The sequence below is a fragment of the Sceloporus occidentalis genome, unplaced genomic scaffold (genome assembly GCF_023333645.1).
Source record: "Sceloporus occidentalis isolate IW3139 unplaced genomic scaffold, rSceOcc1.0.p SCAF_2, whole genome shotgun sequence".
Lineage (NCBI taxonomy): Eukaryota > Metazoa > Chordata > Lepidosauria > Squamata > Phrynosomatidae > Sceloporus > Sceloporus occidentalis.
In genome coordinates, this window is record NW_028316982.1 from 262,914,874 (window position 1) to 263,024,590 (window position 109,717).

Below are 109,717 nucleotides of genomic sequence, written 5' to 3' on the forward strand. Positions count from 1 at the left end.
ATCATCTATCTACCTATCTAATCTCTTAAAGGATGTTCTGTATTTCAGGGTTGGAAAGCTTTTCCTTTTTAACAGTCTGAAAGAAACATCTCCCCATATATACACACATGTGAGTGAGTATTTGGATGTGTCATAAAGATAGACACTTGTTTGTCATGTAAGCTATGAATGTGGGAGAGTCTGTTATTTTGGGCAAGTCATTCTCAGCCTCAGAGAAGGGCAAAGGAAACCCCCTGTGAATATATACACACACATGTATCTTGAAAATATGTATTTGGGTGGGTCATAAAGATAGACATTTGCCTGTCGTGTCCTGTATGAATGTGTGGGAAAGTCTGCTATTTTGGTCAAGTCGCATCCTCTCAGCCTCAGAAGATGGCAATGGAAACCCCCTGTGAATACACACACACTGAAAGTATACATTTGGGTGTGTGCATGAATGTGGGGAAAGTCTTTTATTTTGGGCCACTCTCTCAGCCTCAGAGGCTGCCCATGGCCTGAAGAAACCTGCCAAGAAAACCCCCTGAGAGGGTGGCCAGAGGTTGGAAGAGCTTTAAAGGCACACAACAAAACAACAACAATATAGGAGTGTAATAAGCCCCATGACAGGGTCGCCATTAAGGACCTGGAGGCCCCCAGATACACTTCTCTGTCAAGTAAACTTCCCCAGAGAAAGAGAGGGCTAAAGGAAAGGGGAAAGCCCACTCTTAGCCACACTTTGCGCCCTGACTGGGGCTTGTTCTTGCTGTTTGGGAAGCCTTGGCGCCAGGAGCCCAGGGGTTGGCGAGAGGGGAAAGGCAGGGGTCTAAAGGCACAGAGGACGAGCCCTGTCTGTCTGCATCCCTGGGGCGGGGAAGGGCCTCAGGCTGGGCCTCCCTCCCTCCCTCCCTTTGGGGCTGAGCAAAGAGGAGGAGGAGGAGGAGGAGGAGGAAAGCAGCAGCAGCAGCAGCTGCGCCCAGGGCGCACAGAAGGGCACCTTTCTCCTGCTGCTCTTGCTTCTCCATCTCCCCTTTTCCTTCTTTCCAGGCTGGAGGGCAGAAGAGAGGAAAGAAAGGGTGAAGAAGGAGCCAGCAGCCAGCCACCCCTGGGCCCTTTCTTTCTGGGTCTTTCCCCTCCTTGGCACGGAGCAAGGGAAGCAGAAGCTGGGAGGCAGCCTGCAGGTGCGTTCCTACAGCTCTCCATCCCGCCACCAAGTTTACTTTATAGCGCTAGCTTCCACTTTAAAGTGGGGCCAGTAGGAGATGTGGGCCGCTCCAGGTGACACCCTAAAATGGGGTGGTCCCACTGCCCCCAAAGACCAGGCTTTGGGGCAGAAAGGGGCTGTGGCATTGCTTGCACCCCATGGCAGTGCCAGAGAGATGGGTGAATGGAGGGAGGCTCAGTGGGGGGAGGACATGATTTGTCCTTGCTTTCCTGCCTTTCTCCAGAATGGGATTCAAGGTGGGCTCCCAGGCTTTCTTTTTCTTTTTCAATTACCAGTACCATATAGACTTGACTATAAGTCAACCTCATGGATAAGCCGAGGGCAAGTTTTGGGGCCAAAATTATGGATTTTGCTATGACCCAGGGATAAGTCAAGGGTAAAACTTAGGGGCACATAGCAAAGGCTCTAAAGGATGAAGCAAAGCGAAACAATGTCAAAGAATTTACAACATTCCCACAGACATCACTCTTTGTACTCACTCTTAAGGCTGGATGGAGGAGAGAGTAGAGGGAGTCAGTGCTTCCAGGGCAGATAATACTCTTGCTTTTCACCAGGAGATGGTTCCTTCTTTTAAATAAGAGTTAAGATACAGTACTTACTTTGACCCATGGATAAGTCGACTCAGGGTTTTTGGGTCAATTTTTGACCTACATTTCTAGACGGATACATGAGTATATACAGTATAACAATTCAAAATTCAAAATTTTAATTTTTTAAATTTAAAAAAATTGGTGGGTTTTCCAGGCTCTGTGGCCGTGTCCTAGAAGAGTTTGTTCCTGACGTTTTGCCGGCAGCTGTGGTTGGCATCTTCAGAGAATGCTGGCATGGAAGAGAGTGGGGTACACACACACACACACACACTCTGTGTGATTCTAGGTTGAGAGGAGTGATTTTAATGTTAACTGGTGTATTGCTCTGTTGTTGAATGGCAAGGCCTCAGGGTGGGAGGATATGCAAGGAGGATTTGTGTCTGTTTAACTAAGAGATCCATTGTTTGAGGGGGAAATCCCTGACCCTGAGTGGTTTTCATTTGCATTTTGCTGGGGCTTGATTTTAGTGTTTTTCAGGACTGGAACCTGAGAGACACTGCAGACTGGGTCAGCCAGAAAAATCAACAGTAGCAGAATAATAATAATAATAATAATAATAATAATAAATGTATTTATAGCCCACCTCTCCCAGAGGATCAGGGCATGTTACAATCTCAAAATACATTAGTAACAATAACAATATAAAATGTACATAAGATAACAACACAATCCCTTTAAACTCCCATTTCAACTAAACAACAACAATTATAAAATACAATGAAATTAATAATTTTTAAATTATAAAAGCCACAATTTAAAAAGGAGGCATCATGAGGCAGACATGGGCAAGCCATACTAATGTTATGAGATGGTCAGTCAGGGAAGGCCTGCTGGAAGAGATCCGTCTTGACAGCCTTCTTGAAGACATCAAGAATCATAATAAGACAGAACATGTTATAAACTATCCTGGCCATAAAATGCCATTTGAAAACAATGAAATTCTGGACCATGCCAACTGCTATCAGGTCAGAATTCACAGGGAAGCCATTGAAATTCACGAACACCAAGACAACTTCAAGGAAAGAAGAAACCTTAAGGTTAGCAAAGTTTGGTTACCAGTCCTGAAAAACACTAAAATCAAGACCCAGCAAAATGCAAATGAAAACCACCCAGGGTCAGGGGTTTCCCCCTCAAACATTGGATCTCTAATTAAACAGACACAAATCCTCTTTGCATATTCTTCCACTCTGAGACCATGCCAGCAACAACAAAACAATATACAGATTAGCATGAAAATCACTCCTCCCTACCTAGGATCACACAATATACTCCACTCTCTTCCTTTCCAGCATTCTCTGAAGATGCCAGCCACAGATGTCAGCGAAATGTAGGAATAAACTCTTTTAGAACATGGCCACACAGCCCAAAAAACCCATAAAAAGCTATGGATGCCGGCCATGAAAGCCTTCGACTTCACATTAAATTTTTTTTTAAAAAAATTCTTTTAAAACATCCAATTTTACCAAATTTTCACATTAATCTCGTGAAAACAAGGAGTTTATCACACAGGAGTCAAAGTGCCCAAATCCCATGGATAAACGTGGTTTAAATCCTGGGAATATTCTGCAAAAGCGGGATTGTTTTCATACGATGTCATCATTAACCTGGACTTAACCTGTGAATAAAGCGACCAAAATGCACTGCCTTTTTACTTTCAGGATTTCCCCCAAAATAAGAAGTTTAAAAAGAAGACTGTCAAGTGTGTGATGCATTTTGCATACCTGCCGTAAAACCAAAAAATATGTTGAATAACAATACAGTTGTTGAGTATCCACTGAGGGCTGGTTCCAGAACTCCCTGTGAATACCAAAATCCATGGATGCTCAAGTCCCATTAAATACAATGGCTTCGTAAAATGATCTCCCTTATATAAATGGCAAAATCAAGGTTTGCTTTTTGGAATGCATATATTCTTTGAATATTTTCAAGCGCTGAATGCTTGAATCCATGGATAAGGAGGGGCAACCGTAATACCACCAACTAAAGGAGTGAACAGTGTGGCTACCCTGAAAACAGTGACAGAATAATAAATGAAATATTATAGAATCACTTACAGTGTAATATTAATTTAGCAAGGAAAGGGGTAAATGTGTAAGAGCCTATTACGTGTATGCAAAGATGACTGAAGTAAGACACTTCTGGCTGGTGATTTCTCAGGGGAGCTCAACTCACAGGAGTCTTGGTGGTTTTGATCACTGGTGTCTGGCCATTTTGTGGAGGACAGTCCCCCAGCACCCATTCCTGGGGTCCAAGATGGTGGAATTCCTCTTCCTCCCCACAGAAGAAATATACTGTGAGTTGGAGTCTTGCATGGATATAGTTTTTACTTCCAGGACTCTGTACATTCTTCAGCAGTGGTAATAAATTGAATTGTAGGTTATCATGCTCCACTGTGTGAGAGTTAAGATCTTTCAACTGAATTCTTTGTTGTTGTGTTTCTTCAAGTTGTTTCCCACTTACGTTGACCCTAAGGAGGTGAACCTATCATGGAATGTTCCTGGTAAGATTTGGCTTAACAAGATGACATGTGAAAGGGATTTAGGAGTCCTAGTAGATGACAAGTTGAACATGAGTCAACAAAGTGATGCTGCATCTAAAAAAGCCAATGCAATGTTAGGCTGCATTAATAGAATATAGTGTCTAGATCAAGGGAAGTAATAGTGCCACTTTATTCTGCTTTGGTGAGGCCTCACCTGGAATGCTGTGTCTAGTTCTGGACACCACAGTTCAAAAAGGATGTTGACAAGCTGGAGCGTGTCAAAAAGAGGTCAACCAAAATGGTGAAGGACCTGGAAACCATGCCTTATGAGGAAAGACTTAGAGAGCTGGGTATGTTTAGCCTGGAGAAGAGACAGTCAAGAGATAATATGATTCTGTTATACGATAGCCCTATTTAAGTATTTGAAGGGGGATCATATTGAGGATGGAGCAACGTTGTTTTCTGTTGCTCCTGAGACTAAGACATGGAACAATAGAAGTAAGTTCCAGGAAAAAAGATTCCACCTAAACATTAGGAAGAACTTCCTGACAGTAAGAGCTGTTTGACAATGGAAGACGCTTCCTTGGAGAGTGGTGACGTATCCTTCTTTGGAGATTTTTAAACAGAGGGTGGATGGCCATCGGTCGGGGATGCTTTGGTTGTGAGTTCCTGCATGGCAGGGGGTTGGATTGGATGGCCTCTTCCAACTCTATGATTCTATAATTTGTTGAGAGGGGGATTGCTTTTGCTTTCCTCTGATGCTGATAGGGCATGACTTGGTCACCCAGTGGGTAAATTCTTACATGCCTTTTTATCCAGGAAGCTCTGGGTTTATGTACCCATAAATTTCCTTCATCACAACCCTGTGAGGTAGGTTAGCCTGGGAGATTTTAACTGGGCCCCGTCACTCACCATCATAGTGGGTAACTCCCGTCGTAGTGGGTAACTCATTGATTTCAAAACAAAAGGCTATCCTAAACTGAGTACTCTGACCACTCTGCTATGTTGTCTGGGAATGTGAATACCTTTGAGTGACACATGGGAAGTACATTGCATGTGTATTTCCCCATGTTTTCTAGAACTTGTTATGATTTTATTGCTGGTTAGTGCACAGTAAACACAACCTTTCATGTACTCTTATATCAATATAGCATCTTTGAGACTAAGTGTACAAAAGAAAAACATAAGCTTTCAGAGGCTTGGTCTATGTCCTCAGATGCATCTGAGGAAGTAGACCAAGTCTGCAAATGCTTAAGCTACAACTCCTTTTGCACAGTTAGTCTCAAAGGTGCTACAAGATCCCTTTGCATACTGATATTCCAGACTAACATGGCGCTGTCTCTGAATTCTGTATCATTATAAGACATATAACTAAGTTGACTTATTAAATGAACGTCATTAGGGTATCTGCCCTAATTGGGGCTTGAAGTAGTTTTATGATGTGATAGCCTAACTGCTATATAATTTTGAATTTTGAGAATGTTTTACAAGTGTCTGATTAGATCAGTCGGGAAAGCTTGGCTTTCATGTTCTGTATACCATACTGTGTTTGTAGCTGTACAGTGTTAACTCAGATATAAGCCCCACTGAGTTTTATTAGTCTTGCTTCTGTGTAAATGTGCATATGGTTGGAGTCTACAAATTGTCCATTAATTTAGTATTTTATGTTAGGCTGGGCAGCAGTGGCCCTTCTGCTGTTTTTGGGTTGCAACAGCTATGATTACTCACCATTGGCTTTCCTGCCTGAGAGTTGCAGTTCGGAAGGCCACAGGTGGGCCACACCTATGCAAATATTACGATAAAACTGATAGAGTTTGGAAAAGCTTCTATATTTAATGGTCCTATGCAGGCATTGCACTTGACATTGAGGGTGGTGGCAGCTGAAATGGTTTGCATCTACCATTATAGCTTTTGTACACAGATCTTGATCCAGAGGTTGTTTGCTGTTCTGTGGTGTCCTTTTCAATCTTAAATTTCTATGATGTCATGTCCAGAATAGAGTGGAAAACAAAGCTAAATTGAACTTGCTCTGCAATAAGGAAACAGGAGCAAAAATTGGTGAGAGAAGGAAGCAGCCTGGTACAAATCAATGCACACTTGCTTTTATAAATGAAGACAGGGCAGTGAATGAGTAAAGGGTGCATTGTTATGTGGCAATTTTCTGTACTTCTCATTTTGTTGGTGATTTATTGGATAGAACAAGAGCAGGGCCAGATCTTAAGGAGATAAGAAGGAGGGATCCTGCTCCCAGCAAGACCTGGAATGATATACATAAACATAGAGACACACCTTCAACTGTATATGACAGGGGTAGGCAACCTGCGGCCCGCGGGCCGGATGCGGCCTGGCAAGGCCTTGGGACCGGCCCCCGCCTGGTCCTGCTGCCGATTGCCGCCGGAGCCTTTGGCGTCTCGCGTGAGGGCATGGGGCCTTTGGCCTATCAGGAGGAGGCAGGCAAGGGGGGCAATTCTCTATAGAAGCCTCCAAAACATGCATTTATATTAACATTTTTTTAAAATCAGCAAATTTTTTTGCGTATCCTCCATTTATTTTAAAAAAATGTCCTCCATTTGAAAATTTTGTCCTACATTGGTCCCGGTTTATTTATTTAATTATTTTTTTTTTTAAAAAAAAATATTTAATTATTTAATTTTTGGCTTCGGCCCCCCAGTTGTCTGAGGGACAGCAACCCGGCCCCCGGCTCAAAAAGCTTGCCTACCCCTGGTATATGAACTGTAGATATTATGATAACATCATGCATCTATACCCCTTATCTTTAGCAGTTGGATCTTTTCAGTACAGTTGGCCCTCTGTTTCTGTGGATTCTTCATCCATGGATTTTGGTGTCCATGGGGTGTCCTGGAACCAAACCTCAGTGGATAGCAAGGGCCTACTGTAATTTTTCTTTAAAGTAGAAGTAGAGAACCTGCAGCTCTCCAGATATTGTTGGACTACAGCTCCCATTGGCCACGCTAGACATTGGTCATGGGTAAGAAGACTGTAGTCCAGTGAAAATCTCAAGAAAATCTTCCAAAAGACAATATTTTTAGTTTTTTAAAGGCATATGTGGTACCTGACTGGGACAAGCTCAACCATGAGATATCCAATGTTTTGTTCTAATACTATTCAGTGGATGGGTTACTATAATTGTATCTGGGTAGCCTAGTACATATGTCAATTATAAAGATATATCATTGTATAGCAATGCTAGAATCATCTGTATTTCAGTTTCTGTGCATGATTGTGGAAGCAGGACATCAAAAAAAGCTGACAGGAGGAATCATAGAAGAATATCACACGGGCCCTAAAACAGGCCCATTGCATTCTAAAACGGGGGCACACACAGGTGCGCATGGAACAGGATGGGGCTAGGAACGGAGTTTACACTGGAACGCTGCCGCTGCTGTCGGGTATTCCAATCGCGTCCTACATCCATTCCAGAGGGCGCCATTTCTGAGAACGCTTTGGAAGAGTTCTCAGAAATGGTGCCCTCTGGAACAGATGTAGGATGCGATTGGAACACCCGGCAGCAGCGGCGGCATTCTAGTGTGTGGTAAACTCTGTTCCTAGCCCCATCCCATTCCGTGTGTGGCCCCATTTTAGAACTCAACGGGCCCATTTCAGGGCCTGTGCGATAAACTTCATAGAGTTGGAAAGACCAACAGGATCATCCAGTCCAACCCCTGTTATGCACAATCAAAGCACCCTTGACAGATGGCAATCCAGGCTCTATTTAAAGACCTCAAAAGAAGGAGACCTCCCCACCCTGCAAGCGAGTGTATTCCATTGTCATCATTTTCTGTCAGGAATTTCCTCCTAATGTTTTGGTGGGATCTCTTTTCCTGTAGTTTGCATCCATTGTTCTGTGTCCTGTTCTCTGGAGCAGCAGAAAACAAGCTTGCTCCATTCTCAATAAGACACCCCTTCAGATACATAAACAGGGCTATCATATCAACTTTCTCTTCTCCAGGCTGAACATACTCAGCTCCCTAAGTTGCTCCTTGCGGAGTGGTGCTGGAGGAGAGTTTTGCAGATATCAAGGCCTGCTAAAAAGACAAATGACTGGGTCCTAGAGCTAGTCAAGCCTGGACTCTCAATAGAAACCAAATTCTTAAGTTGAGATTGGCATACTTTGGACCCATAAAGAGAAGATAGTGACTAACTGGTAAAGATGATTATGCTTGGTGAAGTGGAAGGCAGTGGAAAAAAGAGAAAGATCCACATTAAGGAGTGATTGATTCAATAAAGGAAGTTTGCAAGACCTGAACATGATTGAAACCTGTTGATGATTGAAACTCATGGAAGTCTCTCATTCATAGAGCTGAAAGGTCCAGATATACATTGGGAACCCTACACTGGTTTTCTGTTTCTGCTTTGTATTCCAGTGGTATATCCAGCATGGCGTAATGATTTGAGTATTGAACTATGACTCTAGAGACTAGGGTTCAATTCCCAGCTTGGCGATGCAGTCCACTGGGCACCTTAGGTAAGTCACTTGCTCTCAGCCTCAGGAGAAGTCAGTGGCAAATAAATCTTGCCAGGAAAACTCCATGATAGATTCGCCTTAGGATCGCCATAAGTCAGAAATGACTTGGACACACACATACCAGTAGTAATCAGTAACTCTTCGTGGGAGGAAGTGTGATACCTAATCTGTTTGCACTGTATATATTTATTCCTGTTAGAAAGGAAACAATATTTATACAGTAGCAAGCTAATAAACTGTACCATGAACAGCATACAGTAGAAGATGGGATTAAAAAAATTGGTGTAGGATCTGGATTCCAAATTGAAAATGTTTTTGGGCCACATTGTGGAAGTGGGCACAAAACTGGGACAAAGCACATGAGATGGGAACAGATGTATTATTATTAATTTCATGGAATTTTTTCCCACCAAGTATACAAAGTACAGTTCAATTCTAGGCACACCTGCTCAGGTGTAAGTGCTTCTGTGACAGCTTTCCAGGCTACATGCTTGAGCTCAGTTCCAGATATACCATGAGGTTTCATATTGTTACAATACTTTGTGCATCAGACAGCTTATTGGCTTGTCAATAACTTTTAGTCAACAGGCATTGCTCCAAAAGAGCAGTCAGATTTTTTTTTCATTAAATGGAAAAGTTCTAACCCAGAATGAAGGAATTGGATCACAATGATTAATGTGTGTCTTGACTGGTAGCTTGCTTACTTTGTGGACCCTAATATATTTTGTGGATGTGTTCATCAGACTCAGCTGCATTGTCTTATGAGACAATTAAACCTCTCTTCTGCTTGACTTCAGTGAGGTCACTTTTGGGAAGATTTCCATCCGTGATGGAGAGCACAAGCCCATGCAGTCATTTGCAAATTGATGCATCAGACAGGCAACTGGGATGGGAAAGCTACATCAGCCTTGTCAACAGTAGATTGCTAAAATGGACATGGTGAACAGAGATTGGAAAGAGAGTACCACTTTTCTGGGAAATTATCTGATTCATCCTCACTTTCCGTTACTTTTCCACATGGCTTTGAAATTCAGTTTGAGTCTTGCCTAATAGGTACCAGGTTCAAATTCCAAAGACATGTTGAACTCTTGACAAAGGGTCAATAGTTAAATGAAGGGAAAACTGGTAACATAGTAGGTCCCCTTCTTTTTCTGCCATGTAAGAATATCTATCTATTTAGAATCATAGAACTGGAAGAGACCACAAGGGCTATCAGGTTAACCCCTTTTCTTGCAGAAATACACAATCAAAGCACTCCTAACAGAAGGCCATCCAGACTCTGTTAAAAAAGCCACCAATCCTAAGGAGTGTATTCCACTGTCAAACAGCTCTTACCATCAGGAAGTTCTTTCTAATGTTTAAGTGGAATCACTTTTCCTGTAGTTGGAATCCATTGCTCTGTGTTCTAGTCTCTGGAGCAAGACTTTGTCATGATGTTGGTGCTGTTCTGCGTTGAGATGGTGTGGAGGGATATTCCTCCAACATCTTGACAAAATGCAGGCCTGTAACTAACAGTGTCATCATTTCCTCCCCTCCTGTATGATTTTTAACACCTTTGCCTGATGAAAAAGTCAGTGGAGCTTCAAAAGCTTGCAACACGTACATATTTTATGCATTTTGGCTGGCCCAGTAAATGTGAATTTTGGATATTATTGTATTTTGCTATATAGCCAACACGACTACCCTTGAATACATAAAAAATCAATATACCTGGTTTGTCACCCTCCAATGCCACAGGATGGGAGAGCTGTGTTGGCATTTTAACAACGGTCACAAATTTCCCCACACTCCCTAGAGGCCATAGGGGACAGTTTCACAACATTTGGGGCTGGGCCATTTTAGCCCAGGAGAGATTCTCTTTTAAACAGAAAGACAACCAGAACTTCTGGTTGACTTCCTATGAACAAGTGGTTTCTCCCAGTCCCCAGACCAAGAGGGGACCTGGTAAAATTTCCCCTGCATGTTGCCTGGGGGCTGTAGGCTGTCTGAGGACCTCACTGTCCCCACCCCAAGTTATAAAAAAATAGATATGTTGAACGCAGCAATACCATAAATTCTTCAGAGTGCATGAGCCAGTTACTGTATGAGGCATTACTTTAGGCACTGAAATGGATGACCAATTTGACTTTGTCTGGCTGTGTCTTTTCCTTTTTTCTTTCCTCTGCCCTGATTGCAGCATGTGGAAATGTAGCATTAGGTTAGTTCTCTTTTGCGGTACATGTTGAGGATTGTGGGTTTAGATTGTGTCACAGCTAATATTCATTGAATGAAATGGAGATTAATCAAGAAACCAAAGAGAAAGATGAACTCAAGGGAATCCATTGTCCTCCGGCCTCCTATCAGGTTACTGGCACTTGTGGCAGAAATGTGTCTGACCTCTGTTTTAACTGAACAATTGTGTCTTGAGTTGCTGACTTTTTTCCTGGTAGACAGTCTAATCCTAGCATCTGAAGTAACCTGTAGTGTAAGGAAAGGTGAAATTTTGCAGAGTTTTGCTTTGTTTTCTGCAACTGGTTTGATGATAAATAATCTCGGACAAATGAGGTGAGCTATTCAAATAGATATGTATTGCAAACCCTTTAGCATTTCAGCACGTGAAAACTAGGATGTGATGGCCAAGCAACATCATAGTGTGGTCAAGATAGGAAACGTTATTAATGATGAAAAAAGCACAATCTAGAAGAGGCTGTAGCAGTTTGCTTTTGCCTGAGCTGACTGGGAATAGGGATGCCATAACCCGCCTGGGGGCGTGACATTCCTGTTTTTTGGCCCCCTGGCACGGTCCCGCCCCGTTTTTGCCCCTCCCCCGGGTTTGCCCCAGGTTGAGTTGGTCCCTGCCTCAGCAGCAGCAGCTGCAGCCGCTCTGCAGCTATTGCTGCCGACTGCCAGTCTGCCCCCAACGTGGCCACTCTTGCAGCCGCTCCTGCTGCGGCCTTTGCAGCCCTCTGGCGCTTCCATTTTGCGCCCTGGGCTGCCCTGCATGCTCTTCCGTGGCTGTGCGCAGGGCTGAGCAGGGGCTCCTGCTCTTCAGGCTGGATGGCCAATGGCTGGACAGCCTGCCCCTGCTGCAGGAGCCTGTGAAAGCTAGCAGGGGGCGGGGCTGTTCCAGCTCCCCTCTCCCATTGGCCAGCCAGCCTCCAGAGGAGGAGCTTCTCTTCCTCCCCGCGTGGGCCCAAGGCTGAGCAGCATGGAGAGGGCTTTACGGCAAGGTGCTTCCTCTTCTTTTTTCGCCCCCTTTCTCTTGTTCTTTCTTTTCCTCCTCCTCCTCTTCATTTCCCCCCTCTTTCTCTTGTTCTTTCTCCTCCTCCTCCTATTCTTTTTCTTCTCCTCTTCCTCTTTCACCCCCTCCTCCTCCTCCTCTTTTTATCTTTTTTCCTATTCTTCTTCTTTCTCCTCCTTTCCTTCTTTCTCCTTCCTTTCTTTTTTCTCCTCCTCCCCCCTTCCGCCTCTGCTGCTGCTGTTGTTGTTGTGTGCCCAACTCCCTCCTTGGCCAGGCCTGCATTTCCCAACAAGAGGGAAGCCAGGACTCATGGGGGCCATGTGGGGGGGGGGGCTGAGAGGGAGGCACCAGGCAAAAGGGAGCCCAGGAGGGAGGGAGGGACGGGAGTGGCACCATCACGCTGCATCCACACTGGAGAAATATCCAAGTTTGGCTAGCAATGCTTTAACTCTTTCTGACTCAAGGCTGTGGAATTCTGGGAGCTGGAGTGTGCTGTGGGGACCAGAACCCAAGCCCTGACTCTTTTATAGCTCAAAGCTGTGGAATTCTGGGAGCTGGAGTGTGTGTGGGGACCAGAACTCAAGGCCTTCATCACTTTTAACAGTGATAGCGATGATGATGAAGATGGTGATATTGATATTAGCCAGCTTCTGAGGCATGCACTCACTGTTTGTTCATAAGCCTCTGAAATATGCAAGAGGCCATGTTCAGTAAAGCCATGTGAAATGCCCAAATGTGTGCCATGTGTGTTTTGGAATGGAGGGGGGTGGTTTGGGCAGAAAGGGAAGTACATTTCTGCCATCTTTCTAAGAATAATGCCAAAATGTCCTCCATTTTGATCATGCCTAAGAAACATGCATTTATATTAACATATTTTTAAAAATCCAATTTTTTTGTGTGTCCTCCATTTTTCAAAAGTGTGTCCTACATTTGAAAATGTTGTCCTACATTTGTCTCGGTTTGGAGGTCCTGACTTATGGCAACCCTAAGTGGGAAGGGCAAGGTTCTGTCACCACCTCTCTAGTCCTTGCTGAGTTAATTGAGTGCAAACTACTTTTGCACTTTGAACTCTATTTGCAGCAGTTGAAATAAGCTGAAGATAAAGAAGCAAAGTGGGAGGGAGAGAGAGAAACTGGGACATTTTACAAGCTGCTTCAAAAGTGGGATGACAGAGGATTAACCAGGTTTTCCAAATCAGGATAATTAGAGGATACAGTAGTATTGTGCTTTTGAGGACATTCTCACATACTGAGTACGAAAAATTAATATTCCCAACTGCTTTTGTTATGATTTTATTTATTCCTTTTAATATTTTTATATTCCTCTATACTTTTCTTCAACAAAATATTTTAACAAAATTCCTTGGTGGTGAAGACATTATATTAAGAGCCCAATATGTTAATAATATGATTTTGAACCTGACCTGGCACCATCTTCTCAACTAATGTAATTCTTTTAGGAAAGATGATATCATGCTTATGATGGCCTGCCCTATCTAGCATCCTAAATGCTGAATTCTGCTCTACCTGCAGTTTCAAGGGAGGTAGCTTATTACATCCAAGCTATGGAAATAATCCAAGGAGACTCCACTTTAACTGCAGCTCAGTGCTATGGAATCTGTAATTTTCTGAGACATTTAGCCTTCTCTGTCAGAGGGCTCTGTTGCCACAACAAACTACAATCCCCAGAATTTCTTACCATTGAGCCATGGCACTTAAAGTGGTGTCAGCCTGGATTATTTCTACAATGCAGATGCAGCCATACAGACAGTAATAGCAAAAGGAGTAGCTTGTCATTCTGGTAGATCTTCCTAACAAGAGCTGATGGCTATTTGGAATATATAGTTCTTCTTGCCACCGACATCCATTGGAATCTCTGTACAATAAAAGTGGAAGTTCTGTGCTCTTAAACATCTGTCCTTCCCCACCCTTGCCAGACAGAAAATACAGTTTCTGAAACAGAGATAATACTTTTATTTGAATGTGGAACCAAAGCCAATGCTGTATAGATTGCAAAACTGGAGTTAGTTGGAGACTGATAGCACTGTAAGAAGAGAGTAGTGAGTACAAAATACAAGACTTGAATAAACTAGAAAATGGGATAATTGCAGACAACCAGCTCAGAAGCCATGACTCAATTCAGATGTAAGTGATGCATAATTAAATCTATAATGCTGCCTGGGTTAAATTGGTACGTACTCAGTTTTGGACTGCAGTTTATTCCAGCTATTCCAGGGCATCCTTTTGCACTTTGGCTGTATATTCAAAGCAGAGCTTACGAAAGTTGCTTCTGGAGACTACAGCATACAGAAACCACTGTGTTGATTGGGATGCGTAGTCGAGAAAAAATAACCTTTTTACACTCTGATCCAGGAGCCATTTGGTAAAGCATGCTATTTAACGCATTGTATTAACTATGAATATATGATAAAATTAGGGCTAAGAAACTTGAGTAAGCTAATGCTTGAGGAACACAGAAAACATTCCTGGAAAGCAAGTGTTACTAATTTCTCACACTTGTAATTAAGACCTGTAAGACTTGATCAGGTGGAAGAAGTTCACTTTCTGCAAGATGGGAGTTAATCCATTTCTGTTCTGGCTGAAAAGCCTAATTCATTAGCATGAAATCATTTTAATGATCTGCTTTCTCTGTTCAGATACTGCTGCTTTTTCGTTCTGTGCTGTTTGTCTGGTATTCTCCCTTCCCTCCATTCTGAAGGAACAAGGTTGGTGGTTTCCAGTTATTTGTCTTTATATGTGGTTTGGAAGATTTGTGGCTGGTTGGTGCTATTTTTTAGCGGTTGATTCAATCTGGTCTTCATTCCTGCAACAGAGACTCATCAGGCTTTGCCCAGGCATGGTAACTTGCTGTGCTGGATTCTAAAGTATGCTGTAACCCCTCTTTCCGTCTTTCTGTGTACAAAATTGTAATTTGATGTCTCAGTTTCTTCAAGGGTAGAGGCATACTTATTTTAACTAAGCCTTGGAGAGGGAAAAAAAGCTTCTTTTTACAGATCCTTTTAATGAACCTCCACATTGTCCTTGTCTTCCACATCTTGTCCTACTGGAAGTTTTTTCAAGTAGCATCAGCATTGGGAGGATGGTGAAGGAGGACTGGAGAAACACACATGGATCATTCCCGCCCAACATTTGTGATTAAAAAAAGAGTGAATTTTGTTTGCTAGAAGTCTTGTCGGAGTGGTGATTCCCCTTTCAAACAGATTGCATCAGGTAGTTTGATACCTAAACTTGGTAAGGATCATACTTGCTATGCTAACTATCACTCTATATACTTCCTTAATGTTGATATCAAAATAATGACAGCTATTTTAGATGATAGATTATAAAAAGTAATTTCATCATTGGCACCAGGTGTGATTTATCTAAAAATAGGAAGGAAGCTGATAATATTCAGCTTGTTGTCGACTTGATTGCTTTAAACACAGAACTGATCAGCCTGCCATTATTTCGTTATATGCGGAGAAGGCTTTTGATAAAATTTACTGTCTTTTATCTTCACAGTGTTGGCTAATAGGTATAACAGGCCAACTGCTTTAGAGATTGTTGCAAACGACAAAGCTTTTCTGTGCAGCACTGAAGAGAGGTACAGAAATACAATGGCTGCTTGAAGTCTGTGATAGTTCTGGTTTCGACAGCTGATATACTGCTGGTCAAAGCAAAACATGAGAATAGACCTGCTGTACTATTATTTGTAGACTAGATCGTTGTAGCAGTCAGGGTGAATTAGAGGCAAGGTGGAATTTCTAGTCACTGTTAACCTAAGCCTTGGCCATAATAATAACCAGCTGAAAGGGGAAAGCAAGAAGTGGCTTAACCTCAGCTTGTTTCTACAAGAATCAGCATGTATGAGGAAATATTAGCCTGGAACAATGATCAATGTACTATACGCTCTTGGCTTTGTAGGCAGGGATTGCAGGTTGTCTCATGCAGGCTCTTCCCAGGTGAAATTGTTGGGTGCTGGAAGTTACCTGACACATGCTCCTGTTTGGCACTTTCCAGAAAGGTGATGAATTCTATTTGTGTACCTGGCAGGAAGTTAATTACTAGGTATATATTATAAGTCTTCATTCTATGCCTAGTCAGCTGGTATTTGCTTTAGGACTTGAAATAACTAATGCTCTTGCATTCCTTAAATGTACTACCCTTGGGTGTATTAGGTCTTTTTTGAGGTTTATAATGAAAATTGTTTCCTCAGCCTTGCATCTCAGGAAGGGAAGAGGAACACCCTTCACTGAGACTTCAGTTTTCACTTTGGGTGTCTGTCTACACATGGAGTGTGCCTTCAAGTTGTTTCTAACTTATGCTGACCATATGCTGACCCAATCATGGAATTTTCTTGGCAAGATTACTTCAGAGGAGATTTGCCATTGCTTGAGGGTGAGAGTGTGTGACTTGCCCAAGGTCACCCAGTGGGTTTCATGGCTGAGCTGGGAATCGAACCCTGGTCTCCAGAATCCTGGTCCAATGCTGAAACCACTATGCCCTACTGGTCTCTGGAATTATTGTCCTGGGCCTATACATCTGGTGCGGCTGGAAGATTTTAGAGTCTTCAGTGTTGAGTAAGCCAATGATTCTAAGCTATTAGCTCTCCAAATGTTTTGAACCTCAACTCCTACAGTATCTTATCTTTGACCATGCTGGCTGGGGGCTTCTGGAGTAGAAGTCCAAGACTTCTAAAGGATAAGAGGTTGACATCTGGGCTAACCAGTGTATGGATGTTGTCCTTCCTCACATACTTTAGCTTTTGTTTTGTCTCATGGGCTGTTATGACACTGATTCTTTGTTGGCTGGAACTGGGAAATTATGGGGAAAATACAGGATAGTTGTTAGAACCTATTATCTCAAGACACGCTTGTAACTTTACACATACCCTAACAATGGTTCTGAAAGTTTGGGCCTCTTCATGTTTTGAACTTCTACTCCCAGAAACCTCAGTTGGCACAAACAATGCGGAGGGATTTGGAAGGCCACAGTTTGATAATCACCTGGAACACACTCATATAAGTGACATTCATATTAGCAGAAGCTTCTGCAACTGTGGTAAGTGTAGTGTTAAGAGTTAAGTGTTTTGCCAGCTGGGAAGTCCTACCAATCAGTACAGATGAAACTAGATGAAAAACACTTGGAATAATGTGATAGCAATTTGTTCCAAGCCTAAAACTTGGCAGCCATTGTTAAATCTTAGGGGCAGTATTTTTATTTCAAAAGCATGGAAAACGCACAGTTCGTTTTAGGTAAAAATCAAGAAATGTAAAGTTGATAGAAGTTTGTTTTGGATACATATTAGACTTTTCTGTAAACTGGAAGCAGTGTCCTTTTTCAGGCTATGTCTGTACTGAGGGAAGACTTTAGATGAGGAAATTAAAGAAAAAATGAAGAGGAGACATTATTTTTTGGGGGAATTAAATAATGTTAATACCAATAGCTATACAGATAACAAATAAACCAAGTAAATAACCACAAAAATACAAGGCTGAACAGAATCCCAACATTTCATAGAAAACAACTATATCCAAGTGCAACATGCTGAAATGAGACACGGAAAGAAATTAGGTACATATGCATCCAGTTGTCTATTCATATAGATGTGTATACCACATCTGAAGTTTCATGGAGTTGTTTTGTTGAAAGTCTTCAGTGATGTTATTTTCAATTTTCAACATGCCACTTTATGCCTTCCAACATTTCATAGATATAAACTGTGGTCAAGATAGCCAAAGTTATTCATGAGGAAGAAGGCACAAGCTAGGAGCGGCTGCAGCAGTTTGCTTTTTCCTGAGCCTACTGAGAGCCAGTGTGGTGTAGTGTTTGAATGTTGGACTGCAACTCTGGAGACCAGGGTTTGATTCCTCATTCACCCATGAAACCCACTGGGTGATCTTGGGCAAGTTTACATGCTCTCAGCCTCAGGAGAAGGCAATGGCAAACTTCCTCTGAACACATCTGGCCAAGAAAACCCAGTGATAGGCTCACCTTAGCGCACCATAAGTTGAAAATGACTTGAGGACACACAACAGCCAACTGGGATGGGCAAAATTCTGCCCCCTTCTTTCCCCTTGCTGAGTTAACTGAGTGCCAACTACTTCTGTATTACTCAGTTTTTCAGGAATTGGAATAAGCTGAAAACAAAAGGGAAAAGTGGGAGGAAAGAGAAATGGGAACATTTTAGACGCAGCTGAAACAGTGGAACAGCAAAATCTGTCCAGATCTGAACAGTTGAAGAGTATGTCAGTTTTGAATAGCTACAGTTATAAAAAGTACAGCCTATACAGTTTGTTGTTGTGTGCCTTCACGTTTTTTCTTGTGTATGGCAACCCTAAGGGTTTTCTTGGCAGGTTTCTTCAGAGAGTGTTTGCCATTGCCATCCTCTGAAGCCGAGAGAGTGTGACTTGCCCAAGGTCACCCAGTGGTTTTACAAGGCTGAGCCAGGATTCAAACCCTGGTCTCCAGAATCCTAGTTCTCTGCTCAAACCACAGTGGTGCCCACAATAATAATACACATGAAATCTAGTACTGTATGTTATAATTTTCTGCGGCAGCACTTGGAACTAACTAATAAAAGAGCCAGCGTTTTCTGAGAAACTGATTTAACAGTTCGTGTTCTCAAAGGGTTAAATTAAACTGTGGAAAAGTCCAATCTTCAGGCTCTAATCGCTTTGCAACATAGCTCATGTCCTTTCCGGTCTGAATCTTGAGGCCTGGCAATAGTGTAGATCACAAGCGATAACTAGAGGAATGTGTATTTTGTTGTGTTTGTGCAGAGCCTTCATAAATCTCAGTGGGCTAGATCAGTGAATGGGTTTTGGCTGATCTTTCATTATAGATCTGAATTTAGCATTCAGAGCAGGGCTGCATGTGTGTGTTATCAGACAGAGCCTATCCATTTTTCATTCCTTTTATATTAAACGTGTACATGGACTTTGTAATAATTAATTAAAAAGTGGATGGTTTTTGGTTCTAGAGAATGGACAAGCATTTGGGAAACTTTTTGCATGAGTGATATCTTTCAAGATACCTAAGGAAATCCTGGTGCATAATGTAAATATATTTTGAGCTGTTAGGCTCCTGGGTGTGAACGGGACCTTTAATGTGCTCATGTTACAATTGCCGTGTAAGAAACAAAGGTACAATGGGAGACATGAAGCAGAATCTCTACCTTTTAAAATTCATTATAAACATTCTTCACAGGTGATTAACAAGTGCTGGATCTGGCACAACTCTAAATTTCCTGTCTCTTTATCTCTCTTACTCAGATGTTATGTTTTGCATATGGACAGGAACTGGCAATCAACTTCAGCAATACTTTTAGAGCCATGTGGTATGTTTGACAATCTTAAGCTTCTGGCAAGGGTGTTTCTGAGTCTGTGACCTTATTCAAATAAACTCTGGACTTTTCTTTTGAAGGATTGTCTTTGTTTACCCTTCCATATTACTTCTTTACTTCAATACAAAGGCACACTACTCTTCATTGTACCTTATTGTTGTTGTGTGCCTTCACGTCATTTCTGACTTATGGAGATCCTAAGGCGAACCTATCACAGGACTTTCTTGGCAAGGTTTGTTCAGAGGGTTTTTTCCTTTTTCTTCCCCTGAATCTGAGATTGTACCTTAATTTCCCTAGTAAACACAACAAGATTTTAAACAAAAGTCCATAACTTTTTCAGACCATAACATCTGAAAAAGTATGCTGTAGCTCACACAGCTTCTAAGCAAACAGGTTAGTCTTGAAAGCGCTGTGTTTGCAAATGTGCTGAGAATATAACTGGGAAAACTCTGTTTTCTGTTCCAAGCAGAGCTTGAAAAACTTAGGGGCAAAAGATACATACAGGAAAAAGTGGCTTGAAGCTGCCTTTTCTGAAGCCGCATTGAAACTCCACCAACCACGCCGCTGACTCCCAAGGTGGCTGGAGTGCTCATGTCATGACCACAGAGTGCGGCTTCAAGCTCTTTTTTTTTTACTGTTCTCCCACCATACCTGTGCATCAGGAGTGAAGCATCAGCAACTACTATCTCGTTGCATGGCCGTCTCTGTGAACCTGCATGCATTAACATGTGCAATGCTTCACCGGACAGGGCATCAGGACAGAGGTGTGCCCCTGCAGATGCCAGCAAGGTACAATCATGCCCCCTTTCACCCCCTTCACCATGAGAGGTGTCAACACTTCCTCTTTTGGGCATTGCCACCCTCATTGCTTGGGTATGGCAGCTCTGTCCAGCTGTAAACCTGCTTATTTTGACCATCTGTTTTGCCTCTTAGTTTCCAAACTCAAAACTTATCATGTTTATTAGACTTTGTGTTGTTGTCTGAATGACATGCTCTGCGCAACTGTGGTTGATGCCTAATCACATAATGATATCACTCAAATCCATCTCTAAATCTCATGTTCTGGCTGCAGAATTTTAGCACCTGGGATGCTCCTCAAGTGGCCACCCAAACTGTGCAGCTATCCCATTTCCATCTCTTTAATGTACTTTTTGTGATAAGGAAAAAAAAGATGTAATTGTAGGAATCACATGTAAAACTCTGTGAAGGCAGCAAGGGAATTGTACAGTATAATGAAAGTCTCTTCCACAAGCATATTCAAAGTTCAGTCAGGGGACTAGTTAAGACACAAAAAAGAGGAAAATAAAGTATTCTTATGTACACTTAAAAGGCATAAAAAACACTGAACTCAGTGGAACTTCTAAGTAAGCATACTTCAGTCTGAAGGTTTGGCAGTCAAGTCCACAAGGACTTCTGTGTTGTTAGAGGCACTGCTTTTTTGCATCCCAAATATACAGAAGTTTGGATTTTAATGGATTGTAGGGACTGAGTGTGACTTGTCCAAGGTCTACACTTGGACTACAACTCTGGAGACCAGGGTTTGAAGCCCTGCTCCGCCACAGAAACCCACTGGGACAAGTCACATCCTGTCCCTTAGAGAAGACAAGGGCAAACACTCTCTGGTCAAATCTTGACAAGAAAATTCCATGATAAGATCGCCATAAGTAGCAAACGACTTGAAGGCACAACAACAACAAAGGAGAAAGGGGAGAAAGAAAAGGAGGGAGACTAGAGAAGGAGGGAGAACATAAGTACAACAGGGAGATGTGGGTCAGGAGAAAACAAAAGGGGAATAAAATAGATGATGGTCTTGCTCATGCTGAACTGTTACAGCATTAAACAAAAGTTAAGATGGTATCAAACTGCCATAGCTGCATGCTTGTGGAATCCTGGGAATGGTAGTTTGGTGAGGCACTAGAGCTCTCAGGCAGAAAATTCCAACTACGTATATATTTAACTATAAGTCAACCTCATGTATAAGCCAAGGGCAAGTTTGGGGGCCAGAATTATGGATTTTGATACAACTTGTGGATAAACTGAGGGTAAAACTTAGGGATGTGTAACAAAGGACCTAAAGGATGAAACAAAGGAAAACAATGCCAAAGAACTTTAAAAATGTCAGCAGACATAACTGTTTGTGCTCACCTTAAAGGCTGAATGGATGAGAGAGTAAAAGGGGGTCAGTGCTTCCAGGACAGATTGCACTCTGGCCTTTCACCAGGGAATGGTTCCTTTCTTTTTTCAGAGTTAAACTAGTACAGTAATAATAATAATAATTTTTATTTGTATACCGTTTTTCCCTAGATCAAAATGGTTTACAGACTATAAAACTATTAAAAACATCTCATAAAAATAGATAAAAACAAGTAATACAATTATACAAACACATTCATAGGGTAAGGCAGAGAATCAATGGCATCAAGAGCGCTCAACTTCATTCCTCGTGGTGGGGAACGCTTGGCAAAAAAGAAAGGTTTTAAGACTCTTTTTAAATGTTTCTAGGGGGTCATGAGACGGAACTCCTCGGGGAGACTGTTCCAAATCCGCAATGCATACTTACATTGTAGTATATCGCATGGAGATTTTTGGAGATTTTGCAGCTCAGTTCCGACGTGAGTATGGGTCCAACGATACGGATTCACGTCATAACGTGAATGTGTTATCAGATGAGATTCCTTTCTATGGGTGCTCCTTCCAGTGGCGCTTCCGCAGTGATTCCAAAGTGACCCCTCATTTTGGTGAAATCGGGAAAAAAGTGAATTCACAGAATTCACTTTCAAGCTCACTTCGATTTCACTTCGAATTGGTCTGGTGTGGAAGATCACTCCGATGTCGCCCTTCTTTGCCCCCTGCGTCTTGCTCTTTCATCCCTCTCCTCCTCGTTCACCCCCTGTGACTTATCCCATCATCCCCTGACTGCTCCTGCATCACAACCCTGGCTCCAGTGACCCCCTGCCACCCATCCCATCATCCCCTGACTGCTCCTACATTCCAATCCTGGCCCCAGTGACCCCCTGCCACTTATCCCATCATCCCCTGACTGCTCCTGCATCCCAATCCTGGCCCCAGTGACCCCCTGCCACCCATCCCATCATCCCCTGACTGCTTCTGCATCCCAATCCTGGCCCCAATGACCCCCTGCCACCCATCCCATCATCCCCTGACTGCTCCTGCATCCCCATCTCGTCCTCTCTGCCAACCTGACACCTGTCCCATCATCCCTTGACTGCTCCTTCATCCCCATCTTGTCCTCTCTGCCACCCTACCACCTTTCCCATCATCCCCTGACTGATCCTTCATCCTGATGAAGGATGACAGCTAAGGAAGGGGCAAGGAAGGAGGACAGTGTCCAGAGCCCCATTCAACATGCACAAGGGTGCCGATTTGAATCGTTGAACCCTCAAAGTATGTTCTGGTGTGGTAATACAATGTACACTCACCTCGTTTTGCTTGAATCCGCATTACGTGACTTGCTTGGAATCGAACTGACTCCGCTTCCCCCTCCATTCAGAAGGGCAACAGAAAGGCAACCAGGTGTGGTAAAACATCACATTTTAATGTGAATTCGCATTGCTAGACAGGAGTGACTCTGGATCTGGTGTGAAAAAACATCACTTTTCGCATTTCTAGAACAGGAGTGACTGCAAATCTGAGGTGCAAACCCCCCATGTGTGATAAGGGCCATTGACTCATGGATAAGTCGACTTAGGTCTTTTGGGTCAATTTTTTGACTAAAATTTCTTGACATATACATGAATATTTACAGTACTTCACCAAAGTACAAACCCCAGAATTCTGCAGAATGAAGCTCTGACAGTTGAAGAGGTATCAAACAGCTATAATTATGTAGTGTGAATTGATGTCTTGATGTGAATTGTGGATGAGGGAATGGAGAAGGAAAAAGAAGATGAAAGAGAGTGTAAAAAAAGGAAAGGGCAAAATATTTTAGCCAGTTGCTATCGGGGGGGGGGGGGGGGGACAGAAAATGAGAATAAGGACTAAGGAATGAGGCAAAGTATGAGTTTAGGCAGGAGTTGTGAAGGGAGAAGAAAGAGGACAGTGGTGGAGGTGGGGAGAACATTTAGCCAGAAGTTTTGGATGGGAGAAGAGAAGGAGAAAGAGTTCAATAGTGAGAAGAATGAAATCAATAACTACAGGAGAAAGGAACCAAGTGCCTAAGAAGAAAAAACATTTGTACTAGGCTTTTTGCTAAATACAGTGCAAACAAGTTTTGCTTCAGACCAAGAAAGGAAATTGTATTGCAGTTACAACCATTTAGGGTAGGGCAAAGAATGTGGGAACTGAACAAGGAAAATGAACTGTAAGATAAGAGAAGCCACAAACAGCAATACTCTAGTGTCACGCTTAGTGAGTTTGGAGGCAGATCAGCATATCCCCACACAGACTGCTCCTCCCTTGAACCCAGCCATGGTTTGGGAAACTATTTTTGTCAGAGGGATGAGATGCAAAGAGTGTCCAGGCAGGCCCCTTGGAGTGTTTGCCAGAGCTGTTCTGGAGGGACTTGCATCACCCAAATTAGAATCTTGTTTATATATAATAAACTTATTATTATTGTACTGTAATTTTACCATCCAATTCGACAAGCCAAAATCTATCCATTATTGAGTAAGCTGAATGGAAGATCAGATCTTTTAATGTAAAGTTCTTGTTGGAAAGCCTTGTTGCTTTCAAAGTCGCTAAATTTCTCTCTGATACAGCTAGGATTAGCACCCTCTATGTCAGTGGTTCTCTCCTAATGCCGTGATCCTTTAATACAGTTCTTCATGTTGTGGTAACCCCCAACCATAAAATTGCAGTGTCTTGGTTCCTAAAACCATTGGAAATATGTGTTTTCCGATGGTCTTAGGCAACCCCTATGAAAGGGTCATTCGACCCCCAAATGAGTTGCGATCCACAGGTAGAGAACCACTGCTCTATGTATAAAGGGACATTTAGAGTTAGATTTAGTAACCCCTTCGATTCTTGTCTTATTGTGGGGAATTTGGGGGAACTGTGTCTCTTGACTGTATGTGTAAATTTTGGGTCTACAAACTCTAATAAATTATGAATGGATGACTGAATCTTGCTTTGGGATTCCTCCCTTTGTCCTGAGGACCGGAAAAGAGCGACTAGGGGCTAAAACTGGGACCGAGAACCCTGTTCAAACTGAAAAGTATTTGGTAGTCCTAGCTGTTGTCTGGAGGCGCTCTCTTGCTTGCCAGGATTTTCTCTTTTTGATCAACGCTATTCTTACGCAGTCATTAGGCAAAAATTGTTAAAAATGGATTTTTCACAGAAAACCATATAAATTTGAGTGTGAAGCAACAATTTCCTGTTTGCTTTAAAAACAACGACAGCTCTGAATTCTTCTCTTTCGTAACAAGGAGGATATATATATATATATATATATATATATAGAGAGAGAGAGAGAGAGAGAGAGAGAGAGACTGTTATGTATAAGAAAATACATAACAGTATTGTTTTTGTTGCATCAATGTAGTTCATCTGGAAGCTGCTGGCTAAAGGTTCCCAAACACTTCCAGCAAGCTGTTTTTCTGAGAACTCTTGGAGGGAAGCTGTGGTAGATAAAATAATACAAAATTGATTTTTATTGTAAAGAATGTGTGTATCTATAGGAACAAGCAACTGTGGCGTAGGAGCAGTGGCTAATTTTCCACCTTGCTGCACAAAAATGGGCCTCATTCTACTTTACATGCACCAAAAATACTGTACCTTTCTTTCCTTCCTTTTCTCTTCCAAAATGATGACCAGAGGTGAGGTTATGTCACTTCCTATTGCCATTTTGGAAGAAAAACAGGAAAAAATTGTTCAAGGGTAGGGGGAGCTTCTGGATGGTTTTGTGGGATTGGAAGGGTGTGTGTGTGTGTGTGTGTGTGTGTGCATGCATTTGGAGGGGTTGATGCCAAATATGAATCTGATTTTGTGTCATGGTGTAGTGGTTTGACAGTGGGACTATGACTCCGTAGACAAGGATTCGATTCCCAGCTTGGCCATGAAACACATCTTGGGCAAGTCACACAACCTCAGCCTCTGGGGAAGGCAATGGCAAATCTCCTCTGAACAAATCTTGCCAAGAAAACGACATAATAAGTTTGTTTTAGGTTTGCCTTAAATTGGAAACAACTTGAAGGCACACAACAATACCCAATCACATTGGGGGGAAATTGGGAAGGGTGATTTGCAGGACTGGCAGTGGCTTTAGGGACCATAAAAGTGGAGTCCTGGGGTCACACACAGACAGTGGGCCATATGTACCCATCCAGCATGTTTGTTTGTCTGCTATATATCTTTTTTTCAGTAGTCCTTCTTTGGCTTTGTTGTTTGAACAAAGTGGAGGGCTTCAAGGCCAAGCTGGGAATCAAACCCTGGTCTCCAAAATCATAGTCAAATACTCAAACCACTACACCACACTGGCTCTGCTGAAGCAGTTGCAGTGATCTGAAACAGCTATAGTTGTCCAATCTGGATGTACCCTAAGTCCAGCTTTAATGCAAGCCCAAATTCTAATATGAAGCAGGTCAGCCAGACCAGTGTAGTATGGTGGTGTTATCCAGAGATCCTTTCTGTCTGTTAGCCTTTTGCCTGGAGATGCTAAGGACCAAAACTAGGACCTTTTCACTGTAGAACTGGGGTTGGAGTGCTTTTGCCCCTCAGATAATGTTGGAGTACAACTCCCAACATTTTCACAGTTGGCTATTTTTGCTAGAGCTTATGGGAATTGCAGTTCAGCACCAGCTGGAAGACCACACGGTTCCCACTCCAATGGAAAGTGTATGTTCTACCACTGAACAGTAGAATCGGTTGGACTGTGATCATGTTTGGCTTTGTCCCACTCTTGTATTCCACCGTCCTAATGTGGAAACTGCTTGATCCAGGCCAGATCGATTGGTGATTTATAGGTTACCTTACCTAACATCTTGTCCCTTACACCGAGGAGGAGAATATGTAAAGGGCTTCTCTTCCAACAAGAAATTCTTAAAAAGATTTAAGTCTGCTAATATGAAGTTTAGTTGAAAATCTGGAGCAAACTAATGCTCTGCTTCTGTATAAAGTTAAGGATTACTTGATTCTACATGGATAAATGTAAGTTACTTAGCCAAGAAAAATGAAATGTATTAATATAGGATGGGTGACACCTGGTTTTGGAAGCAGTGCATGTAAAAACGATTTAGGGATCTTGTAACCACAAGCTAAACATGAACCAACAATGTGATACAATGGCCAAAACAAGCAGTGCAGTTCTTACCTGTATAAATAGGAGCATAGTATCCAGATCAAGAGTAGTAGTAGTGCCACTCTATTCTGCTTTGGTCAGACCTTGTCTGGAATAACATGTCCAGTTCTGAGTAACAGAAGGATATTGACAAATTGGAACACGTCCAGAGAAGGATGGCCAAGGTGATGAATTGGGTATGTCCAGCTTGGAGAAGAGAAGACTGAGAGGTGACATGATAGTCATCTTTAAATATCTGAAGGGATGACATGTAGAGCATGGAGTGATCTTGATTTCTGTGGCTCCAAAGACTGGACCACAAACCAGTTGGTTCAAACTCTAATAAAAGTGACCCCACCTAAATACTGAGAAGAACTTCTTTACTGTAATAACTGTGCAACAGTGAAATAGGCTGCTCCAGAAGGTGGTGGAGGTCTTCTTTGGAGGTCTTTGAGCAGAGAGGTTGGATTGATAGCTTCCAGGACTGCTGTGGTTTTATGTTTTCTTATTTAACATCTTGCATTATTTAACTACTTGCTTGCTCAGAAGACTGAAAGCAGGAATATATCAGACTGGACAGCAGTGATGGGACCTGATGGAGCTGAGGAAATGGGGGTGAAAGAAGAAGGTTAACTGGTAGTTTGTTTGCCCCCTTTTACTATACATTCATGTATAGTAAGCATATATTTGGGGAGAAATTGAAGGGAATAGAGCAGTCTTCCTCAAGATGATGCCCTCCATATGTGTTAGACTACACCTCCTATTATTCTTAGTTGTGGGAATTGTAGTCCTGCACATTTGAATTATACTGTGCTGTGGAAAATGGTGCAATGGAGAGAAAGGAAGATGATGGCTGCTATCTGAGACAAAATTCCTGTGATCGTTTTTGGAAGAGCAGTTGTTGGCAATCCTAATGCTCCCTCTTTTCCCCCTCACCATCATTGCTTCTTGCTGGCTCAAATATAATCACACAAACCTAACAATCTGAAAATCCTTTGCAATGTGGATTTCTACTGAGTTTTTAAAAAAATATTATTTTGGATTACTTGAGCTCTAGGGCGCTCATGGAATGTTAATGTCAAATTCTGTTACCACTGAAAGCTAAATGTAAAATGCTTAATAAATGTTTCTGAACCCAGAATTGGCTTGCTAACAAGGCATAGTCGTAATTCCATGATCTTATTTGAGGCTGATACTTCATTTGATATTTGTTTTAATCCAACCCTGCATGATTATATGTTTTTGCTCTCTGGAAAGAACACTCGACAAGATGCCATTTTCTGTGCGGAAGCCTTTGTATTGTGTTGTTCAAGTGGCTTTGGGCTCTTTCACACTTCACAGTTACAATGTTATGATGCCACTTTAGCTGTTTTGGTTCCATGCTATGGAACCTTGGGATTTGCAGTTTAGAGTGGGTTATTTTAAATCCTCAGCCAGAGAGCTCTAGTGCCTCACCAGACTATAAGCTCCATGATGCCTTAGGATGTTGCCACACCAGTTAGTGTAGTAATTGTGTAGTGTGAAAAGGTCCCTGATTCCAAAGATTTAAGATAGGGATAGGGAATGTGGGGCTCAACAGACTGCCCCTTTGGAGTGGCCTCAGCCACTTCTTTCCTTGCCAGATTGGGGCTGCGGCAACTAGATACCACAGCCCTGATCTGGCCTTTCCACGGCACAAAAAGAAGCTGCAAACAGTGGGTCTTTTTTGTGCCGTGGAAAGGGCGTCCTAGCTGCAGTGACAGCTGCTTTTCGGTGCTCCTTTGGCGCATTGCATTTAAATGCTGCCATAGTTGGACGTGCGGTGTGATGCTGGCATGGGGGCGGCTGGCGTACGTATGCCAAGCCCCCATGCCGGCATATAATGCTGGTCTGTAGAGGCTCTGTGTGACTCCCACCCCAGCATTGTTGGACTTCATGCCTCATTCCTCACCACTCATTATGCTAATTAGGGTAGATGGGAGTTGTAGTTATCTAGACATTGGTGAGCTACATGTTCCCCATCCCTGATTTGTTTTTAACAGATTAGCAGGTGGGACTACCAACTTAATGATTTTCAAAGCAAATGTTGCTAGTGCAGGACTACTAGGGGTTGTTCCAACTATTGTTTAAACCGGATCATGATTTGAAATGATCAGGTTTAAACCACCATGGTTCCCACTTAATTTGAATTGCTGAAGCGATTCTGAAAGGGGGGGGCATGGTTTTTACCCATTTAACCTGTGTCAAAAAGACACTGGGTTAAAGGGGTGTTTTTTTGGGATGAATCGATTTATTCTGAAATAAATCAATTCATCCCAGTGGGAACCATAGGCAGATTTGAATCTGCCCCAGTCCAACAGGGCGGATTCGATTCCGCCACCAGAGATGGGGGGGCAGCTGCAATGGCCCCTGCCATCTCCCTGTCACCAGCCTCCCTGCCTCTCCGAACCTGGGCCACCGGCTTCTCTTCAGCCTTCCTGTGACCTCCTTCCCGCCTTCCCTGGGAACGGAAGAAGATCGGGGGAAAGCTGGGAAAGAGGTCGCAGAGAAGTCGGGGAGGCTACTCTGCAAGCTTCCCTGGCCACAGGGAATGGAAGGAGGCCACAGGGAAGCTGGGGAAGCTGGTCAGAGGCCAGAAGAAGCCCCCAGAAGGGGGCTGAGTTGGGGCTAGGAGAGGCCAAGGTGCCTGTTCTGAATTGATAGAATTGGCGCAAACAGTGTGAACCAGGAACTATTTTTGTGCTGATTCCAATTCGGATCAGGCACCGAATTCTCCGTAAGTTGGAACAAGGCCCTAGGGTTAGGCTGTAGTAGATGCATGTGCAGAATTTAGAGGGAAAATAAATACTTTTGGAACAACATTGGCTGTAGGATCTGGGAGATGTAGTAAAAAAGTATGTTTTCTAAGTTCTGCCCATCACCTAGAATTGGAGAAACTTCACCATACATCTCACTCACTTTTCTTCTATTTTTTTTAAAATCATGTTTGTTCAATCCTGAGTATGAAGAAATTTGCAAATTTTGGTAAATACTGATCAAAAATGAATTGAAGTGAAATCCTCATGCATGCCTAATCACATGAGTATGCTTGAAATCTGATTTCTACACATACCCACCTTTATGCAAACACAGTTCTGGCAACTAACCCATAATTCCAGCTTTAGAACCTGTCTAGTAACAACTGATCCAAAGGCCAAGGGAACTCCCATGCTGCTTTTTCTCAATGGTTGGCAACGATACATGCTACAGTATGTTATACCTTCCTACATTTCACAAATGGAAACTGGGATATATGTGGACAAGGAACATCAAAGTGTGATCAAGATGGCAAAAGTTATTAATAAAGAACACACAAGCTAGGAGAGGCTGCAGCAATTTGCTTTTGCTTGAGACTACTGGGAAGGGCAAGAATCAGGCCCCTCCTTTTGCACTTTGAACTCATTTGCAGGAATTGAAGTAAGCTGAAGGAAAAGGGGGAAAGTGGGAGGAGGAAAGAGAAAATGGGATACTTTAAAAGCAGCTGAAACTGTAGGACAGCAGAGGATTAATACATACTGTCCCTGCCAAATCAGGACAGTTGGAGAGTATGATACCAATGTCTTGGGTTTTATTCTGTAACCCAGGATATGTAGTTCATTGTTGCATGATGCAGGTGAGATCTCTGGTGCAGCGACTCTGTTCTATGGCATGAACAGAGCTTAGAAAAATTACCTTTTTTTCAATGACGGATCCTGGCCATGGGGGCAGATGGGAGTTGTTCAAAATTCTGGGAGTTGTAAAAAAAAATGACATTTACAGCCAGGCTTTGGGGATGGGGAATATGAAATAAACAACATAATGGGTGGAAAATGCATTTTTCTATCAAACTGAAAACATGGGATATGTATATGGTGTGATTTATTTTCAGATCCATGTGTTTCCTTGTCCCTGTTGAATAAATTGTACGTTCAAATGAAATGTTCTAGTAATTGCCACCCCTCCCCACCAGCCTGGAATAAGCTATGATGTTAAGTCATGCATATAAAATAATTAGATGAGAAGAACACAAAAGAAACAAACACGCTCAAGTAGGACGCTTTTTTTCCTTTTTGCTTCCTGACTGATCAGCGTATAACACAATAACCTTAGTCTCTGTTAGTACTGTGATGTTTTTCATGGGCCTTGCCTTTGGGTGGGATTCTATTGCAGGCCTTCAGATAGGTGCTCCAGGTATAGAAACAACTGTGGTGGATTTCAGATAACAGTGAAATCTGCTTGTCTACCTGCCTAGGATCACTTGGAAGATAATTGGTAATTTTCTGGTCCTTTTAGACCAAGAATAGGAGGATATGTGGTTGTTCTAGTGTGGTTGAACTGTGACTGTGGAATGAAAGCAGATCCACCATCGCACCACCTCAGAAGTCAGATCCATTATTATTATCACAGTTGCTCCTCTTAACTCACAGATCTGAGATCCATGACTTTGAACAGGGGTAGGCAATTGTCTATAGAAGCCTCAGAAACATGTATTTATATTAACATTTTTTAAAAAATCAGCAATTTTTTTTGGTGTGTCCTCCATTTTTTAAAAAAAGTGTCTTCCATTTGAAAATTTTGTCCTACATTTGTCCTGGTTTATTTATATATTTAATTTTTTAAAAAATTATTTAATTATTTATTTTTTTGCTTCGGCCCCCCAGTTGTCTGAGGGACAGCAACCCGGCCCCCGGCTCAAAAAGGTTGCCTACCCCTGACTTTGAATGTCTGTGGAGGGGCAACCTCTGCTATTTTCAATGGTGTGTGTGCTAAGTGTGCGCACCCAGGCTGCACGCATGGGTGTGTGCCCCATTCAGGCCTATGGGGCTTGAATATGCATGAGCCTCTGTTTTCGCAGGGGGGTGGGTGGGTCCGGAATGGATCCCACACAAAAACAGAGAGCCAACTGTATTATTATTATTATTATTATTATTATTTCTATGCTGCCTTTTCCCCAGATTGAAACTCAAAGCCGCTTACAACAATTAAAAACATTTTTAAAAACCCACACAATCCAAATGTTAAAACACAATTAAACTATCAGGAAAAAGTTAAAACCAAATGAAAACATACAGCATTAAAAAAAAACCACACACACACCTGCACAACAATCAGCCATATCCATCGCATTATGTAAGATGTGCCTTATATCACCGTTCATCAGATGACTTTCAGAAGAGAAAAGTTTTTACTTGTCTGCAGTGGTGTAAGTAGGGGAGTGAGGAGAATACGGACTGCACCAGGTGACACCTCAGAAGGAAGAGGGATGATACCCAGTTGATCCCTCCTCCTGCTTCAGGATGAGAAGGTTGAGTGTGCCTGTCCTGGCTTTGCCATGGAAGCTTCTTCCTCAGGAGGACACTACCATGGCGAAGAAGAAGGACAAGTGTGCCCCTCCAGGCTCTGCTGCAGTGCTGGTGGAGAAAACCCTGGCAGCCTCCCCCTGCACTGGGTGACACCAGGGATGGGGATGCCACTGCTTCTCTGCAAAAAGAAAGTAGAGATGGTGCTGATCTAAATTCTCTGGGAAGGGCATTCCAGAGGGCAGCTGCCAAGAACATCTTCTCCTCTGTTCCCACCAGATGTATCTGTGAGAGAGGTAGGACAGAGAGAAGGGCCTCTCTGGGGCAATAACTCTCGAAGTTATTGAGGGAGTTTGCCATTCCCTCAATGTTATGAGTGGCTTTCCCCCCAGACTGATTAACTTTATAATACAGTCAGTTCTCTATATCTACAGATTTTTTTATCCACTGATTCAAGCATTCATGGCTTGAAAATATTTAAAAATTATATAAATTCCAGTAAGCCTTGATTTTGCCATTTTATATAAGAGATGCCATTTCGCTATGCCACTATTTAATGGGGCTTGATATTGTTTTACAACATGAGCATGAGGGACTGTCTTGTCTTTTTAAATTGCTTTGAGCTTTGTAGTTAAACAGGAAGGCATAAAAATTACTTGAAACTGGCTAAGCTGGCTAGGGCTGAAAGAGAGGTGCAGTTAAATTGCATCTGGACAACCACCCATTCCCCACCCATTTTTTGTGGTTTGCAGGGCTAAAATATCAGGTACTCCATGAGCTCATTGACTGAGTTTAGTTAAGATGTCATTTCTGAACAGTAGGTCAAACACACCCATATCATCTGTAATATGGGGATCATAATTACAACCTACCTTTCAGAACTGTTGTGAGGATAGTGTACAGCCCCTTTTGGAAGGTGGTGTTCAACCCACTTCACATTAAGAACTGACCCATGAAAAATGGGGTTTTTCAAAGTTGAAATGTTCAAATGCATCTGGAGAAATGGCATAAAAAGCTTATCAATCTAATCTAGTCATCTGCAGGACGATGTGTTAATATTTTTTCCTTTCTTCTTAGCTGTAGTTGAATGTTTTGTATGTTTATATCTTTGCCAAAAGCCTGGCAGCCCGGAAGGACAGGATTGGTTTCCAGCTTGTTTATGTCGTTTCAAAGTCAGGTCAGTCACTGCTTGAACTTTTCCTCCTGAATACCACTCCAGTTTTCTTAAATGGGCTTTTAAAAAAGAAATACCAGTCTGCATTACTTGACCTGTAATGTTTTTTCCTTCAGAATGTGTCATAGAGTGGTAGGGAATGTTTGCTATTTGGCCTCACCTGGTTCGTGGTTAGGTACTACTTTTCATACACTGTGTTGTAAGGCAAGGGCAAAATCCCTCTGAACAAATCTTGCCAAGAGGAACCCATGATAGGTTCACCTTAGGGTCTCTATAAGTCAGAAATGACCTGAAGGTGCATAACAACAACAACAAATTTAAAGGTTGACTTGTAGGAATTGCAAACGATACAGTTTCCTCTGGAGGACCTCCTCTGTTGAACTGCCTGGTATTGAATGAAGATTTGAGCAAGGTGCATTCTCATGGATGTGTGCAAACATTGCATTGAAATCAGTGGCTTAAATTAATTATCTGACTTTAATTGTTTAATAAATTATGTAAGACCAATGCACCTTTATGCCATCTTCAAATCCAGTGCTATAAAACCATTTAGACCACACTTCCCCTGCCAAGCCAGATATGTTGGCCAACAACTCCCATTATCCCCAGTCATCATGGCCAGTGGACTTTAAAATCAAGCACAAGTACATACAGTTATTTCTCTGTGTCCATGCCCTTGCTGTTCCCTTTGGCTTTCATGCCTTTACTTTTAATTGTGACCATACCTTGCTAATTTGTATGTCACACAATAATGGAAGCTTTCCGGGTGAGTCACAAAATAAAGCCTAAAACCTGTATTATGAAAATGTAACAAAATATGGCATTAGGATATATTATGCTGTATTGCAGTATTTATAGTGTAAGGATACATTATGCTGGAAACCATGCCCTCTGAGGAGTGGCTTAGGCAGCTGGGTATATTTAATCTGGAGAAGAGAAGATTGAGAGGTCACATGATAATCCTGTTTAAATATTTGAAGGAATGACATACTCAGGATGGAGCCAGATTGTTTTCTGCTGCTCCAGAGACTAGAATATGAAGCAATGGATGTAAACAACAGGTAAAGAGATTCCAGTTAAACATTAGGAAGAACATCCTGATGGTAAGGGCTGTTCGACAGGGAACACGCTCCCTCAGAGTTGTAGAGTCTCCTTCTTTGGAGGTTTTTATACAGAAGCTGGATGGCCATCTGTTGGAGATGCCTTGATTGTGAGTTCCTGCATGGCAAGACGTTGAACTGGATGGCCTTGTGGTCTCTTCCAATTCTATGATCTTTAATAACAAGAAAACAATCCCAGCTTCACATATACGTATGCCAATGGGACCTGAATTGGTAGTGACTCACCAGGGTCCTTAGCCAAGGAAGCAAACGTAAAGGTGCTAGTCTCATACTTCTGCATGCCTGCCTATGGGCAGCCACTCCAGGAACACAGTTCTCATCACTGCACCTGAACAAGGATATGAAAAGCAGAAGTGCAGAATAGAGCAACCAACAGGATCAGAGGTTGAAACACTGGGTGCTGCTTGCCATGCGCTGGGAGGGCGAGGAAGCTAGTGAGGAGAAACATAATCAGAGATGGGAAATCAAGATCTCTTTCTCTAGAGATCTTTAGGCAGAGGCTGGATCATGGCCATTTCTTGGGAGTGCTTTTAAACTGAGTTTTCTTGCATGGCAGAAGGGGATTGATGGCCCTTCCAGTCCCTTCTTTCTCTCAGGTTATATGTCTCTGTAAGAGCAGGATAAAACCAAAATAAAATATGGCAGCAGAGCAAGATCTAATGTCAGACTATCTCAGTTGGTTGAAGCAGACGTGGCTGTTCAAGATTTCACACGCCTTCCTGCTGTTTTGCTTGTTTCTGCCTCTTATCTAAAGTGGCTTAATCTGAAAGAGCAACTGCTCAAGGCTGATAGATTTCCTGACCTCCTTTCTTATGTGAAATATTCTCTTTGGAGAGGAGAAAGAGAGGAAAGCACTAGGGCAAAATCCCAAGTCTTGCTGAAGTGAACTGAGTCCCAAAATGCGACTCAAAGTGGCCTACATATACATTAAAAAATAGTCCAATTAAAATAATTTTAAAGATGTTAAAACTCATACACAAAATGCATATTAACATTTTTAAAAAAGTGCACCTGTGTCACATCTTTCTGCCCTAACCAGTTAAAGGGTAGATATGGGTTCAAAGGCAAAGTGGTATTGCTGGTAAAAACAATACCAGCTCACAGAAGCAGCCTTTTTGGTGTATTCACATTTCCGAAAGTGTAACAGTTTCACTCTTGTGTCAAGAACTACGTATACACACCAAACAGCTATTTCAGCACACACATCCTTAGGTCAGTGTTGCAAAAGGCAATAAGGATGTGGTATATGATAGACGCGAACACCCCTTGGTGTGGTTAATTCCTGTGTGAATTTATAAATGATGTGATACTTCTGATTTCTGTTCATCCAGAGTCTTGATTCTTTGAAACAGAATAGAGAGGATGAAGAGCAAATAGATAAAACCATTTTACTGGAGTCTGAGAGACACTGGTCACATGGATGATTGACATCTTTCTTAGATATAGCCATTTTGTTCCTCCAAGGAATAAAGAGGGTTCTTGATGGGGAACGTATCAAACAAAACAAACAGCTTCATTTATATCCTGCTTCATACTGAACTAACAGTGTCTAAGTGGTTTACAACTGTAAGCTATCATAGCAGTGTGGTTTGTTGTTATTTGTTCTCAGTTCAGCTTCAACATATGGTGAGCTTATGAGATGCCTCAATGGGCCCTGGTTATCAATAGTACAGCTCAGATCTTGGAAACTCAGGGCCATGGCTTCCTTGATTGAATCAATCCACCTTGCAGTATTATTGTTTTCCCAACATTATCCAACATGACTTTCACTTTGGTGTGTGTCTTCAAGTCATAAACCCATATAGCCCTGGGATAAAATGCTGCATACCAAAAAAGCGGTTCCGAATGCATTCACATTGTCAACTCCATCTTTATTCAAATGCTTGCACATGTGAGCAACCAAACTTGCATTGATGCGGATTGATGCAGTTCCATAGTGTGAATAACAAACCTAGAATGCATGAGTGAGATGATTCACATCATCACACTAAAAAAAAAGACATCTGAATGACGTTCAAATGGGATATAATCAAGGCATATATCCAACTTCTGCAGGAATGGGTGCAGTTGGTGCACTGCCGAAACCTGGGCTTCCAGGCTCAGAGTTGAGTCCCCCAAACTAAGACGTTGTGTCTTCAGTGGGAGTGTAATTCCATTTAACATAGGATGAATCCCATTCCCAGATCTGGGAAGGCGACTTGGATCATTTGCCTCTGTCCCCAAGGACTGGTGTTGCTAGTGGCTCAGTGCTACAGTTCAGGAGAAATCTCCAGTTCATATCCCAATTGTCTTACCCCAGATGCTGTCTTTTTCTGTGCCCATTCTCCTGGTAACACTTCTCCCATAGCTTGGAAAAGTTATTTTTTAAAATCCCTCATATCCATGCCAACTGAAGGATTCTGGGAATTGCGTAAGGCAAGGGACCACTGTATTCAAATCCTCACTCAGCAGATGAGACGGTGACTTTGAGCCATTCTCAGCCTAACATGGTACAAACCCTGCATATGCCACCTTGAATTCCTGGGTGAAGATGAATGTGATGTAAACATAATAATATTGTAAAGGTTTGACAATATTATGCCTGTTTTTTCATTTTAGAGTATCTCTCTTTTAAATATCATATCACTTCTTTTTCTTTCTTACCCCAACAACCCTGGTGAACATCAAATTAATTAACTTGTAAATCAGTTTTGATTTGAAGAAGTCTTCCAGAACTGACATGTTTATAGCACCTTGTGATAAAGTTATTCACCCGGCTTTGCTCCCTTGGCTCAGAATTCTAGAACTTCATGTTTTTGTCCTGCTTTTTGTCTTATAGGTGATGCTCACATTGCACTAGAGCATGCAGTTAATCCAATGAATTGTCAAAGTGATGAAACAACTCTCCCCTTCAACATGCATGTGATGTGAATAACCCTGGAATGCAAAGTCCTGTCAAAAGAGGCTTGGCTAGAGAAGATCACCTCCTTTCTGGAACAAGAAAACCCAATTTAGGGATTTAAAAAAAATGTTTGCTCTGGTACAGTATAATTCAGATGTGTAACTGCACACATTTTTGCTGAAGACTTCTAGAGATTCTTTCACCTTTCCAGAACAAAATTAGCAAGATGATTGACCTAAGCTTTCTTACCGATGAGGAGCAGGAGGCGATCCTGAAGGTACTCCAGAGAGATGCAGATCTGAAGAGAGCTGAAGAGGAAAGAATCAGGTGAGAGTCACTAACTAGCCCGCACTGCAGGCAACTATGATGTGTTTGTGTGTATTTAAAATCTGTAATACTGTTTCTTTTTTCTTTTTTAAAAACTTATCACTTATTAGCGTTAGCCATTACTTGTTTAAAAAGTATATAATGGGCCCGAACAGACAGGCCAAAATAAAGCTGCTTCGAGTCACTTTGGAGGTATGCTGGAAGCCACGCCAAATCCATGCTCCATTCCTAAGGATTGGAGTACAGCTTTGGCTCAGCTTCTGGCCTCTTAAGTTGTGTGTGTCATTTAAACAGCATACCCTCAAAGTGACCCAAAGCAGCTTTATTTTAGCCTGTCTGTTTGGGCCCTATATTATCCTTACATTCGCATTTATGTATGTGTTTATTTATTGACTTTGCAAACTAGAAAAAAAATGCCACTGCCATCAAAATGATCCTAAAAGAGGCAGTCCTTTGGAATTAAAGTGTAAGCAATATTAATTATACAGGGATTTTTTTGTGTGTGTTAAAATTAAAAGGAAGTTATTATCTTCCTTACCCCCCTCAAGTAACACGTTACAGTCTTGTTGTGGATTTTTTGGGCAGTGTGGCTGTGTTCTAGAAGAATTTCACCTGCATCTGTGGTTGGCATCTTCAGATGCAGGTGAAACATCAGGAATAAATTCTTCTAGAACATGGCCACATAGCCCCAAAAACCCACAAAAAAACTATAAATGCTAGCCATGAAAGCCTTTCACTTCGCAACATGTTACAGGTTTTGTCCATTACTTGTGATATGTTCCTTGTAAGCTTTGTGGAGGCAGATCTGCCTAACCCTTGCCTCCTTCCATATTTGATGTGTTTAGAATCAAAGAGTTGGAAGAAACCACAAAGGCCATCCAGTCTAACCCACTTCTATGCAGGAATATACAAGGGAATATACATTAGGGCTATCCTGAAAAGCTGATGGGGGACTGAGGGGTCCTCACCAACTGTGTCACCATCTTTAAATGTTAGGGGGATTACAGTAATACCCCGGGATACGAATGCGCCGCCTTACGAAATTCCCGGGTTACGAAAAAAAATTATTTAAAAAAACTGTTCCGCGTTACGAAAGTTTTTTCGGGTTACGAAAAAACTTTTGGTGCTTTTCGGCGCGATTTCACACCAAATCGCGGCTTTTCCCCATTAGCGCCTATGGCAATTCGGCTTGCGAAAGTCTTCCGGGTTACGAAAAGGGCAGCGGAACGAATTAATTTCGTAACCCGGGGGACCACTGTATTTAGCTCAAAGGATGCTTGGTGGGAGTCTGGGTAACTTGAGGATCATTTTCATCTGTGTATACTGGTAGTAATGTGAGAGAACTCCAGGTTTAATGAAATACAGAAGATTATATTTCAAAACAGGCAAAGTACAACACACACACACACACGAGCAATTTAAACAAACACCATACAGAGCTAACTGAAATTGGATAGCAGAGATTGATGATTGTAGAAGGGGTGATATTTACTTCTCCTGAAGAGGGGACCACGGAAAGCAGGATGCAGTTCAGACAAAGTCTGAGGGAGGCACTATGAGTGGAGAAAACTCTCTGTGCATACACACAACTAGATTTGGGACTGATATTTATACCTGATCTCTAGCCTCTGGGAGTGCTTAGTGATATATTGCAGGGTAACAAAGACCTGAGATCTTATTGCACACGCATTTTCAGCCCAATCCGGGCATGGTTGGGATTGGGCCGAAATGGGGGAGAACCAGGTTTTATTGCACGTGCTCCAGCACGACACCCTAAAACTACCCACCTATCTCTGCCTAACAGTAGGGCTATCACTTCTTCCTTGTTTAGGATTATCCCTGTTTACCTCAACTGACTACATTCCAGTTTTGAGGCCTATGTAATTAGTCCAAGCAATATGCCCTAACCACACTTCAGCTTTTGCAGAATGTCTCCAAATAAACCATTCTCAATAAAAGTTGCAGTGTCCCATCTATGCACTGGCTGGTTTATGGATTTAGCTTGCCAAAGTAAGTTGAATGTGGATTCGTCTTGCTTATTGTTAGGTTGTTTTAAGTAATTATGGAGTAGGAATCCTCAATGCATAGAAGCATACAATAAAAATAATCTGGCGCCTTGGGGCTTTGACCACCATGGCCACTGGCACCATGTAGTCTGTAAGAACCAAATGTTGTGGTTGTGTTTACATTAGATGGAAAACCACCTCTGGTCATCTGGGCCTTCCATTATGACAGAATCCTCTAGAATACCAAGCAATACTTTTCATGGGGAAATAACTCCCTGCTTTTCACTTGCTTTTTGGCTTGCATAGTTTGAGAAGGAGCATGATGAGATTTCTGGTTGTTTAACTTATAGCTAGCATTCTTGTGCACACCCCTTTTTTGTGGGTTTGATGGCAAATGCTGAAGATCTAGTCAGTCATGTCTAGTACAGTTTGGATCTCCCTTGTCTGAAATTCTGAAATGCTTTGGACCAGAAGTGGTTTGAATTTTAGAATAGCTGTATTTGCATATACACATATAATGAGATATTGTGGAGATGATAACTAAATCTAAAAACAAAATTCATTTATATTTCATAGCTTGAAAGTAATTTTTGTTGTTGTTATTTGTTGTATGCCTTCAAGTCAAACCTAATGGGGTTTTCTTGGCAAGTAACTTCAGAGTAATGTCTGCCATTTCCAGCCTCTCAGGCTGAGAGAATGTGACTTGCCCAAAGTCACCCAGTGAGATGCATGGCCCAGCCGGGATGGAAACCAAGGTTTCCGGAGTCCTAGTCTAATGCTCAAACCACTACACCACAGTAGACCTATCATGGGGTATTATTGGCAAGATTTGTTCAAACTGGGTTTGCCTTTGTTTTCCTCTGAGGCTGAGAGAATGTGGCTTGCCCAGGATCACCCAGTGGTTTCCCATGACTGAGCAGGGATTTAAATCCTGGTCTCCAGAGTCATAGTCCAACACTCACCACTAAACCATGTTAACTCTCGGTAATACATTAGGGATTAAATATTATCCCCATATTGTCCTGCCTTTGAAAAGAGGATGTTCCCTGCTCTGTCCTCTTCTTTTATCCTTTCCATGCATCCTGCTCTGAAGCAACAGAAAAAGTCATACTTCCTCTGGTTAGTGTGGCAAAAAATATGAATGGAAAACTCACCTCAATTCCTACTTGCAGATACTTTGACCACAGTGATCAAACTGAGAAGCTTCACAGTGGGAAAATGTTGCAAGACCTTTGTGATCAAATTACAGCAGAAATTAAAGAGCATTCCCCAAATATTGCAGGTCTGTTCAAAACAGGGATCTTGGCTTTTAAAATTCAACTAGGCTTCAGTCCAGTGGTTCAACCCAGAGTCTGGAAGCTTTTGATTTTTCCTTTTCTTAAAAGGTTGTCAGCCAGGTGATCTTTATATAAGATAAGGTGAGCAAAATATGGCCCATGGGCCTTTAACACATCTGTCTGAAATTTAGATTTCATTTTTAAAAGGTTATTTTAAAGAAGGGAACAGTTAGCGTAGCGCGGTTGTAAACTGCAGTTAAAAACCACACACTTTGATATATTTTTTTTAAAAAATTGTTGAATGTTTTAAAACAATATATATCAGTTATTTTTAGCCTTATTGGTTCTTCTGGGATGCTTCTTTTGGGACAGTAAAATGTACATTCTCTTGCTACCTAAATACCCTAAGGACACCAGATCCTATTTGATCTTGGAAGCTAAACTGGATCAGCCCTAGTTAGCATGTGGATGGGAAACTGCCAATGAATACCAGATGCTGTAGGCTATATTTCAAAGGAAGGAACTGGCAAAACCACCTCTGAGTATTCCTTGCCTAAGAAAACTTTGTGAAATTCATGGGGTTGCCACAAACTGACAGGCAACTTGAGGGCAAAAGCACACTCACCTTGCTGTCTCTGTCCTAAATCAGCCCAAACAGTGCCCACCCAGTTTATTGTGGTAACAGTGAGAGCCTGTGTGATACAGTGCACTGGACTGGGATTTGTGAGATCCTGGTTCAAATGTCTACAGCCACAAGGCTTACTAGGTAACCCTGAGTCAGTCAGTCATTATCAGTCTGACCTGTCTTACAGGATTGTTTTGAGCATAAAGGGAAGAGGACAACCTAACTAACTGCAGCTAACAAAGAAGGAATATTTGGGGTAGGGATGGGAATCTGTGACCCTCCAGATGTTGTTTGACTCTATCTTCCATTATCCCCTGCCAGTGTGTTCCATGATCATAAATCAGCAACATCTGGAGGGCAACCAGATCCCTATCCCTGTTGCAATGTGAGTCCTGCTGTACTACTCTTACTCTTTTGTACTGCTTAACAGGGCTGGATCACAATGATATTGGAGAGCAAAAGTACAAATAGGGTCTTGTCTCTTCAGTTTATCAGAAATTATGGAGATCTCGTATCAGGTGATTTGCTGAGAAGGGCTGCCAGAAATAAAGTTTGTTTTTCAGGCACAAGAATTAGTGACGGAGAATTCCTGTGGTCAAGTGGCAATACAGCGTGCAAGTCAGGAGATCTCATTTCTCTTGTTTGCTGGAATTGTCCCTGACATACATCATATCTTTAAATTCCTTCTTATCCTCTTCTGCGGAAGTGAGACTACCGTAAGTAATAATCAAGGGTCTTGCTGTATAGTTTGAAATTATTTGTTGATAGTCACAGTGACTATGAATGTTAAACCTGGATCTACCTTCCTTTTAACAGAAAGGAAATGTACTTGGGGAAGGAGTCTTGAACCCTTTTTATTCATCACCTACTTACAGACCCTCTCCATATCTGTGGCAGAACTTGCAAGAGTTACTTTGTAAGGCCACAACTCCCAGGATCTACAAGCCTGTTTAGCCTTTGGGGCCTGGAAATTAACTTTTCCAGCATCAGCTGAAAGTGCTCCTGTGCTGATGGCATTGTTTCCAGCACTGCAATCTGGCTGTGAAGGGAACATGACTTTGAGTACAGACTCCTTAGTGTCTTTTCTCTGAATATACCTTCTCCCTTTTTTTTTAAAAAAATTCACACCCCCAATCCTGTTTTTTGTGTGAATGGATCGGATCAGGATTTCAGTGCATTGTCCAGTGTGGCTCAGGGACGTAGCCAGGATTTTAGGAAGGGGGGGGGGGTCCAGACTAAGTGCCACCATTGCTAAGGACTGGAGCGTGGCTTTGGCGCAGCTTCTGGCCTCTTTAAAGGTGTGTGTCATTTAAACAGCATACGTCCAAAGTGACCCTAAGCAGCTTTATTTTGGCCTGTATGTACGGGCCCATAGTTAACATGCTAGTTGCATATGTAACCTTTTTTCTGAATGCAGACAGCATGTAACCAGTAGTATATTCCCCAATGTACCTGCTTAATTAACCTAGAGTGTGATAGGGGAAGCATAATGATTTTTTTGTTGCAATCCCACAGAATCAAGTGGTACACTTAAGATTTTTATAAATGGTTACACGCCATACAAGAATGCATAAATACATGGCTAGAATTTTGTTGGTTAGTCCCAGCTAGAGCATACATGTAAGTTAACATATGGGTAATACCAGTTGATTTAATGGGTCTTCTGTAATTGGGACTAATAATAGGATTTAGGCCCATGTGAAACGTTTACATGGTGGAACTCTGCTTATGCAGCCAGGAATTGAATACATCCATTGCATTAAAAAAATAGCCTGTGTAAGGCAATTTACACAGGTGTAATTATAGTAACAGGATTCTCTCCATTATATTTAATGATCACTCAGAAATGTATATTTACACAAATGTGGCAGATGTACTTTGTTATTGTTAGCTGTCTTTGAGTCAACCTCAATTCACGGTGACCTTGGATTTTATCATACGGGAGGAATTTCTCTTAATTTCGAATGAAAAGAAAATGGGGCCAGAACACATTCATGTGAATTCGAATTGCGTTCCAACTGACTTTCCATTGCCCAAAAATAGCTTGCCATTGCCCGAAATTGCGTGTGATCACCTCTCACGCAATAACATGAAACCCCATGATTGCATTCGGATTGCCATTGGATTATACTTCCAATTTCCCTTGTCTGATAAACTCCCCTGTGAATGTGACGTCTCCAAGGTCCCTATGCTGTACCTCTCTGCTCAGGTCTTGTAAGCTCAGGCTCATGGTCTCCTTGATAGTCTATCTGTCTAATATGTACTCTTCCTCTCTTTCTATTGCCCTCTACCTTCCCCAGCATCATTGTCTTTTCTAATGAGACCTGCCTTCTCATGATTTTGCTGAAGTATGACAGCCTCAATTCAGTCATCTTGGCTTCCAGGGAGAGTTCAGGCTTGATTTGTAATAAAACACAATTGTTTGTCTTTTGGGCCATGCATCAGTACTCTTCTTCAACACATCTCAAATGAATTAATTTTCTTCCTATCTGCTTCCTTCACTTGTGTATACATGGTAATGGGGAATACAATGGCCCAGACAATTTTTATTTATTTATTTATTTATAAAACATAAAATTCCATCACTCATCTCACACATAATGCAAAAAAGTACATACAACCTAACTAAACATAAATTCCTAATTTAAACCCTAAAAAGTTACATCTTACAAACATGCACCTTCCTTACTTTCCATGTTTACTTGATTAATTTTATATAATCTTTTCTACCTATAAATTGACATATTCAGAATACATTTTTCCACATAATTTAAGCCAAACTTACATAATTGTATTTTGGTTTTTCCCAAACCTATATCTATCTATATTGTACAATAATCTTTAAGTCCAGATAATTTTTCCAGTTTTGTCTCCATTTGTTTTCTAAGAAACAAATCAAAGGATTCCAATCTTTTTTAAATTTTTCTATCGCTTTTTTTTGTTGCAATATTTGTGTTAATTTATCTATTTCCATAAAATCGATCATTTTAGATATCTAATCTTTTAGGTCAGGTATTGTTTTTCCTTTCCATTTGGAGGCATATAGTAATCTAGCAGCTGTTGTCATATGAAACATTAATCTTCCATACCTTCTCTCTATTTCTTCTTCCTCATTTATGCATAATACATATCTCTTAGGATCTTTTTCTAGTTTTATATTCAATATTTTTTCCATTGTTTCCTGCATTTTGCTCCAGTATTTTTTTACATTTCTACATTCCCACCATAGATGGTAAAAAGTGCCCATTTCTTTTTCACATTTCCAACATATATTATTTATATTTTTGTTCATCTTCGCTAACTTGTATGGTGTTAGATACCATCTGTTTTGCATTTTGTAAACATTCTCTCTCACATTGTAACTCAAAGTATATTTTATTCTTTTTGTCCAATTCTTTTCCCATTGTTCCAGATTTATATTCTTTCCAGTGTTCTGGGCCCATTTTACCATTTGGGGTTTTTATTAGTTCTTCTTCCATTTCTAGTTTAAATAATACTTTGTAGTATTTACTTATTTTATGATTTTCTTATGATATAACAATATTCTCCAAACCCAAATCTACATCTCAGATACCAATATCTTTTATGTCTATAATAAATCTTTCTCTGATTTGTCTATTTGACTGTGCCCTCCATAACTGCCATCCGCCGGCCTGAGAGGGAGTTCACCAGGCAGGTCCAGCTCCATCAGGACTAGCCTGGAAGAAGGAAGAGCCCTCCCTCCAATCCATCTGCCTTGGTCCAGGCCTCAGAGGGAGAGAAGAACCACTGGACCTCATCCCCTTTCCCTCCATCATTCCCATCTCCTTTTGTTTCGTGTCTTTTAGATTGTAAGCCTGAGGGCAGGGAACTGTCTGATTAAAAATAATTGTAAGCCGCTCTGAGAGCCATTAGGGCTGAAGGGCGGGATATAAATGCCTAAATAAATAAATAAATAAATAAATAAATAAATAAATAAAAGTAAACCAAGTGCAATTGTAACCCATTGACAATAGTTGTTCATGTGTTTTTAGTTTTGATCACACCTTGGCTGTTTTCTGTTATGTCTTTATATGTTACCAATTTTTTATCACTGAATCTCACTCTTTTGAAGAAAGCTTCATTTGATGAAGCCCATTTAGGAATTTTTTGGCACCATCTTGGTTTTATTTTTAACCAAACTCTTAACAAAGCATGTGTAATAAAATGGTTATTCAAGTCCTTATTTACTTTTAGTTTATCGTAAAATAGATAACCGTGCCACCCATATCTTATTCATGAACTTTCCAATTGTAGCATTCTTTCTTTTTTCAGTTTGATCTGTGATCCAGTCCACAGCTTGCATAATAATATAACTTTAAATTTGGTAGTGCTAGTCCTCCTGTTTTTTTTCCCCATCTTGCATGTATTTGAATTTAATTCTAGGTTTTTTCCCTTCCCCTTAAAAATTTTGATATATCTCTGTGCCAAATTTTAAATGGTGCATCATTTATTATTATTGGTATGCTCTAGAATAAGAATATCATTTTGAACAGCGTATTTATCTTGATAGTTGATATCCTTCCCATCCATGTTAAACCTGTTTGTCCCATCTCTCAAGATCTTTCTTAATTTCTTGCCATTTGGTCTTATAATTATTCTTGAAAAGGTCTGAATTTTTTGTTGTGATATTGATTCCTAAATATCTTACTTCCTTATTGATTTGAAATTTTGTTGAGTTTTTTATCTTTTGTCTTTCCTCTTCATACATGTTCATTAACAACATTTTGGATTTTTCTTCATTAATTTGGAATCCTGATTCTTCACTGTATTCTATTAATACTTTCTGCAATTCATATTTTCAGTAGGTCATCTGCAAAAGCACACAATTTGTATTCCATATTTTGAATTTTAATTCCTTCAATTTTTTTGTTTGTTCTTATAGCATTGTTTAAAATTTCTAGTGTTATTATAAATAACAATAGCGATAGTGGACATCCCTGTCTTACCCCTTTTTGAACTTTGTAATTTTTTGTTGTTTCACTATTCACAATCAAAGCTGCTTCTTGGTATTTGTAAATGTTGTCTATCCATTTCTTATAGTTTAAGCCAATATCCATTTTCTCTAAAACTTTTTTCATAAAATTCCAATTTACTTTATTAAATTTTTTTTCTGTGCCTATGAAAAGTAATGCTAGTTTTTAATCTATATTCTTTTCATGGTGTTCAATTATGTTTCCTACTTTTCTAATGCTGTCTTTGATTAATCTATTTGGTAGAAATCCCGCTTGATCCTCATGTATCCAGTTTATCAAAGCTTTTTAAAATCTTTCTGCCAATATTCCAGTAAAATTTTTACTATCACAATTTAGTAGAGAGATGGGTCTGTAGTTTTTGGGTTCTAAGTGGTCACGGTTTTCTTTCGGTATTAAGACTACATTTGCTTGTTGCCAAGATTTTGATATTTCTCCTTTCAGTATTCCAGTCATCGTTCTTAGAAGAAGTGTTATTAGTTGTTTTGCTCCCGAACCCTCAGGGCCCGGCGTTTTTCCTAATTTGATTTTCTTGATAATCTCTATAATTTCTTGTGGTGTTATTTCTTTGTTCAATTAGTTATTTTGTTCTTCTGTTATTTTATTTATATTTTGTCTTTTTAAATAGTTATTCATTTTTTCCTCATCGATTTTTTTTCTTCTTTGAATAATTTGGAATAATACTTGAAAAATATTTCTTTTATGGATTTTTGGCCTGTATATATTGTATTATTTTGTTTCAATTTCGTCACAATTTTCTTTTCTCTTTCTTTCCAAAGTTTATGTGCTAGCAACTTTCCAGGTTTATTTGCGAATTCGAAATATTTTTGCCTTGTATATTTCATTCTTTTTTTCCATTTCTTCAATTGTAATCAGGGAAATTTGTTTCTGTATTAACTCTCTTTTTTTATTTCTTTGTTATTTGTTGTTTTTTTTAAATGTTTTTCTTTGTTTGATAGTTCTTGTTCTAATTTTTTAATTTGTTCTCTTTTTCCCTTTGTATCTCTCTCTCTATACACACACACACACACACACACACACGCCCCTCTAATAAAGGCTTTGGAGGTATCCCATACTACATCATCTGTGACTTCTTTATCCAAATTTTCCTCAAAAAGTATTTTTAGTTGTTCTTGGGCTTCTTTTACTATTTCTTCCCTTTGTATGAGCATATTGTTTAATTGCCATCTATGGGATTTTTCTCCATTATTTTACTACCGTTGATATTGGATTGTGATCCGACCAAACTCTGGGATGAATATCTATTTTTTTCAATCATTTTACACAGGTGAGTCGAGGTAAAAAACATATCAGTTCTAGACCATGAATTATGTACATTGGAAAAAAGGTATACTCTTTACTTTTATCATATGTAATCCTCCATATATCCTTTAATGCAACCCTATCTATCATTTCAAAAATGCTGTTAGGCAATTTACCTCGGTTTTGTTTCAATTTCTTCTGTGATAATCTGTCTAATTTGGGATCAATTACTCCATTCCAGTCACCAATTGAGTTATAATTTATATCTTCTGTTTTTCTTAATAGTTTTTGGTAAATTCTAACATTACTGTTCAGCTGTATATCTTTACTCTTTAGGATTTTGCCTAGTTCTTTCATAGCTGTCCTTCCCATTCATAATGTTCTTCTAACTTCTTGACTGCACTTCCGTTCCCATCAGTGTTTGATTCAAGGTATGGGAAATCCTTAACAGTTCCAATTTCCTCATTATCTACGTTGAGGTTCACTTTAAACTTCACACTTTACAAAAATTAAAATAGTAAGATATTGCTGCCAGACATGCTGAGAAATGTAAGATACACCTTAAAATTTGACTTAGAGGGTTGGGAAATACAATGATTTTTAAAGTTATATTGGTAGAGGAAGTACTTGTCAAATGATGTAAGTGTCTTTGTGTCTACATGGTTGGGTGTGGTTTATATGTAGAGTAAATATTTATCTTTGGCCTCTTAGTTCGCATCAAGCATCAATTTGTTTAAAGGGCTGTTATCTGGTGGTAATAATGGCTTTGTAAACAAGCCCTGATATTCACAGAATTTGCACCTCCCAGGTGTAATGCCATTCAGAGTTAGTTCATGTAAATGAAGTCCTAAAATGTTTGCTAGACTTGGAACACTTTAGACTGGAGAATGATGTGTTTGTGTGTGAGAGAGAAAAGAGTTGCATTGATCCACCCATACTTTAGTTAATACCTCAGTGTGTTAAAATCTTAAGTGTCATTAACTTTGGAAACTAACAAATAGCCAGTGTTTAATACAAAATTAATGCTCTGATCATTGAGCTTCTGTTTCCTGAACCATTTGCAATTTTTGAACTGTCTTCAAAAGGAGTCCCTGTAGAGGACCTTGTCATAGTCTGGTCTGCATGTAACTAAGGCAGAGCTTTAAAATTTTACTTTGGTTCAGCACTTCATCTTCTTATGTGCCATCAAGATGACTTCAACTACAAACTACAGTCATCAGAATTCCATAGCAGCTAGCCATGGCGGTTAAAGTGGTGTCAAACTGGATTATTTCTGTAATGTAGATACAGCCTAAGAAAACAAAAGTAGTGACGACAGATGATTTATGTAACTTTATAGTAGACAATAAAGACACAGCATTTTCCATACTTGGCTCAGTCGTTGATCAGAATGGAGACTGCAGTCAAGAAATGAATTAACTAGACAAGATCCTCAAATGGAAGAATATATCACTGAATTCCAAAATCAGGATTTTTCCTGGCATTGTGTTTTCAATTTCTAGGTATACTTATGAAAGCTGGACAGTGAACAAAGCTGATAGGAAGAGAGTCAATTCATTTGAAATGTGGTGCTGGAGGAGAGTTGTATGAATACTGTGGACTACCAAAAAGACAAATAAATGGCTCCTAGAACTAATCAAGCCTGAACTCTCTAGAAGCCAAGATGTAGAAACTGAGACTGTCATATTTTGGACATATCATAAGATGAGATGATTAATTAAAAAACACAATAATGCTTGGTAAGGTAGAAGGAAATAGGAAAAGTGGAAGACGGCAGTCCAGATGAATAGATTCAAATGAAGGAAGCCACAGCCTTTAGTTTGCAAGATCTGAGCAGGACAGTTGATGACAGGGTGATTTGGAGGTCTCTCATGCATAGGGTGACCATAAATCGAAGTTGATTTGATGGCAATTAACAACAGCAAGCAACAATTAATTATGCAGCCTGTGTTTACTGTGGAAGAATGGTTAATTTTTAAAAATAAAATCAACTGCAAATGTGTTTAATATTGCCAGTCATTTGGGCCTAAGTGACTCAGCCTTGATATGATTGCCTGTGTCACACCCTCTGTCAGTCAGCTGGAAGAACCCAGAGCTAAGGGAAGTGAATCTGTCATTTCATATTCAGAATAACCTTAATCAGTACTTCTTTTTTTTTTTTTATGAAAAAGCAATTCTCAGGTTGGTATAGCTGCTCTCTTAAATCAAGAAAATGCAAAGGGTTTGAGCTTCCCCAGGCTCTAAGACTGACAAATTTGGAAATCAAAATTTCTGCTAAGTGGGATGGGGCAGAATTCCTGAGTGGGTTTTGAGAAGAAGTTGAGAATTCTGTGGCAAATACATCAGCTCTTATACTGGGTTCCCATCATCTAAGATCATAGGAATCCAGGAAGCTGGCTCCTGCTGAGTCAGACCATTGGTCCATCTGGCCCAATAAGACAGCAAGCAGTCTCCAAGTGTTTCAGATAAGATTCTTTCTCAGTGTTACTGGAGATGCTGCAGATTGAATCAGAATATTCTGCATGTAAAGCAAGTGTTCTTGAGTTAGCAGCCCATCTCCCCTTCCTAGGTGTGTATTTATGCCAGAGTCAGTGAAAGTTAAGGAAGAAAGTGCAAAGGCAGGGTTATAGCTAAACATGAAGAAAACAAAAATAATGACTACAGATATTTTACATAACTTTAAAGGGGGTAACAAAGACATCAAGAGCGAGTGTGGCTTGAGTGTTGGACTGCGACTCTGGAAACCAAGGTTCGGATCCCAGCTTGGCCATGTAATCCCACTGGGTGACCTTGGGCAAGTCACACTCTCTCAGCCTCAGAGGATGGCAATGGCAAATCCCCTCTGAATAAATTTGCCAAGAAAACCCCATAATAGATTCATCTTAGGGTCACCGTAAATATATAAAAAATGACTTGTAGGTACCCAACAACAACAATGATGACATCAAAATAACTAAATATTTTGCATACCTTGGGGATTGCAGTCAAGAAGTCAAAGGAAGTCTAGGGGTGCATCTGCACTGTAGAAATAATAAAGTTTAACCCCACTTTAACTGTCATGGCTCCATACTACAGAAACTTGGGATTTGTAATTTTGTGAGGCATCAGTACTCTTTGGCAAAGAAGGGTAATTTTGTGAGGCATGAGCATTCTTTGGCAAATCATAGCATTTCATGGGATGGAGCTACAGCACTTAGTGGTGTCGAACTTCATTATTTCTACAGTGTAGATGAACACAAAATCTTTCTTTAGAGCAGGTCAAGCCACATAGAAGTGACTGAGGTGCATGTTATTCACAACAATTGTGGTTTACTGTTGACATCTGAATGTGACCAAAATTGTATCATAACATGATCCATAAGGCAGGCATTGATTAAAAATAAATAATTAGATGAATAGGATGACCCAGGAGGCAGAACTAAATTGTTTGGAATCCTTTGTGTGTGTGTGTGTAGAATGATATTTCACAGTATATAAGATCTCTCCAGTTCGTGAGATGGACTGGACTATAATAATGAGAGAGGACAAAGTTATGCATTATATTACAGCTGGAATTCTAGTTCCCTTATGACCAGTCACATTTGATCAAGTGGTCTTGCACAATTGCAGGTGGGAGGGCCAGTTGTATTGAGAGAGTATTTTTATTTTTAAAAGGTCTCTTAACATTATGTATAGGACACAATATTATACAATCATTTGGTAAGATTATGTACAGGTGTGAAGATATGCACAATTCCATAACAACACGTTTATATTGTAGGAATTCGGAAAAGTAGGAATAAGTAAAGGTAATAGTTTGGATGCAGTAAGAAAATCAAATGTATATATGAAACGGATTGGGAGATGTAATGATAATTTTGATCAAGGGAATAAGAATACTTTGAATATTAGCTCAAACACAACACTAAACCGGAGTTGAATAATTAATGTATTTTATGGTATGATAGAAGAGGGACTGTTTACAGAATGTAATCTAGATTACTATATTTGTAGTAATGTATTATATCATGTAACGACTTCTTTCTCAAAATATAAATGAATAGAATGAAAAAAGGTCGCTTAAAAGCTTTCTACTCAGAGAAGAGAGAAACTGCATGGTGTAGTGGTTGGAGTGTTGGACTCCATGGGACCAAGGTTCAAATCCACATGTGATCTTGGCAAGTCATACTTTCTCACTCTTAGGGAAAAGCAATGCAAATCCTCCTCTGAATAAATCTTGCCAAGAAATCCCTGTGATCGGTGTGCCAACAGAAAAATGTAACAAGGCATGATGCTGATACTATTCCCCCCTACCCAGTTTCTTTTGGGGTCCTGTTGCTCACTCTGCTCACACCTGCTATGGGGAAAATGGAAAGTCCTTGTACTCTTGGCAGGAAACAGACAAGTGAGATACAGGACTTGGGAAGCAGTGAAGCAGGATGGGAGGTATAGTGTTTTCATTCACATTGCAAGAGGAATGTTAAAAGCATCTGGCTTCTCTGTGAAAATAAACAGTTTTATCCTGGTCTTATTAAGAACATTCTTAAGGGGAGTTTGTACTTCCTTTCTCTCCCTCTTTCCCCCTCTTTCTCACACACACTTCAGAAACACTTGGATTACAAATAGTAACAAAATGGATTACAAGTTTATAACAAAAGGAAGGGGAAAAAACACGGACAAAAGGTTTCAGCAGAGTTTAATGATAAAAGGTGGTGGGGATTTGCTCTGACAATGCAGAAATAAGGTATTCACCCTCTATCCAATATTGGAGTGTATTTTAGTATTTAGATTCTGGATATTTATGAAGCAGCCTTCATTAGTCTAGGGTGTTCCAGATGTATTGGACTATCGTTCTCATAAACCCTGACAATGGCTATTCTGGCTGGAGCTGATGAGAATTGTCTGAAACAACTGGAGGGTAACAGCTACTTGCTCTCAGTTTGTGTGCTTCTGTTGCATGTATGCTTTCTTCTTCCTAGCTTTCTTTGGATCTTCAAATTTGAGTAAATTTCACATTTCTTTGGTTAATACAGTTTCAAATTGAGTAAAACCTGAAATTCTGTAGAAAAACTACTGAGAAGACGACATTTTAGGATAGCACACTCCAACTGGTGCCCTTGGGAGATGCTATTCCCATCATCTCCCGATAGCAAGGGAATTGGTCATGCTGAATAAAGGTGGTGGGAGATGCAACCCCACATATACAGATGGGTGCAGGATAGAGGAAGACTACTCTAAAAAAGTATTGTATTTGAGATGTCCCTTGTCGTCATAACCATGCTCAGGGTTACTTTCCTGCAGGAAAGTATAATAATCCCTTAAACCTCCTTTACCAGGCACTTACCTGAAAAGATTAAGGATGACAGCCAAGTCAAGAACATGAGCGGACAGTGGTTTTATGAAGCCAAGTCCAAGAGGCACCGAGAGAAAATTAATGGAGCGGATATCATCCGGGCATCAATCAGGAGGAAGCCTTTGAAAACAGGTATGTAATATTGACTTTTTAAAAACAAAAAAGTATTTTGAAGTAAAGAAACATGTTTAGTTTTTTGTGCAGAGCTTTGGCCAAGTTTTGCAAAAACAAAACAAAAACTAAAAATCATATGAAACCCATTAAATGCTCTTACGTTGCCAGGGTATGTATGTCCATGAAATACCAGCTGAATGTGTTCATCCACACAGAATGAATAGTGTACTGCAGGTGCAGGACAAAAAGAAGCGTATTGGCAGCCTCTCTGTTTTGGTCTTGTTCTCTCCATCTCCAGAAGACTGCTATGCAAACTGGAAATGGGTTGTTTACCAGTTCATTTGAACCAGATCTCTTGATCCTCAATTTGTCCCTCTCTTAACAAACCAGGTTATGAAACTAAGGCTTATTCTTTGTTTAATCAATTTCACTTGTTTTGGATCAAAAAGGAATAAAACACGAGGAAGTGTGGGATTGGTCTGGAGGCTGTGGTTCAAAAATAAAATAGTAAAAATTGGTCTCTTAAAATAGGACTTACTGAGTGGAACGCACCGGCACTCAGTTCACTCACAATAAACCACAATTCTCCAGAGTCCTGACTTATTTTCAGCAAACATGGGCACCTTGGTGGTTTTAATAGTAAAGATTTTGGGCTGCTGCTTATTTTTCTTGCTCTTCATTTTTTTTTAAATCTAGTTGGTTATTATAAACATTTGTACTATAAATCTTTTCTCCCTTATCCTCCCAAACTATTTTTTGTTGAATGTCATTTTACTGGAGTCTGCCCTTAATATCACTGTTCAATGAAACACCCATACTAGTTATTCAAGAATAAACATGAATCACACAGTAGCCCATCGTGACAAATTTGCACAACAGTTTTCCGATAAAATTATTTGTATCCATGCCAGAAATGAGTTGATGCAGCACACTAGCAGCAGCACTTGTTCTATGAACATGCAGCCATGGTGAGGCTATTTTTCCAGTCCCTTATTTCTTTCATGGCTGCTGCATTTCAGCCTTTCTTCTCCTCTTTCCACCACTTTCAGTGTCATACTTAAACCAGCAAACAAAGGGAACTTGTGGCACCTTTGAGACCAATTGAGTAAAAGATGTAACAAAAGTTTCCATAGATTTGGTCTACTTCCTCAGATGCATGGAGTGAACTGGTGCCCAGGAAGACCTTTACAGTCAGAATGTATGAATAGCCATAGAAATGCAAAACTTGTAGTTCAGTTTTAACTATGGTTGTTGAGGGACAAAGGCAGGAGGAAAGATATTGCCTAAGGCCAAGGTAGGTGGATGACCATAAGAATGGTGGAGGGAGTTTTGGAATGTGATATGTGCAGACTGGGAATCAGAAAGGTGATGTGACAAACTGGTCAAGAGCATAATATACATATGTAGTACACCAACAAAATTAGGGCCTTAAATACCATAGTGTGTTCAGCATAACCCTCACCAGTCCCGATTGGCAAAGTCAGTGCTAATTAATCCTTCCCCATCCCACTTTTTCAGCTCTTTTTAAAATATCGCAGTTTCTTTCTGTTCTTCCTCCTTTGACCTACAGTTAATTCAGTTGCTGCAAAGTAAGTCAAAGTGCAAAAGTGGCTTGCACTCAGCTCAGTGTGGAGAAAAGAGGGCAGAGTCTTGCCCATCCCTGTAGGCTAGGGCAAAATCAAACTGCTGCAACCTCTCCTAGCTTGTTGTGTTAGCAATATACCACTTAACAGTGAACTAGCACTCACTATGCAGTTTATAGTGTGTAAGCCCCTACAAGCTGGGTACTCATTTTACTGACCTATGAAAGGATGGAAGGCTGAGCGGACCTTGGAGCCCTGCAGGATCGAACTCACAACCTTATGGCTGCAGGACCAGCATTTAACCACTGCACTACCAGGGCTCTTCTCCATTAGTATCTTTTGCTATTTTGATCACACATTACCCAGTTTTCTTTTCCGTTCTTTATTTTTATATGCAAACAATATTCAGATAAAATATGTATGTATATTAATAAATTCTTTTCTAAAATACAATCCATTGTAGTTATATTTTAAACATATATAGTTATCTTCTGTTCACTTTCCCTCCTACTTCACATGTGTAATTCCCTTTGTTAATCTGGTATGCAAATAAATAATGAGACAAACTTTGCAACATTTCACAGATAAAAACTAGGATATGTGTTTAACATGACTCAAGCGGAATCCTTACAAAACAGAACCCCCAAACCAGGTATTGGGTTGCAACCTCCAATCCTGGTTGGGGTCACACTCTCCTTTAAGGACTGTGTTTGCCGTCTGGGGGTGCTCCTAGACCTGTCGCTTCAGATGATAAATCAGGTGAATGCGACAGTCAGGAGCGCCTGTTATCAGCTCCAGCTGATATGCAGCTGCGCCCTTTCTTGGAAGTAAGGGACCTAGAAACTGTAGTGCATGCACTAGTAACCTCATGACTCAATTTCTGCAATGCACTCTACATAGGGCTACCCTTGTGCCTAGACTGGAAACTACAGTTAGTACAAAACATGGCAGCCAGGCTGATCACTGGTAAAATTAGAAGTGATCTTATTACACCTATTCAGAAATCTCTTCACTGGCTGCCTATTGGTTTCTGGGTACAAGGTGTTGGTGATTACCTTTAAAGCCCTACATGGCTTGGGTCCAATTTATATAAGGGATCACCTACATCCATAAAATCCGCTCTGCACCCTCAGGTCCTCTGGAAGGAATTTATTGCAACCCATAAAAAACAGACTAACGGCAACCTCCCAGAGGATATTCTCTGCTGCCAGAGGAGATCCGTCAAATGACCAGCCTAGACAGCTTCAAAAAAGCTCGAAGGCTTTCATGGCCGGCATCCATAGTTTTTTGTGGGTTTTTCGGGCTATGGGTGAACAGAAAGAAACTCTGCTAGAACATGGCCACATAGTCTGAAAAACCCACAAAAAACTATTCAAAAAAGCTGTCAAGATGGAGCTCTCCTGGCAGGCCTTCCCAGAATAGTTCAATCTAATTTCGATACTCTCTGTACTTTATGTAACCATTGCCTCTACTAGAAAATTGCTGTCATTTAAACAGGTTGAAATTTTAAATTGTATTGTATTTAATCCTGTTTCAAGGGTGGGGGGGTTCAATTTATTTATTGAGAGTATGGCCTGCACCCACCCCTTTCCCAGCTGGATTGGGGCCTCAGTGGCTAGAGCGGCAGCTGCTGAGGCCCCGATCCGCCGCTTTCCAGGCTGCGGGGAAGCGGCAAAAGGCCCCTTCCCCGCAGCCTGGAAAGGGGTGTCCTTGGGGCTTCAAGCCCCAAGGACACCCCACGGCGGCGGGGAGGAAGAGAAAGGGGCCACTTGGCTCCTTTCTCCTCTGCGTCGCTGGGCGCAGCCGTCTGAAGGCTGCGCCCAGAGATGCAAACGGCAAAAGGAGCTCCGTTTCAGAGCTCCTTTTGCGGCTGGGGAAGGGGTGCACTATGCGCCCTGGCGCAGCATGATGTCACGTCCGCGCCGCCCCGTATAGAGGCGGCGCGGTTGTGACGTAATGGCGGCGGCCGTGTGGAACGGCCGCCGCCATTTTGTGTGCATTCTGCGCGTGCTAGGGTTGGGGGCGTCCGGAAAGGACGCCCCTTTCTAACCCTAGCACGCGCGGAGCACACACTTTTAGGCCCGTTTGTAACGGGCCTATGTATTATTCCAATATAGTCTAATCATGTAAGCCGCCTTGATTGCTGCAGCAGAAAGGCGGGGTATAAGAATAAAGTTTATTTTATTATTATTTATTATAAATTTTAACTATTTATATCCATGACTCCAAATTTATATACACAAGATTATTCCATATAGTCTCTCTAGTTTATTAATCATAAACTTTTTGAACAAATAGTTATCAATTTTTGTCATAACTATTTCTTTATTACTATTGTTATAGTATGCTATTGTCAGAGCCCATTCATCTTTTTTTCTTTATCTTCCATCTGTTTAACCAGTTAGTTAATTTATCTAGTTCTTGCATATCCATTAATTTCAATAACCACTCATCTATAGTTGGGGTTTATTTGTCTTTCCATTTTTTTAGCTAATAATATTCTTGCTGCTAAGATCACATATAACAGCATTCTCCAAAGTTCCTTCTCAACATTCATAGTGGTTTTATTTGTCATGTTCAACACATATCCTTGTTTTTATCTGTGAAATGTTGCGGAGCATAGTTCAGCTCCAATGGATGTAACCAGCGCATCTGTTTGTCTCATTATAATTGATGTTTTCCATACAACTACAAACAACTACAAGCAAATAAACGTGGTACATTAAAAATAGCTAGTTGTATGAATGTACGGTATGTATATGTGTTTGTTTTTTGTATGGTTTTTATTTCTAATAAAATAATTAAAAAAAATAAAGTTCTGGGTAGAAGAGTAGCAGGCATTTTGAGTCAAAAGCAATCTTGGATCAGAACCCTTTTTGCTAAAGGTATCTTCAGTTTCACAAATGTTTATTACATGTATAGTCTAGGGGATGGAAAATATTAATATATGTCTACATGACAATGAATAAAAGAAGCTCAGACTATGAAAAAAATGACCTTTTCCAGTTTGTACATCATAAAGATATGGAAAGGAACTTTGGGGAATTGAGATCTATGACATGTGTGAGATTCTTGCCCTTCCTGCCTTATAAAAGAAGATGGGGGCAGGAAGATGGCTGAGTCATGGTAATGGTGAATGCCTCTTTACGATTTCCTCTTGTCTGAAGAAAATGGTACTTATATCTATGCTTTAAAGAAACCTCCCTGAACCCTACTGTACTGCAAAAAATATTTGGTGCTAGAGTGTATATTAACATTAATGTTTCAAGAATGCCTTGATGAGGCTATATACATAGATCCATTTCAAACCTGGCTACGTGCCTAGATATGGGACAGAGATTTAAGTTTTGATTGTTGGTGGTTCTTGTTTTTAATTTAAAGCATTCACAGACATCAGGCGAGATATAATCTTTTTCCTGCTTTCTGTCTGTAATGTGTTTCAGCAGAGTGGAGTCAAAGCAGGTCAGACAAGACAAAGAGCAGCTGGGTGAACAATGTCAACAAAGAAGTTCCCACGCCACCAGGACCATTGAGTGTAATAGAAGAGGAATCAAAATCTAGTCAGAGGTTTGACACCCAAAGGAACTTGCCGATAACTTTTGTTGTTGTTCTAATAAAATATTGCTAAGCTGTTCACTGATGCAGAGGACTGTGTGCCACAAACTTTAATACTGTGATTTAATTCATTTTGTTTCACTTTTAATTTTATGTATACATTAGGTTCAGTTTATAGCTAGCATGGTCTGCCTAAATTTCCTGCAAGCACTAGATCCTATGTAGTCTTGAGAGCTGAGCAGAGATAGGCCTGGTTAGTATTCACTGGGGGCCAACAAGGAATGTCAGGTTCTATGGACTGTATTTCATAGAAAGGCAATGGCAAACTGCTTGGGGTTTAACCTTTTAAAGGAAACAAAAATATAAAAATATGACAGCTAAACCTGTTAGAGATTGTCTTTCATTAGCAGAACAGCAGAAGTGCGATTTTGCCTAACTATGCTTTCCTAAAGAATAAAGACTTACTCAAAAAACAAAAAAACTTATAGCTTGTAGTTTTTAAAAAAAACAATGATGGCTTTAATATATATTTACATAAAAACGAAATCCTAATCTAACTGGTGATATTTTAGGAGAGAGTAGAAAATCTCACCATCTTTGAGATAGCAGGAAGATGGGAATAGGTAACTGCTTAGAATCTCTATAGAGAGAAGACAGTTAGTCTGAAAAGACAGTTAATCTTAAAAAGGAGAGTAGCCAAAGTAGGAATCCCTATCTATATAAGGGGGGGGGGGGGGGAGAATGCAAACATATTCCAACAGTTATTCCTTGCCCAAGAAGACCTTAGGAAGTTCATGGGGTGTCCATAGGTCAACAGGTGACTTGAAAGTGCCCATGTACACAAAGAGAGAGAGAGAGAGCTAGCAGTGTCTCACAAGGGCACCAGGTGGGCCATATAAATGAGGCTGAATCTCCCTGCAGCTCTTTATAGGTCTTTTGATTTTAGGCTCCTTGAACCACTGACTGATAGAGGAGAAGGGACTCCCTGCTATCACTATTTACTGCACAAAGGGAAGCCTTCTCTGCCTATAAGGAGGGACCTGATTCCATTGTTATCAGATGAGGTCTGTACGGGTGAACCCGCCCTGCCAAAATGTGACATAAATGATACATCATGCTATGGTTTGTGTTAGGCTAGTTCTAGTGAGACCAGCTGTGTAGCTAGAGGATGGGTATGTGTGCAAAATGAATTTCTACCTTCATTAAATACAATTTTCTTACAGTCTCCAAATTTCAAATATTTCAATAGCTTCAATTTTCCACTCCATATTTAGGCATTAGGGTCGCCAGAATGAAAAATGGATATGGCTTCGTTACCTTTAAAACTTGTGTAGGAGATCGAACTTCAGTAGGTGTTGCTTGTTAATCTAGTTGTATGATAAGCAACACCTGCTGAAATTGCCTCTTCTATACATCCATTAAAGGGAGAGGAGCCCTCTCGAGTGTTTACTCAGATTGCATCTGCACTGCAGAAATAAAATGCTTTGACACCACTTTAACTGCCATGGCTCAATGCTGTGGAAATCTGGGAATTCTAGTTTGTTGTGGCACCAGAGCTCAGGCAACTCTACTAGGCATCCAAAGAAAAAGGGCAGGCAAAGATACCAAGGGAGTATAAACACAGCAAGTATGAATAATTTTCAGCATTTCACTCACTGCAGTGCTAGAAATTTGAGGACTGAAGGAAAATTTAATTGGGTGAACAGAAGTGTTACTTGAGGCTCTGTCTGCCTTTGCCTCCGACCCTTGGTTACAGTCCTGGAAGAGATCCAGGTTCCAGTTCTAGCTCAATTTTGAAACTTTACTGGGTGACCTTATGGGGTTGCCATGGGGATAAAAATGAAGGAGAACCATGTGTGCCACTCTAATTTACAAAGTAGGTAAGCTGTTTTGTGCCTCCAAATTACTTCCAACTTATGGTGACCCCAAGACAAACCTATCACGAGATTTTCTTGGCAAGATTTGTTCAAAGGTTTGCCATTGCTTTCCTATGAGGCTGAGAACTCACTGGTTACCCAGTGAGTTTCATGGCCAAGTAGGGAATCAAACTCTGGTCTCCAGCGTTCTAGTCCAACACTTAAATCACTACATCATGCAGCGATTCTGGAGGAATCTGTAACATCTTCAAGATTAGTGGCATGGTGGAATTAGGATTTAACAGAGTCAAAACGTTGGTGCTTTTTTATTAGTAACAGTGATACCTGTCACCCTTTCCCAGCATTCCTTTCCCCCTCTGAACTTAATTGCAGTCCTCACAAAAGCTGGGATGGTTGGGCTGGATTTTGCCAGTAACTACATACTGGTGTGTGCTATTGTAATATAAAGTATTTGGGGGTCTGGCTTCTTTTTAAATGGGCAGTTAGTACTCAGTGTTTTTCAGAAAAAGTGTTGATCAAGGCTGCATGTTTAATCTAGTCATAGGTACCAGCATTGTACATTTAAAAGCTCCTTTTTAATGTTTTCTTGCAGATTGAAATTGCTAATAATCTTCAAATGTTATTTGTTACAGTGTCGTAGGAATAGTCAAGAACAGTAGTTTCCAGCTTTTGTTCCTTAATTTGTTTTGGACTTTAGATCCCAGAAGCCCCAGCCAACTTGGCCAACAGTCAAAATTCTGGGAGCTGAAGTTCAAAGCATCTGGAGGAACAAAGTTTGGGAACCACTAGTCTAGAATGAGAGCCAATGTGGTATAGTGGTTTGAGTGTTAGACTACAACTCTGGAGACCAGGATTCAAAACCCATTGGGTGACTTTGGGCAGTCCACACTCTCTCAGCCTCAGAGGAAGGGAAAGCCAACCTCTTCTGAACATACCTTGCAAAGAAAACCCTGAGATAACTTTGCCTTAGGGCAGCCGTGAATTGGAAATGACTTGAAGGCACATAACATGAGAATGAATAGGTATCTTATAGGTTGGCATGCTGAACCTTTTTTTTCTTCTTCTAAACAGCAAATGTTAGCTGTAGGGGAGATGGAGATACACACAGACACACACCCATAACTGTAGATGTTATAGTTTGGAAAGAATGTGAACTGCACTCCAAAGTACATAAAGGAGAATCACCCTTGTTTAAAGAGAGGGAAAGGTTGTACTTTCTCAACTGCGCTCTTTCTTAAAGTAGGTGCTTCTATAGACAGGGAGTGAATTGTCCCTTGCCTCTTTGTGGAGAGATACAGAGAGAGAATGGTCTGCATTTAAGCTAGGTTGGACTTTGATGCATTGCATCAAATTTAAGCTAAAACTCTGGTGTTTTTTTTTTAAAATAAGAATAAGTGGGCATCTATCTGGAGGCTTCTTTTCTTTGGGCCTTTCATGCTAACTGCCTCCAGTTAGCTTGGCTGTTTTTCTTTTTTAGACAGCAGCTCCCTGAATCTTTTGGGATTCTAGCCATGCTAGCTGGGGATTTCTGCAAGCTGAAGATTCAAAAAGCAGCTTTTACAAGCTTTGGTCCATCTGAAATGCTAGAGTTGTGTATCCATGCATCTGGTTTTTATGTGATTGGTTTCCTGGCTCTAGCTTTTCAGCTAAGTTCACTTCCTGTCTATAGTAACACCTTATGTTATGACAAATGTCATAAGAGCAGTCCTCATTATAGAAAGCATTCCAATAGCCAGTCTTGGTAAGCTCAAAAGCATATATGAAAGGTGGCAGGTTCCCTCTTTCAACAGTGGTGGCATTGACTTTCTAATGGTAATCTCTAAGCTGCATTTCTAGCCACAGACAGGTCATTTGATGATATAAATGCAACAGGAGATAGAAGAAGAAAGAAAGAAAGAAAGAAAACTGTTTTAGAATACCTTGATATATTTGACTCTACAATGGTTGAAATTTCATTTTTCCTCATCTGGCATGCTTTCCTTTTTTGTGATTTAAAAGATAGGCCATGATTCAAGACCACATCTGAGCAGCAATCATTTTCCTTCCTTTGAAAACATCACCAGTACTCAAAGGGCTAATTGTTTTACTTAGATAGAGATTTATGCCCTGTTATTCTAGAGCTTAGCACGGCTTATTTTTATTTAAAATCTCAGTAATAAAATGTAATACCAATACAAACAAAAAATATTTGCATAAAACGGCAGATACTTGGCATAGAAGAAAATAATTAACAACAATGATAAACACAGCTATGGGTCAGAGCCATTGTCATGGAATGAATATCTCCAGTGTCACTTCTTTCCCAGTGAAATCACAGTTAAAAAGTGGTGTGAAGTAATGTCCCAGCTTTGATTCGTGAGTGAGTTGATACTGTGGCTCTGAGTCATTGATGGTCTTTATCAAGCTGGGTTTGGAAAATTACAAAAATTCAAATGCTTGGGGTTGCTTGCTGATAATCTTTGATTTGCTTTAATTGTGCTATAGAGATAGGCTATAAGTACTTTCTTGTTTTTCTTTTACAGTCCCAAGGTACTCATTGCAAGTTCTAACACATTACAGAAGCCCCGAGAAGATACAAGAAAGGCAGCTATCTCGCCATCTAATGTGGGTTCATTGTCAGTGTCTTCTAAAAATTGAATACCTGTTTTAACGTATTGCAGAAGAAAATGGAAGTCAGGATTTTCTTACCATATGTGTACATTATTGGCATACATAGGGACATCAAAGGGTAAAACATGTAGGGCAAAACTAAATGTTAGACAGAAATCACAGGATTCCAGGTGTAAGGCAGATGTTTTGCAAATTTGAAAGCAATGGGGGAAAACAATTAGTGCAGTCTGGATAAATAGGCAGTAACTCAAACATGCCTATTTATCTACTATGTCTCCACATCAACCACATTTGTGATATCTCAATAACCAAAGACTTAGGAGTGCATATTTACTGAGATGGTGTATAGCTCTGTCCCAAGAGATGTAGACCTAAACTGGAGCGTTAATTCAAAGTAGAGCAGATCTACTGAACTAAGGTGAACTTTGCAAGCCAAAATATATGTTAAGTTCCAGACCCAAGCAGTGGATCTGCTCTGCTTTTAATTAACAGTTGGATTTTGACCATTGCTTCCATGCATTTGAACTTTTAATACTAAAGTACACAGATTGTAATTTGGCTATCTGGGAGTCTTACTAATTGTGGGTGACACTGGCCTTGTTCACACATGCATGTACAACCCATGATTATTGACTCTCGACTGAATATAATAATTATCTCCAACACAACCTTGTGTTGTGAGTTGGTGGTGAATTCAGGGAGGGTTCTGTTCGTGCTGATTAATCATGATGGCTCCTTCAGCAGTGATCATCATAACTTGATGTACAGTCAATAAAAATGAGGCACACACATGAATCAGCCCTTTGCTATCAAAATAAGAACTTTAAAAGTGACTCTGGCCCCATACAGACAGACCAAAATAAAGCTGCTTTGCGTCAGTTTGTAAGTATGCTGTTTAAATGATGCATGCATCCTAAGAGTCCGGAAGCTGTGCCAAAGCCATGCTCCAATCGTAAGGACTGGATCATGGCTTTGGCGCGGCTTCCGGACTCTTAGGACATGTGCATCATTTAAACAGCATACTTCCAAAGTAACCCAAAGCAGCTTTATTTTGGCCTGTCTGTACTGGCCCTCTGATGCCTTTCACTCTGGACAATTATAGCACTAATTCCATTTTAACTACCATGGCAACATCCTGTGGAATTCTGGGATTTGTAGTTTGGTCAGGAACAGGAGCTTTCTGTCTGAATCAGTCATAAATACCTCTCCCTAAACTGCAAATCCCAGGATTCCATAGGATGTAGCCCTGTCAGTTAAAGTGGAATTATAGCAGCATGACTGTGTACTGTAAAAAGGACCCAAGACTAGGCACTAAGTGCTTATGCATGCTGTTGACAATTGCACTGAGTATCTGACAGGTCACCTTAAAAACAAATCTGCTGTTTTCAGATATCAGATTTTTAGCCAGAGCCACTGTTAAAACAAAAGCATAATTTGGCTAAATAAAATACAAAAATAGCTTTCAAACACCAGAATGCTTTTTGCTGTTTTAATAGGCTTCTGCTCCCCTCATCTAGTTTCAAAATAGGTATCACCAAGCTTATACTTGCAGATTTTATAGCAAAGAAAGGAGTTTGTCTGACCAGGGTAAAGAACAATCTTATTACCTTGCTGGATCAGTACTGATGCAATCATTTCTTTTGAAATTACTTTACCTCTTTTAAAAAAATACTTTAAAGTGCATAGGATAGAAGAACAAAACAACTTTTTAAAAAAATATCTGACCAACAGTCATAGATTGTAGTCTGGAAGTTCTGGTTAGACTGGAGAAGCTGGATACATGGTCCCACTTACTTTGGTATTTATTGACGAGAGAATGTCTTGCCGATATGCCAACAGTGCAGTAACTGTTGGATGCCATCAACTATAACTTACTCTCAGTTCAGATGTATTCAGTGATAAGTAATTACCCAGTACCAAATTGCTTCTTTTTGTAATAAGATAGTATGAAGTTACATTTCAAAAGTAATGGGCCCCATGGGAACAGCATCGCTTTAGAGTTTGGGAGGAACTTTACAAAGTAAAAAATTTCTAGTTACTTGTAAATTTTAGGAACATTTTCAGTGGTATTTTCCAAGTTTTGTGCTATTTTCTTATCAGTCTTCTTAAGTAACAGAAAGCAACTTAGCTTAATAACCCTTTTCTGTAATGTTAACTAGGATTAATTATGTTTGATGGGCATATAGCACATTAGTTTTAATAAGCAGCTTTTCCCAGGTTCTGATTTTACTAAACTGCCCATGCTTTACATGTCTAATACTTGTTGAGTATTTGTACATGTCCAATTGCTTTTGTGTAAGCTTTGAATCTTGCAGCATTACTTGGTGTAGTGGTAAATTTCTCATCATTTTTCCCAAGGCATAAGGTTTTGTTTTGTTTTTTTCATTTTGTCACACTAGAGAAAGCAATGGACTTGTGGATGTGGACCATTTATGTGCCTAGGGAGGTGGATTCATACCTCACCTTAACAAACAAAATGAAATGAATTCAAAAACCTACCAGACTTTCTCTTGAAATCTTTCTCCATCTGTTAAGATGGCATAGCCTCCTTATAAATAAAGGTTAATAATAATAATAATAATAATAATAATAATAATAATAATAGTTTGCCAGAAATAGTTGCTATCAAGCCACTGTTGTCCCACTTTTCAACTGCTTGTTAAATGCCCCAGTTTTTCTATCATCCTCCCACTTTCCTACTTTGTCCTTTGTTCAGTTTTTGCAAATGAAGTTCAAAGTGCAAAAGAAGCTGCTGTAACCGCTCCTAACTTGTCTGTTCTTCATTAATAACTTGCCATCTTGAACACATATGTCTTTGTTTTCATCTGGTGAAATGTTGGAGGATATGAAATGCATGAAAACTTGCTGCTGTATCTTCTTATTGCTTCCATATGACTTCAGATCTATAAAATAACAGGGGATCTTTTGATATAGGAAATATAATAAAAAAAACAAACACATTAAAAACATACTTTGCATATTGTAGTCTGGTCGTAGCTGTACCAGAAAAGAGCCTTGCTTTATTTTTCTGTGGTGATTCTTTCCACACTATTATAATATATTCACCTCTCCTCTAGGATTTTCTCATGAGGCTTGCTGAGTTGCATAGTACCAGACTATCTGTTGCATTCAGATTTTGGAATATATCAGCATAGTCAGTGGTAATGGATTATGATAATTGCTGTCCAAAAACATCCGGTGGGCTGCCCATTGCTACCCATCCCTGCCAGGCTCTCCCCCTGGTTCTATGCGCAGTCCTGTACATTTTCTTGCTCATGTTCCTTTTGAAGATTAGAGTGTTAAACTAAATATTATATTTGTTTCAGCAAAGAAAAAATCCATTTAATGACTCAACACTTCTTGAAGACAATATGAAAACTGAGCAACCTGAAAACAGAATGACTGGTTTATCAGAAGGATCAGACAAAGGTGACCTTTTTAAAATTAGCTGCACTGCTTTTATAAAATCGTTGAAAGGTTGGAACAAATCCAATGGGCCCTCAATATCTGGTGGGGTTTGGCTCCAAGACCCTTTGTGGATACCAAAATCCATGGATGCTCAAGTCCCATTATATACAGTGGTGTAGTAAAATAGCATCACTTATAAAAATGGCAAAATCAAGGTTTGCTTTTGAATTAGTGTGTGTGTGTGTGTGAATATTTTTGAACTATGATTGGTTGAATCCATGGGTGCAGAATCCTTGGATAAAGAGGGATGACTGTATGACAAAACGTTTTGATCAGCCACTTCTTGTGTCACATTAATGATTCCATCATGTTGCAAAGGAGTTTTCCAGAAGTGTTGCGCTGCCTTTTTGCATTGGCAATGCAGAACTGCAACAAAAATACTGTCTGTGTTTTGAAATCTTTTGGGGAGGCCCTTGTCTCTGTTGCACTACCCTCACAGGTACACCTGATGGAAACATAGAAGAGGAGAGGACCTTCTCAGTGGCTTCTCTGGAATTTCCTTCACAGAGAGATTAGACTGGTTACCTTCCTTACTATCTTTCTGCAGGCAGATAAAAACCTTTTGATTCCAGCAGGCCTATGTGAAATTTTTTAAAGAGGAAATGGGCCTTGTAAATATAATGAATATAATGAGGATGAGGATGATTGGTGATGATAAAGTGCAAAATTAAAAGAAGACATAGCTCTAACATACCTGGTATATATAAGATGTGTATAATGAATCTTCTTGTTCAGTACTAGAATCAGATTTGCTCTGGGAAATCTGTTGTATCAGCTATGTTAGGTTTCTGATAAAGAACTGAGTAGATTAGTCTATATATGAGATGCATGACTTGTGTTTCTTGTGTTTATTTTAAATCAGTAGTAATGTAAATAGAATTGTATAGTGACAAGCCATCATTCAATGTAAATGAGAGGCTTGCCATGTTGGATGGGGGATTCTGGGAATTATAGTCTCAAAGGTAATTTTGATAAGTGAGTATTGAACTCTTCTTCTGTAGCTGAAAATTGATCATTACATTTTGGTGTTAATACTAAAAATGTCAAAGCTCAGTTAAGTTTGTAAATTCAAACTGTTATGTTTATCCAATACTGTTCCATTTGTAAATACAAAGGTTTTTAGTAGTAGTAGTAGTAGTAGTAGATGTTGTTGTTGTTAACCCGCCTCTCCCCAAGGCTCAAGGTGGATTACAACATAGATTAAAACACATTAAACCATTTAAACACATGTTAAAATACATAAACAAAGGGCATGTTAAAATCACCCAGCATAACTGGATGAAGATGCATAAATGGGCCTGTCTGTTTTTTTTAAAAAAACAATTTTTAAGCTAACCAAGACATGCATAGCACACTTAGATTATGAAAGATTTGCTTTTGCATCACAAATTTGTTCCTTTCTTAGTTATTCCTTTCTAGTCCAACCATGCAACAGACTGAGGCGGGTCATAATAATAATAATAACAACAATGTTTATTTATATTGCCCTTTTCACCACATGGCAGCTGAAATGAACTGTACCAGTACAGCTTGTGTGTGAGAAAAGTAAAATTTTCAGAATATTCTCTTGCATTAAAGCCACCTCAAAAGTACTAAACTATCGGTTTAGCATGTGTTGGGCTAGAATCTTTCTCCCTGTTTGTGTTTCAGTAATAGGTTTGCTATAGTGGTTTGAGTATTGGATTAATATTCCAGGAGCCCAAGGTATAAATCCCTACTTGGCCATGAAAACCTACCGAGTTGCCTTGGGCAAGTCACACACTCTCCTCCTCAGAGAATAGAAAACCTCTTCTGAACAAATCTTGCCAAGTAAACCCTGTGGTAGGGTCACTTTACTGTCGCCATAAGACAGAAACAACTTGAAGGCACTCAACAGAAACATGGACATCTTTACATGCAAGTTGCAATACAAAAAGTATACAGGGCCTGCAGCATGAAGTGATAGTCCTCATTGTGCTAAATGGTTGATCAGGCTAACAACAAAGCTTGAAGCTCTCTGTCTTCTTGCACTGCATCCCCTAACAAGTAAGCTTATGGCAGTTTCTCCTCCACGGCAATTAATAATACTTGTATTTACTTGCATGTTTCTTTGCTTCTACCAAATCTTTCATTTGTAGTATGTGTTTACCCTTTTCTTTATGTGCATGTCTTGTCTTGCAGACACACACTTGCCTTCAGTAGAAAACCAACCCAGAGTAACCTTAACAAACCACAGCAGGTTAGAAGGGCCAGAGCAGGCTCCCGCAGGACTGGATAAGTTGCAGATACAGGCAGGAAAGCCTCCGGTGCCAAAAGCCAGGAAAAACATCCATAAGACGTCAGATGTCAGTTTGTCAAGTGAAGATTCATTCTCCAAATCATCAAGAAGACTCAAGCAGGCTAACGGCCAAGGGACACCACCCAGGGGGATCTTGAAACGCAGTTCAAGTTCAAGCTCCACAGATTCCGAAGTGCTCCGTGTAAACCAAACCTTAGATCCCCCCAGTAAAAGTGGATTGCCGCCCTCAGCTATACTTGAAGATGTTGCAGAGAAGGATGCTCCTCCTGCTGCAGAACTGGAAGAATTCTCTCAAAACTCATTGGAAAGACTAAAGCAAGTCAGATTCTCCTCCAATGTAAGTAGGAAAGAACGTCCGCAGAGCCTGGAGTTGCAAGAGGGCAAAGAGTCTGGGGAATTCACATTGTTAGATTCTGACTATGTCAAGACCAGTGACAACCCTGTGGATGGCTTAGATGTACTTCAGAATGGGGAAACTCAGCCAGCAAAGCCTCCTCGGTCCCATTTTCCAGCTCTAAATGATAACATTGAGGACAGAGGAGTATCCCAAGAAGAGGAAACAGCTCTAAGCTCTTACAATGCTAACAGTTCAGATCCCTCACAGCCTGTGCAAAGCCCCATTGTGGAACCTATATTTCCAAGCGAATCTCCTGGCAAGATCCTTCCCAGGCCTGGGGAAGAACAAACTGCTGATATGCAAATCAAAACTAAACGTCTGAGCCCTGAGCCAGACACTATCTCCAAAGGCACAACTGGTAAGAAGCACAGGATAGCCCCATGTGTTAATAACTAGTAAAAACTTTGGCTTTGAGCGGTCCTGTTTTCCAGTCTTGGATTTGGAACCATGCTTTTGCTTTACCATCTTAAACTTGATTATTTCAAGTACTAACCATTTGTCACTTCTGCTTCTTTTTGACTCATTATCACTGCTTCTTCAGATATTTGCAGATTATTTTGTTGTTTAGGGTGCACTCCATTGTTTGTTTTGATGAACTGACTCAAATCAAATCACAGTGGGGACAAGCAAGTTATTAAATCTTTATTTGGGCAAAATATAAAATGGGTAAGTAACATTACCTAAGGAAAGTCTGAGATCTAATCTTGCTGTTCTGTTTATTTGGAAGTACATGCCAGGATTGAAGATATGGAATGTGACAGCTAAACCCTTTCCTGCTCCAATTCCTTCCCCGTTTTTCTGTGTTTGGGGCAAGTAATGGTTTGCTATAATTTTCATACAAACTATGATTTGGCTATCAATCTGAAATGAAAGCTTTCTTAAAATAAATCTTTGTCTCTTTCATCTGAACCAGAGAATTGTAAGAGAAACAAAGCTTGGGTCTCTATCATTTTGCAAGCTTTTATATTAGGAATTTTGAGGCTTAATCTGAAATGTGAACAAGCATTTTTAATGTTTCCCTGGTATTTGTTTTTAAATGAATATTAGTCTATCAAACTAAATGAAAAAATACTGGTGTAGATTACACACAATCTAACAGAAGAGGACATTTCTCAATTGCATAGTTCACTACTAAAAAACATAAGTTTGCACAGTGTGTCTCTACCTATATAATTGCCATCTTATCTCTTTGAAATATAGGGCCATCAGTGTTTTTTCTTTTATCATGTTATTTGGAAAGTTTGCATTTCAAAAAGGACTGCAAGCTTTAATTAACCTTTTAAATCAGTCACTTCCCTTTAAACTTAACTTTTCTTTTATTAAAAAAAATATTTCTGAGGGAGGCAACCTGTTAGAGCAAGGGTAGTCAACTTCAGAGCGAGTGGAGACCTATTCACACTCCCATATTCTCCTGATGGGCCTCCCTCCATTTTCAGTTCAGATTCAGTCAGAAATTGATCAGACATCACTATTGTTTCTTACTTTTTGGGGTATTTTTTGGCAAAAATGCCTCAAGGGGGATGCCACTGTAAAGGTGGCTAAATGCACCATCTAAGTTTTAGATTCTAAAATAGAGAATACCTTTCCTCTTAAAATGTTTTGGTCATATGCAGATATGTGCAGGTTTAGCTGATTAAAATTCACTTGGTAGACTAATACTCTCTTAATTTGGTGTGGCAGACCATGTTTCATAGCAAAAACTGGCTCTTTCTCTTCTAGGCCAGCAGTTGCCTTTGGCTACAAAAGAAGAGCCTCAAGCACCAAAAGTTGGCTCTGCAGACCTTGAACAAGGTAAGCCTGCACTTGTTGAAGGTCAGAGTGCTAAAACCACTTCTAAACCTGACAAACATGCTGTTGAGATATTGAAGGCAGCTGATGAGTCCATATCAAAAGTATTAGACTGGTTTAAAAGAAGTTCCAGTACGTCCAGTAATGAAACAATTTTGTTAAGCCCTCAGGAGAGGGAACTTGCAGAGGAGATGGACAAGTCAAGAGGGTTGCCTGTAACTAGAGAAGATGACAGATTGAGTACCATTGTGTTAAATAGAAATTCTTCCACATATGAAAAGGAAGAGCCAACTAACAAGGACTATGACTTCCATGCAGTTGTAAACCAACCAGACCAATTATCATTTGCAAAGATTGGAAGCCCAATCAGCCTATTAGTAAGAGAACAAAAAGATTATAATCAAAGCAACCAAGGCTCTAACAACCAAGGGCAGGACATTCATATCAGACCATATCTCCAGACCATTGATCAGGGTTTGAACGAGACCAAGGGAACTGGTTTGGGAGCTGAACACAAAACAGAAGTGGAAACCCCTTCACACAGCGAACTGGAGCCATTTCAGGATAACAAAATGAAGCTGGATTTGAAGAGTTTTGATTCTTCCGTAAAAGGGAAAAAGAATACACATGCATACACTGATGGAGAAAGAGATGTTAAATCTCTCTTGGAAGAGCATCAGCCTAGAGAATCTGAAGGAAAACAATCTGAATTTCTAAATGGGGTAAACATGCAACATGCCAACAGAGGGAATCTTTCTGTTGTGCAGGAGCAAGAATCCAAGCAATCATCTCTGACAGGATATAAAAAAAGAGTCAAGGACATCAAGGCTTTTTGGGAAGGAGAGAAAATTACCCAGCAGGCTGCGAATAAGGAAGATCTAGTAACTGGAGTCAGAACTGTAAATAACACAGTACTGAATGATAAAAAGGAATCCAGTACAGCAAAACAAATGGGTGGATCATCAGGCTATGTTACAGGTGAATCTGACAATGAACAAAGCAAGTATAGTAAAGTTACCTTTCGAAAAATTGAATTAAGTGATGATGATACTGAACCTAAAAATAATGACTTTAAGCTGTCTTCAGAAAAAATGAAACCAAGCCCAATGGATAACTCCCAAAGAAGCCATTTTGTTGATAGATCTGCCAAAACACTTCCAAGTGAACAGAAGTATAATGAATTTACAGAACAGCTGGGTGGAGAGAATTTGCAGCTAAGACACAAGGAAGTGTCCTTTTCTAAAGGTGATGGAGGTTTACAGGCTGGTGCCCTGCAACAGAAACCTCATTTTAAAATTCATTCTTTAAAAGAAAAAATAGATGAAGAATCCAGGGCCCAGATGCTCAACCCTTCACAGTTTCAAAGCCTAAGAAGTTTTTGGGGTGCAGGAACTAAGCCAATGAGCAAGACGGATGAGGAAAAGGTGAAGACAGTTATCCCGAGGAATAGAAACAGTAGTACGGGAAGTTATCAGAAGGAGTCAGAGGAGTTAAAAAAAGTTAGAGTAGAAAATAGCCAGGCAGTTTGGGAAGGTGAACAGCAAAAACCAATCTTCATAGAAAAAAGACTGGAGGAACGAAATGCAAAGGTTTCACCTGTAAATGTCTTAGAAACAAGCCAGGTGTTTCCAAACAAAGCAGGACAACCAGCTCTCTTGCCATCAGTAGATGCTGTGCCAATGGGAAGTTTAGAATTTGCCTTACCAGAGGCTGACTACTCAAAGGCTCCACAACATAATAGGGTGGTTCCTGCAGACACAGATAGAAAAGATGAAGTTACAGGAAGTGAAGTAGTAGAGACTGTAAACAGAACTTTGGTGCCATCAAAACATGATGCTGATATCTTCAACATCAGCTTGGAAAGGTTGCTGAAGGAAATCTCTGGTGTGAAAACTTCTTCCAGTCATCCTACAATGATGGATGTTTCTGAACAAGCTGTTTCTCTATCACAGAAGAGCCCTTTTTTTAGTAAGGTGATGGAACTCAGCCATGGTTCTTATCCTGGTAGTCAACATAAGAGTGGGTTAGGTCCACAGGGAATGGAAGGAGTTGCACAAAAACATGACTTGCAGAAAGATCAATCTGCTGAATTTAAAAGAGGCACAGGGAGTTTGCCTGCAACAATAGAAGAATCGAGTTCATTACCTGGGAGAGCTTCTAACATGGAGGAAGATGGAGTTCATCAAGATGATATTCCTTCTCAGAAAAAAGTCTTTGAGATCCCATCACTCAAACTTATACTACCTGATGCTTCTCTTGTTGCTCAGAACAGAGCAAACTCTCCTACTGAAGAGGTTTCTGAGACAGTGACAGGGATTAATGTTCCATCAACCAGAAAATGCAGTGATTTGAATACCAGACTAGTCTCCCTTCTTAAAGAATCATCAGAAATGCCTTGCATTTCAGCATCTACTGAGAATATTCTAAAAAAACAATTTTACCGTATTGCTGAAGAGGACCAGCAAAGGTCTTGTAAGAAAGTGTCTGAAAAAACTATTCCTGTTTCAACCCAAATGGCCAATTCTCCACAAGACACCATCACTGAGGCAACTGAGGGAAGCAGAGATGCTCATGAAGGTGGTGGCAGTGAAATGGCTATAGTGCTGAGTGAACCAACCAAAGAGGCCACTCTCTTGTTGCCATTAACAAACCAGAAAAATGTGGAAGCTGAAACATATGCTTCTTCTATTGACAAGCAACCTAAGGATGTAGCAGAGATAGTGGTAAACAAGATTAAATCAAATGCCTATGATCCTGCAGCATTTAGAGCCAATTTAAGCAAACTGCTCAAAGAGGATTCAGAAGACAGAGAGGTCCTTATATCAACTAATGCCCCATTGTCAACCCACATGCAATCAGTTTTTGGCAAAGATGGACCATATCATCAAGAAATAATTGAAATAGTAGAAAAGGCTGCTGTTCCCTCCAATTCCAGACAGGTGGGACTTAAAGCACACTTCCAAAAACTGCTCAAGGAAGACTCTGAAATCCAACCTGAAGACCAGAAAAATATAGATAATAGCACTAGAGCGCGAATGGAGAGGGAATCTAATCAGAATGTACGTTTGGTTTGTCAACAGCAAATGAATCAAGAAGTCAATGAATCTGTAAACAAAACTGTTGTTCCATCTAAGGTGAAGCAAAGAGAATTTCATACTGGCTTACAGAAACTGCTTGAAGAAGCTGCCCAGATGCCACCTGCCCAGTTGGGATGTTTAGATGCCAAAATAAAAGAGAACATGCAGGTTAGGCATAGTTTAGAAAGCATGATGGACCTTCCTCAAGAAGCAGATGAAAATGTAATAAAATCTATTGCACCAGGAAAAGATGATGATATATTCAAATCCATCTTAGAAAAGTTACTTAGGGAACATGCTGATGCTACTTCACAGTCATCCATGGAAGTTCATGACAACTCAACATTTCGATTAGAAAAGCAAAGCTCATCTGTAAAACTGTCAGCACCCATTACGAGTGTGTCAAGTGACTATCGCACTGAGGTTAAAATACCACTCAAGGGTAAATCTTTCAAACAAGATAACCAAACTATAGAGGTAGCAAAGGTTTCTGGAGTCCCAGAAACGTCTGTGGTTTTCCAGAAAACTGCCCATGTTAATCTTGCATCCAGTGGAGCCCAACCTCTTGAAAAAGGGGAAGATTCTCCCACCCATTCCAGGACAGATGAGAGCGAGCAGAAATATGAAAGAGAGAGAGAAGATAGGGTTTCCAGGCCAAGTGCTTCCTTGGAGGATGGGAATGAAATAGTGACAGTAATGCCTAGATCCCAGAGGTCAAGCACCCCACTTTTACAAAAGGACAATTCTCCCCAAATAAGTAAAGTGGAGCTGCTTCTTGCTTCCCCAAATGCTGATGACAGTGAAGATGATGATGAAGATGCCAGGAGCTTTGGATCAGATCTCTCTGATGAAAACAACAGTTCCTTTGTCCGAATCCAAAGAAGGAGAACACGTGAGCAGTTTTGAATTCTTTTATTGTTCTGGCCGCTTGTGCATGTGCGTGTGTGTGTGTTACAAATGTAGAAAATCATATGAATGGAACAACATTAGTCTCCAAGGCCAAATATTTGGGTAGCATTTCTCTTAAGACATTATTTCCCAGATGTTTACTATAAGGGGTGCTTTTTCTTGCAATCAAAGAGTAGGAAATTGTTGCTGTGCATTCCAAGTGGTGATACATCCCACATAGAAGTCTACTTCATTGCTTATTGCACACTACAGAGTTCTTCCATACACTTGTCAGGGCATGAAGAAGTTGCTTTTTGGACTATGACTCCAAAATTTTCCCTATCAGAATGAGATTCTTAGAGTTGAAAGTTTTCCAAGCTCTGACATCTCAAGACTCGTTACTTCAAAATAATAGCAGTCCCAAGGATCCCCAGGGATTCTGCCATTTCCTATGGCAACAAGGCATCAAATAGCTAATTGGATCCCTCTACCCCTAAATGGAAAAGCCAGTGTGGCACAATGGTTTGAGCACCAGACTGTAACTCTGGAGACCAGAGTTCAAATCCCCGCTTGTCCATGGAAACCTACTAGGTGATCTTGGGCAAGTCACACTCTCTCCACCTCAGAAAATCCCATTTTAAGTTTACCATAATTTGGAAATGACGAAAGCACACAACAACAACCCCTAAATGGACTTTGGACTCTGAAGCAATATTTGCTGGCAGATGAGAGTGTCATTGAAATTAGCTTCTGTTGTTGTTCCCACCCATCATGGTCCCAAACTGTTTTTTAAACTGAAGAATGTCTTCGGTTTAACAAGCAGAAGGCCTGCTCTTTAGGAGCAAGAATTGCTGGAGCAAAGCTCAACAGATGAAAGCCCCAGTCTGGGGCATGATTCACTCACACATATGTATAAAATGGTACACCATGTTGAGTTAGCATTTCCATAACTGCTTGTACAGCTCTTGCCACGTTCTGATGCCATTGGCCTATATCCAGGTGTGAGAATCCTGTGCCCCTTCTGATATTGTTCAATTGCAGTTCCTAGCAATGCCTAAAGTTGTAATCCAGGAACATTTGGAGGTCTTGTAATCCCACACCTACCTAAATTACGTTGCTGATCCCATTGAGTCAATTGCTGCATATTAAGTCAACACTTATGTAAATCCCATTTCCATGTTTCTTGTAGTCAGGTAGAGGCTGTTTTTTTTTTAAAAAAAACAAAACAAACAAACCTGGGTACATGAGGGGGGAGATTAGGCCATGTTTATTTGAGAGATATGTCTGTGCGTTGTGCAGTGTTCATGTGTTTTGTCTTGAAACAGGTTCGGAAGAAGGACTAAACCCTGTTATGGAAGCTTTGAAAAGGAGTTCAAATAGGGAAATTCCTTCCAAAAGTCTAGAGGACATACCATCAGCCACATCAAGTGAGCAAAAATGTTTGCCTGACATCTTCCTTGTTCTTCAAGATTTTTCTTTAAAAATTCTTTTCCCATCTGCTCAATCCTGGTCAAGAAGTCACATTGCCTATGGCAGAATTAAGAATATGTAATAATTTTTTAGAAAAACAAGTACATCTAATACTTACATATTAGTACGCAAAGGGATCTTGCATCACCTTTGAGACTAACTGCGAAAGAAGTTGTAGCATGAGCTTTCGTAGATTTGGTCTACTTCCTTATATGCATGTAGATCAAAAGTTCATGCTACAACTTCTTTTGCACAGGTGCTGCAAGATAAGTAATGCATTAAAAGTTAGGAGGCTACCTGTAATACATTACTTTTGGGAACAATGAGGGTGTAATGAAATAATGCACCAACTGGAGTATTATTGTTTTGGGGCAATGAGTAATATTAATTCTCAAACTTTTTTTACGGGGTAATATTTTGGAAGATTTTTAGCTATTTTTCTACTTTTTTTTAAAAAAAATAATTAATTTAAAAGTAGCATGTTAGTAGCACAGTTCTCATAAAGCAATAAGCCAGTGTGTTGTAATGGTTTGAGCGTTGGACTAGGACACTGAGAGACCAGGGTTTATATCCCCACTCGGCCATAGAAACCTACTGGGTGATCTTGGTCAAGTCACGTTCTCTTAGTTTCAGCAGAAGCAAGGGCAAACCCATTCTGAACAAATTCTGTCAAGAAGACCCCAGGATAGGTTGGTCTTAGAGTTGTCATCAGTCAGAAATGATGTGAAGGCACACAACAACAAATGTGTTATTAATTTTTTTCAGTGAACAGCAATGTTTAAGTTAACACTTGAACTTTAAAAATAATGTTCTGAATTCTGGGTGTTAAAAGATGCTTGCTCTGTTCCATCAAATGATTTACAAAGAGTCATTTTCTGAATGACACCTCTGACTTTTAAAAAACCTGCTGTTGCTTCCACTTAATGGCTTTGTTAACCTGCCTGATAAACAGAAACAAAAATATTACCACATTTTTAGGGCACATTCCCTTATGCTATAATGTTTAATCATGAAACTATCTTCTATACATTTGAGCTTCCAAGTTCCATCTTTTTCGCCTTTAGACCCTTCTGTTGTGAGCCCATAGTGATCCCTTGAACAGCTGAAATGTCTAACTATGTCACAATTTCCCCCTTGTACAGATGAAGGAAAAGTAAACTTTCCAAGGGAAGACTTAATTCTTAGTGCTGAAGATGGTAACTATCTTCTTTATAGCTGCATGAATGTAACTTTGTGCTTTAGTAGTGTGTGTTAATTCTCTGCAGTGATATGCTTTTGCATTCCTTTTCTAGGATAGCCAGCATTTTAGGTAGTTACATACGGCATGACTTTGAATAATATTCATCTTGGGATTGGGGTGATGTTTTTTCAAATAGTGTTTCTGCTGAGTATAAAGACTGCCCATTAAAAAATGCTGGTCATAATCCATCATAAGTCACCATGCTTGAACCCAGCTGGTATCAGTAGTATGCAGTGTATATCTAAATGTATGCAAAATATTATAGTTGTTTTAGCTAAGATAACATTTCACCATCATTAAATTTAAATGGACTCCATTTACACAGCATTCTCCACTTTGTGGAACACTGACCTGGTTAATTGATCAGCATGCCAATTCCATTATGGCTAAACCTTAGCTTTTTCATAGGCATGTAGTTGTTTTTCCAGCAGCCATTCTTTTGTCTTTAGCTGTGGTAGAAAATGGTGATTCTAGCTGCACTGTTATAAACAAAGTGACCTCTTTGCTAGAAGAAGTTATATCATTACTGTAATGATATAAACAACAAACAGTGGACCAGCTGGACAGAGAGGAAAGCTGATAGGAAGAGAATCAACTCATTTGAAATGTGATGCTGGTATTCTATGGATACCATGGACTGCCAGAAAGACAAATAGAACCAAGATGACACAACTGGCACTGATATGCTTTGGACCTGTCATAAGACATGGCTCACTAATAAAGACAATAATGGTTGGTAAGGTAGAAAGCAGCAGTAGCAGTAAAATAATAATAATAATAATAATAATAATAATAATAATAATAATAATAATTTCCTGCCTCTCCTCAAGGCTCGAGGTGGGGTACAGCATGTTAAAATACAAAACACAAAAACAACTACAGTACTATAAAATCATTAAAAACAGTTCATATAAAGGTTAAAAAGTCATGATTTAAAATTGACTGGATAGGCTTGCCAGAAGAGATAGGTCTTTAATTCTGTTTTAAATGGAGCATTTTCAGCTGTCATATGTCTTCTGGCAGGTCATTCCACTATCTGGAGGTAGCAGAGGAAAAATCCTCTGGGAAACTGTTGCCAGTCTAGTCACTGCCAGTTGGAGCAAACATTTTCCAGAGGACCTGAGTGTACAAGATGGATTATACTAGAGAAGGCAATCTTGTAGGTTTTTCTACTGTAGGAAAAGAGGAAGACCTGAGCAAAGCTGTTGATAAGAGATGTCTTGGAAGTCCCTCATTTATAGGATTGTCATAAATCAATGCCAGCTTGATGGCAGGTAACAACAACAAAAGATATAGACCAGCCAGCTTGCAAATATATGTGGTGATGTCCACCAGAGATTTAGAATTAGTCTACATGCAAGTATATTATGCTAATTGCTGTGGATTTTTGTACATTCACATCAACATTTTAAGTATTTTCACTTTTCTGTGCATATTTGCATCTAGTCTCTCTCCTTCTGCCGAAAAGACACAGCTATCTGAATCTGTGTGAAGCAAACATATGGTCAATAATGCAAGTTCTTTTGGATACTCTGGTGAAAACTGCAAAGCCTTTTTTGCTGGTGTTTAAGTAGTCCCCCCCCCCCCACATAAAAGGACTCCAGAGGCATAGTTCAATGCACAAAGCACTATACCATGCTGGCTGTCTCCTATAAATGTTAACTGAAGTGAAATTAAATTCTCTAGTAGTGGTCTGAGTGTTGAATACAACTCTAGAGTCCTAAGGTTTAATTCCCAGCTCAGTCATGAAACCCATTTGGCCAAGTCACATTCAATCACCCTTAGAGGAGGGCAGTGGCAAACCTCCTCTGAGCAAATCTTGCCAAGAAAACCCCATGACAGGTCCTTGGGGTTGCCAAAGGTCAGAAATGAGTTGAAGTCAAAACAACAACAACAACAGTATTTAGCAATCTTTCTTACCTATGGTCATCCACTAATATCTATGTAATCTAAGAGGATTAGAAACTTGGTTGACATAGTTATGCAAAGATTCTGAAGAAAGCTTCAGGGAATCCTTGGAATGTGACAGGCAAGGTATATGTTTCATGTGTAACTAAAGCCGATAGAGTATCTGCACTGTTGAGAGTGACAGTGTGTTCTTTAATGTTCATTTTGACCAGACCAGAAAGTAGATCAACCACATGAGACACATGAAAATGCCTCAGGAAGTGAGTAATAAGATCCTTCCTGCTTGTAGTGGCTAAAAGGTTTTGTGACTTCACACTATATATGTGTGTGTGTGTGTGTGTGATATTGACTAACCAATAATATGCTTGGAGTCTGTTCTTGTTCAGCAGTTTGTATCTAGTAAAACTACTACTAACTTGGCATTACTGACCGCTCACACATATTAAAATGTGAGGTGTGAGTCCATTTGCTCTTTGTGGCCAAAGTCATTGTGCATTTGCATCCACAAATGTGGAAAACTTTGGATCCATTTTTTATTGTTCTTGCCACATCAGCTTTGTTGTTGTAATAAAGGATGCCCGGGAAGCCAGGGCAGAAAGGAAAGTTACAAGATCATGGAAAAGGCACTTTCTAGCTAAGAAGTAAAATAGTCATAAAAATCCACCAGTGATACCTTTATTGGTATGGATTTTTGTTTGTATTTGTTAAATGTGCAACACAGCTACCTCTGAATGTTTTCTAAAATGGTCATAGTTATGGAACTAGGGAATGGATGGAAATACCTTATTGTCAATACTCCAGGGATGGACAAGCACCTGTAGAATCATAGAATTGTGCAGTAGGAAAGAACTCCAAGGGTCATATTGTCCAGTCTTTTATCAGTTCTGTGATCCTCAGCTAAAGCATCTTTGCCATTCTGGGATTTCCATATCTTTATCCAGAGACACATAGAATTATAGAAAGCACCAGAAAAGCCATGTAGTCCAACCCCCTGTCATGCAGGAATCCACAGCTAATGTACATCTGAGAGATGGCTATTCCATCTGTGTTTATAAAGCTCCAAAGAAGTAAAGTCCACAGACTTCTGATGTACCTTTCTAGGATTCCTCAGAGACTAGAAACATTGTTTTTGGGAAGGAGTGCATTTGTAGAATTCCCTAATGGGATTGGAGGGGGGGTTGTGAGTTTTAACCCCCAGAGTAATATTTTGCAAGTTCTGGTGTTCGTCTTGGTAGACTGGATTGGTCCAGCTGGTGTCAGTGGCCAAGTTTGGCTTCAGAACAACTATAACGTAATAGAGTGTTTCTCTCTACTTCTCATGAGCAAACAATGGACTTTCCCTTCAATAAGATCCTCATTTTCCTCCTTTCTTGTTGTCCTTAATATTTTTGTTTAAAACGCAGTCTCGTAGGCAAAGACGATAATAGGGGTACCATGTCCAGCATAGGGACTAAATAAGTAATATCCTAGCACTGTAACTGAATTGACCTCTGCATGTAGAATGTACCCTAGAGAGTACTAGAAACGATGTTTAAAAAACTGCAGTGTGTATGAGGAACCAACATGGTGTATTGGACAATGTGTTGATCCTAGATAAGACACTTGGATACCTGATAGCACACCTTGGCAGAGGACTATATATATCAGGCAGGACAAACACAGGTCTCATTCAGAATCATTAGCAATCTAGCTAAAGACAGTCACTTCTGAATTAACATTGCAGCACTCCCCCCCCCACACACACACACACAATGCATGTGGGTAGTGTTTAGGAGCAGGAACAGAAAGGTACACATATCTCAGTGGGGGAAGAAATGAGAATTCACCTTTTATATGTATCTGGAAGTATAGAAAGAGTGTTACTGGCTGTTACGGCATCCTTTGTTGAAGCTTCTTTGTAGCATGTGTTTCTGCTCATAGCAAGTAAGTCTTGCATGTCGATATTTTTTATGCATGTAAATGTGTTTTAAAGCATTTTATGACTCATTCTCTTTCTGTACTAGAATGTAATTACTTTGCTAAATATGAATCTGCTGCTCTTTAGTTTCCACAGCACCTTCATTCCCTGATAACAATTTCTCGCATCCAGAAAAAGTCAAACAGATGAGTAAATCGGTTCCAGCATTTCTTCAGGATGAGGCAAGTTCTTTTGTGTGTGTGTTTCTTAAAAAGTCTGTTTTAGATTTGCTTTAAGGGGTGTTTACCTGTTGAAAAGGAAATCTGCAAAGTACAGACTTAAGCTAAATGAGCACATATGGGGATGTAATCCAGGAAAATGATACGGAGAAGAGAATCTTAGGGACTTCTACTTGTGAAGCACTATGTGCTGAATTATGTGATAGTAAGAAGATTATACAGTACATCATGTTCTAGTCTATTCAATTCAGCAATTGTTTAGAAACCTATTGATAGCAAAAGAAGCAGTGGCTTGATCTGGGCAAATCAAAATGAAACCAGGCTTTTATGAAAAATTACTAATAAATATATTTTTAAAATGATGCTGCTAGGCTTCTTGCCTTGCCATCTCCTTTCTGTAAGAAGATGTAAACTAGGGGTGGAAGGAACTGCTTAGTTTTGCTGTCAAACTGCTTTGGAGGACTCCATTTGTCAAGCTTTGGAGCACATGGCTATTAGACTGTTTATGTACAGTGGACCTACCACATCAATAGGCTAGCAATCCATGGATTCGAACATCTGTGGATTGCTAGCATCCCATATTATTCAGTGGCAGCATGTGCATGTGGATGCACTCATGTGTCCAAGCACATAATGCTGCCCATTGAATAATATAAGCTGTGACTGTCCACATTTTTTCTTATTCATGGGGAGAGGGGGTGGAATCGAGCCTCCATGGATGGGAAGGGTTCACTGTATGTACATGGAAGACACTGTTGGCAAGCGGTATCATTGTCATGACATTCTGCTCCTGGTTGGGCATATTGTGAGTGTTGCTTATATTAAACAATTATATTAAACAAATATTAAAATGTCCTAATATATATTCTGAACAAAGCTTGGAAAAGTTACTGTTTTGGCCTACAACTCCCAGAGTCCATCAGCTAGTAGTGGCTGGGGGATTCTTGGCATTGCAGCCCCCAAAATAACTTTCTAAGTTCTAGCTCTGGATGAAACTAAGTTCCAACATTCTCCCGTCCAGCATCAGTATCAGCTGCCAGCATGGTATAGTGCTGCTTGAACTACGAGGAGATGAGGATTCAATTTCCTGCTCAGCCATAGAAACCTGCTGGGTGACCTTGGGCAAGTCACACACTCTCAGCCCCAGAAACCCCTGTAACAGGTTTGTCTTAGGGTCAGCATAAGTCAGAAATGGCTTGAAGGCACACAGCAACAAAGAAGCATTTAGGACTTTTATTTATGCCAAGGTTAACAATCTGAATAGCCTCAGGTAGATGATGAAATAGAAGAGAGCATTTGGGAACCTACTCAGTCATGGGTAAGGCCCAAAGTTGTTTGGAAATGAGCCCACTTTTTCTTTTTACACAAATATATCCTGCAATTATTTTTGTAATGGGTGCATAGTGGAAAACATGGATTTGAGGGGAAAGGTGACTCCTTTTGCCATATATCCAAGATAATCTTGAATCTGTTCTTGCCGGATTGGTTTTACTATGAATGTTAAAATTTACTTCAGACTTAAATGATAAAGAAAGGATGGTGGAAAAATATGGTGATTGCCATAGATTCACAGGGCAGCTGATCTAGAACAGATCCTCCTTGGTTCTTTCAATTCTGGACTTTGTAGCTCTCTTTTGTTTTGAATTAAGCAGCTTTTACAACCGCAACTGCTCTAGAACAGTTTCAAAGCTTTCTCCCCATCTTGACTAAATTTAGACTCTTACTATAAACCTGAATCAAAGAGTTAATGGAATCAAAACTTTGAATCAATTACCCAATCATTTCTTGATCAAATAATCACTGCTAAGATAAAATGTGCATCCCATTTGGCAATGAAAACAAGGAATGTACACCAGGGCTGCTGAATTTAAGTGTTGGCTGTGGCCACACAGGTTAGAAGACCTTTCCCAGCAATAAACTAGACTACAGTACCTAAATAAAACAAGGATGCTGTAGCTAATTGCTGCATTTAATCTTACAAGGTGGATATAGTGGAAGCACTGTATATATTCATGTCTAAGTAGAAATTTTAGTCAAAAATTGCCCCCCCCCCCCCCAAACTGAGTCAACTTATCTATGGATCAATGTAAGTACTGTACTTTAACTCTTAGAAATAAAAAACAAACCATCTCCTGGTAAAAGGCAAGAGTGTAATCTATCCTGGAAACATTCTCATCCATCCATTCTTTAGGGTGAGCACAGTTATGTCTGCTGGAATTTTGTAATTTCTTTGGCATTGTTTTCCTTTGCTTCAACCTTTAGGTCATTTGTTCATGCCCCTTAGTTTTACCCTCAAGTTATCCACGAGTCATATCAAACTCCATAATTTTGGCCCCATAACCTGCCCTCGAGATATATATATATATATATATATATATATATAGTCAACTTACAGTTGAGTGTATATGTTAGTCAATTCTAATGTCATAGTGCTGACAACATTACATGTGAAAATGATTAGGAGTCTTAGTAGGCTGCAAGCTGAACATGAGTCAACAGTGTGATGCAGCACCTAAAAAAGCTAGTATAGTCAATAGGAAGGTAGTGTCTAGATTTGTTTAGCCATTTCTGCTGGGAGCAATGGGAAAACAAGCACCAATTAACTTGCTCACAGTAAACTGCAATTCTCATGAGTTGTGGTTTAATCATGTCATAAATAGACACAAAGAAATCCAGTAGCATCTCTCTGACTAACTGGGAAAAAGGAATATCGGTCATGTCTTTTTAGATTGTAAGCCCGAGGGCAGGGAACCATCTAACTAAAAAGATTGTGTGTACAGCGCTGTGTAAATTTACAGCGCTTCATAAATAAAGGTTAATAATAATAATAATAATAATAATAAACATTTTTATGGACTCAGCCCATTTTATCAGATGCATTTGACAAAATGGACTGAGTCAATGAAAGCTTCTGCTAGAAATGTCTTCTTTCCAGTTTGTCTCCAAGGTGCCACTGGATTCCTTTGTGTCTGTTTAGGCTAAAACAAAGAAGCTTTTAGGGGGGAAATGAAGTTTAGAGTGTGTAATTTATTAGTCTGCTGCACAAATAGGTGGGACTGAAGCAGCTGAATCATTTGTTCAAAGAATGAATGACTGGTGTTGTTGCCAGTGTATGCACTGAATGTGTACCTGTTGTTATCCTTAATTTGTCTCTCCCCCCCCTCCCCGTTTTTAAGTACCCCTGAATTCCTGCATGAAAAATAGGCATGCAACCTAAAGCTTTTGTTAACATTTGTCCTAGTGTACTGCATCCCAGAGCTGCAAGCTTTGGCAGAAGTATGCTGCATGACATTTTTTTCTCATCATTTTCCAGACCCCCGCACAGACCTTTATTTATGTATTTTTCTCTTTGTGTAATATCTTGTAGAGTGATGACAGAGAGACAGATACAGCATCAGACAGCAGTTACCCACTTGGCAGAATCAAGAAGAGCCCCAGTTCGCTAACCAATCTTAGTGGCTCTTCTGGCTTGGCGTCCTTGTCTTCTGTATGTAAATGAAAGCCTCCATGAATAACACTGCTCTTACTAATATTCTTGCGTCTGTAACCTCTGCAGTAATAGCAGAGCTGCTGTTTGGTATTGTAATGCTTGACGACATTTCAAATGCCTGTTGACTAACAATAACACAGAGATATATATTTATGTATATACTTAAATGCCTTAACTCAGTAGGTCTTAACTTTTTGTTTACCAGGGGTTCCCTTGAAATAGCTTTTGTTGCCAGGGATTCCCAAGACTTAATTCAAGATTTAAAATTCTAAAGTGCATCGATACTGTAGTGGGGTTGCCTTTTGCACTATGTGTGATCTGGCTGCAGGAGAAAGGAGGGAGGCTGGGCAGAGAAAGGGTTAGGGAGGGCAAGTGAGCTCCTTTGGGGAGCAAGCTGGTGGCAGTAGCATCCAGCAGAGGAAGGAAGAAAGAGATTCTGTTTCTGCCACTTGCCCTGGCCGTTTTCCTCCACATGCGCCCCAACCATGGGAGAAAGAGACAGGGGGAGCAGCTCAGCTTGCGATCCCCTCCAGGGTTCCACAGACCACAAGTTAAGAACTGCTGCCTTACCAGTTCTCTGAGGTGAATTAAGTTTTCACTTGCCCCTTTGCAGCCTTTTAGGGGACTTGAAAGAACATATGACTATTGGTCCTAAATACAGTGGGCCCTTGGTATCTGCTGGGGTTTGGTTCCAGGACCTCCGGCGGATACCAAAATCCATGGGTGCTCAAGTTCCATTAAATACAGTGGCATGGTAAAATTTTGTCCCTTATATAAAATCAAGGTTTGTTTTCTGGAATTTTATAATTTTTTTGAATATTTTTAAGCTGTGGATGCTTGAATCTATGGCTAAACCATCTGTGGATATAGAGGGCTGACAGTATTGTTTTCTGTAGGATGATATGCCTGAATTTGCCACTGACGATGGCTCCTTAACTAATATGCAGAGCTTGGCAGTAGTGATTTACAAGTAACATCGTTATCAATAACTTGGTGCCTTGAGAGGGAGTAGATATAATGTTGGAACACCAATTTCATTTGAAGAGGGGGCATAATGGGTAATGTTTACTTATTATTCCCAAAATATTGGTCGAGGAGGGCTTCTGATCATTTTTTGACTTTGAAGAAACAATTTTAGGCAACTTCCTTGGGTCTGGGGCCAAATTACCTCCTCCCAGAAACCAATGGTGCAGCACCTGGTTGCCACAGTCCTGCCAGCAAACCACAAAGACTAATCTTATTTCTTGATATTAAATCAAACTAGAAGGTGCATGGCATGTGCCTGTTTTCCTAGCAAACTTAGTAGTGGCTCAGGCAGACTCCCAGGGGCCAAAAGATACTTGTAAACAAGGTGCAGATGATTACACTCGTCCCTCCATATTTGCCCGTGAATATGGAAAAACCACGAAAAAACATGTTTTTACCTGAGAGGACACCTCTCTAGGAATCTCTAGGTCCTCCAGTGCAACTCTGGTCAATGTCCGACAGACACTGACCATAGAACTGCACTGGAGGAGCTACAAATACCTAGTAGAGTAATATCTCTAGGAATTTCTAGGTCTTTCAGCGCAACTTTTAGTTAAAGTTCACTATAAAGTTGCACTGGAGGATCTAGATATTCCTACAGAGAACATATTAATCAAATCTGTGAATAATCAAATCCGCAAATATGGAGGGATAAGTATAATTGATTCCCCTGGAAACAAGATATATGTATAACCCATGCAGCTTGTTTACAAAGACATTTAGAGCATCTGGGAAGCTTCCAGGAGCAACACTGCTAGATTTGCAGAGAAGCTGTGTGTGTCTCATGCTTGCTGGTATTATGGGCCCATACAGACATGCCAAAATAAAGCTGCTTCAGGTCACTTCGGAGGTTTGCTGTTTAAATGATGCATGTGTCCTAAGAGTCCAGAAGCTGCGCCAAAGCTATGCTGTAGTCTTTAGGACTGCAGCATGGTTTTGGTGTGGCTTCTGGCCTCTTAGGACTCATGCAGCATTTAAACATCATACCTCCAAAGTGACCTGAAGCAGCTTTTTTTTGGCCTGTCTGTATGGGCCCTATGTTTTCAAAGAAATAAAAAAGGTTAGGTTTTGTCATTGCTGATTTGGAGGTAGGGGTGGAAAATAATCTTCAGGGTTCTTGGAGTACTTTTTTGTGGAAAAAATATTATCCAAAATAACATATTATGAAAGGATTACATTATTTGTGAATAGAAAATAGTACAAACAAGTATATGCGTCACTCATAAAAATTAGCATTAAACAAGTAACATGTTAGAATTTGAAGATGAACTTCAAGGTTTTATAAGTTTGTGGCTCAGTTAAAACATTGTGCCAAACGGCAGTTAGAAAGGCTTAACCATGATTTGGTATGATACCTGAAATAATCTGTCAGTCAGACCAATTGGAAATCGTGGTTTGTGGAAGAAATCCTAAATTCACAGACTAAGTGTCATTTTGCCTCTCGAGATTGTGGCAACAGGAGTGAATAACCGAAGCTCTTGAATTTCCATATTTTGAATTATTTGGCTGTCTTGGCTTCACACAGTCTTCTGATAGGAGCCACAATAATGATGGGGTGAAATTTTTTATTGAAAAAAGTTAAAATCTGATCTCATCTGTATTGCTGAGCAGACTTAAATGAGATCCTGTAATTCTGTTGCTTTTTAAATCTCCAAAAGGGAACACCAGTGACCCCTTTCATAGATTTGAGGGCAATGAAATAGTACATAAAGACAGCACTAAATATTGTGATAGATAAGAATGCTACCAATAGTTTTATACCTTAACAGCACAAGTTTCCAAGTAGGTTTTTGTTTGCAGATGGAAACGTGTAAAGCCTGTTAATAGATTCCAGAGAGAATTAGGCAAAATATTTCTGTTGGACCCACTGTATAAAATCATTCTTTGCATGGCTTCTATTAATGATTTCATCCTATTGTTTCAAAATAAGCATGCATAATTTAAGAGCGAAATACTGTATATCTTCCATTGGATGACATCTAAATCATTCCTTACAACTTCCAGATGAGGAGAGCAGAATCTATTTTCATTTTATGAAGCAAGAAATCATTTAAAAATTGCTTTGCTCTGCTTTGTGGTATCTGCAGGTGAGCACTAGTGTGATGAGTGTCTACAGTGGAGATTTTGGCAATGTGGATGTGAAAGGTAATATCCAGTTTGCCATTGATTATGTGGATCAGCTGAAGGAGTTCCATATTTTTATCGCTCAAGGCAAGGACCTGGCAGTTGCAGATGTTAAGAAGCAACGTTCTGATCCGTAAGTATAGATGGAAGGCTTTCATTACAGAAAGCTGTGCTCTCTTGGAAGTGGCATTTCTGTCTAAACTTCAGTGATATTCTTCCAGACTGACTACAGATTTCTTGAGGGCCTATGCTATTTTCATGGGATCCACCAGAGTTTAGAAAAGTTATTTTTTGCTCTGCAACTTCCAGAATATCCTAACCAGCCTGGCCAAACACTAGGTTGGGTTGGGATAGTGTGGGCGCTGAATCCTATTCGTAACACCAAATACAGTAGATCCTTTGGACCAATGGGATTTACAGAAATGTTGACACACCAACAGTTGATAGAGTAGGTCTACTCTAGTTGGGTTTACCAACAGAATTCAAGGCAGAGTTGAAGCCCCCAAAATTTAGTATTTCCAAACTTTGAGCTCAACTGTAAATAGTGACAGTCTATGTTAAATGATTAGTTAAACGCAGAGCTTGGAAGCAATGAGCTGCAGGTATCCTAGAATGCATCCACTCTGCACAAATAATCCGGGTTGACACCACTTTAACTACCATGGCTCAGTGTGATGCAATTCTGGGAATTATAGTTTGTTGTGGCATCAGAGCTTTCTAGAAAACTACAATTCCCAGAGCTCCATAGCACTGAGCCATGGCAGTTAAAGTCGTATCAAACTGGATTATTTCTACAGTGCATATGCAGCCATAGTTGCTTGCAATGAGTTTCTTTCTTTCTTTCTTTTTCTTTTTTCTTTTTTGATAATGAAGGCACAAGAAAGTTATTTTTTTTGAAAGTAACACAATGCATTAGCAAAAAAATGCCATACTTGGTGTAACAAGGTGCATTTTCTAGCTACGGCTCAATGATACTTCCAAAGGACATTTAAAGTCCTTTTAAGAGGCAGGAATTTTTCTTAGCCCCCCCAAAAAAAACCTAACAAAAAATAAAGTAACAAATGTCACACATAGTGCAATGAACTCTTTTTTAACATGGTAACAAATTAACATCAGTAATTTATTTATTTATTTCATTTTCATGCCACCTTTCTCCCAGAAAGGGACCCAAGGTGGCTCACAAACAAACATTTAAAAAAAAAAACCCTTTACAATAAAAAATTTAAAACAGTTAAAAACATTTTAAAAAAATAACTTTCCAAGCCTCTAGTTGACTGTAAGCTACTAGTTGTATGTTGGTTTGGGGTTATCAAATGTAACATCAAATTTTTATTACTTCTCCTCCAGCAGTTCTTCTTTCATTCCTGCTGTGAAGCAGAGTTCTGTTTCAAGTCCCTCTACAGCCAAGGTCTTCTAATTTGCTCTAGGCTTCACTGAAGATATCACTTTCTGTATTAAAGCACCTGACTGGTGGTTAATTTTTTTAAAAGGTATGTGAAGAGTTACTTGCTACCAGAAAAGAACAGACTGGGCAAAAGAAAGACATCTGTGAAGAAGAAAACACTGAATCCTGTCTATAATGAGATCTTACGGGTAACTTGCATCAGTCACTCTCTTTCTGATGTTTGGGATATGCCTTTGCTTAAGCAGACAAACTATTGCTACTGATGCTGAAGGGGGAGGTTTTGGCATGCTTACAGGAATCCCAAAATTTGCAGAAGTTTAAAAAAAGTGAGGAAAAAGAAATCCTAAATGTGTGAGTGGAGGGGAAGGAAACCCCCACTTAACAGCCCAGTAAGGATTTGGCATGCTTAGTGGCAGCTGTTGTTGCTGTTTTTATAGTCATTTCTGTCTTGCCTTTCCCCTGGTAATGAGATTTAAAGTGCACCATTAAAAGCTCCTCACAGTCAGTTTCTAAAAATCTAAAGGAGTAGGACTGCTTTTACTCGGCAGTGGAAGAAGAGCAAGGAGAGAGCTATCCTAGATTCCCTAGGGAAGGAGTTCCAAAGTCTGAGAGCAGCCACCAAGAAGACCCTCTCCTTATTCAGAAGCAATAAAAACTTCTAGAAGTTGGATACAGGCAATTGTAATTCAGTGGGGGATAATTATCACTATTTTTGCTTTGCTTCTGGGCTTGTTCTTCAACATCCTGATAAAACCAGTCTGATCTTTCCTCCACTCCTGAGCTGCTTGGAATAGAAGTTTCAGCTGCACTGCTCAAGGTTTCTTTGGAGAAGCAAGTGACATTTAAGTTATGTTAAAGCAGATTGTATATTTGTCCTGTAGACAACCTCATTAAACATCTGCTTGTCTTGTTTGCAGTATAAAGTTGACAAGGAACTTTTGGCAACCCAGAAGTTGAATATTTCTGTTTGGCACAATGATACTTTTGGACGTAATAGTTTCTTGGGCGAAGTGGAGCTGGACTTGAGAAATTGGGATTGGAATGAGAAGCAGAACAGACAGATGAACTGGTACCCACTTAAACCTAGAGTGAGTTCATGGCTTTTGCTCAATGACGTCCATCTTTTTCTTAACCTTTTTCTTCCCCACTGAGTCCTTTGATCTTATTACAAAGGATTTATAAGGATGCTATCATCAGCTCTGAATCTTGCTGTGAAATATAAAAGGGATCATACATTCTGTGCTAGGGGGTATTGCTTTCATATTGCAGATTGGTGTCAAAGCGGAAATTTATAATTTTGCTCAGTGTAGAAAATTCTGCTTCACCATCTAGAATATGTACTAATGCTACAACACCTAGCTGGATAATTTTTAAAAACAATAATTTCAAAGGTGGTTCAGAAATTGTTTTAGTGCATGTACTGAAATGGTTCCCTGGCATGCCTCCGCTGTCATATGGAGGAAAATGCTGACTGACTGGCTTTACAACATACAGACTTGTGTTTTTTTCTTTAGAAGTACTGCATAGTACTCATAGGCAAAGTTGTGCAAACTCAGGTTGCTTCGACACTGCAGAATTAATGCAGTTTGACACCACTTCACCTGTAATGGTTCCACCATATGGAACACTAAGAGTTGTAGTTTATTGTGGCACCAGAACTCTGACAGCTCCAAAACTACAAATCCCAGAATACCATAGCATTGAGCCATAGCAGTTAAACCAGTGTCATACTGCATTAATTCTGCAGTGTAGATGCAACCTATGTAGACGGAGGCTGCGGTCCTTTATCCAAAAGTGTGAATAAGCACCATTGACCTTAACAGACTTATTTCTGAGGAGACATTTGCAGCTTTATGCTGTAATGGGACAGCTTTTTAGCTCATGCAGTTTAAGATTTCTTTAGTTAGGTGACTACTCTAGTTTGCACTGCTATTTACACAATTAAATAATTGTGTTCACCATGTTTTCCATAGCCAGTGATTGTGTCTTTTGTTTTGTTTTGTGTTCATACATGTTCAGACTCCACTAACTGCTCTTGAACTAGAGAACAGAGGCGAGATAAAGATTGCTCTCCAGTACATTCCACAGCCTGCTGGGGGTGAGTATTCCTGTTACACACTTCTCTGATTTGCTTTGTGTGCTGTTCCACCCATCTCTTCCTAAAATTCATACCTTATTCATTATAGACAAAATGAAAGAAAAATACATGTTTCTTTGAACAGTACATCATAGATTTATTGAGACTATGTGTTTCTTTCAAGGTAAAAAGACTGCAACCACTGGAGAAGTTCACATTTGGGTGAAGGAATGCAACGATCTCCCAATCCTCAGGGGCAATAGACTCAACTCCTTTGTTAAATGGTAAGCACTGTCGTTTCATACAATCATAGAATTGTAGAGTTGGAAGAGACTGGAAGGGACCATCCAGTCCAACCTCCTGCCATACAGGAACTCTCAATCAAAGCATCCCTGAGAAATGGCCATCCAGCCTCTGTTTAAAGACCTCAAAAGAAGGAGACTCCAAAACTCCGAGGGAGTGTGTTCCACTGTCCAGCAGCCCTTTCTGTCAAGAGGTTCCTCCTAATGTTGAGGTGGAATCTCTTTTCCTATAGCTTGCATCCATTGTTCTGGGTCCTGTTCTCTGGAGCAGCAGAAAACAAGCGAGCGAGCTCCTCAATATGACACCCTTCAAGTATTTAAACAGGGCTATCATATCACCTCTTAACCTTCTCTTCTCCAGGCTAAACATCCCCAGCTCCTCAAGTTGTTCCTCATAGGACATGGTTTCCAGACCCTTCACCATTTTAGTCACCCTCCTTTGGACACGCTCCAGTTTCTCTAAATCCTTTTTGAACTGTGTGCCCAGAACTGGACACAATATTCCATGTGGGACCTGACCAAAGCAGAATAGAGTGGCACTATTACTTCCCTTGATCTAGACACTATACTTCTATTGATCCAGCCTAAAATTGCATTGGCCTTTTTAGCTGCCTCATCGCGCTGTTGACTCATGTCCAGCTTGTGGTCTATTTGGACTCCTAGACCCCTTTCACATGTAGTCCCCTTAAGCCAGGTGTCCCCCATCCTATATCTTTGCATTTTGTTTTTCTGCCCTAAGTGCAGTACCTTACATGTTTCCATGTTGAATATCATTTTGTTAGCTTTGGCCCAGCTTTCCAGTTTATTCAAGTCATTTTGAATTTTGATCCTGTCCTCTGGGGTGTTAGCTACTCCTGCAAATTTGATAAATATGCCCCTAATTCTGTCATCTAAGCCATTGATAAAGATGTTGAATGGCACTGGGCCCAGGACAGAGCCCTGTGGGACCCCACTGGTCACTTCTCTCCAGGATGAAAAAGAGCCATTGTTGAGCACCCTTTGGGTTCGGCCAGACAACCAATTACAAATCCATTTAACAGTTGCCTTGTCTAACCCACGATTTATAAGCTTTTTTGCAAGAATGTCATGGGAAACCTTGCCTTGCCTTACTGAAATCAAGATATGCTATGTCTATCACATTCCCTTCATCTATCAAGCTGGTTCCCTTCATCTACCAAGCTGGTTTGAGACAATTCAAGCCCAATCTGAAGACCTGGGTATCCTTTGGAACAAAAGCCCCTAATGTTTTGCTTGGAAGTGGTTATGAGAAAATCTTTTATACCTAAATTTCCTGTGCAAAATTTTGAGGGTGTCCCTTCACAACTAATTGCTAATGATGAATGGCCCTAAATCACTCTATTTTAATATTGTCAATTAGAGTCATCTCACTGCATACCCTTTTGCATCAACTGGAGACATCCCTGTAGGTAGATTTTTAAATTGGTTTGTAAATATGTGGAGACTTCTATTTTATATGTACACAAACCCATTTGATTTGCTATATTATTTGTTATGCATATTATTTTATTTGAAAATTAATATGGGCTACATTTGCACAATGTAGGATTTGTACCTCCTCTGCTTAAGCTTTGCTTACAAGTCTTAATTTATATGTATTGTTCCTCTTTCCCTGGCTTTTAAACAGTCTCTGGAGGTAATTAAATATTTGCTAGCAAAAATGTATTGGAGCATAAAATCATTGCATAAAGCTCATGGCTCAAGTAACAATTCATGGTGAAGATAAATCAGTTATCATGATGTGCAAGTTTGCCTGACATTTATTAAGTGTAATCAGTGAGAAACAGCTTTGTGACTTTTGTCCTATCTGTGCACTCCTTTAGAGTGATCTTATCTCTCTTTATTTCTAAAGCACTATTCTTCCAGATACAAGTAGAAAAAGCCGTCAGAAAACAAGAGCTGTGCCAAAGACGACAAACCCAGTGTTCAACCATACAATGGTCTATGATGGCTTCCGGCCTGAAGACCTGAAAGAAGCTTGTGTAGAACTCACTGTCTGGGACCACAACAAACTAGCAAATCACTTCCTGGGAGGCCTCAGAATAGGGCTTGGAACAGGTAATTTCAACTGAATGGACATCCCCAGGTTAACCCTGTCTCTGTGTAAATGGGTACTATGAAAATTGGTATCTTATATTGGAAGGAATCAAAAAGACTTCATGGGTCAGAAGAAGCCCTCTTATTTTTTTCAAACCTCTGCAGCTAAAGAGAGTTCAGAAAAATACAAAATGGATGCTACAACTATCTGGCCATTGCCATTTCTTCAGAGATATACCAGAGTGGGGTGGTAACTGGATTTATTATGCCAAAACAGCCAAATAGAATAAGCACAATAGCTTACAGGATACCATAGTAAAGTAAATTGAAGAGCATTCTGTGGATGAGTAAAACTTAAATCCAGCCCATTGTGTAAGGGATGGGAATCATGTGGCCTATCAGGCCTTGTTACACTGCAAGTCCAAGAAGCCCTTATCCAACATAGCTAATGGTGAGGAATGCTGGAGGTTGGAGTCCCAACAACATCTGGAAAGGGCTGTGATTCTTATGTAAATGAGAGCTAAAACATTCTCTTAATTTTGTTCTTTTAAATATATTCTTCTCAGGTAAAAGCTATGGTACACCTGTAGACTGGATGGACTCTACGTTAGATGAAGCCAGCTTATGGGAGAGGATGATTGATACGCCAAACACGTGGGTAGAAGACACACTGCCACTCAGGATGCTCACAATGACAAAAATGACAAAATAGCATGATGTTTTGGTTGGTCACTACTAGTTTGTGTGGCTTGCTGGAGTTTGAATGGTGAAAAGAGCCAGGCAGAAATAAAAGAGATAAACTTGAAAGGCAAACTTTTTGCTCTGTAACTTCAGCAGACAGTATCTTTATCTGCAGCAGAATTTTATACTGTTTTGCTCAGTGGTACTTTGATGATGCACATTAGCTTTTGCCTGCCTGCAGGTACTGTTTAACGTAAGCCTTTAAAGCTTTAGTAAAGATGGAATTTCAGAAGTATTTAAAATATTACGTACAGTCGCTTCCTGTGGTCACCTTGAATAATGCATAAAATAAGTTAATGATTTTGCTAAGTAAGCTAAGCTTCAGTTCACTCTAATCTTCCAGGGCTTCTCAGTTCTCAGTGTGAGAATGAACCTGGCAATGTGGCACCGTTTTGTAGTCCTGATTGTATGTACCTATTGTCTTGAAGAATTTTAATGTTCATATTGGAGAAATAATTTGATTTACTTATGTTGTGTCTGACCATTCAACGATTCAGCGAAACTATCTTCTTTACACTGACCAAGAGGATTCAGGCCAATGTTAAGTGGCCATATGGGTTTCTTATATTTTAGGATGGGAATAGACATTGTAGCAGATATGTGGCTGCCACTGAAAACAGCCTTCTTGTGTCTTGTTTTCTCTTTTTCCCACACTGAAACTCTAGCCAGGCATTCAGTTTTAAAACACTGTAGACAGAACTACAGTACTAAGCTTCTGACCAGTGCTCCAAACTCTGTAAAACACACTAGACTGAATGCACTTGACACTGCTCCATCTGACTTGGAGCTTGGCCTTCCTAAATTTCCGATCTCATGGAGCACTGCAACCGAGTGGGTCAGTTGTACTGTCAGAGCAGAACGTTCTTGTCAGTATGGGAAGGTGAAGAGTGGAAACGGGGAGGCCAAAGCATATGTCCCCAGCTCCCTACAGCAAGGATGAGCAATTGTGGGAGGCTAGAGGGCTGCATTGCCACTTTAGGAGACCTTGTGGGGAGGTTGCATCACCCCACTGCAAAACACCAAACCATTTTCTGCCCTCAGAAACCCACAAGTGCCCGGCTCTAAGGGATGTGGGGGGGGGATTTTTGCCCTGTTTTCAGACACATACTCCTTACCATTTTAGGTCAGGAGAGGCCTTTTTTTCAAAACAGGAAGTGACTGAAAATCACTTTTGGTTTATTTCTAGTTTTAAAAGGGCCTTTTCTGAGGCTAAAATGGCCCCCAAGGAGGGCCAAAATATACAAAGATGTCCTTCTACCTCTGGAGGGCATTTTGATCCCTGGGACTACAAAAATGGCTCTGGGGGCCACACATTGTCTACCCCTGCTCTACAGGGTTGTACAGCTGAATAAGGTACTGGCATTTGCTCAGTGTGTGACATGACCATTCCTGGAGAAGTTCTCTTCAGGTCATTCAGTATCAGCAGGCTTTGAAAGTATCCCTAGATATTATAGCAGGGGTCATCAGCACCTATCAATCATGAACATTGGAATTATATGAATTGCAATCTAATAAAATCTGGAGGATCACCAAGTTGCTCAGGCCTGTATTTTCAGATGGCAGCATGAGGCTATTTTTGTTTGTTTGTTTGCAAAGAACAATGGTCTTTTTTCTATTGCAAAGTCTTGTTTACATTTTCCGTGAGTTATTAGGCCTGGACTGTTCTAAGCACTTGTCTTAAAGGAGAATTTTTAGAGTGTTCAACTTGTTAACCTTGAAGTGTTTTTTTTTCCTCCTGGAAGCAAGATTACAATCACTTGGTTGAAACATGACTCATTAATATATTTTTAAAACAACAACCCCATATCTGATTTTTATTTATTGCAAAATTAATATCTAACTTTAAAAATAATAATGTTCATCATGCTCTAAAATATGCTGCTCTTGGCTGGTTGGGTGTGTCAAGCTTTAACTCTGTGTACTCTGGTGCCACCAATCGGGTAAAGAAGGAAGTGATGCTTTTGAGGCAAGAAGAAACCTTTATGCAAAGAACTGTATGTAATCAAATGCTGAAAATATACAATGTTATTTGTATACAGTTTTTAAAAACTCAGAAGTCCATTAAAACTACTTATGTGCTCAGATGAGCACATATTGAATTGTAAAATGGAGACGCATGTGGCTTTTTGTTTTCCTATTTTAAAGGTTTTGGAGGATTTGATTGGAGAGTTTTTCTTTTGCCATATGGAAAGCTTAACTCCCCTCCTATCTCCCTTTAAAGCCAATATATTTGAATTTGATACCTGATACATTCAGTCCTCAGAATCTCCATATAGGGTTGAGAAAGACTCTTGGATGAAGCCAAGGGGAGCTGCTGCTGGCCTAAATAAAAAATAGTGGGATAGATAGTCCAGTAGCCTGATTCAGTTACAGTGTAGATTCCTGTATTACTGTGCCTCCAAAAACAAACAAACAAATCGTGAGTCACAGGTAGAGAATCTCTCGTCCTCCAGATGCTAAACTCCAGCTATCACTCAGTTCCATCGGTGATGTGGAAAGCTATAATTCAAAAACATCTGTGCGGCCAGAGGTTTTCCCATCCCAATTTACTTGATTTTTAAAAACAGGGGAGAGCAAAGGGGAAAACAGTTAAACATACATACAAATGGGAACAGTTAAACATGTTGGTTGGTTTTAATAAAACTATTGCCCAACTGTCAGCTTTAGAATAATGTTGTTTTTCTTTCCCTTAGTAATGATAAGATAAAGTCAGAAAGGTAGGAAATTACTCTGTTCTATTGGATGTGCAGATGCCATTTTCAGCCACTGACAGTACCAACTAGCCAGTTTCACACAGAGACTGCATTTCCACAGTCAAACCCAAATATTATTTCTCTCCTGCATCTTCTGCTCAAAAGGACAGGGGCTTTGGGGCAAAGGATGGGATCACTGTAGGCAGACCCAGATACATCTTATTTGCTACCCAACTTTTTTCCCCTTATGATCCAAGAACACTTACTTTTTTGGGGGGTGCTTGTTATTTCCCACCAAATCAATTTCAACTTTGGTTGAATCAGCATCCTCTGAGAGCTCCAGTCATTAACAGCCTTGCAAATTCAGGACCATGGTTTCCCTGATTGAACCAATCCACGTTTAACGCAATCTTCTTTTGTTATTACTGCCTCCCATTTCATCAACATTGTAGGTTGCATCCACACTGCAGAAATAAACCAGGTTGACACTACTTTAACTATCATTGCTCAGTGCTATGAGATTCTGCGAATTGTAGTTTGGTGGGGCACCAGAGCTCTCTGTCAGAGAAGGCCAAATGTCTCATGAAGCTACAAATCCCAAATTCTATAGCATTGAGCCATGGCAGTTAAAGTGGAGTCATTTGGATTATTTCTGCAGTGCAGACATAGTCATTGTCTTTTCCCCATTCATCTTGTCTCATGATATGTCCAAAGTACAACAGTCACGGTTAGTCGGCTTCTAGGGAGAGTTCAGGCTTTGGGGGCACATTCATTTGTCAATATAGCCATCCATTGTAAAGCAATAAACTAGAGGTGGATAATTTGTGGTTTTGTGACTGTTCTTGGACTACAACTCTTGTCGTCACTGAACATTGATTACTCTGGCTAGGGCTTTTGGCAGTTGCAATCAAAAAACAGCCGGAGGGCTACAAACTGCCCACACTGGAACCAAACTGAAGGCAGCTATCTTAGCTGAGTTCAGGAGGGCCGAGTGCTGTACCACTTGGAGTGAAAATAGGTGTGTGGCCTCCACTGCCCCTTAACAACCCAGGTCAGCACATCACTACTTGATGTTCATATAGCCTTTACAATGTTGGTTTCAGTAGCAGCAATATCTGGGGGGCAATGTGTTTGGAGCAGCTCATTTGCTCTAGGAAAGAAGGTTGTGTGGATTCCATCAGCCGTTACTGTCATCCTAGTCTTCCAGTTCAGCTCACCAAACTTTGAATGAAGAATTTGGCCTCAGAGTTTTTAGCGCTGGAATTAACTGCAAAGCATTTACACACAGTACAATCTGTTGCAGTACAAGAATGATCCTTTGCATACTCACCCAAGAGAAAGAGTCATTGAGCAAAATGGGATTCCTTTTGGAATGGAATATATTTTAAAAAAAAAATCCTGGAAGAGATGTCCCCCTAACAGGCCAGCAAGGCCTAAAGATACTCAGCATGGAATGTTGAGCTAGTCTGATCCCTGGAAGCAGAAGCAGGAAGGGGTTAGGGTGATGAAATATGTTGTCCTAGGAAAGGGCATATCCAATATGCTAGAATGTTAATCAGAAGCTGTTTTATCCACATGACAGCAACTTGTGCATTATTTGAAAAATGAAAATAAAGGACAAAAGCACAGCAGGCAACTTGCAAACAGACACAAGTCCCTTGACCAAAATAAAGAGAAACATGGGGATCTCATTCCAAGTAACACCACAGTAAGGCACTGCTTTGCAGTTATACTTTTCTGGTAGCAGAAAGACAGCTCATATATAAAAGGACTCAGCAACCCATCAAAACAGGAGAAAGTGAAGCACATTCACATCCCCACCACAACTGCCCCAGTCCTTATCTACTCAGAAGGAGGCGTTCACATGTCAGCAATTATATATTAAATTTCTCTCGTGCTGGAGACAGGCATTCACAGCCTCTGAATCCAAGAGGAACCCACATCCCCAGAAATGGGAAATGGATGTTATGGGGAGAAGAAAAGCAGTTTTAAAAAACAGTCATTGAAAAGCAGGCTATTCAGTGTGGATGACTAGCATTCCCCCCCACCCACCCCCCACACAATGTGCCAAATTTATGCCTAATGACTATCATACTTGCTTGCTTTCCTGTAATCTTGCCAGAGACTTGCAGCAAGTGGATCGGGGACTAGCTCCAGTCCAGGGATCACGATTTTGAGTAGCTCTCAAAGATAAGAAAGTGTCTGATAGCATCTTAAATACTAGGGCTGGCATCTTGTCTTGTAGTTACAGATGCATAACCTACAGTATGGATCCTTGATTGCTGCATATTCAGTTATATTATGCATTCATGAACATAGCACTATCACAATGATCATATATAAATACATAAGCTCCAGGGAGCCACTCTAAAGTGATTGGAAGAATCAGAAGCGGGAAACCCTATTGCAGATCATCATCTCATTAAAGATTGCTGGTGGGAGTGGGCTGGAAATGTCCTCCTGTTGCACCTCAGTCACTAACAGAAAACATCTCCCTTGCTTTCTACAGCTGCTGCATGTTAAGGTAAGTTGTGGGGGGTCAAGGCAGAAGACAATACTTATGTCCAAAACACACCATAGAAATAATCCAGTTTGAGACCATTTTAACTGCCCTGGCTCAATGCAAGGGAATTTTGGGAACTGTAGTTTTGTGAGACATTTAATCTCTGTCAGAAAGCTCTGGTGCCATAATACAGTTCCCAGGATTCCGTAGCACTGAGCCAGAGCAGTTAAAGGGGTCTCAAAGATACACATTAATAGCTATGTCGGTGATGTAGGAGCGCAGCTTAAAAAGACCTCACCTTACCTTGAATACTGTGTCCAGTTTTGGGCACCACAATTCAAGGTTACTGACAAGCTGGAGCATGTCCAGAGGAGAGCAACCGAAATGGTAAAAGGTCTGAAGAGTGACTTAGGGAGCTGGGTATGTTTAGCCTGGAGAGGGAAAAGGTTAAGGAGTGACATGGAAGCCACGTTTAAATATTTGAAGAGATGCCATACTGAAGATGGAGCAATCTTGTTTTCTGGTGCTCCAGAGACTTGGACACAGAGCAATGGATTCAAGCTATAGAAAGAGATTCCCCTTAAACATTTGGAAGAACCTCCTGATGATAAGCGTTGTTTGACAGTGCAATACACTGCATCGGAGAGTGGTGAAATCTCCTCCTTTCAAGGTTTCTGTTGGGAGTGCTTTGATTGTATTTTCTTGCGTGGCAGGAGTTAGAATGGATGGCCCTTGTGGTCTGTTCCAATCTATGATTTGATGTTTTAGTTGCCATAGTTGGAGATTTCTTACAGCCCACTACACTGAGTGAATTTCCCTCCTATACATACTTGCTTATACAGATGGAACAGTAAACACATAATTCACAGGGAGGCAGTACTTTTCTCTATAGTAAGGATGGAAAACATGTGGCCTTCCAGATGTACTTGGGCCATAACTCCCATCATCACAAAACATCAACACTGGCAATCCAGGTTAGGAGTGATGGGAGTTGCACTCCAACACATCTGCAGGGCTGTGCATTTCCCACCTCTGCTCTATGGGATCCCCAACCCACAGCATGATTCACCCCCACTGATAACTAGTGCGGCATAAAAGCAAGATCCAAGCTAAAATGCCTTGGGCCAGTCATGTATTCAATAACCTACTAGACAGGATTGTTGTGAGGATAAAATGGAGAAGTGGGTGGAAAAAGAAATATGCATGCCAACTTGTACTCTTTTGGGGGAAAGTGGGAAATAAATTCAAGAAACAGTAGCTTTACTTTCTCTGATTTTTAAAATATATATATATATTTATACTAGATGCTAAGAGTATAGCGAGACCCTCCACAGTGTAGTGGTTTGAGCATTGGACCATGAGTCTGGAATGAAATCAGGGTTTGAAACCCCACTCAGCCATAGAAACTCAGTGGGTAACCTTAGGCAAGTCACACACACTCAGCCTCATAGCAAGGCCAAGGTAAACCCCCCTCTGAACCAATGTTGCCAAGAAAACCCTGTGATATGTTCACTTTAGGGGTGCCACAAATCAGAAACAACTTGAAGGCACAGAACAGCAGCCACAGAAGTAAAGAACTGGAATGGCATGCAGTAACCCCAAGACCTTGGGTCAGCCCCTAATTCACTTAGTCTAATTTGATGGGGCATTTGGGAAGAAAAAATTATGGGAGTGGGACTCTTTGGAGAGAAAATGAAAATAAATGTAAAAAATGTGGACTATGCTGACTGCAGGGTTTTAGGAGTTGTCATCAAACAAACAAACAAACAAACAAACCACAAACCAAAAAAACTAAAAACCCACCAGTGTTTCCAAGCTTTGAGAGCACCATAATGCTAAATACAGTTATTATTAAGAAAGATGTCTTGCACATTGGGACATCCTTCCAAGTAAAGAATTCTTGGTGCCAACCTAGATTAAGATTGCTAATGATTCAACAGTAATTCAATAATTCAACATTTATGCAACTTTGATTACTTAATCCTTGAGGTGATAATAACCTTTTGGAGCTGCTTGCCGGTCTCATAGAGGTGTGTGCTCCTGCTTGTTTTGGGCTTCTTGGAAAAGGAGAGAAGCCCACCTCTGGCAATTATAAAAAAGGAATCAGTTTGCAGGGTTCCTTTTCTGTTCATTTATGTTTCCGAGTCAGTGAGACGGAAGGCTTAAAGACCTGGAAGGAATGACTAAAGTGTGTTTTGATCCCTTATTGCCATGGAGATGCAAACTCCAAAGGACTATCAGGCCAAGAGAGTCCAAAGAATAAAGGCTTGGTAAGGAAATATTTAATGGCTCTTGGTGAGTATAATTTGTATTTCATGGGAATATTTGGAAATGGCAAAAAATTATATAGAAGTGCTATACACAAGGGAAAGCTGCCACCAAGAATGTGTTCAAAGGAAATTGGTTGCCCCTCCCCTTTTAAAATATTTGTAACAATAATTTTACAATCCACTTCAAGCAAACCTTTTATTATACAGTAGCCACTCAAAAGTTAACCCTCCCATTGCATTACTTGGTGTACAAATTTAGAAATCTTGAAAAGTCTTGCCTATTTTTGTGACTTTTAGGTTAGCCTGGTAAAGGCATTAGACTAGATTTTGGATTCTTCTTATGGTCATCATGCCAACTCTTGCTTTTTCATAATAATGTTGTGCATCCTGATACCAAATTTAGTTTTCTTTTATTAAAAGAGTGGTATGGGTTATCACCATAATTTCTTGCAGAGAGTTAAACAAAGAGGTTCATAATGAATATTTATTTTCTTTCCCTTGGCAAGATCTCACTTTCATTCAGTAGCTTGACAAACAGGAAATGACTGTTCTCATAAAGTAACATATAGAAAGGAGCTGCCATCTCTTTGATACAATGGAATCTTGCACATAAATGCTTCCCTTCCTAAGGGCAGCCAATTGATTTAATGGGTATTTATTAGTCTGTGCCTTTTAAACATTACAAAGTTTGGCCTTGTAATATCATCTAGAGTGTACTTAATTAAGCTTTTGATAAACGAACAAGCTTGGTATAGTTGTGGTTCGTAAAGTGGCAACAGTCTCTTTTTCTACACTTCTCTTCACTCAGACCAATGAGTGAACAATGAATTGGACTAATTCAAACTGCAAATTTGTTCCCTGAAGGAAGTTTAGCAAGTATTTGGATTTGTTTGAGGAGCATATGTATATGTGCCTCTAAGTTGCCTGATGGCAATCCCTTGAATTTCATAAAGTTTTCTTAGGCAGGGTGGCCAGGGCTCTTAAATGTAACTTACAGCAGCTGCTGTTCATGGGCAATCCAAGTGCTAACCAGAGCTGGAAAATGAAAGAAAAATGTTATTTGGAGGAGAATTCATATTGTGGGACAATGCCCTCATTTGAAACCACTACAACTTTCAACTAATGAGATGTGATGATGGTATGGTAAAAGTCTCATACGCTAGTGAGATCAGAGTAATAAAACGATAATTAAAATGAAATACTCATAGAATCGTAGCGTTGGAAGAGACCGCAGGGGCCATCCAGTCCAACCCCATTCTGCCATGCAGGAACCCACAATCAAAGCATCCCCGACAGATGGCCATCCAGCATCTGTTTAAAGACTTCCAAGGAGGGAGACTCCACTACACTCCGAGGAAGGAGTGTGTTCCACTGCTGAACAGTCCTTACTGTCAGGAAGTTCCTCCTAATGTTGAGGTGGAATCTCTTTTCCTGTAGCTTACATCCACTGTTCTGGGTTCTGTTCTTTGGAGCAGCAGAAAACAAGCTTGCTCCCTCCTCAATATGACACCCCTTCAAGAATTTAAACAGGGCTATCATATCACCTCTTAACCTTCTCTTCTCCAGGCTAAACATCCCAAGCTCCCTGAGTCTTTCCTCATAGGTCATGGTTCCCAGACCCTTCACCATTTTAGTTACCCTCCTTTGGACATGCTCCAGTTTCTCAATGTCCTTTTTGAATTGTGGTGCCTAAACTGGACACAATATTCAGTAGCACATCATATCTAGATGTCTAGAGCCACTTGCAGCTTAACCTCAAAGTTGTTGTTGATGTGAGCACAGAATGACATAAATATTTGGTTGTTATATGCCTTCAAGTAGTGTCCAGCTTATGGAAACCATAAGGCGAACCTATTATGGATTGGCAGGACAGGTTCAGAGGAGGCTTGCTTTTGCTTTCCTCTGAGACTAAGGGAATGCGACTTGTCCAAAGTCACCCAGTGGATTTCGATTTCTCCAGAGTCATGGTCTAACACTCAAACCACTGCACCAAACTAGCTTGACACAATGAAAATACTATCTATAGTTTAATTTAAAATGTTTGCCTCTGATGCTTGGACATAATTGTAAACTGACTTACCACCACGTAAAAATGAATTGTGATGTTGCAGAGCAACAGGAGAGGGGAGCAGAGGGGGGTAGCTATGTCTCTGGGACTATTGCAAAAACAGAGTCGGTGGAACGGCCATTGCACTACAGTCCCAATGCACAACAGGATATATTGTGCATTGCAACAGGACACATTGCTCATTGGGATATGTTGCACAATGGGGATCGTCCATCGCTCAATGAGACTCTTTGCATGGTGCCCGATTATGTATCATCACAATTCACTAGCATGGTTGCTTATCCTGTCAGCAATGTAGCTCTATCATTGTAAAGTTACACATTGTAACTACTGAGGCAGAATCTCATCCATAGTTAACAAAAGAGAGCTGAAAGAAACAGGAAAAACCCTACTAGAATAAGCCACAATGATTAGATAATAATGATCAATACAAGCCAATTGCCTGACAAAACAGGAATGCCTTCAGCATTGCCCAAGGCCTAGAGCAGGGGTAGGCAACCTTTTTGAGTCGGGGGCCAGGTTGCTGTCCCTCAGACAACTGGGGGGGGGGTGTGAAGCTGGGGGGTGTAGCTTCCACCCTCTGGGGGCGGAGCCGCATACCAGGGGTGGAGCTTCCACCCTCCGGGGGCAGAGCCACATGCCAGGGGTGGAGCTTCCACCGAAGCATCATCATCATCATCATCACCACCACTATCATTGTTACAGCAGACCTTTGTTACAGCACTTTGGAAAGTCACACTGTCTCACCTTCATAAATAATAAAAATAATGAAATGAAATAAAAAGCAATAATAAAAATAATGAAATAAAAAACAAAAATAAGTGTTATATATTTTTAAAAATTAATGGAGAAAACCCAAGGCAGACCTGAAATGACTCACCTTTCCACCTCCTCCCCCTCTTTCTCCTCCTCCTCCTCCTCCTCCTCCTCTTTCTCATTGAGAGGGGATTTTGCACAAAGAACACCCAGGGCAAGAAGTAATAATAATAATACTAATAAAGTTACAAGCAAGGAAATTACTAAAATGCAATTGAAAATAAACTGCAGCAAGCATGCACACACTTTCAACCCAGAAAAGCATTTTGCAGAAAGAACACCCAGCTAACCCCCTCCCCCAAGGAACCAACCTCTTGCCTCGCTGCGGCTCTGGCTCCCTTTCTCCCTGGCTCTGCACTCCTTCTGCCTCTCCTCCTTTCCCTGCTCTTAGGGAGGAGGAGGAGGGCGGAGGGCAAGGTGGAGCCTGCTGCAGGCCCACTGCAGCCCCTGGAGCCCTGTTGGGAGTGCTCCAGGGGCTGCACCGGGCCTCCTAGATGGGCACCGCCATTTTGTTTTTCAAAATGGCGATGAAGTCTCGCGTGACCTTTGCCATCCTGAGGTCACGCGAGACTTCAACCACCATTTTGAAAAACAAAATGGCGCCCGGAGCGGCAGAAAAATGGGGACAATCGGCGGCAGGACTGTGCAGGGGCTGCTGGGAAGTCCTTGGCGGGCCGGATCTGGCCCACGGGCCGTAGGTTGCCTACCCCTGGCCTAGAGAATGGGAAGCAATTAAGCTTTCCAAGGTGGAGAGAGATCCATAATCTCAGGCCATTACTGAGGAGGTTTTGGCTATGCCTAATTTATCATAGCATCAAACCGTGAATGAGAAGGGCAAATGGGTTTGGGAGGAAGGAATAGAGCCACGGTCCAATCTACTCTGCAGAAATAAAGCAGTTTGAAAATGCTTAAATTGCCAGGACTCAATCCTGTGGAATTCTGGGATCTGTAGTTGTTTGTATCACCCAAATATTTGGACAGTGAAGGCTAAGTATTTTACAAAACTACAAAACCCAGAATTCCATAGCATTGCATCATGGCAGTTAAAGCACTGTCAAATGGCAATAGTTCTGCAGTGCAGATGCAGGCCTGGGAAAGAGCCATAATCGTCCCACAATGTGGTGTCAGACAGCCTTGCATTGATACTTTGAGTGCATCTACACTGTAGAAATAATACTGTTAGATACCACTGTAATTGCCATAGCTCCATGCCACAGAATCCCTGAATTTGTAGTTTTATCCTTCTCATTGGCAGATAAGGTTAGATATCCAGGAGTCAGTCTGAATTTATCGAGGCTAAAACTTTTCTGAATCATAAGGAAGAGGTAATAGACCCATTACTCTTTCTATTCAAATAATATTTATTAAGGCAGTAACACAGGAGATTATTATTTGCTTGCCTATAAGACCCTTGTGAATAAAATGCTACCTGAAGTGTTCAAAACTCAGAACTGAATGGATGAGCAGTAATTTTGTGTTGCTTATTTTCCATCTATAGATCAGGAAGATGCAATGAGGTCTAGAGGCACATGTAAAGTGCGCTAGTTCTAGAAAGTTCCAGCCTTCTTGGCTTGTGATATCATAGAATTCTTAGAATGCTTCCAGTAACGGTTGTTTCAACTGCTGGAACAAATGGTACAAGAGCTCAGAGGTTTCGAATGCTACCTAAAGGAAAGTACGGAGTAGCTTGAATTTAGAGCATCGGGAGTTCCTCAACATGCCTCAGGATGAAGAGGACCCAGAGATGGCCTTTCCCCTCCCAATCCCAGCAGAGGCTGAAGACAATCTAGAGTGGAACATAGGAGAGCCCTTTGAGTCCTTGGAGAAGCTGCAGGGCCTCTCCAGTGGGGAGAAAGGGGAGAAGGCCATGTTGTGTTCACGCATCCATGAACAATCTCAACTGATCTGCATCCTGAAGAAGCGAGCAGATGACCAGCTCTTGCGTTGCAAAGCCCTCGAACAGCTCAACATAGAGCTGGAGGAGATGAGGATGGCAGATGCCCTCAGACTGGAGAATCAGACCCGGCGCATCCAGCAGCTGGAAGAGCGCTTTATGGACTTAGCTGCCAACCATGAGGAGATGATCCATTTCAAAGACGAGCACAAACGTCAGAACACACAGCTGAGGGAAGAAAACCGGCGCCTTCGTCAAGAGAACCAAAATCTCTTCAGCCAACCTTTGAAAGAGAAAGAAGCAGAGCTGGCCCAGCTCACTTCTCAGCTGGAGACACTCTCTAAGGAAATGGCGTTTTTAAAGGAAAGTTACAAAGAGGGCAGCCAGCGTGCTCAGGAACGAGAGAAAAAGTTTCTGGAAGCCCAGAGCCAGGAAGCCAGAGTCCATGCTGAGGAAATGAAGTCCTTGGGATGCCAACTGGAAATCTTTAAGGAGAAGCACCATCATGTCACTGAGATACTGAAACAAGCAGAAAAGCAGCTAAGGGAAACCGATAGCAATGCGCAAACCAGGCTGGAAAAGCTGACTAAGGAGAAAGAGGAGTTGCTGAAATTGGCTATGGATCGAGGCAAGGCGCTGCAGGAAAAGCAATGGGAGATACTGCAACTAGAGAAGAAGGCAGAAGAGATGGAGAAAGCCAAACTGGCAGCTGAACAGCGCTTTGAGACTGAGGCTGCATTGGTAAACAGTAATCTCCGGGTTCGGGACCTTCACCATCAACTGGATGGAGCACAACAAGCCTATGCTGAACTCCAGATGCAGTTTGAAGCTTACAAGAAGCACAGCACAGACCTGCTTACTAAGGAGAAAGAGTTAAATGCCAAACTGCGTCATTTCATGGCATAGTCAGTGGGACTTTGTCACCTGTAAGCTTTGCTACTAGCATGATTTTTTGTTGTTGTTATCTATAGTCTTTAAAAGATAAAAATAAAGCAAGCTTTAATTTTTCAATTGCTGAACACTGCTTTTAAAATTTACTACTTTGGCTTAGCCTTAGAAGAACCATATTTGTATGAAGACTTCCAAGTTAACAATTCATCTCAGAAAAGTGTTGCACAGAGAAAAGATTATTGTGATTTCTAATTGCCAGATTTCAGGACCTGGCTGTGATTCTTGTTTTCATCCCCTGGTAGGAGATGAAGGTGCAAATTCTCCATTAGTGGTGGACTCAGCTCCAGGTACCAGCAAACGGCTGTATTCATTTCTCCAGCTCACCTAGTAAAGAGGAGCAGCTTCCTACGATTTGCAAGGCATAACTGATTTGCAACTTGCAAAGATGCTGCAGAGAATATATATAATTTTAACCTAAGTAGCACCCCCCCTTCTCTCCCAGTTATTGTCACACCAGGGCTCACCCTCTACTCAACTTTGCATCTACCTTCTGTATAGATGCAAGTACGCTACATTAACTTTTCTTCATTATGTCTCCGTAAGTAAGTGAGAAGAATTACAGTTGGCCCTCCACATCTGTGGCCTTGATTTTTCAGGATATGATTATTTGCAGTCTTGATTAATATGTTATCTCTGGGAATTTCTAGGTCCTCCAGTGCAGCTTCTGCCAGACATTGACCACAGAGTTGTGCAGAAAAACCTAAAGGTTCCTATAGAAAACACTTCTCTAGTGCAGGGGTTCCAAACCTGCTGCTCTGCGACTGCTCCAGGAAAATGAAGGAAATAAAAATTGAATTGGATTATTTCTGCAGTGAGTTTTGGAGCCCACTCCAATTCTCAAACCACTAGGTCACACCACAAGAACAAGCCATGCAGGGTAGCTGTGCTGGCCATTTAGCAATTTTAAACAAAATTCCATTGAACAGTAATTCCTTTACTGGCCAACCAAAATGCACAATATACTTGTTGCACGCTTTCCAAGTTCTGTGGCTTCTTATTCATCAGGCGAGGTGTTGCAAAAGAACCAGGAGAAAAGCAACTGGAGATGTTAGTCAGATGCCTACATAATGTTGTTTCTGTCCCTAAATTAAGATGGTATGGGGAGGGTATCTTTTGCAGGCTGGCAGAAGGTACTCTAGAAAAAGGCAAATATTCCATCTTGTTCAGTAAATATCCAAAGTCCAAACAAGAGTTAGAGGATTAAAACAAGAACAATTTTTTATTGTTGGTTTGCAAAGCAACTTGACTAAACCAGAGTGTGTGTCACTCACATTAGCCAAGCAAAGAAATGACAGCCTCCCAGCTTCTTTTATATCTATGGGCAGAACCATGGTACTTCATTCCTATATTTAGAGTCCAACGTACAAGTTTATCGCATGGGGGAAATCGCATGCAAAAATGGGGATTTAAACTGGAAAAAAACCCACAAAAGTGGGTTGATTTTCACACAACGTTGTTGCTAAACTAATGTTAAACCCAAAGGAAAGTGGAGGGAAAGTAGACAAAATCTGCTCCTTTTTACTTTTGGAAAATCCTGAAAGTAAAAAGGAGTGGCTTTTGTTTACTTGCCATTCAGGTTAACATCTGTATCTTATTGGAGTGTATTGTAACCTGCCTTGATCCGTAGGGAGAGGTGGGAGATAAATAAATTGTTATTATTATTATTATTAATTAACAACAACATGTGTGAAAATCAACCCACTTTTGCAGGTTCTTTTCTAGCTTTTAAATCCTGTTTTTGCATGGAATTTCCCCATGTGATAAACTCCATACATTATACACACACACCCAGACACCAAACAAGGTATGGCAAAAAGGCAGAAAGTAATACCTCATACATAGAAAGAAATATCCCACCAGCTGCCTCTCAGACATGGAGAGCATTACGGAATATTCTGTAGCTAACACTTGCTACCTCTTTGTTAGTCAAAAAGAATCTTCTGGTCTCAGTTAAAAGTTTCCTTGAGTATAAACAATTTAATATTAAGAAATAATTTCAATTCTTGTATCCATCAGCTGCAAATGGATTTTAAATTTCCTGGACTTTGAAAATTGCCACATG

General features: G+C 40.4%; 2 protein-coding genes across 6 annotated transcripts; both read left to right on the top strand.

Annotated features, from left to right (window-relative positions):
• Positions 1 to 933: 933 nt before the first annotated feature.
• SYTL2 (synaptotagmin like 2) lies at positions 934 to 96,571 on the top strand. Of its 4 annotated transcripts, XM_089512896.1 has the most exons (20): positions 20,629 to 21,935; positions 36,968 to 37,357; positions 52,835 to 52,983; positions 57,992 to 58,115; positions 62,503 to 62,584; positions 65,917 to 66,019; positions 68,219 to 69,091; positions 70,453 to 74,490; positions 75,812 to 75,913; positions 77,099 to 77,152; positions 79,317 to 79,364; positions 81,149 to 81,243; positions 84,608 to 84,727; positions 87,844 to 88,013; positions 89,371 to 89,473; positions 90,203 to 90,373; positions 91,305 to 91,383; positions 91,547 to 91,646; positions 93,535 to 93,740; positions 94,286 to 96,571. In XM_089512896.1, exons 2-20 carry the CDS (start codon positions 37,257 to 37,259, stop codon positions 94,429 to 94,431), a joined length of 6,864 nt encoding a protein of 2,287 aa, XP_089369022.1. In that variant the 5' UTR covers positions 20,629 to 21,935; positions 36,968 to 37,256; the 3' UTR covers positions 94,432 to 96,571. The 4 variants fall into 4 exon arrangements, with proteins under 4 accessions (XP_089369023.1, XP_089369024.1, XP_089369025.1 ...); XM_089512897.1 differs by lacking the exons at positions 20,629 to 21,935; positions 79,317 to 79,364 and adding an exon at positions 934 to 1,160; XM_089512898.1 differs by lacking the exons at positions 20,629 to 21,935; positions 68,219 to 69,091 and adding an exon at positions 935 to 1,160.
• Positions 96,572 to 101,908: 5,337 nt separating this feature from the next.
• LOC149320087 (coiled-coil domain-containing protein 89-like) lies at positions 101,909 to 107,691 on the top strand. Of its 2 annotated transcripts, none has more exons than XM_089508271.1 (2): positions 101,909 to 101,951; positions 106,309 to 107,691. In XM_089508271.1, exon 2 carries the CDS (start codon positions 106,528 to 106,530, stop codon positions 107,608 to 107,610), a length of 1,083 nt encoding a protein of 360 aa, XP_089364397.1. In that variant the 5' UTR covers positions 101,909 to 101,951; positions 106,309 to 106,527; the 3' UTR covers positions 107,611 to 107,691. The 2 variants fall into 2 exon arrangements, with proteins under 2 accessions (XP_089364397.1, XP_089364396.1); XM_089508270.1 differs by lacking the exon at positions 101,909 to 101,951 and adding an exon at positions 105,440 to 106,135.
• The last annotated feature ends 2,026 nt before the right edge of the window (positions 107,692 to 109,717 follow it).

What these genes read in the sequence shown, in the direction of transcription:
- LOC149320087 (XM_089508271.1), top strand. Translation starts at nt 106,528, where the DNA reads ATGCCTCAGGATGAAGAGGACCCAGAGATGGCCTTTCCCCTCCCAATC.
- SYTL2 (XM_089512896.1), top strand. Translation starts at nt 37,257, where the DNA reads ATGATTGACCTAAGCTTTCTTACCGATGAGGAGCAGGAGGCGATCCTG. An exon ending in AATTCTTAGTGCTGAAGATG is followed by an intron (nt 77,153 to 79,316) that starts GTAACTATCTTC and finishes CATTTTGACCAG; the next exon opens with ACCAGAAAGTAGATCAACCA. An exon ending in CTCAACTCCTTTGTTAAATG is followed by an intron (nt 91,647 to 93,534) that starts GTAAGCACTGTC and finishes TTATTTCTAAAG; the next exon opens with CACTATTCTTCCAGATACAA.